Source organism: Geotrypetes seraphini, chromosome 10, assembly GCF_902459505.1.
Source record: "Geotrypetes seraphini chromosome 10, aGeoSer1.1, whole genome shotgun sequence".
NCBI lineage: Eukaryota > Metazoa > Chordata > Amphibia > Gymnophiona > Dermophiidae > Geotrypetes > Geotrypetes seraphini.
In genome coordinates, this window is record NC_047093.1 from 123,674,518 (window position 1) to 123,818,696 (window position 144,179).

The 144,179-nt window shown below is 41.1% G+C and overlaps 1 protein-coding gene and 1 long non-coding RNA gene across 3 annotated transcripts; one reads left to right on the plus strand and one right to left on the minus strand.

Annotated features, from left to right (window-relative positions):
* The first annotated feature begins 23,582 nt into the window (after positions 1-23,582).
* On the plus strand, positions 23,583-118,911 carry LOC117368202. 2 transcript variants are annotated; one of them, XR_004540919.1, is made up of 3 exons: positions 23,583-23,750; positions 63,934-64,127; positions 118,369-118,911. It is a non-coding gene; the product is annotated as an uncharacterized LOC117368202 (long non-coding RNA). The 2 variants fall into 2 exon arrangements; XR_004540920.1 differs by lacking the exon at positions 118,369-118,911 and adding an exon at positions 95,996-96,180.
* On the minus strand, positions 41,632-66,435 carry RGS21 (regulator of G protein signaling 21). Its single transcript, XM_033961611.1, has 4 exons — positions 66,425-66,435; positions 62,777-62,853; positions 60,648-60,814; positions 41,632-41,835 (listed from the first exon to the last, which is right to left on the minus strand). The coding sequence occupies exons 1-4, from the start codon at positions 66,433-66,435 to the stop codon at positions 41,632-41,634; spliced, it is 459 nt and encodes a 152-aa protein (XP_033817502.1).
* Positions 118,912-144,179: the final 25,268 nt, after the last annotated feature.

Consider the following 144,179-nt stretch of genomic DNA (forward strand, 5'->3'; position numbering starts at 1 on the left):
TGAAGAAAATTTAGAGGACTTGGGATGCCAAGATATAAGAGTTTCCTTGATTCCTAAGTTGGAGGGAGACTTACATAAAGCTCAGGATGCAAATTTTGGAACCTCAGAGCCAGTGTTTGAGTTCCCTTCATCATCTGTGCTGTTGCCACTGGTCCCTGTGGTGCCAGCTGTTGTTGCTGAGTGAGCTGCCTCACTGAACTGAGGCCAACTGACATGGCACAGGCCTCCAAAATGGGCCCCAGCTCTGTGGGGCTCCATTTGGTTGGGGAGTGGCTTCTTGCAGCTGCTGCAGTGCTAGAGGATGCAAGTGATGGGATTGTTGGGGGCTGGGTGGCCTTCACAGTTGCTGTCAGGTCCTGCACATCCTTGTGTAGTTCCAGCAGTTGTCATCAGATGTTCTCAGTCTGCCTCTCGTCCCTCATCTGCTCCATCTGCTCTCTCTGTGCCTCTACCCCCTGGCACAGAAGCTGCATCTTCTTCTGCGTGTAATCCTCCACATTCATATTGTTGTCCAGAAGCCTCTGTGCCAGGCAAAGAAGCAGTAGCTTCTGTCAGTGTGGTCCTCCCCAGGCAGGCTGGGCACCCTCATTGCCTTCATCTGCATCATAACCAGGATCCAAGAGGTTTGGGGGTGGGGGTGGGGAGAGAAGTTGCTGTTCCTGGTGGTCTGGCTTCCCCATGCCACATGCATACACTTTCTCTGCTTGATTTCTGCCAAGATCATGGTCTGCCTCTGTCACTCCTCTCACTGCTGGGGGATTTTTGGCCCCCTGATCTCCTGGCTGTGTCAGGGAACAAGGAACACTGAGGTGTGGGTAGAAGATGTGCAGACTGAGGATTGGAGGAGTCAAGGGCCCTCTGGTCACCTAGCCATGGGGTCACTCAGTTACTACACCCTGTTGCACACCTGAGCCATGCACCCTGCTATACCACCACTCGGGATATGCCCTGGCCCATCCTCCGGCCCCCTTTCACCTTTGCCACTTAGGGATCTGACCCTAACATGGGTATCCTGGGAGTGAGGTCCCCCTTTTCCTAGCTGGAGAAGAGGATGCACCCAGAGAGGACACAAACAGCAAAGCTCCCATCCCCCAGACATATCTCTGCTGCATCTGATGTGTCTTGCCTGCCCATGCTATGGATGCCTGCCTGGGGAAGGAGGCTATGGACCATTTCCTCCACTGGAGTGAGGTTCGACATAGCCCCCACATACCTGTCCCAGCCTTTTGACAGACATCATGCTTCAGCTGCCTCCATTTGCACTTGCAGTCCCAGTTGTTATGGTGGATTGTATTCAAGTACTCACACACGTCAGCCCATTTTTTCCCCTTAGTGCAGGCACATGGCCTTTTACCCTTAGGGGTGGCATGCCTGGATCTCCTGCACCAGTATCTTGATCTCTGCTTCAGAAAAATTGACCTTGCGGCTGTAAGCCTGGGGCTACTTTTCTGGGGCCATCAGCAATGGAAGCTAAAAAGATTTGAAAATCCCCAGCAAGGTGTTTATCTAGGCTTTTCTGGATGTCGCTGCAGGTATTTGGATGTTTGGAGATGGACTTTTGGTATTTTGATTATACCAGAATGTCTCCCCATAGTCGCTGTTTTCATAGCTTATCCTCACTAGCATGTTTACCACATCTGTCAGTCCTGGGTCACAGACTATTCCCTTCTCCATTCTGTTTCCAAAGCATCAATCAGCTGATTCCTGTGTGCCATGAGGTTGCTGGACCTCTCTTCTGTCCCTGTCATCAAGTAAGCTACCTTCCCTGATCTCACCCTACCCCTTGCACTTGGGAGCTAAGATGGCCAATAGCTGTGGTAACCACAGGCTCTGCTGGGTTTTGGCCAGGTACTAGTGACCTGGATTGGCCACCGTGAAAATGGGCTACTGGGCTTGATGGACCTTTGGTCTGACCCAATAAGGCTATTCTTATGCTATGTTCTTATGTTCATGTGACATCATTGCATCACATCTGTGCATGCTTGGAGGCCTTCCAGATGCGGCCCTGAGCTGGAGGAAAGAGAACAAGTTTTTTTTTTTGTTTGGTTTTTTTGGGGGGGCAGGGCTGGGTTACATGTTTGGGTTTTATCAGAACAAAATCTGGTAACCCTAGGTAAACCCAACCGGGTTCCCTCTTCCTCCTATTTGTCTGCTCTTCTGCAAACCCTCTTAGACTTTCTCCTCCACACGAACAATTAACGTTCCAGGAGTCTCCCTCAGTACAAGGGCTCTGGTAGTAGATCAGGATTACCAAAAACCTTGAATCTTCTCTTGTTTCCTTTTTTATAGTAGTTCACCTCCCCTTATCTAAAGGCAACCTCCTACTCCTTCCAATGTTCTCTTCTATCCACAAGCACACCACTCAGTGATTCCCTGAAAATCCACTGCCTCCTGCTCTGTAGCAGAGGCAGTTTTTCAAGGGGGGGGGGTGTCACACTTATTAGCTGTACATATGAAGGGCTGTTGAAAAGTTCTATCTCAACCTACAAACTTGGGGCAGCCTCCTTCAAGGACTATGCACTTAATCCAGTGATTTTCTACTTTTTTTCATCCATATTTTTCCAACGGAACAAAACAAAGTGGAAAATCACTGGACTAAGTGCATAGCCCTCGATAGAGACTGCCCCAATGTTTTGGTTGGGCTAAGAAATTTTTAGCGGCCCCTCGTAGAACTGTAACATACTAAGGCATGCATAAATAAACTGAAAACAATCAGATTAATCACAAGAAGACATTAACATAAAGCATTCAAATTAGTCTCAACCATACATGAACCTTGGTAAAGGACTGTCGTGTTATCCTAAAGCAGTGTTTCTGAAGCTGGTTCTGGAGTACTCTTTTGCCAGTCAGGTTTCCAAGAAATCCACAATCCATATGCAGTGGTCATGCCACTTGCAGCCTTCTATCAGTCATGCTGCAGCATTCTGAATTAGTTGGAACTGATGCAAACTCTTTTGGGTTTGATCAGTGTAGAGGACATTACAGTACTCTAGTCTTGATGTTATCATGGCATGGATCACTGTGGTCAGATTCATCTTTTCAATATAGTATTACTAATCATTTCTATAATGCTAATAGGCATTTGCAGTGCTGTACATCAAACCATAGAAGGGACAGTTCCTGCTCAAAACAATGTAGTCAAGATGTGGAGAGAGATTTCGTAGCTGCCATAGAGACAATTTCCAAAGGTTTGAATTTGTGGGATCAGAATGAGGGTTGAGTCTAGCAGTATCCCAAGATTCCTGACCTGTGATTTTAAGGACAGTTCACATTTCCCAAAATATATTTTGAAGTCAAGTATTTGCCCACTTGTGCTAGGAACCCAAAAAATCTCTGCTTTGCTTGGATTCCGGCAGAGTTTATTTCTAAACTTATACCCTGATTAAACCTAAGCGGTTCACAAGATACATACACAGTTTTTGAAAATAATACAACAAAATATATATATATTTTTTTAAACTCTCCAACAGTGAGCAGCTTTCAAGAAAAGGCCTCTATAAATAATGTCATTTCTAACACCTTTTAAATCTCTGAATGTCAGAGAACATCCTAAGCAACCCTGTCAGATTATTCCATAGTAGTACTCCTTCACTAACTACCCATAGTGTCCCCTCTAACCTCAGGGCTCAACCTGGTTGATATACTTCCAGCACCTGAGCCAGATACCAGAGGATATGAAAGTGTATCACTTTAAAAATCAACAAAAGAACTTTATATACAATCCGCTATTTCACTGGTAACCAATGAAGTCGTTTCAGTAAAGGTGAGATATGATCGAATCTGCCCCCTCCACAGATCAACCGAGCTGCTGCATTTTGAACAAATTGCAAAGCTTTACATCTGACAGCTGTAATCCCCCAGATACAACGCATTGCAGTAATCTAATCATTGAATGATAACAGTTTGCACAAAAATCCTAAAATCATAATGTGGCAGCATCACTTTTAATCTACTAAGCACTCACATCTGGATAAAAGCAGACCTGATCACAGCCAATACCTGTGCCTGCATACTTAAGGTAGCATCTAACCAAACCCACGGTATCTTAAGTTGTTGTTTTCTCATTCCTGAGTTGTGGTTAGACAAGTAGTCAGTTTACTCAAGGCTGTGGGTAGAGCTGGTTCACATAGCTATAGAATGTTGTGTCCATGGGCTGAAACATCTCAGCCAGAGGCTTAAGTTCAAGTTCAAGTTTATTCATACTTAATGGATCGCTTATTTAGTTTGCTAAGCGATGTACAACGAAATAACAATATACAGATAACATATAAGTACAAAATGGAATTGACAATGTGAGTTAAAACTGACGAGAGTCGTGTGGGAAAAAGGGAAGAAGTTACAATTTTTGAATAGAAGAGGAAGAAAAACATGAATGGGAAGAACACAAGGGAGGGTAAATTTAGCTTCATAAATAGCAATTATTAAATGAAAAGCAAAGAATCATATGCATCTTTGAAAAGATATGTTTTTAAGGTTTTTTTTAAATGAGGATAAGTCTTTTAATTCTCTAATGTATTGAGGCAGGATGTTCCATGATTGGGGGGCCACAACAGAAAACATGTCGTGCCGTCTGATGCCTATAACTTTCACAGAGGGAATGGAAAGGAGATTATGGGAAGTCGAACGGAGAGATCGTGAAGAATTGTATGGTATTAATAACCTAGTAATGAATTGAGGTTCATTATAACTCAAAGTTTTAAATACTAAGAATAGTATTTTAAAAGTGATGCTAATGGGATTTAATCAACAAGGGGGTAACATGATCATATTTCTTTGCATTGTGGATCAGTTTAACAGCCATATTTTGGATTAATTGAAGCCTTCTTTTTTCTTTTTGTGTGACGTTAAGGAGGAGGTAGATATTACTCATAAATACAATGGGAGACAGTATGGATCCTTGTGGCACGGCACAATTCACTGCCCAAGGTAATGATGTGCTATTGATGAACAGAACTGATTGTTGCCTGTCTGACAAATAGAATTTGAACCTTGTAAATACTGTGCCGCAAATATCTGTTTCTGCCAGTCTACCATTACCCCGTGAAGTGAGTGCTTTGTCCAAATGTCCATTTATGGATAATGGTTTTCATGATGAGGCTTATAATTTATGACACACTTACACAGTATATACTGTTACTGATATTATATTGAAAAAAAAAGAGATAACACCATATTTATTATGAGTGCAAAGAATTAATGAGGGCTGACGCTGTCATGCTAGCAAGAGCCAACTGGCATGCATGACCTGTCATAGGTCTGCTTAAGTACAACATATCTATAGAAATAAACAGTTGAATGCTGCCATTACTAAGTCTATAGCTTTGACATTAGAATATAGAAAAACAAGAACAGAGAACATGATGACAGATAAAGACCCTATAGCTTATCAGCTCTAAAATGTCTTCCTCTCTCAATATTCTTTTGTGCTACTATTAAAAGGCACAATTGAGAAGAAGAAAAAAGTAGTGCACTCTTCTGAAAGAAAGCACATTATTTGGGAAAAAAAAAGGCAGCCTCACTTTGAAACATTGAGCACTCTTATCCTGATACTGCCCCAATGTACATATCCAAAAACTGCGCCTGCGCATGCTGTCAGGAAAGGACGGCATATCGTTTCAGAAAGAGTGTGCCCTCTTTCAAAAGACTGTACACTCACTATTGAGTTAGGCGTGAGTTTTAAACATGGGTGTCCATGAAATTGTGGCTGCACCTACAAAGTGGCATCTACGTCCCTTGGACCCCTAAGTACCAATTATTGCTTGTTAAGACCCTTAATTAGCTCATTAACTACTTAGATTGGACACCTAAAGCACACCTAACTTTAGGCATGCCTTAGGCACCCTTTATAAAATCAGGGCCAAGTGTCCATTCTAGTCTGAGTTTGGATGCTCAGTGCATGTTGTGGGCTTACTGAGGATTAGGCAGTGAGCCAACAATCCTTCCCTCAAGACTTACCCCAGAGTTCTTTCTGTTAGGAGCCCATTAATCTTTCAGCTGAGAGTCCATTAATCAGTCTATCTTTTTGTTTTGAAAATATTAATTTCTCAGATGTGCTTGTCCAAAAGAAAATAAATACACAAAAAAGCCAGCAATTTTAGTAGACTGGCCATACAGACACCCTAGCACTTAGGGGACACTGAAGTGAACTTCACACGAAAAGGCCCAGGTTCACATCTCACCATAACCCCTTGCTAGTGTATGATGAACCCTCTAAAACCCACCTAAAACCTACTGGATGTGGTGTACTTCCATTGAAAGCGATGGAAGTAAAACCCAGATGTCTCAATCTGTCCTCCTTTTTCTGGAGCCATATGGTAACCCTATCCCCCGTGTTTATTTTAAAGAGCTTATCGAAAAGCTCAGGTCCACCCACACCGGTGTTGTTCCAAATCCAATGTCAGGTGGTTTTCTCGAGGAATATGAATATAGCTGACATGATCAGCAAATCGGATGTTTGGTCATGCCGCATGATTGACAGTGGAGTAAGGGGGCACAAAAAATGTCTGTGGAGTCATGGAATAACGTGAAGAGTTTTATTGCGCGAAGATGGGTTTTCGGAGGAAGCTGTGACATAATATGTCCTGTGACTCAGTGGGGGTAATTTACATTGTTAGGATCTACGTGGGACAAACTTCTAGATCTTTTAAAACCCGCCTGATAGAATATCGGTCATGTCTTAAACATAAAAAAATGAGGCCCTGATGGTGCAACACTGTATGGCTGTTGGACATACATTTGAGGACTTGAAATGTCTGGTTTTGGAACAACTGTTTATGGGTAAAAGAGGTGGGGATTTCAAAAGAAAACTGAGACAAAGGGAACAATTTTGGATTTACACACTGCAATCAATGGAACTTTGCAGGTTAAATGGCAAGCATTCTATTAAGAACTAAGGAGCCCTTTAAATCCTCCTCCTGTAGCTTATCACGTGCTGTGGTTGACATGATGTGTGTGCGGGAGTGGATGTTTAAATTTGCCTGCCTCTCTTGAGTTAACACTGTAGTCACACTTCATCAGCCATCAGTAGTGGTCACTTTGCAAATAGTGCATCTTCTTTGAAAGATGGGACATTATGAATGACATTGCCCTCCCCTAAAAAGAAAATTAAAAATCCTCCAAATGACATTACATTACATTAGTGATTTCTATTCCGCCTGTGCCTTGCGGTTCTAAGCGGATTACAGTTAAAAGAGATCAGGGCATTACCGAGAGAATTACATAACAACAATCAAGTAAATTACATGCTGTGGTATAGAAATACAGGTATAAGAAATCTGGATTTATCGATAGAATAACTCGACAGGGATCAAGTAGATTACAAGGTTCAGTGGGGAAAACAGTATAGGCAACTGAAGAAAGATACCTAACTTTGAAGGAATCAATTAAACGGATACCTAAGGGAGATGCTTATTTAGGGGAAGGTTAAATGGATACCTTTAGGAGATGCATATTTAGGAGTCTGGATATTTTTGATAAGTAAGGTTCGAGGGGATGACTAGAGTGTTATTTGCTGGGGGGAGTGCATGTGCGATTGGGGAGGAGAATATTAAGTAAGGACATGTTTTTTGAAAAGGAATGTTTTGATTTCTTTTCGAAATATTTTGATGTCTGTTGTGTTGATCATCAGTTTGGTGATGGTGGGGTCAATTTTCGCTGCCTGTGTTGCTAGAAGGCTGTCGTAAAGTTTCTTACGTCGGGTGCCATTATGAGGGGGGAAGGTGAACGGGTTCTGAGTTCTTCTTGATCTGGGTAGTCGGTAGCGGTGAAGGCGGTTGTTCAGGTAATTGGGGGCCGTACTATGGGTTACTTTGAAAAGTAAGCAGTAGAGTTTAAATTGAGTTCTTGCTTTTATCGGAAGCCAGTGAGAGTCTACATAGGCGGGGGTGACATGGTCGAATTTGCTGAGCGAGTAGATGAGTCTGATAGCTGTGTTCTGAACGGTCTGTAGTTGTTTTATCATAGTATTTGGGCAAGGTAGGTAGAGGCTGTTGCAGTAATCTAAAGAGCTGAGTATGAGGGATTGTACTATGATCTTGAAGTGTTCTTTGGAAAAGAATTTTCTTATTTTTCTTAGGTTTCGCATGGTGAAGAATGCTTTTTTTATGGTTTTGTGTATTTGTGATTGCATAGTACAGCCTCTGTCTAGATGAGTTCCCAGAATTTTGAGTGTATTTGAGCGTATTCTGTATGCCCTGAGCACCCCTAGGATTCAATAAGGAGATATGCTTAATGACTGAACCCCTTTGCAGAATGAAGAGATGACACAGCCATCGAAAGGGACACTAGGCCCAAGGGCGATGAAGGCACTTCATCAGGTTCTGGGTCACTGGCTACTATCACCTTTTCTTTATTCCACTGAACTGCCTCAGGTAACAGCTGATCTAATGATAAGCCTGAGGACGGTCAACTGACTCCAAGTTGACACAGTCCTGGCTTCACCTCATTGCAGGCACTTGTAATAGTTATATCTTTTCTGCTTTCGTGCAGTGGGATCACACCAGAGCCAGATCAGTCAATTCTTAAAAAGCTGGAGCCAGCTGAACAAGGTCAAAATGCAGCTCTTCAGGAAAAGAGCAGAATAAAGATATATTGTAGACTTAAATTAGATGTACTAAATATTTTTCCTTGTAGCCACAAAATGGGGGAATCCTTTCAGTATACCTAGTATAACCCCTGATAATGCTTCACAACCCAGTTACAAATTTCAGCCAGCAACATAAACTCCAGTACTAACCAATATATCACAGATGGTTATACCTAAACTTTTGGAGAACTATGAGCGAGGTGTATATGTTGAATTAATTGGCTTAGAAACATGATGGAAGATAAAGGCCAAATGGCCCATCCAGTCTGCCCATCCTCAGGAACCATTATCTCTTCCTCTCTCTAAGAGCTCCCTCGTGACTATCCCAGACTTTCTCAAAATCAGACTGAATTATTTCTTTAATTCTGCTAGCGTAACCATGTGCGCTTTTTGTGTCAGTGTTTTTTTTTTTGTGTGTGGCACAGTGGTTAGAGCTCCGGCCTCAGTACCCTGAGGTTGTGGGTTAAAATTCCTCGCTGCTCCTTGTGACCCTGGGCAAGTCACTTAATCCCCCCTTTGTCCCAAGTATACTAGAAAGAGTTTGAGCTCACTGGGACAGTTAGGGAAATATGATAAAGTACCTGAATGTAAAACCACCTAGGATATAAGTGGTATATTAAACTTGATCTTAGCATGGAGGCACTGCCATATACCACATTCCCCCAGAAAGACCTTGTTAAAATGCAACACCCCTTCATAGTCCAGTTATGACGAGGTGCATCCAATGTCCACTTTCAACAGTAACAACAACTCTAGGCCTAGAAGATAAGAGCAAGGAGACTGAATGACTTCTCCATGGAGCTACCCTTTCATATTTTTATTGCCTGGCAACACTCTGTGGCAGTGGTGATGCTTTGTGATAGAAATCAAGGAAGCACGTTCTGTTTATCTTTGAATCATGATTCAGCGAATCCCCGAGATGAAAGCGCTTCAGATAGAAGCCAGGAAGCAGGCATTAGGATTTCGCACATGTAGATGGTAATTGATTGGAAACTGGAAGGCCGGGGTTTAGTATAGCTTCCACCGTGTTGCTAGCAACCAGGGAGTGTTGTATGTTCTGTCTTTTTTCATCTGTGTTGCTGTCAGTTTTGGCTCCTAAGATTAATGAGGAAGGCATGCTTTAAGAATGGAAAACCCTGCTGAGGAGATTTTCAAGGAACAGCTGTTAAAACTCCCCATCACCCATTAGCTGTAAATCTGAATAATGTGATGCACATAGCAGCATTGAAGGTAGACAGTGCCCCCTTAAGACTGTCCTGTGGAAACAACACATAGTAGGTGTAGAATGGGTACAAGTGGATCGATTTTTTAATCCATCTGAAATTACAAAGACTAGGGGTCGCTTGATGAAATCAATAGGAGAAATTTTTTTTTCCACTCAGAAAATAGTTAAGCTCTGGAACGCGTTACCATAGGTTGTGGTAAGAGTGATTAATGTAGCTGGGTTAACAAAAGGTTTGGACAAGTTCCTGGAGCAAAAGTCCATAATCTGCTATTGAGAAAGATATGGGGGAAGCCACTTCTTGCCCTGTATCAGTAGCATGGAATATTTCTACACCTTGGATTTTGGCCAGGTACTAGGGACCTGGATTGGCCACCGTGAGAACGGGCTACTGGGCTTGATGGACCATAGTAACATAGTAGATGATGGTAAATAAAGACTCGAATGGTCCATCCAGTCTGCCCAACCTGATTCAATTTAAATTTTTTAAATTTTTTTCTTCTTAGCTATTTCTGGGCAAGAATCCAAAGCTCTACCTGGTACTGTGCTTGGGTTCCAACTGCTGAAATCTCTGTCAAAACCTACTCCATCCCATCTAAACCCTCCCAGCCATTGAGGCCATCTCTTTCCTCCCCCAAACGGCCATATACAGACATAGACTGTGCAAGTCTGCCCAGTAGTGGCCCCTAGTTCTTCAAAATTTACTATTATTTTCTGATTCTCTGTGTTCATCCCACGCTTTTTTGAACTCGGTCACAGTTTTCCTCTCCACCACCTCTCTCGGGAGCGCATTCCAGGCATCCACCACCCTCTCCGTAAAGTAGAATTTCCGAACATTGCCTATGAATCTACCACCCCTCAAACTCAAATTATGTCAAATTGGTCTGACCAGGTAAGGCTATTCTTATGTTCTTATGAAGTTAAGAGGTGATGGGCTCCTGAGTAATCTAAGGAAATCCTTTTTTACAGAAAGGGTGGTAGATGCGTAGAACAGTCTCCCAGAAGAGGTGGTGGAGACAGAGACTGTGTCTGAATTCAAGAAGGCGGGCGATAGGCACGTGGGATCTCTTAGAAAGAGGAAGAAATAATAGTTACTGCGGATGGGCCATTTGGCCTTTATCTACCATCATGTTACAATGCTTCTATAACCATGAAGTTCTATGACCTCACAATGCAGGTGTAAAGAGCCTTAACCAATAGGAAGAGGAGATGCAAATGTTAAGAGCCTTAGCCAATAGGGAGAGGAGGAGATAGTGGATGCTCTGGATGGGCCATTTGGCCTTTATCTGCCATCAGGTTTCTATAACCATAAAGCTCTATGACCTCACAATGCAGGTGTAAGGAGCCTTAGCCAATAGGAAGAGGAGATGCAAATGTTAAGAGCCTTAGCCAATAGGGAGAGGAGGAGATAGTGGATGCTCTGGATGGGCCATTTGGCCTTTATCTGCCATCATGTTTCTATAACCATAAAGCTCTATGACCTCACAATGCAGGTGTAAAGAGCCTTAACCAATAGGAAGAGGAGATGCAAATGTTAAGAGCCTTAGCCAATAGGGAGAGGAGGAGATAGTGGATGCTCTGGATGGGCCATTTGGCCTTTATCTGCCATCATGTTTCTATAACCATAAAGCTCTATGACCTCACAATGCAGGTGTAAAGAGCCTTAACCAATAGGAAGAGGAGATACAAATGTTAAGAGCCTTAGCCAATAGGGAGAGGAGGAGATAGTGGATGCTCCGGATGGGCTCATTTTGAGCAGACTGTCGATTTGCAGCTGGCGTGCGCTAATCCGATGCGTGCGATAAAACCGCTAGCGCCCCTTCGTAAAAGGAGCCCTTAGTCTTTGTTATCATTTCCTTCTCTATTGGTAGAAGTTATAATGTAAACAAAAGGTGGAATCTTCGAAGATTTGGGGAGTCCTTTTAAATATTATTTATCTCAAAAATTTCTATCCTGCCTACAACCTAGGCAGGTCACAAATTGAAAACCACAGATTTATTGTATTGTTAGCTTGGTATTTCTGAAATTGTCTTCATTCCTTACTCTAGGTCCATTGTTCTCAAAACAACATGTTTTGTATTTTTATCAAGCTCTTATTAGATTACATTTAGGGCCTCTTTAACAAAGCTGCAGTAATGATTATCTTGCGACAAATGCCCAAAGGAATTGAATGGGCTTCGGAGCCTTCATCATGGGGAATCATTACCACAGCTTGTAAAACGGGCCGTTAGATATAAGAACATAAGAGCTGCAATACTGGGACAGACCGAAGGTCCATCAAGTCCAGTATCCTGTTTCCAACAGTGGCCAACCCAGGTCCCAAATACGTGGCAGAAACCCAAAGAGTAGCAACATTCCAGAGCTGAGATTATGATGTCATAATGCCTCATTGAACCAATGCCCAAGAGCCAACCTCAGCAGTGATGTCACAATGGCTCGATTGTCCTAGACTTGGCTCACATAAGAACATAAGAGTTGCCATAGTGGGACAGACTACTATTTATCATTTCTATAGCACTGAAAGGCATGCAGTGCTATAGAAATATGTAATAGACATATAATAGACAGTCCCTGCTAAGAAGAGCTTACAATCTAATATGGACAGTTACAGGACATATAGGGGTTGGGGAGCAGCAGTAAAATGGCCAATATTCTATTTTCTGTGTTATAGTCATTTACTAATGACCATTAAAAACAATTATCATGTGGGCCCTTATCGCCACCCATTTTGTAGTTGATAACGTCTCAAGTGGTCATCCTACTCTTATCAGTTAGCAAGTGGTAATGTAGATTTACTGATTAGTCCAGCCATTCCCACTCTCTGTCCCAAGACATGACCCCCTCAGCCAAAATACAAATAAAAATAAGAAATAGTACATGGGTAGTGCATGCACATTTAACTACCTCAGGATGTCTGAGCACATCCCATAATAAGCCCTACCACAGCTTTGCAAATCACAACCATCTATTGCCTCAAGTACAAACTTAGGGGTCTAACCCCCTCCCCTTTTACAAAACCATAGCGTGGTTTTTAGTGCCGGCTGCTGCGGTGACAGCTCCGACACTCCTAGAATTCCTGAGCATCAGAGCAGTTACCGCCGTTGCCAGCGATAAAAACCGTGCTACGGTTTTATAGAAGGGGAGGTAAGTTTGTACCTGAGGCTAAGATCACAAGTAATAGTAATGAGAATTTGAACTCGGCTTCCCTGTTTGTCAGCCTAGTGCACTAACCACTAAGCTACTCCTTCACTTGTTTTTCCACTATGCATCATTTTTGCAGTTTGTATCTGGGAAGTAATCCAACATTGATTCTGAGAACTCTACATCAGAATTTTTATTCTGCCTAATTAACTGGGTGAATCTGTAAAATTCGTGTAGCTCATAAAATTAATCTGCAAACATCTTTTTCTAATGTTTATAGGTCTCTAAATATATTTATGATTTCCTTTATCATCCTCAAGTCTTATACTGACATCTAATGTTCACTACTAGAATTTCAATAATACTTTAATTTTTTTTAAGCATTTATTAACCACTTACCCAATCAAAAAATGTCAAAGTTCTTCTCGTCAGTCTTCACGAGAGAGGACACATCCAATATTCCAGAACCCGAGGAGATCTTACATGGAGACCGGGATGGGAAACTGGTCAAACTAGAGGTAAGCCGGGAGGAAGTCCTCCGTCAGATAGACAGACTAAAGAGCGACAAATCACCAGGTCCGGACGGCATCCACCCAAGGGTACTAAAAGAGTTGAGAAACGAAATAGCAGAAACTTTTCGCAAAATATGTAACCTTTCCTTAAAAACAGGGGAGATCCCAGAGGACTGGAAAATAGCAAATGTCACGCCCATCTTCAAGAAAGGATCAAGGGGTGACCCAGGAAACTACAGGCCGGTGAGTTTGACCTCGGTTCCGGGAAAGATGATGGAAGCACTGATTAAGGACACCATCTGCGGCCACATAGAAAACAATGGGCAGCTGAAGGCAAGCCAGCACGGCTTCTGCAAGGGAAGGTCATGCCTCACGAACTTGCTGTACTTCTTTGAGGGAATAAACAGCCAGATGGATAAAGGGGAATCCATTGACATCATTTACCTTGACTTCCAAAAAGCCTTTGACAAGGTACCCCACGAACGGCTGCTCAAAAAGCTGTGGAACCACAGGGTGCAAGGGGATATCCACCGATGGATCAAACACTGGCTGGCAGGCAGGAAACAAAGGGTTGGAGTAAAGGGCCATTACTCAGAATGGCAATGTGTCACGAGTGGAGTCCCACAGGGGTCGGTGCTGGGACCACTCCTGTTCAATATATTTATTAACGACTTGGAGACAGGGACGAACTATGAGGTCATTAAATTTGCGGATGACACCAAACTCTACAGCAGGGTTAGAACCAAGGAAGACTGTGAAGACCTGCAAAGGGACTTAACGAGATTGGAAGACTTGGCAAGAAAATGGCAAATGAGTTTGTGAACTTTGTAGATGAGGATGTAGCAGGGCACGGAGGAGGTGTAGTGGAAATATACAGCAAACGCCTCAGCGAGACAGGATTGGCCCATCAGAGTTCCCAATATTGATTGATCTTTAATTTTTGAAATCCATTTAATCAAGGAAATACCCTCTCTAAAAATACGTAACAGCATGATGTTCTTCCAAGGAACTGTACTCTTCTCCAAACTGCAGGAGCATCGGGTGCACATTCCCATCCCTTCTGCTTAGGCTCCCACCGCCCCGAAGACCTGGTGCTACTGCTGTCCAGAGCAGAGAAGCTTTTAGCCTCATTAGCTAAGAGACAGTGATGTCCTGTATGACCCAATTCAAATGCAGTGGAAACACAGGAATATTCAAAGTCTCCATCCCTCTCTGGATTAGTTAACGAATGGATCCAGTCCACCTTTTATCCCCACTGAATGCCAGGCTGATTGCCTCAAGACAAAGCAGTGGACAATTAGAACAAGTCTCTGCTCGCAGTGGGATACAATTCAGGACTGAATCAGTTTGGTTGATCTGGGATGGAGCAGCAAATCCATGGTCATTTGAGACTCGCTAGACCAGCCCTCAGGATGTGCAGAAGCTGTGGAGTCTTCCCTAAAGGCTGGTAAGCGAACCCAGGGCTACCAAGTTTCCCAGATCCAGGTTGGAGCCTTTTTGGCCAGTCCTGGTTCTGAACTTCCATCCTAAAGTGGTTTTACCCACTGAACTTTGTGCTGAAAATCAAGGCATCAAGCATAAGACTGTCAGAAACCCAGAACTGACCTATGATCTCACTTCTAGATATGGGCAATTTGGCAGTTGTGGCACATTGCCTCCAAAATGCACGTCTCTAAGATCTTAGAAGTCAGGCATTAATATACTGAATATTTGTCATCCTTCTACTGCCCTTTGTATGTTTTAATAGATAAGCGACAGGTAAAAATAAATTCCAGAATGTTTAAGGTAGAAGACCTCCAGCTAGCTGGCCGGTCTGAGGAGGGACAGAGAAGGTAGGGTGCAGTTACATTTCTGGTGGAATAATTCACAGCGCTGTATAAAAGTGAACATTTTCTGGTACTTTTAGATAGAATTTTCATGGAATATTTTTTGTGATGTTTAAAATTGTTGTAACCTAAAAATGAAGAGAATTTATATCGTCTGTTAAATAGAATAAATTCAGTAGACAAAAAAAAAAAAAGTTGCTGTAAATTTATACCAATGATTAAGCGATTATACCTGTATTCTGAGGAATGGCCACAGGAGGACAGCACTGAGCTATTAAATATAGTTCTTTCTAAGGTAATTGGCGCCCTCGTGTGGCGCTATCCAGAATAGCACTTATAAATCTAAGATTTGAAATTCAGCACAAAATTTCTTTCTATCCATTTTGTTTTTATTTATAGATTTATTTGGTTGCTTAGCCCATCCTCCCAAAAGAGCGCAGAATGGGTTGCAGATCAGCATACATAGTATAATTAAATAACTGCATAGCACGGACAGATACTCTTACAAAGAATGATGTTAATTTTCCTGGTAAAATTCAGGTAACAATTTAAAAGTCAGAGTCTATAATTGCAGTCCAGTTCATGTGAAAATAAAATTGTTTACTGCTTTTCTGAAATTTGATCATTTTTAAAGAGTTACCCTTGGGTATGCAGCGCCAAGACAAGAAATACAGAAATCAAGGAGAGCATGGGGAAGCCCAGTTCAGCGATACACAACCACCAACTCCTATGATGGGAGGTTGTTATGTGTGTGTTTTTTTTAAGAGCAGCTTAGAGAAGCATCTATCTGGGAGATTTTACATATAGGGATCCTGCATAGAGACAAGGGAGTGCAGTAGGTGAATCCCAGAGGTCTCTCCTAGCCACATCTTTCTCCGATACTAGAATAAATCTAGATTTTAGCAAAGCCTTTGACAGTGTTCCACACAGATGTCTAAAAAAAACAAACAGAGTGCCCTTGGGATGGGTCCCAAAGTGACGGGCTGGGTCAGGAACTGGTTGAGTGGAAGGCGACAGAGGGTAGTGATCAATGGAGATCACTTTGAAGAACGGGATGTTATCAGTGCTGTACCTTGAGGTTCTGTTCCTGGGCCTGTTCTTTTTAACAGGGTAAGGGTTGTCGGGTAAGATTTGCATCTGCAAAAACCAGAGGGAACGGTACGTTTAGGGGGTGAAGAACTTATGTGCACTGGCCGTACCTCTCCCTATGAAACCTAGCAGCCTTCTAGCCTTCGCCGTCACCTTTTCAACCTGTTTGGCCACCTTAACCTTATCGCATACAATTTTTGGGTTGATAATGTGTTTTAAAGATAGACGTAATGGTGGTATGGGCGATTAAACTGCTGAACCTAGAGGTAGGATATTCTCAAAAAAAAACCCCTCATTTTGGATATTTTTTTTGAGAATGGACATTTTCCCTGCTGCTACTTTCAGCGTTTAGAGTCCTTAGGCCACATGTGTGCTTATTTCCTTTTTACCTGAGAAAATAATTCTTATCAGCCACAGCACATTAATGAAGCAGTTTATGTTTGGCTCCAATATTAGGCTTCAGTCACATTCCTATATAAACTTTCTTTGGTTTTGGAATGAACATTCTGTGTGAATCCCTTGGGCTTTGCAGTTGATTCTGATTCCCACTGGAAAATCCTGATCCGAGACTGCAAGACAGTTTGTTCCCGCTCTACATTAGTTGACAAATTATTTATTAGAAGTAGGAAGAAATGATGGCAGACAAAGGACAGCATGATCTATCTAGTCTGCCCAGTAACATGGCTAGATCTATGCCTATGTGCAAAAATCACACATTCAAAGGCTAATAGTAATTAATCAATAAATAACATCTTATGAGTGAAGCAATTCAGTAAATCAGTCAAAGGCTGGCTACATGTACTCAAGCCTTACATGAAAGAACATAAGCAATGTCTCTGCTGGATCAGTCCTGAGGTCCATCATGCCCAGCAATCCGCTCACGCAGCGGCCCAACAGGTCCAGGACCTGTGCAGTAATCCTCTATCTATACCCCTCTATCCCCTTTTCCAGCAGGAAATTGTCCAATCCTTTCTTGGACCCCAGTATCGTACTCTGCCCTATTACGTCCTCTGGAAGCGCATTCCAGGTGTCCACCACACGTTGGGTAAAGAAGAACTTCCTAGCATTTATTTTGAATCTGTCCCCTTTCAGTTTTTCCGAATGCCCTCTTGTTCTTTTATTTTTTGAAAGTTTGAAGAATCTGTCCCTCTCTACTCTCTCTAAGCCCCTCATGATCTTATAAGTCTCTATCATATCCCCTCTAAGTCTCCTCTTCTCCAGGGAAAAGAGACCCAGTTTCTCCAATCTCTCAGCGTATGAAAGGTTTTCCATCCCCTTTATCAGACGCGTCGCTCTCCTCTGAACCCTCTCGAGTAACGCCATGTCCTTCTTAAGATACGGCCACCAATATTGGACGCAGTACTCAATATGCGGGCGGACCATCGCCCGATACAACGGCAGGATAACTTCTTTCATTCTGGTTGTAATACCTTTCTTGATAATACCTAGCATTTTATTCGCCTTCTTAGAGGTCGCTGCGCACTGTGCCGATGGCTTCATTGTGTTGTCCACTATTACCCCCAAGTCCTTTTCTTGGGTTTGAGTGTAGCCACTGAGGTCATTTATACATACGAAGTTACTGAAATGATTTTTGACTATGAAAGTATCTAAAGATTAATGGAGCTGCATTGGAATGATATTAGAAGATTGATTATTTATTCATATCTAAACAAAAGGAATAATTATAAGAGTGTAGCCTAAGGATTTGGACTGATTATGTGCTAAAATCAAACATATAGTTTGCAATTAATTGCTGCTATGTCAGAGAGAATCTTATATCTTTAGATCTTGAATATCAAGCCACTGATGTTAACAGTGCAATGAAGTCTTTGAGACTGGTTTTGTTTAAGATCTAAAGATATTAGATTCTCTCTGACATAGCAGCAATTAATAGCCAACTATCCCCCTCCTGTACAAAGCCTTGCTGGCAGTTTTAGTATCGGCCGCGGAAGTGGCAGCTCGGATGCTCATCGGAATTCTACGAGTGTTGCAGCTGTTACTGCGGTGGCCAGCGCTAAAAACGCTAGCGTGGCTTTGTAAAGGAGAGGTTATATATTTGACTTTTGCACAGAGATGTGTATTATTCATTTGCTAAGAAAAAAACAGGGGGTAAAAACAAAACCACAAATACAGGAAAAGCAGAAGTGGAATTGTCCAAATCAGAATGATGTGCACCATAAAAGTGTCCTCCAATTCATCTGATGGTATAAAAATCTTTATTCCTCCAATGATGCAAAGATACATTCAATGACTCAATAACTCAATGACTCGACAGGTTATTGAGTCATTGAATGTATCTTTGCATCATTGGAGGAATAAAGATTTTTATACCATCAGATGAACTGGAGGACACTTTTTTAGTGCACATCATTCTGATTTGGACAATTCCACTTCTGCTTTTCCTTTATTCATTTGCTAGCCATATTCGTTATATTATAGGTCACACTTTCTTTGCCTTTGTGCATTTTTTGTAGGATTGCATGTATTTTTCTGCCCTTTATAGGAAGATTGCCATTAAATTTTGCATTTATTCCATATTCTTTTTGCGCTAGCGTTTTATAGCACACGCAGGCGCTAAACCCACGCTACACTTCTAGAACTAATGCCAGCTCAATGCTGGCCTTAAGGTCTAACGTGCAGGGCAATTCAGCGCTATTCCACGGGTTAAAGCCTTATCGCACCTTTGTAAAAGGAGCTCTGGATGTTGAGACCTCCTGTGTTTATCCCATACTTTTTCAAATTATGTCACTGATATTTTTCCCTACCATATGCAGGGAATCCGGAACTCTTTCCATGAAAAACAGTTTCCTGGTGCTGCTTTTAAACTTATCTCATTGCAGTTTCATTTCATAATCTCTAATTCTATACCTTCCCTATTTTTGAATAAGATTAATACTTTTTAACATTTGTACCATATCACCCTTCTGGCATGGATCCCATGCCATATTTCTTGCCATTTCAAGTCTTTGATGTCCTTAGTAAAATATGGCTTCCAAAACAGAATTCAAATTCCAAGTGGGGTTTCCCTAACAGGTGGCATTATCACCTCCTCTGTTCTGCAGCCTAGCTTCGGTCAGCAACTTGTCACATTATTTGAGTTTCTAAGGCTATCAATGCAGATCCCTTTCCTGATCCATACACAAAAGCCTCTCTGCTAATCGCTTACAGAATCTTGGATTTCTTCTCCCAAAATGCATCACTCTGAATTTCTTTGCATTAAAACCAACTGCCAACTCACGGCAACCATTTTCAAAAGCGAGTATGCATGGGGCAGGAGCATAGGAGCAACACTCCTGCCTCAGTTCACCTCTGGACCACCAGGGCATCAAAGGTAGGCTGTGAATGGGTCCAGGGGGGTGGAGTAGAGTCAGCCGGGATAGGACACAGGAGGGATCACAGTTGTCCTGGCCCACCGCTAGACCACCAGGGTTTAAGGCAAGCCCATGTGAGGCCTGCAATGGCTTTGGCTGTGGTTGCCAGGTTGGATCAGGAGCTTGGTCTGCAGCTGTGACAATGGCTATGGCTGCCAAGCTGGAGATATGGTTGGGGCTGGAGATGCCAAGCTGGGGCTGCTAGGCTGAAGCCTGGGTTGGGGCTGAGGCTAAAGTGACCAGGCTAGGACTGAGACTGGGGTCCTTCCTCAGGGGTCCAGTTTGCTCCACAGCCTTTTAGTTATCTGCATTGATTTTAGTCTACATTTTTACCTGTGATCCCTATATCAACTGGGCCCCCAGCGGACTAGGTCCTTATGTGGATTGCTACATTGATTTTTGGTTTCTTAATACTTTTAATAAAGTCCATCTCAGGAACATCGTCTTTCCACAGTGTTTCTTTGGTTTTTCTTGGATTTTTGCTCTCTGTGGACTTTCCAGGGTCAATTTCTTAGTATCTAACTCAGTCAGATATAAACTGCTTATGCGTGTTTCCAGGGCCTATCGAGCTGCCCTTCATTCAGATTCTTGTTGTCCTAAATGTGTGTGTGTGGGGTAACTGCTATTTTGGGGCATATGTTTTATTCTTGTCCTTTTGTTTTGCGATTTTGGAAGATTCTTCATCATCACATTGCTAAACTTTGGCATTTGCCTCATCCGAAGATGCTTTTTACTACTTCAGTCTTGACTGAGAGGCTTACGTACTTTTTTGAAGCGTGCATTATTGTTGGGAAAGAAGTCTATTTTGGTACATTGGTTTGATGCTCATCCCCCTACTTTGTAGCAATGGCGATCATTGATGATTTATCAATTGAAGATGGAACGTTTGGATGAACTCAGTTAAGGGCCGACAATTACAACTTACTTGGGAACCTTTTGAGGCCTCTTTGACCAGGCATGCTCGTAGCCATGCACTGAATATTTGACTGCACCATTGTTATTTCCTTATAGAGTCTGTGACACTTGCTCTCATGCTGCTCCGTGCCTTTTTTGGGGGGAAGGTGGGGGGAGGGGATGGTTTCTGAAAATTTGGTCTGTGCTGCTTTGTTGTCCTTGTGGTTTTTGATTGCACTTTTGACCAATAAACAGTTTTGAATATAACTCAGTCAGATATCTTGGAAGGCGTTCCATGGATGGAGTCAGCACTTGGCCGCTTAAGAGCTGATATTCAGCTTTTAAATGGCCAGGTTTAGCACATAAATGGGGCCACATAAATGTCTGTCCTATTTTTATGCGTTAGCCCTTGGCTGCGTAAGTGCTAAATATCAACTTTACAGCTATGTGCTAGCCAGCTCAGAAATAACCAGATATTTATAGCCAAAGCCTGAGCAAGGCCCAGCTTTGAATATCTAGGAATATGCAAAATGCTCACTACTAACAGCTGAATATCAGGCCTTGAATATTCAGTAGCAACCACTCCCCGAGTACTTTTGATGGATATCTGGCTTTTTGCCCACTGAACCTGCTAGTCCATGGGCTGAATACGGGAGTGGGTGAGGTAACTTTCTGCCTTCCACTCATGAGACTGCCCACTTTGTGGCTGCTTAAATTTTAGGACTCCTTTTACTAAGGTGTGATAGCGTTTTTAGTGCACGCAGGAAATCACCGCAAGCTACGCTTCTAGAACTAACACCAGCTCAATGCTAGCGTTAAGGTGTAGTGTGTGCTAGCCCTAGCGCACCTGAGTATTTCAGGGTGCCAGTGAAACCCCATTATTCTCAAGTTAGGCAATTACATGCTTAAGAAATTGACCCTTACCTTTTAGATCCAGTATTGCTTGAATCTCATCCCACACAGTACAACTTAAAGCAACAAAGAGAGAAACTAGCAAAACCAAAAAGGTTGGCGTACAAGAAGCAAGATTATGGAGAAAATACCAGAGTGAAATAGAAAATATGAGATTTCTCCCAAAAAATGTCCGCGCCAAAAACCTTCTTTTTCTGAGCTGGGCTGTTCTCCCTGGAGAAGCGGAGACTCAGAGGAGATATGATAGAGACCTTCAAGATCCTGAGGGGCATCGAAAAGGTTGACATGGACAGATTTTTCAATTTGAAAGAAACCACAAAACACTGGGGTCACTCGATGAAATTGAAGGGGGAACAGGTTTAGAACAAACGCAAGGAAATTCTTTATCACACAGAGGGTGGTGGACACATTGGAACACCCTTCCTGAAGCCGTGATAGGAAATAGCACAGTACAGGGTTTCAAGGAAGACCTGGATAGGTTCCTGGAGGACAAAGGGATTGAGGGGTACAGATAAGAGCAGTGGAAGGTTTAGAGATAAGTGTAGAGGTAGGCATAAAATTAGTCAGGGACTTGCTGCTCAGGCAATATGGCCTGATGGGCCGGCCGCGTGAGCGGACCGCTGGACAGGATGGACCTCTGGTCTGCCCCCGGCGGAGGCGACTACTTATGTACTTATGATGGTATTAAGAAGTTAGTAGGATGCCTGGGAAAAATGGATCGCAAAACAGGAGGAATGATGTGGAAAAGTGATGTACAGTAATTTGCTTTGATATATTTAAATAAATACTTCCTTGGGCAGAGGAGGTTAAGGAAAAAAGAAACATGTAAATAATTGATGGATCTAGAATTCAATAAAATATTTTCTTCTGGATTACCAGTACATTGGAATATGACTCTTTTTTTCCGTTAATAATAAACAGGCAGAAAGACAGAGACATCCTGGAGCATTTTTTAATGGAAAATAATTCAGAGTATAAATTAAAAATGGTCTTATTAAGGGTGATTCATATCCTTCCCATTCACAATATAGATCAGCCATTCATTATAATGCATTTTGCTAAAAGTACAAAAGCAGTGAAATGTTAAGATGGAAAAAAAAAGAACATTTTTATAGATTTTTAAACCCTCCTGCTGTACTGTGAGAAATGGAAGCAATTGTAATTAGGTTTCATAATTGAAAGAACATAAATATTCCAACAAGCAATAATCACCAAGTCAATGTTTAATAGCAAGCTTGTGGTGAATCTGGGGGATGATTTCTGAAATACTTGCCAAGTTACAGTAAGTCCATTTCTGCCATAAATTACAATTCAAGTTCTGTTGTTTTGTCTGTGTTCAACTCAGTCATTGACTGAGGACCAAGCACAGAATACAACTCTCTTGAGAATGCGGTACCTTGGCAGCCATGTTCCTGAGGATAACCAGCAGATGTACCTGTTTAGCAAGCTCAAAGACTCTCTTAACCAAGAGACTTTAATCACCCACTCTAAGGTTGGGGTTCTCAACTTATTTTCAGGTCACACCTAGCCAATCAGGTTTTCACCCAAAGTGAATATTGTCACAGGGTCACCCCTGTTCCTAGTGAGGAAGCCTTGCTAGAGAAGGGAAATAGGGTTAAAACCCTTGCAAGTATTCCTAAACCGGCTAGGGAGAGTCCCAAAACAGCCCCTAGGAACACTTATAAGCCAACCTAAACCTCCTAAAGCCCTGCCTAAAGCGGGCAGATCTGGTTTAGCTTTACCTAATTTTGAATTGATATATGAAGAACTGTGTGTGATATCTTGAGTTCACCAGTCAATTTTTGGACTTTTCCACTACTCTGAGTCTGAGTGTTGTTTTATCTTTACAAGAAACAAGTGGAAAGACCACATTTCCCTGCAGGCCTAGAGCCAGGGGCAGGAAAGAGCTGGGCTGGAATACAAGCCATTTCCAATCAGTCCCAAATTGGTTTAGGCCAGGTGAGGAGCTCTGTGAGAGCAGGCTACACCAACACACCTGCAGGAAGGATTAATCAGCTTCCTGCAGTGAGAGAAAAAGGAGTAACTTTCTCAAAGCAGGGGAGCCAGCTCCAGAAGCAGTGGGAGCACCAGCCTCAGAGTACACACCGGCTCCCAAGCCAGAGCCAGTCAGCTGGTTGCAAGTTACAGATTGCCAGCCCAGGGAATCCGGAAGCCACAGTCTACCAGACCAGTGCAGAGGTGGGTGATACAGAAGTCCCAGAGAGTGGTGAAACTGTGTTTGGACAGGACATTGAGTTAGCTGATGAAGACTTAGCACATGATATGGAGATAGAAGAAACAGAGCAGCCCATTATTGGAAGTATGTAAACAAGCTGATCTTTTCCTCTTATGGCAGCTGGGGAGAAAATGTAGAATGTGTACTACCTTAAGGCAAGGCTGGCAAGTTTTTGGGGTTGAAGCAAGCTTTACATTAAGAACCAGGTGTTTTTTTTTTTTCTCTTTTGGAGACAGTAAGCTGGGAACTGACTATTGTTTGTGTTCTAAATGCTGCCAGGAGACCAGGTGATGCAAACCTGAAGGAGCCTATTGAAGGTTTTGTTTTGAATTTTTTGTTCGGTAAAGTATGTTTGAGAACTTGCACCTCTGACTCTGAAATGGTCGCTTTTCCTTTATTCAGTACCAAGCTACCATTAGAACCTCACTTAACCGCTCGGCTGAGGTTTATGTGCACAGGGTAAGGCCACTTGCTGAGCCCAGTCACACTATACAGTGTATGAGATAGGTTTGCATAGAATGGAGGTAGTGCATGAAAATTTATCTCATGAATATTCATTGTGGATATCCAAAAAACCTGGTTAAATGTGTCCCAAAGGAACGCAGCCGAGACCTTCCACTGCTTATTCTTTGGAAAAAAAACAGCCTATAATCTGTTTTAATACTTGGGACCGTGGTTGGCCACCGTTGGGCTTGATGGACCTTTGATCTGTCCCAGTATGGCATCTCTTATGCTCTCATGTTCCACCTGCTACTGCATCTGAATATTAATTTTTGCTTTTTTTTTTTGTAGCATTTGTTATTATATTTTTTGTTTTTATAATTGTGTATGTTTGATATGTACGCTGCTTAGGCTTAAGTGGTTTATAAATTTTAAAAATAAATAAATAATCTAATCTAATTCTTAGGGCTCCTTTTACTAAGCCGCGTCAGGGCATTAATGCACAGAATAGCGTGTGCTAAATTGCCATGTGAACTAGACGCTAACGCCAGCATTGAGCTGGTGTTAGTTCTAGCCGCATAGCGCGGGTTTAGCACGCACTAATATGCTGCGTGTGCTAAAAACGCTAACGCAGCTTAGTAATAGGAGCCCTTAGTCTGTGGCCCTCTTCTATTAAACTGCGCAGAGAGCCGCGCTGCTCCCGACACTCGTAGGAACTCTATGAGCATCGGGAGCAGTGCGGGCCATTCAGCGCGGCTCCCTGGGCTAGAAAACTGCCAGCGGAGTTTAATAGAAGAGGCCCCAGCTGTTATTAGGCTTACAGACTATGGGTTTTCCTTGTTTTATACATTTTCACACTCCATTTATTGTAGCTCAGTCAGGGTAGGGTTCATAGTCTGTAATGTATTCCAAGAACCATTATGGAGGCTTAAGTGCATTATTGCTGTAAAAATGGCAGTTCTCCGAGGATAAACAGGCATAATATGTATTCTCACCTGTGGGTGATGTTATTCATGGAACCTAGTATGGACACTAGTAAGTACACTGTCACTTTAAATCTATAGGCAGTGCCCATACCGCACATATTCCAGTGCTTTCCCACCCGACATCAGCTTGTAGACCATCAATTCTTTGTTTACTATGGAGTTGAGAAGCTGGGCCTTTTCGGTCATTGAGCCACTCCGAGCTCTTTTTACCTTCCTCGAGCGCCTGTTGTTTTTGACATCCTAGTTACTCGAGCTTCCCGGGTCATTGAGCCCTTTGACTTAGGGTTGGCCATTTTCCCCTCCACGTCAAAGAGAGTACTGAGTAGTTTTACATAAGAACACTCTTGGGAAACAAACAGGAGAATCTGCCTTCACACCAGTGAACAACAACAAAGGTGGCCAATTGGAGTTCAGTCTCTCTTTTTATTGTAAATTACTCAACACGATCGGGCCTGCCTCAGGAGTCCTGTAATTGAAATCGTGATAGAAAAATCACATTGTTCCTTTACTCATCTTTGGAAGTACCATTCCATGTGAAACCTGCATATGCAGCTGAACTGCTAGCTTAGAGAACCAGCGTGTGCTACTGTCCTGGAGGACCACCAGCCAGTTGGGGTTTTGGGATAACCCTAATGAATCTGCATGAGAGAGATTAGCATATACTGGAGGTGACAGGCATGCAAATATTCCTTAGGGCTATCCTGAAAAATCTGAATGACTGTGGTCCTCCAGGACAGGGTTGGGAACCACTGATCTAAAAGATATCAATGTAGAAAAAGCAACCCTGCACAAGTATAGAGAGAATCGTTTAAAAAAAAAAAAAACAAACTTATAGAGAGAGCAGAAGAGCTAATATGACATCAAAAATGGCCGCTGCTCTCTGGTTGCTCACTAATTCAGTAGCTGTTCATACACCAGGAGCTTCAGCACCAATTTTGGATTTCTCAAGAAAACATTGCCTCTGAAACATTTCATTCACAGGATCGAAGAAGTGAGTAAGATGAAGTGAAGTGACGGTAAAGGCTAAATAGGTGTTGAAGTCTGTAACTTTCCAATTCATCCTTCAGTTGGCATTACAGCCTTAGGTTGAGCAGGTTGAAGTCTTGTTTTAAAAGAAGATCTCAAGTCCTAGATTCGATCTAGAGCAGCCAGTTTATTCAAACCTTTTTCTTTTATCTACAGGCTAAAGGAAGCCTTCAGGTACAGTAATCTCGCATGTTGATTATCCAAATTATTTATGGGTGTTTTGTCCCATCTGTACACTAAACAGTTACAATATATTAGAACTCCCTGTGGCAGTGAGAATGTAAAATATTAATAAGTCCATGGCAGTTGCAAATTGACTTACTACAAACTGGAATGCAAAGCGCATTCTTTCAGGGCTTAGACTATTAAATATTCAATATTGATACGCTTTGCTGAGAAAAAGAAAACAGAAAAGTACAAAATCTGCATTCAAGACTGTATACATTTAAAAAAAATACATTTTTATACACAAATTCAAAAGTTTTGTTTCACTTTCACTGTCTATAATCTAGAAATCTTGGAGTCATGTAGTAATTAAGAGGGAAATTAGATTAGTTTTCCTCATGCAACTCTGTGTTTACAAAGAATCAAGACACAAAATTTGCTATCATTAGAGCTTCTGATTTTCAGTTTGAATCAGAGCCACAACCCCTCCTCATGGGAAAATTAGGGCTTCCTGTTACAACCAAGAAACTATGGGCTCCTTTTACAAAACCACAGTAGAAGTTTCTGCCATGGACTGGCGAGGTAATTGCTCCAGGGCTCATAGGAGCATTTACCTCGCTTGCCCACAGTAAAAACCTCAACCGCAGCTTTGTAAAAGCGTATGAAAATAGATTTTTTTTTTCTTTTTTCTTTATGCAATTGCAAAATAATATAATCAAGTAATACATTTGTACAGGTGAGCTATATAAAACAAAAAAAGAGACAAAAGTTAACTCCTAATTCTGGGAATACTTTAAATGTAGCAATAATTAAAGTCCACAAACATAAGGGGATCCAATATTAAACAGAGAGTAAAGAAGAAACGACATAGGCAAATTAACCCTGTGGCTCAGTAATACAGAGAAAGCATTATTATTTGATGCATATGCTTCTCCCTAAGGCACTCTTACAGGAATTTGTTTAGAAGCCAAAAGAGTAGTTAAATGTGAGGAATCGAAGAAAACATACATGCAGTATGTGACTGGTAATTCTGAATGCATTTGTAAGGAATCTGAATTTCAATACTCCCAGATGAAACAAGAGAAATTGCTTAAATTTCTTCTGGGTGTTACAAGTTATATCTGGAAACATTAGCACCTTTATTCTTGTGACTGGCTTCTCCCAGAGGATCCCAGACAGATAAACTCATTAAACTTGTAGTCTATAACATTATCAGACTGGAATCTGTGTTCCTTAAGTAAACGTCCTTAGTAGAAACTTAAAAAAATAAACTCGCAGTTCAGTTGAGCTCAAGAAATTTGTTCTTCTACCAAATCCACATTCTACCAGCACATTCCAGAGATGGGGAAGCCGGGAGCGTATGTCACAAACTCTGTGGGCTATGGTGTGTATGTTTTAGGATGAGTATTCTGTTGGGGAGAAGTCTACTTGGACAATGGAACTGGCTTTGTATTATGGTGGGGCAGTTTACGGGGGGCCCTTTGGGCAGGATATGTGGGGTCAGGTGAGGTTGGGGGTCCTCTGCCCTTACTGGTATAGTCTGAAAGTATATTGGTGGTGACTAGCCCTTGATAGCTATAGCAGCTGAATATCGGGCCTATAAGAACAGCTGTGTGACATGACCTCACCCTGCTCCTGCTATACTCTGTGGTTAGTGTAAGTCTATAGTGACATGCCAGCATGGACCCACAACCTGGAGTTCCTCAGTAATGACCCATCCTTTTCCAGAGAGGCTCTAATCCAGGTTGTGAACCATGTTGGCGCAGCATCACAGGTTAATGGCTAACACTAGCCTCAGAAATGTCAGTTAATTTTACTCCTGGAATTCATTTGAACAGATTATATACAGTATACCTTCAACTAAGTCTTCCATATCTTAATTCATCTCCCTGCATTAGGAAGTAATATCTAACCCTTTCATTTAAAATGTGCTGCAGGGTAATAAGTGATAAACCCTATTAATGAGTAAAAAGCTGTGCCAAACCTTGCACACCGTATTACACTGGCATGACCAAAAAAAAATCCCTACCATGCTGCATCCCTTTCAAACTGGTTATCTGGGTAAGGAATGTTATGTAGCCTTACATCAATCAGTTCGGGTATCTGCATCTTGCCAATATTGATTGTGCTCTTCAGACCTGGAACAATGAGAGTACAGATTTGATGTCTCACTGTATAATGAAGGGAAACCAGATGATAGACCCAGGGGATATATCTGGCAGCACTATAAAAATAGTGTTGTACAGGGCCATGGTGAGACCTCATCTGGAGTACTGTGTGCAATTCTGGAGACCACATTACAGTAAAGATGTGTGCAGAATTGAATCGGACGGCCACCAGGATGATCTCGGGGCTCAAGGGTCTCTCGTATGAAGAGAGAGTGAACAAATTGCAGCTCTACACTCTCGAGGAACGTAGGGAGAGGGGAGACATGATCAAAACATTTAAGTATCTCACGGGACATGTCGAAGTGGAAGATGATATCTTCTTCTCAGGGGACCCTCTGCCACTAGAGGGCACCCGCTCAAACTCAGGGGCGGAAAATTTCATGGCGACACCAGAAAGTATTTCTTCACAGAGAGAGTGGTTGACCGTTGGAATGAGCTTCCAGCGCAGGTGATCGAGGCAGACAGCGTGCCAGACTTTAAGAAGAAATGGGATCCCCATGTGGGATCAAGATAAGGAAATTGGGTCATTAGGGCATAGACAGGGGGTGGGTAGGCAGAGTGGGCAGACTTGATGGGCTGTAGCCCTTTTCTGCCGTCATCTTCTATGTTTCTATGATGGGTCATTTGGCCTTTATCTGCCATCATGTTTCTATAATCAGAAAGTTCTATGACATCACAATGCAGGTGTAAAGAGCCTTAGCCTATAGGAAGAGGAGATGCAAATGTTAAGAGCCTTAGCCAATAGGGAGAGGAGGAGAGAGTGGCTGCTGCAGACACCAGAAAGTATTTCTTCACAGAGAGAGTGGTTGATCATTGGAACAAGCTTCCAGTGCAGGTGATCGAGGCAGACAGCGTGCCAGACTTTAAGAAGAAATGGGATACGAGGGTCAAGATAAGGAAATTGGGTCATTAGGGCATAGACAGGGGGTGGGTAAGCAGAGTGGGCAGACTTGATGGGCTGTAGCCCTTTTTTGCCGTCATCTTCTATGTTTTTATGAAAGGAAATTTTTAAGAGCACTTGCTTCACAGTGTAGTTGAACATTCACAGACGGGGAGTTTGTATGTTTAGTGGCTTTCAATACATCCCATTGAATACCCAGCTCCCAGTAAACAGGCCTTAGTAAAGGCAGCTAAAGTTTAGCAAATAATCAGAAGATAGACCCTAACCTCAGAATGATTTAGGACATGTGTCTTTCTTTTTTTCTTGTCCTAAAAGAATGAATAATGTTAAAGGACACATAAAGGTCCTTTTTACCGTTCAGCTTCCTGGTAAGCATAAGCCCTGCAGAGGGCTACATTGTATAAGCAAAGAGAGCAAATGAAGGCAGATAAATCAGTCCAGTGATACATCCCCTGGGTCTATCATCTGGTTTCCCTTCATTATACAGTGAGACATCAAATCTGTACTCTCATTGTTCCAGGTCTGAAGAGCACAATCAATATTGGCAAGATGCAGATACCCGAACTGATTGATGTAAGGCTACATAACATTCCTTACCCAGATAACCAGTTTGAAAGGGATGCAGCATGGTAGGGATTTTTTTTTTTGGTCATGCCAGTGTAATACGGTGTGCAAGGTTTGGCACAGCTTTTTACTCATTAATAGGGTTTATCACTTATTACCCTGCAGCACATTTTAAATGAAAGGGTTAGATATTACTTCCTAATGCAGGGAGATGAATTAAGATACGGAAGGCTTAGTTGAAGGTATACTGTATATAATCTCTTCAAATGAATTCCAGGAGTAAAGTTAACTGACATTTCTGAGGCTAGTGTTAGCCATTAACCTGTGATGCTGCGCCAACATGGTTCAGAACCTGGATTAGAGCCTCTCTGGAAAAGGATGGGTCATTACTGAGGAACTCCAGGTTGTGGGTCCATGCTGGCATGTCACTATAGACTTACACTAACCACAGAAATGTACGTTAACTTTAATTCACCTCTGACTCAAGAGTTAAGTCAAAGCCTACAGCAGCTGGGCCAAGCATTGAAGACCTTGTATCTGGTCCCCTGATTCAGAAAGACTTGCCCTGGAACTCTCCTACCCACTCCTTAAACTATGGCCTTCTCATCCAACTGTACTATACATACCTTTCTACCTCCCATCTATCTACTGCTACTCACTCACCTAACTGCTCCCACAAAAACACAGATTACACTCTACTTATCGAACTCTCACCCACTCATTGCTTTCAGTTCAACTACCCCCACACATCTACTAACTTTCCCCTCCTCACTGTCTGCTTCTACTTTCCCTTACCATTGACTGTGCCCACCTTCCTCTACCCATTATTTGCTCCCAAATTCCTAATTATTCCCCTTACCCAGTTAGCAATTGGATTGGTAAATAGCTGGGGTACTTAGTTGCATGAGATTGCTTAATGAATAAGTGTGAGCTACTTAAATGAAGATGTTAAGTAACTGGAAAGTAGGTAAATAGAGGATCTTGAGACAGAATCCCAGTGGATCTGGGATCCCAGGCTGGACAAGAGAAACTCCAATTGCTTTGACTAATAGTTAAGTCAATGACTTAACTTCCATCTATAAAGTCGGGGGGGGGGGGAGGGAGGGTGTTCAGCTCAAATAAGGTACCTACTGATTAGAGCTACAGTCTCAGCACCCTGAGGCTTTGGGTTCAAGCCCCATACTGCTCTTTGTGAACCTAGGAAAGTCACTTAATCCTCCATTGTCCACCAGGACAGATGGGGAAACCACTTAGATAACCTCCATTGATAGGCGGTATATAAATAAAATATGAATAAATAAAAAGTGGTCTTAGTACAATCCCTCCTGCCACCAATCCCCACTAACATCCCTGGCAGGAGGGATGCCCCGCTTCACCGCTAGACCACCAGGTAAGGTGCGGAGAGGTCCAAGGGGCAAGAGGGAGGCAGGGATGGGTCAGAGTTGGCCCTAAAAGTTATTCAGGGTTTTTCAATATTCACGTGCTGGCACTGCCCCTAACTCCTGCGAAATTGGAGGTAAAGTGTATTCTACATATTAATGAAGGTGGAAGGAAGAGCAAATAGACAACGTGGTTAAAAGGTAAAGTGAAAGAGGCTGTTAGACCCCCCCAAATATCCTTCAAAGAATGGAAAATGATCTAAAATAAGAAGCGTCATATGCACTGACAAATTAGTTGGAAAGCATTGATAAAGAAATCTAAAAGAGAATATGAAGAAAAACTTGTCATAGATACAGAAACTCATAGTAAAAACATTTTTTCAGGTACTTCAGAAGTAGAAAGCCTGTGAGAATCTGTGAGATAATTACATCACAGAGGAGAAAAAGGGACACTCAAGGACCATAGTGGAGAGACTAAAAGAATTATTTGCTTCAGTCAAAATGGAAGAAAGCTAACACTTGGGGGTGATTATTAGCGAAGACATGAAGGCTGCCAATCAAGTGGAGAAAGCTTCGTCCAGGGCTAGACAAATCATGGGCTGTATCCGTAGAAGTTTCGTCAGCCATAAACCCGAGGTCATAATGCCATTGTACAGATCCATGGTGAGACCCCATCTGGAATACTGTGTACAATTCTGGAGGCCGCATTATCAAAAAGATGTGCAGAGAGTTGAGTTGGTTCAGCGAATGGCCACCAGGATGATCTCAGGATTCGAGGATCTCCCGTATGAGGAACGATTGGGTAAGTTGCAGCTATACTCATTCGAGGAATGCAGAGAGAAGGGAAACATGATTGAAACGTTCAAATATGTCACGGGCCATATCGAGGTGGAAGAGGATCTCTTTTTCCTTAAAGGACTCACGGCAACAAGAGGGCATCCACTGAAAATCAGGGTGGGACATTTCATGGCGACACCAGAAAATATTTCTTCACCGAAAGGGTGGTTGACCGCTGGAATAATCTTCCACAACAGGTAATTGAGGCCAGCAGCGTGCCAGATTTTAAGAAAAGATGGGATTGGCATGTGGGATCTCTTCATGGAGGTAGTTAGGGGGTGGGTCATTAGTGGCCAGACTAGATAGACCGTGGCCTTTTTCTGCCATCATTTTCTATGTTTCTATGTTTCAAGGGACTATTTTAAAATTCCTATAGTATCAGTATAAAGCACAAATAATAGACACAGGCACCCTCAGTTTAGACTTTTTTTTTAAGTTAGCCATTTCAAAAGACAGCTCTATCAATACAAACTGAAAGCAATCTCTTTGAACATCTAATTTAAAGTATTTACTAGCGTGAATAACCTTTACAGAGAACACTTGTAGGAATTTTCTTTTAAGCATCAGGATAAACATCAGTTATTTGCAAATCAAACCGCAGTAACTGATTAAAGGCAAAAGTGTAAATCATCATGGAACAAGCAGCACATAGGACAGGACTGATTCCCCCCCACCCCCCTGGAAGAGGTGTTGTGAGAAGACTTCCAGAGACGGGGAGATCTTTACTGGTAAGGCTTTGCTTACAAACTTGAGGAAAGGGAGAACTAACGCTAAATAGGTGAGTTCGGGGACTTAATTTTATTGAACGTAATCTGCTCAATTAGCAAGGGAGTTCAAGGGATATTTTTTTAGCATAGCATTTCAAGAGGTTATTTTAAAATTCCTATAGTATCAGTATGAAATACAGCTGGTGGGAGAACAATGCTAGACTCAGGTTGTCATGCAGCCTTGCGGTCTACAAATATGGCAGTTGTTCTCTCTCAAATAGAAGGGTAGGCTTAAGCTCTATAGCTTTCTGGGGATTTAAGTCCACAGAGCATACTTTGCTTAGACATCTTAGCATAAACAATTATACAAGAAACTGAGCAAATGCCCACATAAAATGGGGCAGGACATTATGTGTGGTTGCTTGTGAACCATCTAGGTAAAGGCAGTGTATAAATATTTAAAAAAAATAGACTACTGGGTAAATGCCAGTATTTACATCAGTTCAAATGTGCTTAATTCTCAACAACCTCTTTCAACTAGAGGCATTCAAGCTTTGGGTAGGCTTTCGCATTCTATGGCATTTGCCTCGGTAAACATCTGGAATGACCTCCCTCAGACATTAGACTCCTTTCCTCGATAAATTTTTAGTTGATAAATAAGAGACTGTAGTATATTTTTTTTTGTCCAATTATTGTTTTCCTTTGTACTTTGAGCTAACTTTGTTAACCGATTCGAGTCCGACCCGCTATATAAGACTAAGGATTGGATTGGATTGCAGGCCTGTCTCGTGCCCAAAATTAGGCACAGGAATTAGTGCTAATTGCTATTTTATAAATGTAGGGAGCACCAATTATGTTTAGTGCCTGTTCTTGGGCATTATTTAAATAATTCCCCCCCTCCCTATAGTTTACATGTATATTTACACCAGCACCCAAATAGGTATAAATGTACAAGTGTATAATTCATGATTTCTCAGGTTTTATGAGATTATTTTATGAATCTAATCTAGTCTTCAATTTATACACCAAATCATTTCCCGAAGGAGCTCAATTCGGTTTACAATTAATTAAAAAATAAGATAACATCTAGTAGATCGAATGGAAAGAGTTCTATTAAGATTGGATAGATATTTAAATAGTTGGAGGAACTGTTCTGAATAACTTTTGCGTATACAACCAAGTTTTTAGATCTTTCCGAAATTGCGGTAACTGACCTAAGAATCTTAAAGAGTCTGGCAGTTTATTCCAAATTTCCACCAGTTTAAATGACAAAGTTTTGCTAAGTTTCTCGGAATATTTAAGTCCTGTACAAGATGGAAATGATTTATAAATTGTTGTAATCCTTGAATGACGGGATCTGATAGCATTCCGGCATAGAGGGATTGAAGGATCAAATATTCCCTAAAGGAATTTAGAAACGACACATGCACACTTACAAACTGGAAGCCAATGAAGCTTTCTCAACAACAGGGACACATGACACAGGCACCTCTGTTGTCTTTATGTAATAACCCCCAGCGTCTATCTCAGTGACCTGCTTTAATTAATTACCCTCTGTATGCACACTGATGGAATGCTCTAATGGAAACGTATCTGAGTCAGCAACACAAACTCTTATACGTCCTATCTGCATGGAGCTACAGCTATGGCTGAAAAAAAACCCCAATACAATATATTTTACTTTCCTTCAAATTAGTCAGAAGTGCATTCCATTTGAGTTTCCAAGAAACTTGACTACGTGATCTTGCAAAGCAAATGAATTTTAAACTCACTTGAGGAAAACTGAAATGAGAACGGTCCTGTAATTGGGCAGTTAAGTCAGCATTTCAGTCTAATTAACAACTCAAAAAAGTAAGAGGCCTGAGGCACAAATCTGATGACTCAATACACATTAGGCTAATAGGCATTTAAAGATGAGAGTCTTGAACTCCTGGTTTTGAATGATAGTGCATTGACCAGTAAGACATGAAAAGAATATTAAAGTTCCAATGGTGCATATAAAAAATAAGAATCAAAAAGCTTGCAAAGATATTACCAACGATGCCTCAACTCTTAACTGCTACTTTTAGATAGAGATCCTTTTACTAAGCTGCAGTAGCAATTCCCACACGCCAAATGCGACAAAACCTATTCACTTCCTATGGGCTTCGTAACATTTGCCCCACCAGGAATCACTACCACAGCTCTATAAAAGGATCCCTTTTATAATAACTTAAAAGTTATACGCCAAAAAGATCTTTGCGTTCTGAGAGTTTAGCCTTACTGAAGAGGTTCGTGACTCCAAGACTCGTTCAGACTAGTAAAAGGACTTTCTTTTGCGCAGGAGTTAAGCTATGGAGCTCCCTGTTGGGTCAGATACAAAATTGCTGTGAAAAGGGTAGGTTCACAAAATTATTAAAGACGCAGCTATTCGTAGATGCCTTTTTTAAGGTATTTCTGCTAAAACTGACGAATTATCGATGGTCTTTACTATCCTCACCCTTGTATTTTCCTGAAGATTGGATGTATATTCATTTTATTACATGTGTGTTTTATTATTTGTTTTTATTTTGTCGTTATTTCAATATTATGTATGTAAATTATATAAACCATTTAGTTTTAAACGGTATATAAATTTTTTAAAATAAATAACAAAAATACTGTACCAAGAACCAGCCCTAATAATGCATCAAAGCTCTCAAACAAATTTCTACCTGCTCTGAGAGTGTAAATATGTGTATTTAATGTTTTATTAAAACTGGTTATATTCACACATTTGACAAGTTTGTTTAGTTATAGGATACTTTCCATTTTTGCTATTACTACTTGTAATACTATTTATAATTGGTCAATGACTGTTGCATATTCAAAATACTAATAAAGATGATTGAACTTAAAAAAACAACAACTTGTTACACCACTTGTTCTTGCACCAAGTCCAATTAGAAAGTCATGGGATAGGAGTTGCCATTTTATGGACTGAGAACTGGTTGAAAGATAAAAAAACAGAGAGTGGGTTTAAATGGTTAATATTTTCAATGGAGAAGGGTAAATTAGTGATGTTCTACTCCACAATCACAAAGGGACCAAAATAATCAAAACTCCACTACCCTTAATGCAAATCCTGTTCTCGAGAAAACAGATTTTGCTTTTAACTCTTTCACAATGACAAGATCTTAACCTCTTTTTGGCTCAACAGCGCACTGTGGACATATAAATTGAAAAACCCCACTATTTTGTGTCTAATAGGAATCTTGTACAGGGGGAGAAAAAGCCTCGGACTCGTGCTTTAAGCATTCAGGCTCTCCTCATTGACCCAAAACCCCACTCCTCCAAGCCCAAGTACACTAGCGGGAAGCAATTTTATGGTCATTCTCAACACAGCTTTAGGAGTTTAAGAGTTTGGCTCCCAGCGCATGTGGATGGTGAATTAAGTATTCTCTAAGTTCAAATTATAAGTGAGATTTGAAATGCATAACCATATTTTATAGAAATATTTTAAAACATTAGTTATTGAGAACATAAGAAGTTGCCTCCGCTGAGGCAGACCAGAAGTCCATCTTGCCCAGCGGTCTGCTCCCGCGGTGGCCCATCAGGCCTAATTGCCTGAACAGTGTCCCTGTCTAATTTTGTAACTGTCTCTAAATCTCTAATCCTATCCCTATAACCTACCTCTACTCCTACCTCTAATCCTATCCCTATAAGCTATTCTACTCCTACCTCTAATCCATCCCTATAACCTACGTCTAATCCTATCCCTATAACCTACCTCTACTCCTACCTCTAATCCTATCCCTATAACCTACCTCTCTACCTACCTTAATCCTACCAACCTACCTCTACCTCCTACTCTAATCCTATCCCTATAACCTACCTCTACTCCTACCTCTAATCCTATCCCTATAACCTACCTCTACTCCTACCTCTAATCCTATCCCTATAACCTACCTCTACTCCTTCCTCTAATCCTATCCCTATAACCTACCTCTACTCCTTCCTCTAATCCTATCCCTATAACCTACCTCTACTCCTTCCTCTAATCCTATCCCTATAACCTACCTCTACTCCTTCCTCTAATCCTATCCCTATAACCTACCTCTACTCCTACCTCTAATCCTATCCCTATAACCTACCTCTACTCCTACCTCTAATCCTATCCCTATAACCTACCTCTACTCCTACCTCTAATCCTATCCCTATAACCTACCTCTACTCCTACCTCTAATCCTATCCCTATAACCTACCTCTACTCCTACCTCTAATCCTATCCCTATAACCTACCTCTACTCCTACCTCTAATCCTATCCCTATAACCTACCTCTACTCCTACCTCTAATCCTATCCCTATAACCTACCTCTACTCCTTCCTCTAATCCTATCCCTATAACCTACCTCTACTCCTTCCTCTAATCCTATCCCTATAACCTACCTCTACTCCTTCCTCTAATCCTATCCCTATAACCTACCTCTACTCCTTCCTCTAATCCTATCCCTATAACCTACCTCTACTCCTTCCTCTAATCCTATCCCTATAACCTACCTCTACTCCTTCCTCTAATCCTATCCCTATAACCTACCTCTACTCCTTCCTCTAATCCTATCCCTATAACCTACCTCTACTCCTTCCTCTAATCCTATCCCTATAACCTACCTCTACTCCTTCCTCTAATCCTATCCCTATAACCTACCTCTACTCCTTCCTCTAATCCTATCCCTATAACCTACCTCTACTCCTTCCTCTAATCCTATCCCTATAACTTACCTCTACTCCTTCCTCTAATCCTATCCCTATAACTTACCTCTACTCCTTCCTCTAATCCTATCCCTATAACCTACCTCTACTCCTTCCTCTAATCCTATCCCTATAACCTACCTCTACTCCTTCCTCTAATCCTATCCCTATAACCTACCTCTACTCCTTCCTCTAATCCTATCCCTATAACCTACCTCTACTCCTTCCTCTAATCCTATCCCTATAACCTACCTCTACTCCTTCCTCTAATCCTATCCCTATAACTTACCTCTACTCCTTCCTCTAATCCTATCCCTATAACCTACCTCTACTCCTTCCTCTAATCCTATCCCTATAACTTACCTCTACTCCTTCCTCTAATCCTATCCCTATAACTTACCTCTACTCCTTCCTCTAATCCTATCCCTATAACTACCTCTACTCTCTACTCCTACCTCTAATCCTATCCCTATAACTTACCTCTCCTACCTCTAATCCTATCCCTATAACCTACCTCTACTCCTATCTGTACCCCTCAATCCCTTTGTCCTCCAGGCACCTATCCAAACCTTCTTTGAAGCCTTGTAGCGTGCTCCTGCTTGGAGGAGGGTTTTTTTAGTGCTGATCAAAAGTAGGCTTTGTATACCACAGTGTAGAAAGCAAATAGTTGGCCAATGAGGGTTTTTTTGTGGAATGGTTGACAGCTCTGCTCTCAATGCATTTATCATTTTCACTTACAATGACCCTACCTTTGAAGGATCAAAAAACACAAGCAACAAAAATTCTTGAAGGAACTGGTGATTGCTTTGATTATTCTGCATCGTCGACACTGCTTAGGAGTGCATCAAACCCCATCGGATGTGAAGCATGTCATTCACAGCTGTGGAATATTACCAGTGGGCCCAAGGAACACCCAACGTCATTCAGCATAGCACAAGAGATGCTTCATTTGTGCCAGAGCGAAAGACAAGAAAACAAAATCCATATGTACTATATACAATAACTTTTCCCCCCTTTTACTAAACTCTATGAGCATCAGGAGCTGTGTGGAGCATTCAGCGTGGCTCCCTGCATTAATAACCACTATCACGGTTTAGTAAAAGGTGGGGTTTGTCTTTAAAGATTACAGCAAGTAGATTTGCAATCTGTGGCCTAAGAAGAAGAAATATAATCAGAAAGTCCAACCTGTAGTATTAGAAAGTTGTTTTCAGGAAAAAAAAATATTGAAAACATTTCTGAGGTAGTTATGTTTCAGTTCATTTTCTACCTCTTTTAATGGAGTCGTATCACAGTGAACAGAGATCCTCAGATTCAGGCATATAAACATGTGTCTTTATGTGGGGCTGAGAGTGGGATCCTCACTGTTCCTTCCTCCACGTGCAGGCAAAATACAGGAGCTGGAATCGATGGAGGAGGAATGGCAGTACAGCGGGCTCCAGGGCTTGCTACTGACGGTAGAGGACGCCTACTCCATAAAGCATTTGAGGCAGAACACACAGGATAGAGGATGGATGTTGTCATGTCCCTGGAGGTAGCATTTGCTAACTTCAGTGTTTTAAATAGACAGGTTTTTTTCCATAGCGAACGTTATCCTTCAGAATTGGGCCTCCAACTGGCATGCACTCTATACACCACTTCAACCCTTTTTTTCAGGATGGGCTTTACATTACCCACAGACCACCTTGTGAGGTACCTATTAAGTGGGAATTTCTGTTTCTTCGGGCTCTTCCCCTCAGGAAGAATGGCTCATTTCTTTTTCAATGTTATAATGAGAAACATATCCACAACTGTGTTCTAAAAAGTTATTAGTGCAATAAAATGTTTAATAAAAATCAGTTTTTATTTTGTAGAATAGTGCCTTTTACATGGCGGGGTCAAACTAACCCCATGGCATTGATGACGTAATTATTTTCATGGTTCCAAACAAGGGTTAAATTTATTTTCAGATCATTTATGGACCATTTCCCCAATTTTCTTACTTTTTTCAGATCATTTCATACACTTATTTTAATAATATTAAAAAAATAACACACAAAAATATTTTAATTCATAGGTTAATATATGCTTGAATAATTTAGCAAACAGTACATTTTTAAAGGCGCACTAACAAATTGAATGGTAATGAATGCCCCTCCTTAATATATATATAAATATAAATATATAAAACATGCATAATAGCATTACTTTCCAAAAGACTTTGGGCTCCTTTTACTAGGCTGTGATAGCCGTTTTAGCGCACGCAGTGCTAGATGCTAATGCCAGCATTGTAAAAGGAGACTTTATACCAAGTTTAATTAAGCAACTATTGCAGCATTATAAATGTGAGAGACAGTAAGTGCATGTCCTGACTCAGAGTTTTTAATTCCTTCCAATGTAAATTGTACCAAAATCCCTTAATTACCACCCAATTAGAAGACCTTTTCCCCCTCCCCCTCCTCTTGCGTCTATCTCCTCTCCCTAGAATAGTACATCGTCCTGAGCCTGCTTAGGCATAAGCGACTCATAAATTATTAGATTAGATTAGTGTAGGCATATGCAACCGTGCTAAAATAAGGGCCTTGGTGGACCTTGCAGTAAAAATGCCACATTAGCTACCTAACCTGGGAGTATGGATATGGCAGGATCAGGACTTTCTGACAGTTAGTGTATGGGTCTTTACTGTATGCTTGTTGTCCTGACTTGCCACAATCTCAAGAGGAGGCAATAAGTACAGCTGTGCTACCAGAGGTCCAGTAGTGCACTGATCCTCTCTTGGCATCTCCGAACCCTCCACCAACACCACCAGTCTGACTCCCTATCAGCATTACCCCCTGCCAGACCACTGCCACCCCACCCTCCAAGCTTCATTTAGGACTTACCCAGGGGTCAGTATCGGTGTCAGTGGTGTCCTGTGAGGCAGCAATCCACCTTGCTGCCATATAAATTGGCACCATCATCCAAAATGGCAATGATGGCCCCTAGTGGCAGTCTTACAGTATTATCACTATGAAACATCTTTCCATATATGGAAGGATGATCTCTGACAGGGGATGGAATTGAACAGTGTAAGGGATAGGCTTGGGGAAGAGAGTGGACTGGTTGTGCTGGAACCCCATTTGATCTGGAATAGGTATTCTTCTAGGGGGATTAGGATGGTGTTGGAGAGGAAAGGATCTTGCCAGGGTGCTGGGAAGATTGGGTGATATCAAGTGTTGGGTTAGTGTTGAGGGAGGTTTCTGGTGATATTGGGAGGAATTACAATATGGTTGCACTGCCTTAGCCACCTGTCATTCTGAGTGTCTGAGGCTATATTACATGCCTGGGCTCATAACACTGAGAGACTACGCTTTTGGTTCATGCATGTAATGTGGTGCCCATATGCTGTGTGCCTTGTATGGTAAATGCAAGACATGACACCTGCATTAACTATACAAGGTTTACCTCTACTGCAAGTTAATTTTTCCAATAAATGTATGGTAAGTGCAAAACTTACCACACTTTAGCAAAAGAGACCCTTAATTATTTAAGAAAGCAATATAGTAAGTCATTCTCTTATTCCTATTGGATATCGTAATCTGTTATACAGACCTTACTCTATAGTAACTGTGTATTGAGAAAAAAATAAAGGGGTTGTATGTGGAAAATAAAAAAAGGCTCAACTTCACTGAAGTAGACTGGTTTTATGCCTTTGAGAGAATATACTAATGTATATATTTATATCTATCTATCACTAGATAGTATACTAACACTAATGTCTATTGTCTTCAATAAAGCCTATTTACTAAATATGTTCTTATCTCAAATTAACACATATTAATGGACACTGATGCTCATTGAATTTGAATAATAATTTTGATATTTTCTCTGAAATTTGACATAAAGTGAACTGGAGCAGATCCAGGCTGAACAGCCCACATAAATAGGAGAACAATCTACTTGCAGTTATGAATATTTCCTGTCTTCTTTCTCTTCTTTAGCTTTCACAAAAATGAGAGCCATCTCTTCTGGTTACTATTTTGCTGCTTCTCTCTCAGTTCCTTGTAGGCATCAGACCTTAAGAAACGAGGGAAAGAGTCTTTGGCCATTAGACGTAGAATGATTTTTTGAGCTTCATCGAAACAGGCTGGAGTTGGCTGTGAGATATTCTTTGATATGGCATCCCTGGTTTTGAAGTCAATGTTAATCTGCAGGAAATCAGTGGGAATAGAGGAGTTAGGATTTAGTATCCAAAGAGATGTCACTATCTCATTTACATAGCAAACATACATAATTTGGAATAAAAAAAATCTCAAAATAAGACATAAATCTGATCTTAAATATCCAGTCCATTAAGATGGCCATTTCAATGAGTAAATAATAATAATTTTATTTTCTTGTATACCGCCCCACCAGCAGTTCTAGGCGATTCACAACAGAAGAACTGAAACATTTCAGTTAAAAAATACAATTTAAAAAAACAGAACTATTATAACTACATCCATTAAATACAGCATCAGATAAAAAGTACATTTAAAATACAGAGCCTAATACCTTCTTAAATATCAACATTCTTGCTTATCAAATAGGTGTTTTCAATAATTTCCTAAATGTAAGTTAAGAATAGGCTTGAACAATCAGCGGACTCATCCAGTGGACTGATATTCCAGTGTCCTGTTCAAAAATGTCTTATAGCGGACAGGCCCTTGTGTAGGGAAGAGGAACATACCTGAATTTCTGGTACATTTTAATGAATTAAACAGTTTCAGGTAAGATACCAAATCGGAAGGTAATAAACCAAAAAGCTGTTCATCCCCCCCTACCCCCACTAGAGATCTGAAAAAATGTACAGACACTGTTCAATGTGTGGCCACTTACCTATTTCCAAAATGAGGCATGGAAAGGGTAAGATTAGAACTGGAAAGGAAAATACACACTGGATTTTATTTTGAAGGGCCCGTGAATATGTGGATAAATTTGTGTCTGCTTCAAAATAATTACAAAAATGTATGGATGCTCTGTGCCTTATAGCTGCTGGCAGGATTTTTATAGGGAAGCACTGTGGGGATTTTAAAATTAGATTTGCTTTCCTAAGGGGTTCTGTGTAGCTAGGACCTGAGAGGCTATGTGCTGGTGAACTTGTATATTGCATACCACTAAACATTTTTAAAATTTATTTCTACTGTCATGTCCTCTGGTGTGTATTGTGATGGCATCTTCAGGAGGTCTGGGAACAGGATATCAGTAAAACTTTTTCACATGAGCAATAGAATGCTTTTTTGGAACAGAACCTCCAAGATTTTGATGTCTGCTTCTCTTACCCAAACTATGCTCTTTGTTTGTTTCCCTAATGAGCTCAGAATGGTTACAGGTCTGCCGTCAGGCCACATGGACTCCAAGCAGACTTTTCTGGATTGGCCAACTTGCCTCTGATCTGTGCTAGCATTGTAATATGAAATGTGGTATTCTCATTCACATGTCGTATTGATGTGATGTTCTTCAAGGATATTGGAGCTCGATCTGGAAAAACCATTACAAATATTCTTCAAATTTCTGAAGACCTGTCCTTGTCAATTTGGAGAAGCATAGCACTGTCTACTCCCTTATCTATGGATCATTCCAAATTGTTGGATGTATTTCTCGCTTTAGCTCTCGAGGTGATCCTTAAAAGTTGGGGTCAGTGCTTTGAAAAACGTTCAACACCAACATTTGATGATTGATTGGAAAGGGGTCAATAGTGAAACAGAATTATAAGGGCAATGCTAAAGACTAGATGCCCGCATTAATTATCCCCTTGTATGCATAAGTGTATAGAATACTCACACTTATATGCATACATGTACTTTCTTCCAACAAACATCGTGCCTGTTCTGCCTCCACTTTCATGAATTCAAATTACTTGTAAGTAGTGAGAGTGTTTCTTTTAGACAAACTCCCAGAGAGCGCTGCTGTATACCCTATGGGATGGATCCCCCTTTCTCCTGGCTGTGCTATTTTGTGAGGACATAAATGAGTCCATTGTAGAAATGCATATGGCTATAGAAAGCTGGGGCATTGTATTACCACTTTACAAAGTGTGTAAAAGTACATTCCAAGCTTGCCCTAATTTCATAGGATGTAGTGGTTGAGTGTGAATTCTGTACGAGAAGAAATTCCTTAAGATTTACTAAACTGTAAGTTGATTTATTTCTTGTTTTCAGTATGTTTTAAAGAAAGTTGTTTAAGGAATCACAGAGTCCAGCCTGGTTATAGTATAGGCTATAGATCCAATGAATTTAAGCTGCTTGACAATCCTCAAAGTTGAGCGTGAAAGGTCAGGAGAGTAAAAATCAGATAGCAGAGCAGTGCCTATCAGACAGCTGTGATCAGAGATCATTGGACCTTGAACTGAAAGATCTATGGAAACAAAGTGTACATGAGACTGCCCAAGAGCCAAGGTGGTTTGCCTTAAAAAGCTAGCCAGTAGAGTTGAGTGCATGCTTGGATTTGATCAAAATGTATCACGGGAACCTTTCAAAGCATGGAGCTGCACTGACTAAAATAAGGGAATCAATTATTCTGTGTAAAAAATTAATAAAGTATGATTATTTTGTGTGAACTGACTGACAAAGATCTGTTTTTCTCAGCTGCGTAACTGTTTGAAGCTGCATGAATAATTCATAAGGCACATCTAGGGATGCAGCGCGGTAACGGCCCCGAAGCCCATAGAGATTTAAAGGGCTTCGGGGCTGTTGCCATGCGGCTTTGTAAAACAGGCCCCTAGTCTTATGAGTGGAACCCATCCTCTCAGCAAACACTGTTGCATAAAATATCAATTTCTGAATAACACACTAGAAGCACCTGTAAACAGCTTAAAGAAAAGGGGGAAAACTGGCTAATTTTTTTAATTCAGTGCATCATGGCAGAGAAGGTTACTGACCCAGGCTTTTCACAGACCCACCTTGAAAGTGAAATGAACACTGAAAAAGTGACAAGAGAACTATGAAATAAAGGTTCAAAAATATACCATGATACTCAAACAGTGGACAAAACATTGTTGGCAATGAATGAGAAAGGCCAAGCCAGTCAGTTACAAGCTACTTTTGAGGAATATCAAAGGACATTAACAGAGTTCTGTTCTTACCTGGACAGAAAGCACATACAAGACAGTCTGGCATAGCGTGAGAATGAAAAGGGCACAGATCAAACTCATTAGGCCATGGTATTAGAAGCCCTTAAGGAACTAGGGTAATACACAGAATAGAGAATCCCAATATTCTGACAGCTCTAAATGCTCTGTTATGAGTTCTAGACCTAGCAGAACCTTTAAATCACACAGAACCAACCAATCAAGATAATCAATTGACATCTCGGTGGCCATTTGAGATAGAGCCAAGGTTCTCTTTAGCCAACAAGAAATTGTTAGAGAGACCCAGAAATTAAGAAAAAAAACACAGAGGCTGTGGATGTTACACACAGGAAAGCAGAGGAAGTAACCACAGTGTACAAAAAAGCAGAGCTAGATATTGCCTTGAAGGTGCTCCAGCATGAGAAAAAAGCAGCTGCTACTGAGACAGAAGCCATGACCCTTGAAGTAGCCACAAGGCCTGAAGGAGGGGAGAGTCAGCTTAGCCACCATATCATAGCAAAGGATTCTGCCCAGACCAATCAGAGTCTGACTCCTAGGAGTCACTGGGTTTAGGGAAAACATGTTTCTCTGCAGCAGAGTCCAGCTCGCCTGAGAGAAGAAAGTCAAAGGTGAAGCATGCCATGGAGACAAAATGCTACTACAGTGATCCATAAACACAGATACACTGCAACTGGCTCTTGCTCCAGAAAGGCACACTGAGGGAAACTTTTCGTTTAAAGCACAGACTCTGGTACCATAGAGTAACTTGGCTCAAGTAAAGACTGAGCAGCCATGCCCAACTAAACACACTGCACAAGAGACACCTGACTCCAGGCAAACAGTAGCAAGTAATCAGCCTCAGATAACAACTGGTTCTGAAATAAATAGGCTTTCAAAATTTTTCTAAAGACATAGAGGGGCATTTTCAACAGGATGTTTTGGGAAAGTCATCCAGAAATCCAGTAGAGAAAATGTCCATTTTCAAAACAGCAAAACGTCTATATTTTTGTCTGAAAATGACCTATGTAATCATTTTGGTTACAACAGTGTATCACAAACTGTGTACCTCCTGAGATTTCAGGTGTGCCTCGACACACTGGGAAGGAGGAGAGGTGCCAGCACCGGCTGACTGCCTACACGACATGCATCTCACAGCAAGAGGCGTGTCCTGTAGGCAATCAGCTGGTGCCAGTGCCTCTCCTTCTCTCCGGCCCTCTTCCCTGCTGGCACCCCCCACTGGCAAATCAGGGCCCGTCTGAAGGGTCTTCTCTTATGTGATGATGTCACGCATGCGTGTGATGTCATCACGGTGATGCCCGTGTACTTCTGGATGCCTTGAGCCATGGCCACTATGTTTAGTGTGCCGTGGCTTGCAAAGTTTGTGGGACACTGGGTTACAGCATTGATTTCCTATTCTGTCTGAGTAGTTAATGTCTTCTTGCATTGTTGAGTTCCAAGCATTATTGTTTAATCTGGTTTTTTCCTACTTTGTTTTGTCAGCCTGTTGGCTTAATCGTCTTCAAACTCTTTCTAATCTCCTACATTTCTGTTTAAGAGAATGAAGCTGAGCTGAGTGCCAAGCAACCTTTTCTGATCCAATAATTTTCTCAGTGAGATTAGTTAATGTTATCTAGAAGACTAGTGGCTTAATGATCCCACACTTTTAATAAGTTTGCAGAGTCACTAGCTGAAGTAATGGATGGGAGTGTTGAAAGTAAAGAATGCCAAAATTACTGTGTATCAGTCTTGCCTCTAGATTTAACCAAAGTAAACTCAAAAACTTCTATAAGCTTTTGAGATTTAAAAAAAAAAAAGGCAGGGTAAATTCACCTAGATAATGATTGGTCCATGGTACAGAATGCCACCTGCAATCTGATAATCTAGTAATGTGGAAGGGCATAAAAAAATAGTCTAATTCACCTAGATAATGATTGGTCCATGGTACAGAATGCCACCTGCAATCTGATAATCTAGTAATGTGGAAGGGCATAAAAAAAATAGTCTAAGTCAAACTTGGATATTTCCAGTTGGATGTCCAAAGTTGGAGGAATAGAAATAGCCATTTTTGAATGGCAAACTGCTGGACATCCAAATATAATTATTTTTTTGAAAATAGTCTATTTAGACATCTTGATACAACAGGTCATCTAACGTTATAACCCCATTTTCGATCAGAAAAACATCCATGGTTTAAAATGTCCAAATGCAGACTATTTAGAAACATAGAAACATAGAAAGATGACGGCAGAAAAGGGCCAAGGCCCATCAAGTCTGCCCACTCTATAGACCCTCCCCTTAATACTATACAATGTTTTACCCTGACCCACTTAGGGATCCCACATGGGCGTCCCATTTATTCTTAAAATCTGGCACGCTGCTGGCCTCGATCACCTGTACTGGAAGCTTGTTCCATTGATCAATCACTCGCTCCGTGAAGAAATACTTTCTGGTGTCGCCGTGAAATTTTCCGCCCTTGAGTTTGAGCGGGTGCCCCCTTGTGGTTGAGGGGCCTCTGAGAAGGAAAATGTTATCTTCCACTTCTATACGTCCGGTGACTATTTAAACGTCTCAATCATGTCTCCCCTCTCCCTGCGTTCCTCGAGAGTGTAGAGCTGCAAATTGTTTAGTCTTGCCTCGTACGAGAGACCTTTAAGCCCTGAGACCATTCTGGTGGCCATCCTTTGGACCGACTCGACCCTCTGCATGTCTTTGCGATAATGTGGCCTCCAGAATTGCACGCAGTATTCCAGATGAGGTCTCACCATGGTCCTGTACAATGGCATTATGACTGCAGGCTTTCTGCTGACGAAACTTCTACGGATGCAACCCAGCATCTGCCTTGCCCTTGAGGAAGCCTTCTCCACCTGATTGGCAGATTTCATGTCCGCACTAATGATTACTCCTAAATCTCGTTCTGCTGTAGTGCTGGTCAAGGTCTCCCCGTTCAAGGTATAAGTTCTGCATGGGTTTCTGCTACCCAGGTGCATGACCTTACACTTTCCAGCATTGAAGCCCAGCTGCCAGGTTGAGGACCAGCATTCCAATGTACGCAGGTCCTGCGCCATAATATCTTGTAGATTGTCCTCGCTTACCATATTACATAGTTTGGCGTCGTCGGCGAATAATGTTACTTTACCTTGAAGCCCTTGAGTCAGATCTCCTATGAATATGTTGAAGAGGAGTGGACCCAAGACCGAGCCCTGCGGCACCCCGCTGGTCACCTCCGATGTCTCAGAGAAAGTACCGTTAACCATCACTCTCTGAAGTCTGCCACTCAGCCAATCATTGACCCATGCCGTCAGAGTCTCTCCTAACCCCATCGATTTCATCTTGTTTAACATCTGCGGTGTGGGACGCTGTCAAAAGCTTTACTGAAGTCCAGGTACACTATGTCTAGTGAATCTCCTTCGTCCAGTCTTTTTGTTACCCAGTCAAAGAAGTTGATGAGGTTTGATTGGCAGGACCTACCCCTGGTGAATCCATGTTGATTGGGGTCCCGTAGATTCCCTTCGTCCAAGACCGTGTCCAATTGGCGTTTGATCAGTGTTTCCATGAGTTTGCATACTATCGATGTCAGACTCACCGGTCTGTAATTTGCAGCCTCTGTCCTGCAACCCTTTTTGTGTAGAGGAACGACGTTAGCTGTTTTCCAGTCCAAGGGGACTGTCCCTGTACTCAGTGAGAGATTGAAGCACGGCTAACGGTTCTGCCAGGACATCACCTAACTCCCTGAGCACTCTGGGGTGCAGATTGTCCGGTCCCATGGCTTTGTCCACCTTGAGTTTTGTTAGCTCAAGGTAAACCCCGCTGGGTGTGAATTTAAAATTCTGAAACGGATCTTTTGTGTTTGAATGTGGCTTCAATTGAGGGCCGGACCCTGGCGCCTCGCAGGTGAAGACCGAGCAGAAGTATTCGTTTAGTAGTTCGGCCTTTTCGGGATCCGATTCTGCGTAATTCCCGTCCGTTTTTTCAGGCGTACTATCCCGTTTGTGTTTTTTTTCCTGTCACTGATATACCGGAAAAAGGATTTGTCCCCTTTCTTAATGTTGTTTGCTAGAGTTTCTTCCACTCGAAGTTTGGCCTCCCTGACTGCCGTTTTGACCTCTGTGGACTTGATCCTGTGTAGCAGTTGATCTTCGCTTTTCCCCGTGCTTTTGAAGGAAGCAAATGTGTGTTTTTTCTCCTTAACGAGACGTGAGATCTCTGCGGTGAACCACTGGGGTTTGTCTTTTCTTCGCCGTTTGTGTGATGATTTTGTAACGGCCGGTTGCCTCGTGTATGACAGATTTCAGGGATGACCACATATCCTCCACATTCCCTGTCTCAGTTTGGACCTGGAGCGCCTGATGGACGAAGACTCCCATGCGTGCAAAGTCCGTTCCTCGGAAGTTGAGTACCTTTGTTTTAGTGTTTGATCTATGGAAACCTTTCCTCAGGTGGAACCATACCATGTTATGATCACTGGAGGCTAGCTTATCTCCCACGAAGACTTCTGAGACGCTTTCCCCATTGGTGAGTACTAGGGACATGGGAAGGGCCAGCATAGTAATGGACTGGTCACATAGACATCCCAACAGAGCAATGAAGTACCTTATAGGGCACTGCTGTGAACATCAGCTTATTTAGTTTTACTAAACGAGATACAACATTAATAAAAATATAAGCCTCGCTAGATGTCCAGAAAGGCAGTTTCAATTATTGGCACTTTGATGTTCTGGTGATTAGTACGTCCTATTAACAATTTAGGATGCTTTTTGGACATCTATGCTTTTTTGATTATGAGCCCAATAGTTTAATCAAAATATACAATAACATTAAGAGAGTATCTTTTCTCATGTGTTGGCACTGAAGATAAGAGTAAGCTATAAAGTATGTAATAATGATATCAAAGATGTTACATTGTATCCAAAGTATCTTTTTTTTTTTTTTGTGCAAATTGAAATATCCAAGTACCAAGACTCTTGCTTAATGTGTAGCCATGAACATAATAGATTAAAGAGCTGAATGACTAGTAGTAATCCTGAGGGATCCAGATTTGCTTCATCAACTAATTTTAGCATCATTAATGCCAAACCCTCCAGTTGAACTGATTTTAAATGAATTAATGGGGATGGGAGAGAGAGGGACCAGACTAGACAATGCGATTAGCTCTTATACAACGTTTTAGTGTTTAAACCCACTTCTTATGTGGATATGAGCCAAAGAAAGTCTGAATATATCTCAAAATATTACAAGTTCCTGGAATATCCTGTCTAGGCAGTTGTAGAATGGTTAAGAAATTATTTTTAGAATCAAAGTGTTGTATTATATTTTGTTATATTAATTTTGTAGTTTGGAATTGTTTAGGGTTGGAAATGACTGCATTTCTAGAACATGTAGTTGTACTTGTAAAGATTTGATAAATGAATAAAAATAAAATTTTAAAAAAGTGTTGTGTTCTATAATACAAAGATTTCTACATTGGAAGGACCAGAGAGGATAATGGACAAGGTGGGGCTGAAAATAAATCATTTAAGTGTGGACAGTTCCCCTAATTAACAATCTGCTCATCACAAAATTAAGTATGTTCACGTCTGGATGTACTTGTCACTTTTAACTAGGCAGGCAGTAACATTTTTTTTACTATAATAATTGCATGCCATGTCTCCCAAGTATGGAAAGGGTGGGAAAGGGAAGCATCATTATTTATTGAAGCTATTTGACTCCAAGTGCTAGAGAGATGGAAACGCAACCTGTACAGCTACTAACAAACAAGTTTGCCTTAAAGTGCTCAATATAGTTGGAGTATCACAGTTGTTTATCTGGGGTTTCTGTGACCATATAATTCTTATAGACTGCAGCTTTGAGCACGTTTGTACTCTTCCAGAATCATTAAGGTTCTGAGTCATTAGCATGTCCAGCTGTACATAAAAGCAATTAACCACACAGTTTACACTTCAGCTGGGATTGATTCGGCATATGTTCAGCCTTTAAGGAATAATTGTATTGAGAGAAGTTTGCATCTGAAATTGTCTGGCAGTGAAATACCAACATAGCTTTTGATCTGTTCCGACATAAATAAAATGCCCAAACCAATCATCAGGAAATGTTCCCCCCAAAAACCCATCTACTCTAACTAAAACCGGAAATACCATTTCTCGTTCTAAACATTTGTTAAAGTCATTCAAAGGGCACTTTTATAATGGGGCACTCGAAAGGTGACTATTCTATAAAAGAAATGCCAAAGTGCTAGAGGTACATCCAGTCCTTAGTCTTATATACCGTGTCATTCCCAAAAGGGGAATGCATGCATATCTTATAGCAGTGGTGTTCAGTGCTGTGGCCTCAGGGCTGCAAGTGGTCCTCCATTGCAGACCTCAAACAGTTGGTTGAAATGATGTTCAGATCTTGCTACACAATGTACAATAGAGAAGGTTATCATGCCGCTGAAGGGAAGGGTTAGAAGATAAGGTTTGCCTTTTTGCGGATGATTCCAATATTTGGAACAGAGTGGACACCCCAGAGGGAATGGAAAACAAGAAAAAGGATCTGCAAAAGAAGAATGGCTTAATGTTTGGTATCTAAAATTCAATATAAAGAAATGCAGAGTGATACTTTTGTTAAGTAGAAGTCTGAAGAAGCTATATATGCTAGGAGGTGAGAAGCTGATATGTATGCACAAGTAGAGGGACCTTGGAGTGATAGTGTCTGAAGATCTGAAGGTGACAAAACAGTAGCCAGATGGGCTGTATAGAGAAAGGCATAACCAGAAAAAGAAAGGAAGTGTTGATGCCCCTGTACAGGTCATTGGTGAAGCCCCACTTGAAGTACTATGTTCAGTTTTGGAGGCCATATCTGGCTAAGGATATAAAAAGACTTGAAACAGTCCAGAGGAAAGTGATGAAAATGGTATGGGGCTTGTGCTAAAAGACATACAAGAGATTGGAAGACCTGAAAATGTATACTCTAGAGGAGAGGAAAGAAAAGGGAAATAGGATACAGATGTTTAAATACTTGAAAGATATTAATATAGAAACAAATCTATTCCAGAGAAGGGGAAATAGTAAAACTAGAGGGCATGAATTGAAGTTGTGGAGAGGCAGACTTAAGAGTAATGTTAGGAAATTGTTTTTTATGGGAAGGATGGTGGATGCCTGGAATACCTTCCTGAGGGAAGTGGTGGAGATGACCCTTGCTGTGTGTCTTGAATGTTTTAACTTGCAGCTCTATAGAAATGATAAGTGGTCATAATAGTAGTAGGAAAACAGTGACAGAATTTTAAAAGAGCATGGGTTGAACACAGAGGATCTCTAATTTGAAAATGAATGGTATAAAACAAACTAGGGAAGTCTTGCATGGTTTGTATCTCATATACTGTATGTATGGTGATTCTGTTTAGCATAGGCTGCAATGAGCTTTGATGGCAACTCCAGTAGTAGGAAACTGAAGACTGTACCAGGTAGACTTTTACCATGATCTCATCCTTGACCTTTCCATTGCTTTTAACACTGTTTGCATACCACCTACTCTTTGATAACTCTGTGCTCCAATGGATTTTGATAATCTGTTCTGTCTTGGTTCTCATCTTACTTATTAGAGTATCCTCTGGAGATTCCTCTAGTATTGCCATCCCACTAGAATTCTGTGTGTCTCAGGAATTTGCCTTGGGCCTTTCTTCTTCTTTCCTCATAAACCTTCCATCAGAACTCTGATCTTCTTCCATGACTTTTAGTACTAAGAATCTAGTTCCAAGTTTCATCCTGCTTGCCTGACATTACCATCTAGATATCAAACCTCTACCTATAAATTTAACATGGTCAAAACAGAACTTCATATTTATTCACCCCAAATGAACTTCTCCTCTTCTTCTTTAGATTATTTCTATGGATAACATTGTCATCTTCTCGCCCCTCAACCTTAGCGTCATCTTTGAGCCTTCTCTCCTTTTCTATTTACTTTCAAAATGCTGACAAAAAATGTTATTCCCTTCTGAACATACAACCAAAACCCTTACCTGCTTTGACCTCTACAATTTCATTCTCATGGGTAACTCGCAATGATCTATTAAAAATCCAATTTTCTGACTTTCCTTTCACCATTGTTACTGCACCTGTATGACTCATTTTCTTATCTGCTTCCTCAGAATTAAGGGTCCTCTTACCTTCAAGTATATTTATTCTATAATTCCTCATACCATTTTTCATTAACCTTCCTCATAAGGCATGTTGCTCTTATCCATGACCCTCTACTCTATTTACAACTCCTGACTGAGTGAGGTATCCTTAAAATAGTTTTGCTGAGTTGATTTGACATTCTCCTGTTGCTCTTATAGAAACTGAGTCTAACAACCTAACTTTTTCAGATTGCTTTTATATCTTAAACCTGTTTCTCCAAATCACAGTCTTGCTGGTTATAACTATTTCTGAATTTCTTTTATTCTGTATGCTTGTCTTTATTAGTTTATAAGTTCTCCAGAACAGAAAGAATCTCATATATGTTTGTCCAGCACTTTATCTTCATACCTCTAGTAGAGATACAGACTTGATAATCTGTAGTAGTAATATGAAAGTATTATTTTAAAGTATGCCATATTTTCCTGAGACAGAAAAAAAATGAATGATTTCAGAGACGACAAAGTTCTAAGATACAGCTCAATGACGATAAATGTGTATGCCTTCAGCAAATAATAAGATGAGAATCTATTTGCTTTGAATGTGAAAGTGCTCACAAATATGTGACAAAATTTAGTGACTTCCCTTGGATACCTACTGTAATTATCATATGAGAATAACCAATCTTTAGGGTTTTAAGAAAAGCATTAACCAGTTTAGATGCTGTGTAGAGACACTTGAATGTGTGGGAATAAAGATCAACAAAAAATAAATGGCAACCACCCTGATGGGAATAACTTAAAACATTTCTAAACTAGCTTTTAGGAGTGAGACCACATTCACCTAATTTCATTTATTTATTTATTCCATACTATTTGGTAATGGACTAGATGATCACAATCTGCTTTCATTTTTTAAACTTTCTATTTATAACAAACTTTTCATTTTTTTGCAATAATTCATTTGTGCATAAAAGGAAAAAGTGAAAGTAAATCATCATCACTCCAATCCTGAAAGACCCCAAAGGAGCAATAGACCAACCATCCAACTACAGACCCACAGCCTCAATACCACTTTATGTTAAGCTAATGGAAGGCCTTGTAGCCAAAGTCTTAAACTCTTACCTAGAACACCACAACTTACTACACCCAACACAGTCTAGCTTCAGAACCAACTACAGCACTGAGACCCTACTAGGCTCACTCATGGACACTGCCAGACAACACCTCAGCACAGGCAAAAAAATGCTAATTATCCAACTAGATCTCTCCACAGCCTTTGACCTGGTAGACCATGACATCCTTCTACAAATACTAGACTCAATAGGAATCAGTGGTACCATCATGGTTTAATTGATTCTTACAATCCAGAACATACAGAGTTCAAAACAAACAAAGAAAAATCTGAGCCCTCCAGAGTTCCCCAAGGATCACCTCTCTCTCCCACACTCTTCAATTAATACATTGCCTCCCTCGGCTCCTACCTAGACAAACAAGGCCTAACCTCCTACAGCTATGCAGACGACATCACCATTCTCTTTCCTTTCGATCAACCAGCACTATCCATGGCAGACACAATACATCGAACACTTGAATCAATAGCAACATGGATGAAAGATCACAAACTAAAACTATATCCTGACAAAACAAACTTCATCCTACTTGAAAATAACAAATCCCCAACCGTAACAAACCTTGTCATAAACTCTACAACATACCCCATTCAACCCACTTTAAAACTTCTGAGAGTGCTGATAGACAGAGGCTGTACAATGCAACCACAAATCAACAAAACAATAAAAAAAATCATTCGCAGTCATGAGAAACCTAAGGCAAATTAGAAAATTCTTCGACAGAAAACATTTCCAACTTTTGGCATGAGCCCTAATCCTAGGTCTAATAGACTTCTGTAACATACTATATCTCCCTTGCCCAGCAACCATGATAAAACAACTACAAACAATACAAAACACAGCCCTAAGACTGGTCTACTTGCTGAAGAAATTCGACCACATCACAGAGGCATAACACAACTCACACTAGCTACCAATACAAGCGAGAGTACACTTAAAATTCTACTGCCTACTATTTAAAGCAATAAACGGAGACAGCCCAGCCTATTGGAACAATTGACTAATTCAGTCCACCTCAACCAGACACAAAAGAACCAATTCACCATTCATACACCCTCCAACCAAAAACATCAAAAGAAAAAAACTGTACGACAACCTCCTAGCCACTCGAGCTGCAACACTCGACCTCCAACTCTACAATCTATTGACCTCGGCCACAGACTACAAAACCTTCAAAACAGAAATAAAAACCCTTCTATTCAAAAAACACATAAAACCGAACTAACAGTCAGAACGGTCCCAAGCATCACCAGCAACTACTCCTTATGTACCTCTAATGATATGACAATTCAGATGTAATCCTTAGCAACTTAAGAAAATGTACAAACATCTCCTTATACACTTCTAATGCCCTGACAATTCATTTGTAATCCGCCTTGAACCGCAAGGTAATGGCGGAATAGAAATCACTAATATAATGTAATATAAGGAAAATTTGTAAATAAACATTACAGATGTCATTCAAATCTATAATATTGAGAATAGAGAAACAGAAAAATACCAGAAAGAAATATTTCGTAGCATTAACAAACAAAGAAAAAGGCAAATCTATCAAGCCAAGAACAAGAAGGTCCTATACAACTTCTTAAGACACAACATCTTCCTGACCTATAGCAGTAGAGCAGTGGGCTCAAACTCAAACCCTTTGTAGGGCCACATTTTGGATTTGTAGGTACTTGGAGGGCCTCAGAAAAAATATTATTAAAGAAATGATAATTTTGCTTGAGGTAAAACTCTTTATAGTTTATAAATCTTTCCTTTTGGCTAAGTCTTAATAATAATATTGTCATTTATAGCTAAAGAGACATATGATCAAGAAACTCTTTTATTTTACTTTTGTGATTATGATAAACATACTAAGGGCCTCAAAATAGTACCTGGCGGGCCACAAGTTTGAGACCACTGCAGTAGAGGGTGGAAGAGCAAACCAAGATCAAAAAGAGGACAAAAATACTTGTCAAGTGTGTTGGATCAATGAAAATGTTGAGGGACATTTTCTAGAAGACATCCAAGTCAGAACTGGGATATCCTATCCATAATGTGCAAGAAATAAAAATCCATCTCGGGATCATTTTCAAACAGGAAATACAATAGGTTGCTTGAAAGGTTCTCAGCCCATCAAACCAACTTCCTAAATTCTGAGAGTTATTTTGCCACTGCCAATTTGCAGAAACAAAATTCTAAATTTTGGCATTGTTTCAGATCCTTGATTGAACCATATCCACAGCATTCTTTTCATGGCTGGCTGAGAACTTTTCAGCACCTACTTGTATGTTGAGGTTTATTATTTGAAAGCACCTGAGAACATCCAAAATAAACAGCTATTCTACAAACTGAAACTTTTAAATTATGAATGCCAAAAATTCAGGGCAACCTGCAATCATATGGCCAGGCACATTGAAAGCAACCATGGGGATAAAGCCAGTGGACCTTACCGGACTAGCATAAAACCAATTTCTTTTTAGATCTGTAATCAATCAAGTCACTAGGACTCGAACATGAGCAACTCCTCCAGCCCCTTAACCATTTTAGTCGCTCTTCTCTGGACCCTCTCGAGTAGTACCATGTCCTTGATGTATGGCGACCAGTGCTGAACGCAGTATTCCAGGTGGGGGCATACCATGCCCCGGTACAGCGGCATGATAACCTTCTCCAATCTGTTCGCGATCCCCTTCTTAATCATTCCAAGCACATCTATCTGGCAGCATTTTTGCAGAAATGGCCACTTAGATATTCTTGCAGAGGGACAGCCTAGTGGCCATTGCATTTGACTATAAACCATTTCAACAAGGTTCATATCCCCATACAACTCTTTTCTTTTCAATGCGGAGCCATCAAGGAACAATTAAATATCTGATTGAAATACCTGATTGTACACCATATCAATATCTTTAGGCTTGCAGGTATCATAAATATTTACTGTAGATACATTAGATATATGGCTGTTTCAGGAGTGCATACATTTTGACATTCTAAAATCGCAATTTGGAAGTTTTGGGCAGATGGACTTTATTTTTTTATTTTTGCCATTTTGAGATTCTCATGCAATTTGAAAAAGAGTCCCATAGTGAACAGATTGGTATTTAACCACACATTTGCAAGGGAACCTTAAAAAGATTAATGCTCCCAACTGTAATACTCTAGGTCTTAAAAGAAGGATTTCTTTCCTCCTTTTCTGCATTTCTCTTAAAACTTCAGGAAAGACATTCACTTTCAAAGTGAAAAAAGAGCAACTTTAGAAACCACTCATTATTTGACAATAATGAACAAGCAACCAACATAAGTGCCGAGGAAATCAATTCAGATTCAGTCTGTACCAAAATATCCCAGGCATTTATAGTATTAGTTTCTATAGAAACTTCAGAATATACTGTAGTTGTTGATTTTGTTTGGGGTTTTTTTTCTCAGCTAATAAACAAGTCAAAAAATATGTCTGTCTGATTTGGATGTAGGGCTCTAGTCGCCCAAAGTCGGAAGCGGCAAAATGTCCATTCTTGAAAAGTACATTTGATCATCCAGACTGCCACTACGTCTATCTTTCTGAACCAAACATTCATCCAAGTCCCAAACGCCCAGAACAAGACCTTTTGGATGTGGGAGGGGCCAGCATTCTGGCACCAGAGCAGTGGGGCACCTTACAGGGCACTGCTGTGAACATCACCAAAAGGGTGCCACATAAACATCTCACCAGAACTCCATTATAAGTTATGTTGAGCCCCCTCATCATCTCCTCCCCAAAACCCACCATATCTACCTATCTACAACCTTAATAGCTCTTATGGCTGCAGGTGCCACCTATATGGCAGTACAATAGGGTTTTGGGGGGGTTCACATTTTCCACTATGAATGTAGTGGTTAGAGTGACTTATGGGCCTTAGTCTTCCTCTCTATGGTTCACTAGCCCCACCCCCCAACTACTTAAGCCACCTCTATGCAGCTCTAGTAGCCTTTCCTATACCAGGTGCTGATTTTCTGGAGACAGGTATGTACGTTTCTATTCTGAACTTTGAGGGGGGTGCAACGGGGTCAGTGAACACAGGTGGGGGAGTGTGTGTGTGTCTTTACTTTGTCACTGCAGTGGTTATCTGGTCACTTTAGATACCTTTTACATAATCTAAACCACAACATATAAGTTTCACCTTGGAAGTCTCCCTGCAGGATGACTAAGTCTAGTTTGGCTCACATCCTGCCCACATCCCACCCTAACCACTCCTCCAGAAACTCTCCTTTCAGCTTTGGATGCACAGCGGAATTCAGAGGCCTAAAACATCTCTGGATACGTCCAAAAAGCTGTTTTGATTATCGGCACTTGGACGACCCGTCTTTTAGTTTCAGTTATAAGCCCCATAGAATCTATAGCTGACATTAAATCAGGTGTAACTTGTAACACTTCCAATGCAAATCTCTTGAACTTTCTTCATAGTGAGGCCTGAGGTAATTTAGGAAAACTAAAAAATTTGAGATTTGTAGCATGAATTTTTTTTCTACATTTTCTACTTTCAGTGTGACACGGGAACTCACAAAGTTGCTACAAGAACTTGCAGTACCCATTTTAGATAGGGTAGGAAGATCATTCATGCCCCAATTCACCACTGGACCACCAGGGCTTTCAAAGTAGATTTTCTAGAGGTCTGGGAGGCGGGAGGGTGGTGTGATATTTCAGAATTGGCTAGGACAGAAAGTGTGAGGGATCCCTCTTGTTCTGGATCACCAGGGCTCATGGCAGGCCCAAAGGAGGCCTGCAACAGATCCGGGAGGGGAGCAGGTGGGCGCTGACTCAAATATAAACCAAGAGCCCTGGTTTATATTCAAAAATATACTGTAATGTAGGCAGTACAAGCAAATGTATCTTATGCATCTGGATTGTGGATATTCAGACAACCAGATGATACTCCAAGACTACCGTATTTTCACTCATATACCGCGCACCCGTGTAAAACGTGCACACAGGTATAGCGCGCGGGGAACACAAATTTATGTAAAAAAAATTTAATATAGCGCGCACACCCGTATACCGCGCATGCCGCCCCGACTCTCCCGTCGCTGCCCGACTCTCCTTTCGCCCGCTCCGACTCTCCTCTGGCCAGTCCGACTCTCCTTTAGCCCGCCCCGACTCTCCTCTGGCCAGCCCGACTCTCCTTTAGCCCGCCCCGACTCTCCTCTCCCCCTTGAAGTCCTGTCCCCCCTTGAAATCCTGTCCCCACCCTGAAAGACTGACATCAGAGAAAGGGCGGGACCGCCGGAAGAGGAAGCAGCGTAGATGCAGGGCTAAGAGAAGGGGCAGGACCGCCAGCAGAGGAAGCAGCAGGACGATGATAGGCAGCTTCTACATGATGGGGGGGGTGGGGAGGCTATGGGGGTGCGAGCGGTCCTTCGGGGTGGGGGTGCGTGTTCCAGCGTGAGCGGTCCTTCGGGGTGGGAGTGCGAGCGGTGTTGCGGGGTGAATCGGACTTCGGGGGGGGGAACTATGTAAAAAAAAAAAGGGGATAATGCGCTCACACGTATAACGCGCACGGTTTGTAAAATCGTGTATAACGCGCGCGTTATATGTGTGAAAATACGGTAGTTTGAGAAACAATGTACTATAACATCCAACAAGGCTATACTCTGAATAATTGTTACATAGAGATGTTAAACTAAATTTTATATATCTCAAAAAGGACACTCAAAATTTGCAAGGTATTTTAGAAAAGGCTTACTGAACTTGGAGCCTTTATACAAATATATCCATATTCAAAAGAAGAGCAGATTACTCAGAGGTTTTTACATTTAAGTGACAACACTTATACACGGAAAGAGTAACCCAATGGTTAGTGCATTGGGCTGAGAAGCAGGGGTATTAGGTTTTATTCTCACTGCAGGTCCTTGTGACTCTGAGCAAGTAACTTAATCCTCCATTCGCGCCAGGTACACAAAACTGAAATTGTGAGTCCACTAGGGACAGAGAAATTTCCTCTATGTACTGTAATATGTAAACTGCTTTGATTGTATTATAGAAAGGATGAGGATAAAATGCATTAGCCATACAATTGTAAATACCCCAGATTTTGCAAAACATACATCCAGTCAGTGCCAATTAAGTTAGAGATATTTTCACATATCAGATAAGGAAGCACAATTCTCATTGCCAGCTTCCAGGTCCAAAGGAGCAGTTAGCTGACAAGGAGCTCTGGAACGAGGATGAAGGTGAAAGGGAATAAACTCAGGAGTAACCTGAGGAAATTCTAGTTCACAGAAAGGGTGGTGAATGCATGGAATGGCCTCCCAGAGGAGGTTGTGGAGATAAAGGCTATATCTGAATACAAGACAGTTTGGGACAAGTACAGAAGATCTAGAAAGAGAGGAAGGGATAGAGATTAGTAGCTGATAAAGAGAGACAGACTGGATAGGCTACTCTCATTTTCCATATTTCTATGTTCCTAGTTGTGCATATCTCATAACAGGAGTAAATATCAACAGGGAAATTTTCTGAAGAATATGTCTATTGTCTCTGCAAAAGAGGACATACATATAAACTATGTGCAGAGCATGTTCCCTTCCAATCTTTGCATAAAGCTTGCATCCATGTAAATAAGTATCTCTTCTAAAATTAATGCATGCTGATTTACACATATAAACCTAAAAATGCCCCATTATTGTCTGGAGTGCTGCATATTAAAAGAAAACAAATATGCCAAGGCAAAGACTTACTTCTTTTGGCGCTTCATTTTCGATGAATTCAGAATAAATTTTCCTGGCTTTTGAGATCATTTTAGTGGAGGACCTGGTTTTCTTATAGTCCTCACAGGCCAACCAGAATTCAAGGTTCTCCTCACTGAATTCAGATTTCAGGAATGTTCGGAAGGCATCCAGTCCCACTATGAACACAATACATTATTAAGAAGAGACTTGAGACCTTATTTCTTAAGATTAGGTATGGCTAATTTTGAAGAACACCCTTTAAATGGATGGTGGGGATGCCAAAACCCTGCCAGCCAGCTCCCGATCTGCTTCCTTAAAGCATCAGTTAGTGGTGTGCCTCCAGCCTTTGCCAGGTCTTCTCGTGCATGCTCAGTTCAGAAGTCCAGGCAGTGGTTGGAGGCATGCTGCTGACCGCTGCATTAAAGAAGCAGCACCAGGAGGAGGGGAGTGGCTCAGGAACTGGCTAGTGGAGCTTTGGTATCCCCACCAGCAAAGGAATCTTTAGAACAGGGGTGCCCACACTTTTTGGACTTGCGAGCTACTTTTAAAATGACCAAGTCAAAATGATCTACCAACAATAAAATTTTAAAAAACACAAAGCACACTGTACACAGAGAAAATGTTAATTTATCATTTATATTCCATGAGTTTTCAAAGAGGTCAAGGCAGATGATTTTATGCAATGTCACCTCAGTAACAACTATACAAAAATAGACAAATATACTAAACCGCGATAGCGATTTTTAGTTCAGGGAGCTGTGCTGAATGCTCTGCGCTGCTCTTGATGCTCATAGGCTCCCTGCGCTAAAAACCGCTATTGTGGTTTAGTAAAAGGGGACCATAGTGCAAAATATAGACAGCAGATATAAATTCTCAAAACGGACACATTTTGATCACTAAATTGAAAATAAAATCATTTTTCCTACCTTTGTTGTCTGGTGATTTCATGAGTCTCTGGTTGCACTTTATTCTTCTGACTGTGCATCCAATATTTCTTCCTTTCTTTCAGCCTGCTGTATGCTTCCAGACCTCATTCCCTCCGCCAACTTTTTCTTCCTCTCTCCCTGCCCCCTCCCCTTTCTTTCTTTCTGTCTCCCTGCCCCCATTTCTTTCTGTCTGTCTTCCTTTGTCTCCCTGCCCCTCTTTCTTTCTTTCTTTTTCCCTTCTTTCTTTCTGTCTCCCTGCTTGCTCCCAAGCCACTGCCACCACCATCGGGGAACAGGCCTCCAAACCACAGCCGCCCCAAGCTCTCCCTGCTTCCCTACACAGAAGCATCTGGCCGACCAGATTTCCTCTCCCCGATGTCATTTCTGAAGTTGGAGAGGAAGTTCCGGGCCAACCAGGCAGCAATTGGCTGGCCCGGAACTTCCTCTCCGACAGCAGAATTGACGTCGGGTGGGGAAAGTTGGGTCGGCTACAGCGCTTCTGAGTGGGGAAGCAAGTAGAACACGAAGGCAACGTGATCGACCTTTTGGGCACCCCTGCTTTAGAATTTGTGTGTGCTGGAAGGGGGGTGGGGAGGGGTGTTGATCCTCATAGTCTGCCCCTTGGCCAAGTTTGCATAGTTCTCATTCAGGGTTCTGCTGATGATATCACTGTTTTGGTACCAGTTTTATCCTCTCTCTATTCTTCTAGAGGCATTTTACCCGATATTTAGAATGCAAGTAATAGCTGACTGTTTCCTGCAGTCCACAGCAAACCTAGAAATTCAATGGTAGTGCCATATCCAAGACATAGCCTGCTAAGCCAGTATTAATCAGACGACCAGCTAAGTCAAAGAAGCTAAACTTAGCTGACTAGCCAATGAACATATTGCACCACACAGCCAGTTATCAAAGTATCGACCCCACCCCAAGTACCTCTCACCCTTGCTATGCCACTGCTTAGACACACTCATTTAGGTCAATAAAACCCTGGCCTAAATGGCAGTACTCCTAAGGATTCAGGTGCTTCTAGGTGTGATTTTATAAACATCACCTAGCAATTGATTGACCACCATGTTGAACAGTGCCTAGGAGCTAAGATGCCTTTTATAGAATCAGGTCCTAGTTGCTTCATGGCTTTCTTTGGTCTCAGATATAATATATTTTTCAATGGTTGTTGAAACGTGTATCTCAAATGTAAAGAGCCTCTCTTACCTTTGTTGGCCAACAGTGTATCCACAGATTCTGACCATGCCATTCCTTCACTGGAAGTAGACCTATGGAAACAACACCTGCCCTTGAAAATAGCATTGTGATCTTTTCCCTACAACATCTATAATAGTCTCACAGTTGCACAAAGCCACTGTTTTAATGAACTGAAATGAATAACTTTTGTCATTGCGCCATGAATCAAACAGCAAAAGGTTAACAAAAGATATGACATTTTTTCCAGTGTACGGCTAACCGTCAGTGCCACAAAATAGAATGTAATGTGACATCTGCAACTTGATTGTTAATCTACTAGGCAGAAATAATAATGTTTTCAATCAGTTGAACTATAATAAAGACACAAGAGGGTGATTCCTTATTGCTCTGTGACAGAAGTAGTGAATTTCCTATCAGCACTGAATGTATCAGCCATTAATTTCCATGACACATTTTTGTGATAGATGACTGGCGATATACACAGGTTATCATGCTAGCTATGGGGTGATAAATGGACTTCTAATTTTCGAAGCGACATAGAGTCAACTTGGAATTCACACTCAACAAGGTACTGATAAAAATGTTTTTAAAAGTGATAAACTTTCTGGGTATTTATCAGTTTCCCACTTATTCTGCTGACATCACCTCTTGTCATAAAAGACCATTGGAAGTTTTTTTTTTTTTTTTTAAGTTGTACATACCCCTCGGAAAATAAGGCAATTTTCTTACATGCCAACCAGGTATAAATGAAGAGAGATCTTATGTATTGGGATTTAAGTCTGTTTAATATTTGTTAACAATTTTAGACCACTATATAAAAATGCCCAATGCAGCATTAGAAGGAGTAATATAAATTCTAATACAAATCGATTTATTTGTATTAGAATATTATCAATGGAGTAAAGTAAAATCAAGACAGAATTCATGTTTTTAGGAAAATGGTATCTGACATACAGTTGAGATACTAAGGGCCTATTTTACAAAGTCACGTTAGCAGCTGCCGCGTGGCAACAGCCCCGAAGCCCTTTAAATCTCTATGGGCTTCGAGGCCGTTACTGCGCTGCAGGCGTTAGGCGGCTTTATAAATCCGGTCCTAAATATTTGGACTAATGTAAACTCTAACTAGGACTGAAATGTTCTTCAAATTTATAACATTACTGCTGCAGATCTATGGCCATGTCCACATGGAGCTCTCATAGAAATATAAGAACATGGCAGAAGATAACTGACCTCAGCCAATCACTGAGCGGTGCGGGACCAGGCAGAAAGTGCAAAGGTCGTGCTCCTGCGTTGCACTGCTCTGCTACCAAAGCCAGCCGTCCAGAAGGACAGCGCGCTGGACCACCGCAACTCTAAAAAGGTACCGGGCAGGGGGGGGCCTGCTTTGAGCTTCCCAGCACCAGACACACCAGACCACCAAACTCACCCCCCTGTAGAGGAGGAAATTTCCTTGGTTTTTCCTCCTCTACAGGGGGATGCGTCTTATAGAACAAAAAATACAGTAAGTGCCAATTTTCGCTATTCTGTAACACTATGTGCATATTTTACAATTTCCTTTGTCCTATCCATGCCCCTCCCATCAGTGGCATAGTAAGGGGGAGACATGGGGGTGAGGGAACCATCCACCCTGGGTGCCATGTTGGTGAGGGCACCAGCTCCCCTCCTCATCTCTGCCCCCTCTGCCTCTTCTCACTTCTCCCCTTGCCACTTCACCCCTTGCCCACACCTCTAGATGCTCACCGCTGTGAGCAATAACTTCAACATGTTCCTCACGACCGTGTCAGCTGTCTTGGCACGCATAGGAAGTGTTGTCAGAGGGCTAGCTGCCAAGCTCGCAAAGAGCACGTTGAAGTTGTTACTTGTGGCGGTGAAGCTAGAGGTACGAGGAAAGGGAAGGCGGGCACATGCGTGGCAGGGGGAATCGTAGAAGGAGCGGGGTGTGGAGAGGAGGGCACCTCTCACCCTCGATATGCCACTGCCTCCCATTTTGAGTTCTCACAATCCAATTTAGACACCCACTGTTACAGAACAGTACATAGCCAATTATTTTTTACAAAGCCATAGTGTGTATTTTAGCACCGGACACGGTGGTAACAGCTCTAACGCTCATAGGTCAGAGATATTACCGCCACGGCCGGCGCTAAAATCCACGCTACAGTTTTGTAAAAAAAAAAAAAAAGGGGGGTATTTATTTATTTTAAAAATGATTACTCACAGACTTCGAACAATCTAAAACATGCATAATTAAAACGAGCTAACACACTAAAACAATCTCAACACATGCTAAAAAAGACTTCACAAATGATATCACTCAAATCCTGTCGAAACTAAGATACCAGAGAACAAGCTTTAAAGCCTTTCACTCAAGAAAAACATCTCTTAAATAGCATAGCTTTAACCGTCTTCCTTGTTAGCTTCAATAAATTATTGAAGTCCATTAACGAATTATTTTGGGTGTCGAGCTGGATCCACACCCAATTTGGGGCACCCAAATTTGAGGGAGTTTATAGACTCCTGGGTTTAATGCATAATGACGGTAACGTGATTGCTGTCTAAGGCTTTTTGACTCTTTCTCCGCCCATGACAGTTATTCTGAAAGAACTCCCCAATGCGATTGTGTGGCGCCTTGTTTTGATGTGTTAACTCTATTCATGGCACCTAAACTGGGGACGCCTAGCCGAATTCTGTAATGAACTTAACTGGCGTGATAATTGATCGCAAGACAAAAAGAGTGGGGAAGGGACAATCAATTTATGGAAAACCTATAGTCCTTTTTGTACTGGACTAAAGACGCTCTGTAAAGCTTACCTTATGGTTTAGCTATTTACATGTAGGGTTACTGGACATCCAGAGTTCCCTTGGCATGACCTCCTTTTGAGGACATATCCGGGGGGCTCTGGATGGCTTTTCAAAACCCAGCACTTTGTCCAGGTTTTGAAAAGCTTTCCTCTACATTGCGTCGGGCAAAAAGAAAATCTGGGACCCCTATTTATATGTTTTCAATAAATTGATTGTCCTTGAGGCTGATGTGTGGTGTCCCTTCTCCACTCTTTTTCTCTTGCATTGCTACACCAGGGGTCGTGCTTCCTTTTTTGGGTGTGGAATTCGGTGAAAATTGACCGCAACATGAAAAACTCAATAAAAGAAAAATGATTAATTAAGAGTTCCACATGGGACTCGTGCAACACCTAAGTCGAGGCATCTACCCAGAAAGTAGGTATGGTTGGGGTGGAGAATAGGTATTGTATAGCTTAGGCATTCCTAGGTGTCTGTGTTAGGCACCAGTAAATATACCAGCACTGCACATTAGGATGCCTAGCGATGGCTAAGTTGAGTTAGGAGCTACTAGGCACCATTGATAGAATCAACAGAAGACTAGCCTTACTGGGTCAGACCAATGGTCCATCAAGCCCAGTAGCCCAATCCAGGTCCCTAGTACCCCAAGGAGTAGCAATATTCCATGCTACCAATCCAGGGCAAGCAGTGGATTCCCCCACGTCTTTCTCAATAACAGACTATGGACTTTTCCTCCAGGAACTTGTCCAAACCTTTCTTAAAAACCAGTCCTAAATGCTTAACACCCTTGGTGAGAAAATACAACCTGCTTGCTCATCAGCATATTAAAACCACTTTAAGAAAGGATGGTGAAAAACTCACTTTACTGGCATGCTCTGTCACTGGAGGTGTCGCTCTCTGTGGCTGACAGATCTCCCTACTGAAAGGAATGTGATGACAGGAGTGTTACAATTTATATGCAAATACCCAGTATGTCTAAAATGTATACTTATTAAAGACTGCATTTGTCATTTTCTCACTTTGAAAATGAGTTCATAATGTACATGCATAGAATATGAATAGAAGGAATAATTTTCTACTGAATTTCTGCTCTGTTTATCCTGTTTATTAGAAGTAGAATATGCAGTCCTTTGTAAAAATATTCACATCCGCGTCCATTCTGTTGTCTTAAAAATGCAGTAGGAATGTGATTATCTGAACTACACAAACATATCCAAGTAATTAAGAAAAAGAGACCAAATATTTGCTTGCATAAAATCTTCACAAGTTACTGTGGCATTAACAGCTAAGAGTCATTGAGGTAAGTGTTTACCAGCTTTGCGTCGGGAGCAGCGCGGCTCTCTACGCTAAAAACTGCTAGCGCTGTTTGATAGAAGAGGCCCTAAGTGTGTAGCCCTTGGTGAAGACTGCCCCAACTTTGTTGACTGGGCTGAGAACTTTTCAGTGGCCCCTTGTACTGTACAAATCAATGAGGGATACATATTTGTCAGTGCACCTTAAAAAAATTAGGGAGGAAATGATCAACTTGGACTACCATTAAGACAAGTTATTTTTTCATTAACTGATGCTGTCTTAGCAGAGGTTCCATTTTATGCAACGAGACCTGGTTTCTAATAACCTAGGTTAACAGTACTATCTACCAAAGATTACAAAGTGATGAACAATAAAATAAACATGCACAATTATAAACAAAGATCTACCGTACACTTTGCAATACATCACTAGACCAACGCATAATAGAAATGGGAGACTAACCATCCATCCAACCTTATTTCCCTTTCTTCTTCGAGAACATTTTGTACCGTCCCATGTTCATAAAGATTGTTTGAATCAATTAAAGGCCAAGACAAAGAACATAAGAATTGCCTTACTGGGGTGTTTTGTAAGTACCCAAACAAATCTCAGAAAGGACATACAAAACTCCTTGAACTAACAAATTATGTCCTATTGGAAACTATCGGAGGGACCTACCTAGACACTACAAGGTCTACCCACTGCACTCATACACAGACCCACTCACAGAAAAAAAAGAGAAAAAGTGGAGGAAAAGCCTCAGTTCGTCTTCATATGGCAAAAAACTCCACTTATAAATCATAAACAGGTAAGGTCCAATATATATCAGTCCAATCAACAGTGAGAAACACAACAGAAGCCCTCGTCGGAACCACCCCGAAAAAAACCCCTTCAGCATGCCAAATTACACAACTTCCAAAAGTGTGAGTAAAGCAATAGGACATAATTTATTAGTTCAAGGTGTTTTGTAAGTCCAAAGCAGTAATGTAAAAATAGCATGGGACCTAGGAAAAAAATCCTTAATTCTACTTTACGGAGAGGGTGGTGGATGCCTGGAATGCGCTCCCGAGAGAGGTGGTGGTGAGGAAAACGGTGACTGAGTTCAAAGAAGCGTGGGATGAACACAGAGGATTTAGAATCAGAAAATATTGAACTAAGGCCAATACTGGGCAGACTTGCACAGTCTGTGTCTGTATATGGCCATTTGGTGGAGGATGGGCTGGGGAGGGCTTCAATGGCTGGGAGGGTGTAGAAGGGCTGGAGTAGGTTTTGACGGAGATTTCAGAAGTTGGAACCCAAGCACAGTACTGGGTAAAGCTAAGAAGAAAAAATTAAAAAATTTAAATTGAATCAGGTTGGGCAGACTGGATGGACCATTCGGGTCATTATCTGCCGTCATCTACTATGTTACTATGTTACTATGCAACTCCATAACATTTGGGTTTAGTGTTCAGAAAAGTTTCATGTTGAAAAGTGCTAAGCTCGTATTTCAGTGCTTAATAAAAGGGAAAAGTTGACCTTAGCTCTCCCTTATGCTGATTCTGAATATTGAGCCGTATGTTTTATTAGCCTAGGGGTTCTTTTACTAAAGTTTAGGGCTCCTTTTAGAAAAGTGCATTAGGGCCTTAACGCGCGGAATATCGAACGCTAGCTGCTACTGCCTCCTCTTGAGCAGGCGGTAGTTTTTCGGGTAGTGCGCTAAAAACACTAGCGCACCTTTGTAAAAGGAGCCCTCTAGTGTGCACTAATGATATTATTGCATGCTAAATGTTGCACATAATATTATACCTATGAGACACATGGCCCTTAGCGTGTGCTAATGTCCTTTTAGAAAAGGGCTCCCTAGCCAACAATCCATGAAAGTTTACTAAAATAGATTTAAGATTAATATATGCATTATGATTAATAATGCCCAATATTTTTCATGCTAATCAATTCACAAATCCTACATTTACATTTTATAGTATAATTAATGAAAACAATTCTGAATCAGGCTTAATATCCCCCAAATTCCGTGTGCTTTTTTTGTATCCATGGAGAAACTGCATGTTATTTCAGTCTCTCTGGATATCTCATTTCCCTTAGCCACAGGTTTTATAAAGCAACTTCCAACCAGTAAATCTTCGACTTCCAACAGAATTTTAATCAGTTCAGTGCTTTAAATAGATGGAGCTGTAGTGATTATGAAAAACTGGGCAAACCAAGTGAAGCTCCTGCAGGCTATATGTGTGAGAGTGTTTGCCAGTATTCAAAAGAAGAGTTTAAATTGTCTCAAAGGCAGCTACAGACTTGACACAATATTTTGCATAAAATGCAAATGAAATTTTGTTGCATGAAAAGTTTGGAAAGCAAATGCAGAATGCTGATAGAAGGGGCAAGCAATACAAATTGGAAAAGAAAAAAAGAAATTCATTTTCACACTGCATTTTTATTTTTGTTACATAAAAGAGCAGCAAGGCAATTGCCACTTTAATTTAAAGGTAGAAAAAGTGAAAAAAAAAGAAAAGAAATACACACCAGCCACTATTCAGGCGGTGCCAGACATAAATATTAAACTCTGACAACCAAGGGCAGAATTAGCTCCAGATATTTGATGCTGAGCCATAGTTAGGCACTACCTCCAAATATATAGGGCCATGCCAGCATGAGAAGAATATCGGTCTGGGACACACATAAGCAGGGTCCCTCACCCCTCCAATGTTCCATCCCTCCTCTGTGATCTGGATCCCCCATTTATCCTACTCCTGATGACAGAATTCTCCAGACTGAGTCTTCACTTCCCTGTAGGCTCACCAGGGGTCTATTTGTATATCCCTGGTGGCCTAGCAGATCCTACAGGAGGAGAAATGCTTACTTATTCCTGCCTCTCATGGCTGCTACAACCTCTAGAGGCAGTCTTCACAATACTAGCAAATACTGAGAAGTGGCCACATCAGCCATTTTAAGAAAGGAGCTGCAACAAGTAAGATTGAGTGGACATTGCTCCAGACTGGCCCTAGGACCACTTAGATCACTAGCAATATAAAAGGTAGATCTAGGCCAGGGGGCCATAGGTGGGGGGGATACCTGTTCAGACTATATAAGAATTATCATACTGGGACAGACCAAAGGTCCATCAAGCCCAGTATCCTGCATCCAACAGTGGCCAACACAGGTCACAAGTAGTAAAACAGATTTCATGCTGCTTATCCTAGGAATAAGCAGTGGCTTTCCCCAAATCATCTCAATAATAGCCTATGGACTTCTCTTTTAGGAAATTATACAAACCTTTTTTTAAACCCTAAGCTGATTTCACCATATTGTCTGGCAAAAAATTCCAGAGTTTAATTATACATTATGTTAAGAGATATTTTCTTTGGTTTGTTTTAAATCTGCTACTGACATCCAAACGACTGAAATGCAGGAGGCCTGGGGAGAAGAGAAAGCAATATGGATAGCTTTGAAAAGAGAAGATGGAACTTCTATCTATGTAGGTACTGTCTATAGACCTCCAACTCAAGCACAGCAAATTTAATAAAGATCTTGTTGCAGATAATCTAAGGAAGAAAGAGTTACTGTTGCTGGTTGATTTCAACCAACCGGATGTGGATTGGAAAGTTCCATCTGCGGAATCAGAAAGAAGTAGAGAGATAGTGGATACCCTTCAAGTGTATCTGTTCAGACAAATGGTGACAGAACTGACAAGGGAAAAAGTTATACTGGATTTGGTGCTCATCAATGGGGGAAAGTGTCTCTAATGTCCAAGTGGGTGCCCACCTAGGCGGTAGTGATCATCAGACAGTTTGGTTTGACATAACTACCAAAGCGGAGGGCAGCCACAAAAAACTCAAGTTCTGGATTTCAAACATGTGAACTTCAGTAAAATGGAGGAGTATCTGAAGAAAGAGTTTATAGGATGGGAGGACATAAGGGAAGTGGAACAAGAGTGGTCCAAGCTGAAAGGAGTAATAAAAATGTCTACCAACCTTTATGTGAGGAAAAAGGAAACCGATATGGTTTTCCAAACAAGTGACAGAGAAAATAAAGGCAAAAGAGTTGTCATTTGTGAAATATAAAAATACTCAAGAAGAGGAGCAGAAAACAAAATGCAGGATGAAAATGAAAGCAGCCAAGAGAGAGCTACGCCTGGCAAAAGCGCAGCTTCAAGAGCAAATGGCTAGAAATATAAAAAAGGAGACAAAACTTTTTTTCAGGTATATTAATGCTAGAAGGAAGGTGAAAAATGGAACTGTGAGACTGAAGGAAGCTTGGAACCACTATGTGGAGAGTGATGAGGAAAAAGCAAACTTGCTAAACAAATACTTCTGTTCTGTATTCAAGGAAGAAAATTCTGGAGAATGGCCATGGTTGGCAGGCAAAATTACAAGTGAGAATGGAGTGGATACTGCACCATTCATGGAAGAAAATGTTATGAACACCTTGAAAAATTGAAGGTGGACAAAGCCATGGCCCATCACAGCACGATGAGGGAGCTCCGAGAGGTTCTGGTAGCTCCAAAGATTTGTTCAATAAATCCTTGGAGACAGGAGTGGTTCCAGGGGATTGGAAAAGAGCGGATGTGGTTCCTCATCACAAAAGAGGTAGCAGAGATGAAGCAGGTATGCTTCACTTCGGTTATTGGGAAAATAATGTAAGTGTTGCTGAAGGAGAGGATAGTGATAGGTTACAAGATCCAAGACAACATGGCTTTACTGAAGGTAAATTATGCCAAATGAATCCGATTGAATTCTTTGATTGGGTGACCAGAGAATTAGATCAAGGAAGTAATCTAGATATAATTTACTTAGATTTCAGCAAAGCCTTTGACAAGTTTCCTCATAGAAGACTTTTGAACAAACTTGACTGGCTGAAGTTAGGACCCAAGATGATGAACTGGATTAGAAACTGGTTGTCAGACAGATGTCGGAGAGTGGTGGTTAATGGAATTTGCTCAGTGGAAGGAAAGTTGAGTGTCTCAAGGTTAGTGAGACAGGTTAGTTTTACCCTACTGATGATGTGTTATTGCAATATTAATGGAACCGCAGGTTGAGACATTAAGGCCTGGATTCTGTATAGGACACCCGATGTCAGAAGCTGATGGGCGTCCTATATAGAATCAGGCCTAAAGCTGCCTAAAGTGAACCCGATTCTCTAACTGACGCCCATGTTACAGACGCTAGTTAGAGAATCGAGTTGTAAGTAGACATGGCCGCTAAGCTATCATGGCAAGGGATCTCCCTGCCACGATAAGTTTAGCGGTCGCAGCTTCAGTCGCCAGTCCTCCACACAGCAGGAAGGATGCCCAGTCCCTCTTGCCTGGAACCCCCCCCCCCGAACGAATGCGGCAGGAGGGATACCCAGTCCCTCCTGCCCAGAATAGCCCCCCCACCCTCCCGAACGAAAGTGGCAGGAATGCCCAATCCCTCCTGCCAGAATATTAGGCATATAAATGCAGACTTATGTTAGTATTCTAAAAAGGCAGCTGTGCGTGCAACTACCGTTATAGAATCCGCACTTAACACTCATCACCATGGCGCCTAACTTTAGGTGATTTATGACTTGCATATTAAAACTGTAAACTATGTACAAATAGAGTCCACATTATTCTCTGAATTCTACATATGGCACTTTGAGTCGCACATGCTCACCAATTTGTGCATGCAAGCAATTATTAGCATTAATTGGTTTCAATATCATTTTATGCATGTAAATGTAGGCAATGGGTCTATGTCTAAAATTTTCACGCAGTGCCAAAATGGCATGAGGATTTACACCACGATTTTCTCCTGAACTGGAATTCTACTGAAGGGATGTAGTAGATGGGAGGAAGAAAGAAGCCTTAAATTCAAAGGACACATCAGAACCTGAACTACTACCAATAGTATGATCATTTTTGAAAGTTTTTTTAAAGGTCTAGCCCAAATCATGATAAATGATTGTATTGCAAGCTTTAGATTAATTCAATTACTCTTCAGTTTTGCTTTCTGTCATGTCTGAACAAAGGTATCATCATTTAAATAGATTTATAGTATGTTCCAACATAATAAGATAAGAATCTAATTTGAGTTTTAGTAATTGCTTTTTTTTATTCAGAAGGGAGGCACTGTAGGATGATCATCCTTTATGAAATGCTATCTATAAACCTTGGTTTGAGAAGTAACGCTATGGGTTGTTTCACTTTGGAGTATCATTTCATAGTCTGGTAACTTTTGGCATCACCATATTTTTGTACCAAAAGGTAACCTTACATAACATAACATAACTTTATTCTTCTATAATGCCACAATCAGACGATTTCTAGGCGGTTTACACAAAAAAGAAATGGATAATCAGCAAAATACAAAATATTAGTAATAAAAGTACGTTACCTAGAGAAAGACAATATAATATTTTTGTTATGAATAAAACTTCAGTTAAGAGATAAATTTATCAAATGGTACAGTCTTAATTTCTTTTTGAAATTCGCCATAAGACAGCATGGCTCCACTAATATAATTACCCAACCAGGACTGTTGTTTACTTGCTTGAAATGCAAGTATCCTATCCAAAAAAGACCTGTATTTACAACCAATGATCTTTGGGTAGGCGAATAAATTACAATTCCTGGTTTTCCTCGCAGGGCTGTATAGGACGAAGTGAGGTAAAAGGTAGGTAGGGGCCAATCCCCAAACCAGCTTAAAACAAATACAAGAAAACTTAAATATTACTCGTGCTTCTTACTGGTAGCCAGTGTAGTATTCGGTAGTAAGGACTGACATGATCACTTTTCTTCAGCCCAAATATCAGACGGACAGCTGTATTCTGCACTATTCTCAAAATTTTCTTTGGTACTCCCAAATAAACAATGTTAGCAAATTATTGGTTTAAAGACATCTCTAGACTACTGCTCTTCAGATGCACATACTCATGCACTCACTTTCTCTCTTCAAACACACACGCACCGACACACACACACACACACATATATACCCATACACTCTCACTCTTCAGATACACAAATGCATGCATATAAATGCACACTCTTCAGACACACACTTTAGCATACTTACAGTCACAATGTGCCACACACTTACAGATCTGCTGCGGTGCTGCTGTCTGTTCCTCATATATTTATTGAACATAAGAACATAAGCAATGCCTCTGCTGGGTCAGACCTGAGGTCCATCATGCCCAGCAGTCTGCTCTCGCGGCGGCCCAACAGGTCCAGGACCTGTGCAGTAATCCTCTATTGAGTGTTCCTTTCCCCAGTTCCAGCCAGCTCTTTTTCCTTCACACAGAAGGGAGAAGAGAAGAGGGATTCAGCCCACAAAGGAACCCACAAAAAGCACAAAGGGCCTTCAAGTTCCCGATGCAGGACATGTTTTGGCGTCTCTGCCCTGCATCAGGGTCAGAAAATCTTGTAGCTCAGCATAAAAGATCAAAAAACTGGTGGAAAAGAAACACTCTCTGTCTAGAAGTTAAGCTAAGTTTCCAAGTTTCCAAGTTTATTAGTTTTTAATATCCCGATCATAAAACAAATATCTGACCGGTTAACAATAAAATTTAAAAGAGAGAAAAAATTAGAAAGAAATAATAGAAAGTGCGCAAAAGTAATTGAAGTGAACATAAATGACGTAGACTGACAAACTGGAAAGTGAGGATAAGTGGGGGGGAAGGGAAAAGTTACATAATTTAGAAGAAATGAGGTAGAAGGGGAAGGATAAGACGAGAAGGGTAAGGGTGCATGGTTGATAAGGATACGGCTGAGAAAAATATATAAAAAGATAAAAAGAAAGGAATAAGATAATAATAAAAAAAAAAGAAAAAAAGAAAAAACAAAGGTTAGATTATGATTTATCAAAGGCGTCTTGAAATAGGAAAGTTTTAAGCTTAGTCTTGAATTTGGGTAATTGAAGTTCGTCGCGGAGAAATTGAGGAAGAGAATTCCATAATGTGGGTGCAGTTATTGCAAAGTTGGTTTTACGAGTATAATAAGATTCTTTTAAGGATGGAATGAAAAGAAGTTTTTGGTCGGTTGATCTTAGAGAACGGGGGGAACTTTGAGGTATTAGTAATTTGTCGAGAAATAAAGGCAAATGAGAAGATTTGATTTTGAAGGAGAGCAGGATAATTTTATAGATAATGCGGTGGGTGATAGGGAGCCAATGAGCCTCTTTGAGAAGAGGGGTGACGTGTTCAAATTTACCTTTTTTGTAAACGAGTTTTATTGCCGTATTTTGTATAAGTTGTAGACGTCAAATTTCTTTTGGGGGTAGTCCATTAAAAAGAGAGTTGCAGTAGTCTAAGTGGGAAATAACTAGGGAGTGAATAAGGATATTAATTGAATCGGTATCTAAAATAGAACTGAGTGAACGAATGATACGTAACTTAAAGAAGCAAGTTTTTACAACTGAACTTATATGATCATGAAATGTAAGCTCTCTATCAAAGATAACACCTAGTAATTTTACTTTGGTAACCATGCATACGTTCTGTTGTGCAATTCAAAAAACAGAATGTATGCATGTAGCTTGACTGTTAGACCGAGCGTGGTGTGATTCTACAAATGGCACCATGTGGCTGAGTGACAACCACGTGGAGCGGTGCCATTTAGCGAATCAGGCTCAACATGAATAAGACAATCAAGAGACCAAATACGGGGAGATCAATCACATAGTAAGTGTGTTGTCACTTTATAATCAAGCAGATAAGCAGTAAATGACAGCCAAATTTGGGGTCTGTAAAAGTGTGCATCAAAGGCCAGGCCCTATAAATGGCATTTAACACATGTCACTCAAAGTTAGGCCCTGTATGTAAAATCGTACCTAGCGAAACCCAAATTAACTTAGGTGCCAGTAGGGGTCATAATCTTAGGCGCTGGTATATTAAGACAGGGTTTTCTTGACCTAATATGCTGGTGCCTAACTCAATCCATTTTCAAGCTCTGCCCCTAATCACGTCTACTTACCAGTGTAATCGCCTATCGCGAGGTGGTAGGCATCTATTGAGTTAGGGACCAATGAAGTGACGTGAGAAGAAGGGTAAGGTCAGCATAGTGACATTGACAGAATATGAGAATGGGCTACTGGGCTTCATGGACCGTTGGTCTGACCCAGTAAGGCTATTCTTATGTGCATTTAACATGTAATAGACGGTCTAAGCACCAATATCTGTGTTATCATTCCCTCTGTAATTCCCCCACCTGAGCATTGTGTATTGATGCACTTTCTTGTCCAGTTTGTCTGTTTTGATTAGATTGTAAGTTCTTTTGACCAGGGATTGTCTCGTCTGTGTTTTGACGAACAGCATTGTGTAAGTCTAGAGCCCTATAGAAATGATTGTCATGGTGAATGGCACATCCTTAAGGCAGTCAGCTGGCGCCAGTGCCTCTCCTCCTCCCCGGTACCTCTCAATGCCTCTTCCCTTCCAGCAACACTTCCCCTCCCCACTGATGGCTCAGGGCCCCATCTGGAGGGCCTTTGCACATGCGTGGATGTCAATGTGATGATGTCATATATGCATGTGATATCATTGTGTTGACGTCTGCATACTTCCGGATGCCCTTGAGTCGTGGCCACCAGTTTATTGTGCCGTGGCTTCATAAAGTTTGAGAGACACTGCAATAAACTGTGCTTGCAAATTAGCTGGGTGCAACGATTGGTGCACCCAGCTTATGGTTCTATATACAGAATTTGGGGGTCCGTGCATTTACATCCTCATACAGGATTACCACACGAACCCTTACCACCTACAAAATAGGTGGCAGTAAGTGGTCACACTGTAATTGTATTTACTGGCCACATACTAATGGCAACATTAGTGTGTGGCCATTAATACAAAAATATAAAATGAGCCATTATAGTGATGCAGTAAAAAATGTTCTTACTGCATGGGAAAGCTGTGTAAGGGAGTGTTACGGCCACTTTTTACCACAGCTTAGTAAAATGACCCCCTAGTAGGTTCAGTGGCATAGTAAAGGGGACAGACCACCCCAAAGCGCTGTCTTTGGATGGACCATTAGCGCCTCTCCCCCACTGCACACCCCTGTGTACCTCTTTAAATGTTCACAGCATCTTTTATGTGCTGCTTACATCGGCTTTGGCTCATTTCTGATGTCACTTCCTGGTCGCGGGATCAGGAAGTGACATCAGAACACAGCTGAGGCCGGCACGAGCAGCAGGTGGAAGATACTGCTTGTGCTAGCAAACATTTCAAGAGGTACACGGTGATGGGGCATTCAATTGGGGGGAAGAGGGGGGTATGGCACAGTGATGCTGAGTGCCACCACCTGGGCATCAACCTCCCTTGCGCATTATGCCACTGAGTAGATTTATAAGAAATATTTCTGGTGCTTTGCCATTATGGGTCCTGAAACTTCACAATGACATTTTATGACCTGTAAATTTATCACAGCATCCTTAAATCCCAATTCTTTTTGAAAGGATAAATCACTGCCACTGTTTCTTCTAAGCTGAGTGGGAGTGTTCCACTAGTGCATTGCTAGTGGTGTTTCAATATTGTGTTTTCAGTTGGAAGGGACAGGCAGGTTTCCTGGAGTCCTACAACGCGTCCTGTCCCTCACTATTGAAAATGTGATAGCGAAGCAGCGCCTTCCATTGGCAGGGTATAGGTGGAGAACTCCTCTGCTTAGAGGGAACAGTGATCACTGCTTCCTATTAACTTGCTTCACATCACTTCCTCTCTGTGTTCTTTGTTCTCATGGAAGACTTAATCCTCTCTCCAGTTCTCATTGTCTCTGGAAGCCCCAGTTAAATACAAATGAAAAATCTGTTCACCACTTTACTCGTTAGTATGGCTTTATGTTTCATTCAGTAGAAGATGGGACTGTATAACAATATAACAGGATTTATTTTTCATGTAGAACATTTATGTCCTGAAATTCCAAGTATGGTGAAGTCATAATTTCCAGTAGAGTAACCTTTTCTAGTCAGGCTGAATGTTTATGAACGTGCTTTGAGAATTGTTTGACTATATATGCTCTTCCTCATTCACTAATAAGAGGCACACGAGGGAGCCTTTATGAATTGAACAGGTCTTGATGATGGCATCAATTATAAATCCATTTAGAATCTGGCAAATGTTAAAAGTGCTTAAAGTGGGGGCTGCTTACTTGGTGTGTAGATAAAATGCTGTCACGGATTCAAATTGGTGTATGGAGCCCAAATGGACTATTTGTAGATAGAGCCACAATTTCAATTATAAGTTTTACCAACTTTATGTAAAAAAAACAACCCCAAATTCATGGCACAATAAAGATAATTCTAGAGATTTTTACAGAAGTTCAAAACAAATGTAGTGTATGGAACGATGCAATGCATTGTTCTAAAATGATTTAGACAATGGTTGATCCTGTAACAGAAATTATTTCCCCCTTCCCTTTTACTAAGTTGCGGTCGTAGTTTCTACCGCGGCCCGAAGCATTAAATGCTCCGACATCTTCCTCAGCTCTGATGCAACTAGTGAAATATCCAGTATTTTCCAGTTTTCCTTCTTGCTGTAACTATTTTTTTGCACATCTTTATGAAGAAATTTTGAGATTGCCCCCTGTAGGACAAAACCTGGGGGTACTTTCAACCCTTGGCCTTTGCACCAGTTTTGAAAGAGAAAACACTTAAAAATTTGCCAGAGACACAAAGGGCTCCTTTTACGAAGCCGTGTTAGCGGCTTTATCGCATGCAACTTTTTAGCGTGCGCTAACCCCCGCGCTAGCTGATAAACTACTGCCTACTAAAGAGGAAGTGGTGGCGGCTAGTGCGGCCAGCAAATTAGCGCACATTATTACGCGCGTAATAGGAGCCCAAAATTGAAGGAATGTAATTTTCAACCGGCTGATGGACAGGACTAAATTTTTACCGGCATAAATATTTGTGAATATTGCCATCTATATAGCACTAACATTTAACTACCAGAAAGCTACAACATAATTGACTTTCAACTAGTGCCATTCATAAACATCTACATTGACCCGAAAAATGAAACGCCATTCTAAGAAGTAAGTTGACCGTATTTTTTATATATAATTGGAGTGGAGGAGTGACCATGAGGTTGAAGGTTCAAGCTCCTTCTGACCCTGGGCAAGCCACTTAGCACTCCATTAGTTAGATTGTGGACCCATCAGGACAGATCGGGAGAAATACTTGAGAAGCCTATTATAAACATAAGATTTGCTGCTGCTGGGTCAGACCAGTGGTCCATCGTGCCCAGCAGTCCACTCACACGGCGGCCCTTAGGTCTTTGACCAGTGCTCTATTTGAGTCTAGCCTTACTTGCGTATGTTCTGTTCCAGTAGGAACTTATCCAACCTTGTCTTGAACCCCTGAAGGGTGCTTTCCCCTACGGCAGCCTCCGGGAGAGCGTTCCAGACCTCCACCACTTTCTTACGTTTGTACGGAATCTTTTCCCTGCTAACTTTAGCGGGTGCCCTCTCGTTCTCTTCACCTTCGAGAGGGTGAACCACTTGCCCCCTCTTTTACTAAAGTGTGCTATGCTTTTTAGTGCGCGGTAAATAGCACGCGCTAAACACTAATGTGTGCATGTTATCCTATGGACACGTTATTGGTTAGCGCATGAGTTGATTTAGCGCATGCTAAACATGCGCTAAAAGAGTTGAGGCTAACAATTTCTAGGGATAGTATATTCTATTGTATAGGGCCTAGGGAATGGAACAATCTCTCTGAGTACATTCGTCGGCAACAGAATATTCAGAATTTTAAAAGATTGCTTAAACAGCATCTTTTTTGCCAGATGAAATATAGAGTATGAGACTGTGTTGTTTATAAGGAAGAGATGATGACAGTAAGGTGCCGGTCGCCTATGTATTTTATTGTTTGCATTTTTTGCTTTGTTTTGTTAAGTGTCTTGTATTACGGGTGTGCTTATTGCCGATTTTGTAAGTGATTTTGTAACCCGCTCTGGGTAAGGGCGGGATATAAATAAACCAAACCAAACCAAAATACTGCCTAGTCAAATGCACGCCTAAATTCAAATTGTTGTCAATTAGCACTAATGATTAATAGTGGCCAATTATTGGTGCTAATTGGCTCATTACTTGATTAAATTGTGTGCACAAATTGAACCACAATTCAATATCCATCAATGAACCACAATTCATAGACCGGCTGCTTATACCTCACACTTCAAATCGCTCCCTCCGATCTGATTCACAAGGGTTGCTTATGGTCCCTTCATTGAAAGGAATAGGAACTAGACGTCATGACATTTTTTCAGTCATGGCACCTCTTACCTGGAATTCTCTTCCTTTATATATTAGAGAAATTAAGGATCTCAACCTATTTAAAACTAACTTAAAAACTTTTCTTTTCAAAACTACATTTAATCTATAAAATTAACCATTTCCCTACGATCTAATCGGGGACTTCTTTATTAGCAATATCCCAATCCATATGTTCTACCCTCCCTACTACAACCTCTCTTTCTCCCCTACGGGAAACAACAATTTGTAACTTTACCTCCTTTTGTTTTTTCCTATTGTATCTTAGTTTGTCTGTATTGTCTGTCTATCGTCGCCCCTTTTTATTTTAAGTAATATTATATATTTTAATGTTATATGCTAAATCTTTTTTTTTTTTTTTTTATTTTATTTTATTGTAATTCGCTTAGATTATAATAAGCGAAACATCAAATTCAAATAAACTTGAAACTTGAACACATGCCCAAATTTATGCCATTTATAGAAGTTAGGGGTTAACATGCATGTAAATATTTCTAATGAGAATTTATAACTTTTTATTAATATGAATGTGTGAATCAAACTGAAAAAATGTCCAAACTCGAGGGAACATTCTAAAATGACCCTATTTTGAATCATTTCTAAGTATTTAGAACTTGAGTAAAAGCCAATCATTTTTAACGTTCAGTCTAAACTTTAATCAATGTATATTTATGAGAAAAAAAAAGGGTCTTCGTACTCACAGAAATTGGTTTCTTAGATAACCCAATCAAAGGTTTACTTCCTTCTCCAATCACAGTGACATATATTTCTCTCTTCAATAGGAATGGAAGAAAGATAGCTGCTATATGTTGAGGTTCTCCACACTTACGTTTAACCTTTAAACACTGCTGAATCCATTGAATATGTAGATTTTTTTCTAAAATGTCAGCAATCTATTGGGAAAGAGAAGCCTTTCTGCTTCCTATGGTTGGTCAACTGAATGCAATACTTCAACAAACTTTGTAATACCAATGAAAAGTACAGTGCCTGTAAATAGTCTAGACCTGGTGGACTTCCTAGCAAATGAAGCTACCTGCTCTGTGGTATGAAAATCTCTTGTAAATGCAAATCTTTCTTTCAGACCTATTAAGGATGGCAGAGACACAAAACAAAAAATAGTTTGTGATTCCTACGTCACAGGGGTTACTTTGTATAGGCAAATTCTTATTTTCCATTTAAGCAGATTCTGTTCTTTATACGAAGTATGTTAACATCCTAAATCAATGGGGGCTAAGATATAGGGTGGCGTTAGTTCTAGCCGCATAGTGCGCGGTAATATTCTGCATGCGCTAAAAATGCTAGCACATCTTAGTAAGCAGTAAAAATAAGACAGTTCTGACTGATCTTATGTCTGAAAAGAGTTTGCTTTTTATTGTTAATTGTGCTGGATTTGAGAGGTGGTTAACCGTTACTTATTCACAATAAATAACGTCTATAAAATTCAGAGCGGTGTAGAATGGGAAAATGTGAACTATTGTTTATTCTTTTGAAAAGTAGTAAGAATTGGGGACACTCAATGAAGTTTACAGGCTAATACTTTAAAAAAATAGGAGGAAATATATTTTTTTTCACTCAAATTCTGGAACTCATTGCTTGAGGATGTGGACCAGATACATAGTCTGCTATTGATATAGAAACGGGGAAAACTTCTGCTGTCCCAGGGTTGGTAGTATGGAATCTTGCTACAATGTAGGATATTATTAGGTACTTGGGACTTGGATTGGCTGCTGTTGGAAACAGGATACTGGACCCAGTATGTCTGTTCTTATGTATACTAATAAAAAGTAATTGATCTGGCCTCCAGCAATGTCTCCAAAACATTGTTTTAAACCTAACTAAGGAGCCTTTTTACTAAAGGGCTTTAAACATTAAAGCATGCTTAAAGCACAAGGGGGCTTTGCATGAGTAGGGCATGGGCACGGTAGCATTATTCAGCTGGCAAACACAGAGTTAATCTGGATGAACTTAGCACATCTTAAATAGTAGGCAGTGAGGGTCAGATTCTATAAACAGTGCCTAAGCACACCTATATTGTAGATACTGCTCTGTGCGGTTCTCAATTAACTGCTAGGCGTCCTTATAGAATCCTGCCTAGCGGTATCTAGGCAAGCTTAGGTGTCGCTAGGTGTCCTAGAGGTAAGCGCCAATACATTAAGTCAGGTTTTACTTGGCCTAATATACTGATAACTAACTTAGATGCCTAGCAATGCCTAAGTCAACCACGCCTAGTCTCCACCCCTACTTTTCAGGTAGAGTAGAGTCGGTGCAACGGATGGCCACCAGGATGGTCTCGGGGCTCAAGGATCTATCGTACGAGGAAAGGCTGAAAATTTGCGGCTGTACTCACTTGAGGAACGTAGGGAGAAAGGAGACATGATCGAGACGTTTAAGTATATTACCGGCCGTATCGAGATGGAAGAAGAGATTCTCTTTCTCAAAGGACCCTCAGCCACAAGAGGGCATCCGCTCAAACTCAAGGGCGAGAAATTTCATGGCGACACCAGGAAATATTTCTTCACTGAGAGAGTGGAACGAGCTCCCGGTGCAGGTGATCGAGGAAAACAGCGTGCAAGAATTTAAGAGCAAATGGGATGCCCATGTGGGATCCCTTAGAGGGTTAAGCCAAGGGAACCTGTCACCAGGAGTGGGATCCCTAGGATAGTAGACTTGGGGGTGGGTCAGTAGAGTGGGCAGACCTGATGGGCTATGGTCCTTTTCTGCCGTCATCTTCTATGTTTCTATGTTGTTAGGCCTTGACTCAGGCATCACTAGGCACTGATCTGAGTTTATCAATTAAACTCAATGATGCAGTCAATTATCACAAATATGCTCCAAAAAACAAGACAATAACCCCACGGTAAATGTAACCGGTAATTCTGTAAACCGTTTAGTTTTAAACCAGGGGTGTCAAAGTCGATCCTCGAGGGCCGCAATCCAGTCGGGTTTTCAAGATTTCCCCAATGAATATGCAGGAAATCTATGTGCATGCACTGCTTTCAATGCATATTCATTGGGGAAATTCTGAAAACCCGACTGGATTGCGGCCCTCGAGGACCGACTTCGACACCTGTGTTTTAAACGGTATAGAAATTTTTAAAATCAATAAATGCAATAAATAGTCCTCAGACCACAAATTCTTTTTATCACCTAATGGAAAAATGGCATCGACATACTTCAATTAAGTACATGATTTCTTTTTTCATTTTTTTAACAGTGTGGCCCAATGTTGCCCTTTGAACTGAGATGGCCCTGGACTGAAATACCATTTAGTATACCAAGTTAAAACTGAGAAGCCTTAGCAAAACTGTGTGAGGAAGGATTACTCAGCAATACTTGTTTGCTTATTACCTAGCTGGAGCTAGAATAATTATTCTGTCACTTTTATGAAGACAAATGTCTATAGCCTTCTTCCTTTATAAATCTGAAATGACTTTCCAGATTCTCTCAAATCCCAGCTCTTGTGCACTAGCCATCATTTGGTGATTGAGTTCCAGATGAGTTAGAGGGGAAAAAATGTTAAGGGGGTTTGAGTAGGTAAGCAATGCAGCACAGCTTAGAAGATTTTTGGCCATCGGAATAGAGGCTTCTGATTATATAGAATTTACTGTAAATGACAGAGGATCGAGGAAGCTGCAAGTGCTATGGCACTCCTGACACTCTAGTGGCGCATGCCAGGGCAGGAGAAGGCTGGGGAGGAGAAATAAATAAATTAATATTGCAGGCTATTTCCATGGCACTTCTCTGACACCCCCCGCATCTAATCTCTAGGCAGCCTCTTCTTACATGAGTAATCTCCCAATCCAAATACTGTATCACTATGTACTCCAGACTCCGTCCTCCATCCAGTCATCAAAACTTCTCTGCCTGACTTCCATATACCACCCCTTGAGAGACAAACATTACATTAGGGATTTCTATTCCGCCATTACCTTGCAGTTCAAGGCAGATTACAAAAGAATTATCCAAGATGTATTACAACAAGAATTAAAAAAAAAAAATAAAATAAAAATTGGTCATTTCCAAAAAGAGTAAGAAATGGGTAAGGTTATTTGTTTGGGGTAGTTGGCTTTAGTGAGAGGTGGAGTTTGAGACTTGTGGTATTATTTCTTTTTTCAAACCCCAGCCTGAATCCCTATACCCTGATCGCTCTTCAATCTAATCTAATCTAATCTTTAGTCTTATATACTGGGTCATTCCCAGAGGGGCTCGAACCGGTTAACTAAACATTATCTTAAGACCATAGATAAACAGTCAAAAAAAGGAAGAATCTGTAAATATCAACAGAGTTATCAGCTAGGGAATTCTATCAATTATCTATTTTATAAATAGATATGTTGTCAAGGTTTTTCTAAAACACGTCAGAAAAGAGAGAGTTCTAATAACCGACGGAAGCTCATTTCAAATTTTGACCATAGTGAATAGCAAAGAATGTGAAAATCTACCTAAACTTTGAATCCCTTTAATGTCAGGAAACATTAATTTAAATTTAGGTATATTCCTTGTAGACTGAAAATGATAGGAATTAAAAGAAAGAGGAAATAATGGGGAAAAGATCCCATATAAACTCTTAAAGATCACATTTACACATTTATCCAATATATCAGAAGCCAGTGCAATGCCTTCAACAATGGAGTAACATGATCGTATTCATTTCTTCCATGAATTATTTTGGCAGCCGTATTCTGAATGAGTTATAATCTCTTTAAGTTGCATTTACTTAAACCTACGCATAGGGAATTAGCATAGTCCAGATATGATAGTCTGGACCAGTATAGTAAAATGATGTTGATGGAAAAAAACAGTGAACTCTCCTCTGCATCCGTAAGCTAAAATAACATTTTTGGGATATGTTATTAATTTCATTTGTCATAGAGAGTGTAGAATCCAAAACAAAACCCAGGATTCTAGATGAATGTTCAATCTTTAAAGAGTCAACCAGGATTCATCGGGGGGGGGGGGGGGGGGGGGGTTGTTGTTCAAATGAGGCTCAGGGTTCCAGGAAGAGGCACTTCCCCTCTGTTGCTGTCTGGATCAGGGCTAACCTTTAAAATGGCACTTCTGCCTCCTAGAAGTAGTCTGGAGGTCACAGCTGCTATTTTTGAGCCCTTAATTGGCATGGGAAGGAGCAACTGGGGATTGTTCCTGCATGCTCTTCACTAGACCATCAGAGAACTCTTCAGGTAGGTCTCGGAGTAGAGTGGGGGGAGGTGAGGGGGGAATAACAGAGGGTTAGGAGGGTCTTTGGGAGGAAGAATACTTTTCAAGGGGGATTTTTAGGAGCTGCAGGAAGAGCTTTGATGGGCAGAGGGAATCAGAGGTCCATTAAGGCTGCTTCAGACCATAGATTAACAGATAAAAGTCAATGGTTTTACTGTACCACTGACACCTACAGCAAGTACCTTTAAAATTGTTCCCCATGATAGCATTAAATAGGGGTACCACGACAGGGCAGACTTTTAATTTTCAAAAATTTAGAACTAAAAGGTGGTGAAGAAGAGGGATGATTGGTTCTCATGGTAGTTGCAGTAGATGTCAGTGGTGTAGTAAAAACCATTGTGGGTACTGAATGGGCAATACCCGGCAAATTTTTTTTGATCAGATCCAGGAATATTACAAATTGTAATAGTAAAGATGTTGTTTATGCAATACTTTGCCCCTGTGATCTAGTCTATATTGGACGCACAAATAGACCAATCAAATTGAAACTCGGTGAACACAAATCACACATAACTAATGAGAGTCTGCAGGCCCCTATGGGTTCAACATTGTGTGGAAAAACATCATTTGATTGAAGATCTAAAATGGCATATCATTGACCAATTATAGCAAGGGAGGGTGGGTGATAATATAGAGAAATATCTCAATATTAAAGAACAATGTTGAATATATCATTTAGATACAGTGGAACAGAGAGGGTAAAATGCTGAGGTGGAATGGGGTTCATTACTGTTCTAGCTCTGTTTCCTTTGATGAGTGGGGTATCAGCTGTTATGAGAATTAATGTATTTAAACGTCACAAAAAAAACGCCTCCGCCATATTGCTTTGAAAACATAAGGAGGCGGATGGTGCTGACAGCTCTGGTAAAGTATTAACTAGTTTGCCAATATTTCAGTTCTTCTTCAATATATATCTTGATGAATGATAAGTTTAAATAGGGATCAGAACACTGACATATTTGTTTGTTTCAAGCTCCGTGTCAAACATGTCGGGTCCAGCCCTCCCGGGTTGAGCTTAACTACAACCTATGAGATAAGTTAATTTTCTTTTTGAAAGAGATATATATTTATACTGCATGAAGAAATATTTAACAATTTTTTTAGAAATTGAAAATAATACAAAATATAATATTGAGCCAGAGACGATTAGACACATAAATCTTCACCACTATGAAAGTTTGTTGAGCGGATGGAGTGGTAGCGCTGAGGCTCAGAAGAACTGATTCATTCAAACTGGAGAAAGTATTGTGACTTGGAGAATATAAGTTGACTGAGGAAAATATAAGTGTGCACAAGTAAGAATACTTGAGCAATGTCCAACAGCTATAGTTTCTCCATGTGGATGCCACACACTCAATTTGTGTGGAAATGATGCTGCAGAATGTATTCCTGAAACCATAACATACTTTGGAGCTCTAGTCCACATCGATAGAAAATTTTGCAAAATCGTATTGGCTGTTCTCTTCATGGCATATCTAGCACACGGTGGTCAGACCGTGTTGAAAGTGTAAAGCCCTTTGAAGCCCATCTGCCTGGCATCAAATTAGCATTAGAAGTCCTCTTGAAGCTGAACCTAACTGCCAAAACAAGAACAGAGATTAATGGAGCTTTGTCTTATGTGACATCATTCGTTGGTGTGATAATGTCTGTAGTATGGTACAAAATATTAGTTCCAGTTGATATCTGTAACAAAGTTATCCAATCCAGAAATGCAACACTGGTTGTTGAATTGTCCAACATAAAAACCTTGATTTCAGAACTGACAGATCTCCACAACAGTTGGAAAAGTATGTGGAGTGAAGCTAAGCATGTTGCTTCCAATTTACACATAGAAATTAAACTATCTGGAAGTCGTGGTGATGCAAAACGCATAAGGAGGTTCCATGGTGAATATTCCAAATTGTCACAACAACATGAAAAGGATGACTTCCCTGAAGAAGCATATTTCAGAAAGTCTGTTTTTTATGTAATGTTGGATAATGTTATTGGTGGACATTGAGAGGGGACATGATCGAAACATTCAAGGTATTGAAGGGGATAGACTTAGTAGATAAGGACAGGTTGTTCACCCTCTCCAAGATAGGGAGAATGAGAGGGCACTCTCTAAAGTTAAAAGGAGATAGATTCCGTACAAACGTAAGGAAGTTCTTCTTCTCCCAGAGAGTGGTAGACAACTGGAATGTTCTTCCGGAGTCTGTCATAGGGGAAAACACCCTCCAGGGATTCAAGACAAAGTTAGGCAAGTTCCTGTTGAACAAGGATGTACGTTGATAGGGCTAATCGCAGTTAGGGCACTGGTCTTTGATCAGAGGGCCACCGCGTGAGTGAACTGCTGGGCATGATGGACCACTGGTCTGACCCAGCAGTGGCAATTCTTATGTTCTTATGTTCACAGTTCATTTCAATGCTGCAGTGAAAATTTCTGAGAAGTTCAGCTTCCTTTGGAAGTACCTAACAATTTCTGTAAGCTAAAAGCTGAAAGAAAAATCAAAATCACTGGCAAATCAATATCCTACTGATATCAATGAAGATCTTGTAATGGAGATGAGTCATCTGCCAGCGGTTCATAGATCAAATTTTGGAGAGAACCAGCTGAGCCTATTGGAGCTGCTTAATTGCTTGAAAAAGTACAAATTGGAAGGACTCTTTCCAAATATATGCGTCGGTCTACGTATTCTATTGCCAATTACTGCCACTGTCGCCTCTGCAGAATGCTCATTCAGCAAACTAAAGCTGGTAAAATTTTTTCTAAGATCTACTATATGACAAGCGTGACTAGTAGATTTGGCCCACATACCTTCTTTGTACCAGGGCCCGGATTTTCTTTCAGCGGCCCTGCTGATATATCTAAAAAAATGTCTTGTCTCTCCGTTTTATCGTGTCAGTTATTTTTCTTCCATTTGTTTCTTTGCTTTCCTGACTACACACCCAGACTCTCTTAACTTTTCCAGATTTTTTTGCCTGTCTTCCTCTTTCTGCAATATTTTATAGTTTATGAAAGCTAACCTATTATTCCTTACTTTCTCAGCTACTACTTTTTAGAACCAAAGCGGCCTTCTTTTCCTCTTGCTTTTACTTACTTGCCTCACAAAAAGGTTTGTTGTCCTTACATTAATTCCTTTCAATTTTACCCACTGCAGTTCTACTCCTTTCAGACGTTCCCATTCAGATAAAAATTCCTGGATGTACTCCCCCATCTGAACAAAGTTAGTTGTTGGTTTTTTTTACAGTCTAGAACCTTTACTTTTGAATGAGACCTCTCTATACCCATCATATTATTAAACCATACCATGCAGTGACCACTAGATACCAGATGATCACCCACTGTAACATCAGAAACACTTTCCCCGTTTGTAAGCACTAAGTCCAGTATGACCCCATCCCGCATAGGTTCCATTACCAATTGTTGGAACAGTTCTCCTTGTAGAGAATCCAGGATCTCCCTACTTCTAGAAGACTCTGTAATAGGGATACCCGAATCAACATCCAGCATGTTAAAATCACCTATTAGTAAGACTTCCCCTTTTTTAGATACTCTATATTCTGAATGTCTATTATTAAATCTCTGTCCACTTCTTCTGTCTGTGAAGGAGGCCTGTATATCACACCAATGTAAATATATTTACCATTTCCTCTTTCCAAATTGATCTACAGTGCCTCTTCCTTGTCCTGCATATCCTGCAAGTATATGGCTTTTCCACACTATATATTATTTATATGTGAAAGAGGTTGTGAGGACATTATAACAAATGTTTGATTAAACGATTAAAAAAAAAATTGTTCTGGAACTTATAAAGTGTATTACTAATGAGCCTGGGACTATATGATACAACACTCCTATCCTATTTATGCCTATTTATGTCTTCTTGGCCTACATGAGTGTACCTAAATCCAAAACAAGTGACTACGATCCACCCCTAACACATCTACATTCCAGTAGGTGCCTCAAAATGGTAGATGCCTATCACCCAATTAAGTACAATTAATGTGAATTGCAAGTTATTAATTGCCCATTATTGGCACTAATTCAGCTTTTTAAACAAATTAGGTGCCTAAATTTAGGTGTAATTTGTAGAATCAGGGTCAAAATGTTTTTCAAGCACACACAGGCCAGCAAAAGTTAGAGAATGCATTGAACTCACTGCATAGTTTTCACTGCTCAAGATCTAGAACTCTGGAATATGCTACCCCATCATCTCCGACTCCAACCCTCTCTTTCATACTTCATGTTAGAGCTTAAAACTTTCTTTAATACTTTCTATGGTTTTTTATCTGGAGATAATTACACAGCGTTCCCACCCTTTATTTTTCTTCCGACTTTCCTATCAAAATTGTGTAGTTCTTCTCTCTTTCCCCCTTCACTCTGCCCTAAGTACCGCTCATTTTATTTTCCCAATTTTAATTTTGGAGGTCATCCAGATGGCTACACTGATGGGATGAATAGAAGGTTTTAAATACATTTGGAAACTATTTAAAGAGTCAAGAACATCTCCTGGCCATTTGAATTGCTTTGAATATTGGGCAGGTTGTGTTTTTGCATGCTTTGCATCTGTACTGATGCTCCCAGAGGATCCCAGACAGCATAAACTCTTTGGATTTGTAATCTCATAACATTATCAGACTGGACTCTGAGGCCCGGATTCACAAACATGTCATCTCATGTCAAGTGCTGGCCTACTGCTGCCTAACGTAAATGGTTTCATTGGGTTTAAGTGCCACAATAATTAGTTGTCTACACACAAACTACCCCCTTCTACTAAAAAAACCCCACACTCCAGAGAGTAGAAGGGAGTAGTTTGTGTATTATATGATCCTTCCACACTTGTGTTTGGTGATACAATAATTAGCTGTGCCATTAAAACCGAATTAAACCCTTGAAAAAACAAAATAGATGCCAGGATGGTCTCGGGACTCAAGGATCTCCCGTACGAGGAACGGCTGGATAAATTAAAGCTATACTCACTCGAGGAACGCAGAGAGAGGGGTGACATGATCGAGACATTCAAGTATCTCACGGGCCGCATCGAGGTGGAAGAAGATATCTTCTTTTTCAAGGGTCCAGCGACAACAAGGGGGCATCTGTGGAAAATCAGGGGCGGGAAACTGCACGGGGACACCAGGAAATTCTTTTTTACTGAAAGGGTGGTTGATCACTGGAATAGACTTCCTGTGCAGGTGGTCAAGGCCGGCAGCGTGCCAGATTTTAAGAATAAATGGGATGCGCATATGGGATCTCTAAGAGGGTAAAAGTAGGGGAGACTTGACGAGATATAGGATATCTGGGAGGTGGATTTTTAGTGTGGACAGACTTGATGGGCTATGGCCCTTTTCTGCCGTCATTTTTCTGTTTCTATTTATAGAATTTGGGGGTTAGTGCTTACCTCAGTTTTGTAAAAGGGCCCCAAAGACAATTAAGATGACTAGGTTTATTCTGAAATCTGACAATGAGCATAAGTAACTAGAGAAAAAAAAAAGATTTCGTAACAAATCGTTATCAGGGTCCAATACAAAAGACACAAGGTTATTGCATTGACATTGGGTATTTATGGAATACTTTAATCCCTTATAAAAAGTCATTGTTATTTTCAGAAAAAGTCCGTAATCTTGAGACTAGGGAAGTATTCATTCTGCTACACCAGGCAACTTAAGCTGGTGATTTAGTGCTCTGTGTTCCTGACTATTTCAAGTTAAATAATAATGATACACTGTACACTTTATTACAGAACTTGGGACTTGGAGTTTTGGTGTGCCGTGACCTTATAGTTGATTTACACTCCAGATTAAAGGATCAAGGAATGCAATTACAGTTTGCCCTAACTCCCAGGGAACTTGCTTTTCTTCAATGTCATGAATAAAAGTATTGATAGACTTAGATGTATGCTGTAGCACAGCAGTTCTTAACAATTAAAGTGAAATGAAAAAATAGTTTTTGTGAAGGTAAGCTTGAAACCCATTACATGCTATAGGCCTCCTGTGAACAGGGTATTTCTTCCTCTTTAGTCCTTTGGACAAAATGTTCCATCGTTTTGACCTATATACCAGGGGCTGTTGAAAAGTTCTCAGCCCAGCCAAGAAGAGAACGACGTGGATATGGTTCAGTCAATGGTCTGAAACAATGTCAAAACTCAGAATTTTGTTTCTGCAAATTAACGAAATAAGATAACGCTCTTTCCAGCTACAATGGCAAAATAACGCTGGTTGCTTGGGCTCAGAACTTTTCAGCACCCCCTCGTATGTAATAAAAGTGAGCCAAGTATAGGACAATCAAACCATTGTGGTATCGCTGATGAGGTTGACTCTTATTGGTGGAATGAGGCATTATGACATCACAATCTCAGCTCTGAAAGTCTTCACACTATGAAGGGACGCTGAAAAGTTCTCAGCCCAACCAAGTGGAGAATGACGTGGATATGGTTCAATCAATGGTCTGAAACAATGTCAAAACTCAGAATTTTATTTCTGCAAATTGGCACTTAATGAAATAAGATAACTCTCTTTTCAGCTACACTAGCAAAATATCGCTTAGAATTTAGGAAGTTGTTCATTGGGCTGAGAACTTTTCTACCAATTAGTGGTACACTGAATATGAAGAAGCTCATTCTATTCCCACTAATTAGTAGTGCAGCTTTGTAAAAGGAGACCTTAAATTATAAAACAAATGACCTTGTCATATACATTAAATGGGGAGCGAGGTGGGGGTAGGTGCTGCTATAGTTTTGCACTATGACGTAGAAGCAAAATTTCAATAAGGTAATTTTTGGCCTCTATGATTTATTTTTGTTTTTAATAATGGAAGAGGCCAAACTCAAAACAATTACTATAGATATTATTAGTCCTTTTACTAAGCTGTGATTAAAAGTGGCCACAGTACTTGCTGTTTTGGGGGGAGGGAAGGGGGTTTCTGTCATTCCTCGAATTTCTCTGTTACTACACAGGAAATATTTTGATGACTTGTAGTATATGCTTACTTTGCTGGATTATTTTTATATTTTGATATCTTGTATTGTTTGACTCGGTTGTTGTCATCAATAAAAAATTGTTTCAACATAAAAAAGTGGCCATAGCATGTGCTTGCCTGAATGATACTATTGAAACAGGACATTTAGGAAATCCTAATAGAGAGGTTTTAACAATGGTGAAAGGAAACCAGGAGTCTTTAAGGGGACAAAAAGAGTAAAGGATGTAAATTATCCCTATCAACCTCTAAGCAGCCTGGAGATACAATGAAAAACACAATTTGAAGTGTCTGTATACAAATGCTAGAAGCCTAAAAAGTAAGACAGGAGAGTTAAATACAGTGATGTGTATTGTGCAAAAGTCTGGAACCACTTGTGAATTTTACATTCTTTAAACTTTCTGACCTTTTATTTTAATACTAGTATTTTAGCCAGTTACATTAATGGGTGCTAGAATATATGTCTGTCTGTCTTTCTTTATTTCTGTCTCTCTATCCCTCCCACTTTGTTTCTGCCTGTCTCTCTCCCTGGCCCCCTTTGTCTGTCTGTCTTTCTGTGTCTCTCCCTGCCCCTATGTCTTTCTTCTTTTCTTTCTGTCTGCCTTCCTCCTGCTGTCTGTCTTTCTTTCCCCCCTCACTTCCCTGTGCAGCAGCCACAGCAGCATTCCTTTCCCCTCAATGTCCCTGTGCAGCAGCATTTTCCCCCACCCTACTTCCCTGTACAGCAGCATTTTGATCCCCCCCACTTCCCTGTACAGAAGCCACAGCAGCAGCATTCCCTTCCCGCGGTCCCGACAAACCTGCCGATTCCAGCAGCGTGTGCAGCACTCTACACATGCTGCTTCGGGGCCTTCTACTGCCCTGATTTACTCTGGCACGTCCCTGATGACATCATCAGAGACGCGGCAGAGCAAATCAGGGCAGTAGAAGGCCTCGAAGCAGCGTGTGTAGAGTGCTGGTCACGCTGCTGGAATCGGCAGTTTGGAGTCGGGACCGCGAAGAACATAGCGGCTGGAGTGTTTTGTCGGCGCTTCCCTTTCTGCGAGATGTTGCCACGGCTCCTCTCGATCCCCGCCAGCGTCGGAAGTCTTCTCCGACGCTGGAGCGGATGATGAGAGGAGCCGAATATTGTGGAGAGCAGGGAGTCCAGCGCTGGTGGCCAGTCCTGTCGGTGAGTGTAGGTAGGTGCTGGGAAGAAGTAAGGCTGGGGACTTGCACATGCGCACTCCTGTGGCCACAGACCTACAGATCATGGAAGCACGCAGTTAAGAGTGCACATGTGCGGCTAGGGTTTTATTATATAGGATATTTGTTGACCCAATAGATTTGTAAGGGATACATTTAACTATTAAACTTTTTAAAATCATTTGTTTCTAATTTTACAATTTTGTTGATACTGGATCATAGCTACCATATCTTTTACAGATCATGCTTCAAAACTAGATCAAGACTGTCCAGTCAGCACACATTATTTCTGACCAATTAGGGTGCTGCTTTTGTCAGCCAATCACAGTCCAGATATCTAGGTAACAGGGCAGCTATAAAAAGCACAGGCTTTAGGGTTTCAGACACTTTCTGCATCAACCATGAACAAGACTTGGAACCTGTCATTGGAGGAGCATGTTCGTATGTCAGTGATGAGCGAGGAAGGAATTTTGTGCCACCAGATAGTCAACAAAATCGACTGCAGTCACAGTGTGGTAGTAAAGATTGCACAAAAGAAAAATGCAATGTGTTCAGAGGCAGACCAGCCTCGGTTAGGTCATCCATGTGCATCAACATCAAGCAAAGACTAAGCACTTTGACACATTCCATTGACCAATCACAGGTAGACCTCATCTCAGCTACTTGCGTGAATGGTCAAATGAGTGTCAGTGTCATACCCATCAATAATTTGTTGTTGGTGCCTGCAGTTTGGTGTAAGGGGCTACAAAGCATGTAACAAGCCATTGATGACTGATGTCCAAAGGCACAACCAGATCAAGTGGGTGCAGAAGCACTCAAGCTGGACATGTAAAATGTAAGAAAAAGTGTTTTTCAGTGACAAAAGTACCTTCTGCCTGTTTGGTAACTATGTGAGGAGGTTTTCTGGAGAGGAGTTAAATCCTAAGGGTCTCAACCTCATTGTGAAACATACTTTGAATGTCATGGTATGGGGCTGCATGTTTGTTAGTGGTTTCGGACTTCTGCACATCATCGATGGAATGGTCAACAGGACCAAGTACATCTCAATACTGCAAAAGTGCATGATTCCATCAGCTCAGCAGCTGTTTCCAGACCCGTTCCTGTTTGAAGATGACAACATACCGTGCTATCGCTCCAAACAGGTGATCAACTGGAACCATCAGAACATCAAGGTTAGTCGATTGGTCTGCCCAATCTCTGGATCTGAATATGATCAAGACCTTGTGGCACAAAGTGGCTTGGGAGATGTCCAAGAGATATCTGACATCAGAACCTGATTTGTTTGAGCCACTCATTACAGTCTGGAATTACATCATCATCCAAGATCATCTCATGCAGACAGGTGATCAAGAACAGAGGGTGGTCCACAAAATACTGAGTCATCATTGACATACAAAACGGCCTTCTTCAAGACTACCTACATCAATATGGAGAATAGATGACGCTCGTATGTACTTTCTTGGCCAGCAAAACTCATTACTCGATTTATGCAGAAAAAACAATTAACATGGCAACTTAAACTCATAAATTTAAGGCCAAGCTAGAATAAAAAATTGATTTTAATAGCCATATATATCCCTTACTAGTGTTTTAGTCTGTTACATTAACGGGTGCTAGAAGAATAAACAAATTAACACTACTGGCTCGTACATTGCTCTACCTGCCAGAATATACACTACCAGAGGGCTAATCTACCTCGACCCCCCCCCCTCCGCCACTACCTCTGTCGTGTAGCCGACCCCACTGGCCCTCCCACCGTGAGACGACCAAAAACCTCCCGACTCCAGCAGCATCCGCAGTACTGTAAACACGCTGCTTCGCAGCCTTCTACTGTCCATGATTTCCTCTGCCGAGTCTCTGTTTCAATGTCATCAGGGACCTGGCAGAGGAAATCAGGGCAGTAGAAGGCTGCAAAGCAGTGTGTTTAGAGTGCTGCGTACACTGCTGGATCCGGGAGGTTTTTGGTTGTCTCGCGGTGGGAGGGTCAGATGGGAGGGTCAACGGGAGTTCGGGTGCGCCGAGGAGGGGTGTGCTGGGAGTGGGGGAGTGCGCCGACGACGAACTAACTTACAGTGAGTGAGGGGGGAGCCACGCCGGGCATGAAGTGGACCGTTGTATGCGTGCATGCGCACTCCTGCCGGCCACAGACCTACTGATCACAGATCAGGGATCATGGATCATGCAGGTAAGAGTGCGCATGCGCGCTTAGGGTTTTATTATAGTAGATAATGTGGTACACAGATAAATCTATTGGGTCAGCAAAATATTTTTTAAAAAAAGGTCAGAATGTTGAAAGAATGCAAAATTCATAAGTGGTTCCAGACTTTTGCAACTCAGAGACCTTGTGGATGGAAGACAATCAATGGAACACTGTGTTATCAGGATGCAAATTATATCATAATAAGAGAGCGGATCAAATTGGATGGGAGATTGTGTTATATGTTAAAGAGGGTAATGAGTAAAACAAAATAAATATTCTACACGAAACGTAGTGGCATGGAATTTTTATAGATAGAAATGCCATGTGTGAAGGGAGGGAGTATACTGACAACACTGTTTTACTATCCACCAGGACAGAATGAACCGACCAGATGAAGAAATGTTTACAGAAATGAGGAAAACGGATAAATTGGACAACAGTATAATAATGGGTGGTTTCAACTACCTCACACAAAAAAAAAGAAATCAGGATATTAAATTCACCAGTCGCAAACATATATCTTATTCTTGTTAAAGTGGAACGTAGTGAAAATAATATGGTGGAGAAAAAAACCTACGCAAAACAGGGGCTCTGTAAACACCCCCCTCTTCTACGAAACTGCGCTGAGAAGTGTGCCGAATGGTCCCCGCTGCTCCCGACGCTCATAGGAACTCAATGAGCGTTGGGAGCAGTGCGGGCCATTCAGCGCGGTTCTCTGCACTCAAAACCGCTAGCGCGGTTTCGTAGTTGGACTCACTTGAAAAAATACTCTTTCTTCACTGCATAAGCAGTCTAAATAATTGATAACTTAAAGATAGTGAAAAAAACTTATCTTTACTGAAGGTTCCGACGTGGCCCATTTCGTTCCTGCGTCAGGGAACCGATATGCAAGATTCAAACGTTTAAAAGGTGGCATCTTTCTCTGCAAACACAAATGAAACCAATCAACTTTTTAATATACTGCAACAGCTTAATAAAACTTCATAATTGTAAAGTTCAAATGGCTAAACCGAGGGTACCCACCACAAAAAATCTGAAACGCTTCTTAAAAAAATGCAGGCTGCTTTCACTGCATTCTAAACGGCAAAAAATGCCGCGACTACGATTTAAATACCAGCTGACCGTCTGACATCACGACATCAAAAACGTGATGCCGACGCAGCTGTCAATGAAACTACCAACCGGGACACAGAAAGAACGGAAAAAGAAGCTTAAAACATTAGACCGAGGGCTGAAAATAAAAGATGTGATTACTGCAAAAAAGCTCACCACTCAATCTCGCTGTTTAATCCTCCTGGCTGTAATGTGCCCAAATTACAAATCCAACTCTATTCCCTCACATGCAAACGCGCTACTAAATTGCCCCCACGAGAAAGAGCAGCGACTTCTAAAATAGAGAATTTTAGTGATGCTGTTGTATGATGCTGATCCACCAAATGTTGAACCAGGGGAGCTTCAAGTACTTGAACATAAGAACATAAGAACATAAGAACTGCCATCTCCGGATCAGACCTTCGGTCCATCAAGTCCGGCGATCCGCACACGCGGAGGCCCTGCCAGGTGTACACCTGGCGTAATTTATAGTCCACCATATCCTTATATGCCTCTCTTAAGGAGATATGCATCTAGTTTGCTCTTGAAGCCTAGGACGGTCGATTCCGCAATAATCTCCTCTGGGAGGGCATTCCAGGCGTCAACCACTCTCTGAGTGAAGCAGAACCTCCTGACATTAGTCCTGAACCTGTCCCCCCTTAGCTTCATTACATGTCCTCTAGTCCGTGTCAAATTGGACAATGTAAATAATCTTCTCTGCTCTATTTTGTCGATTCCTTTCAGTATTTTGAAGGTCTCGATCATATCCCCACGCAGTCTCCTTTTCTCAAGGGAGAACAATCCTAGTGTTATAAGTCTGTCCTCGTATTCCAGTTTCTCCATACCCTTCACCAGTTTTGTTGCTCGTCTCTGCACCCTCTCCAGCAGTTTTATATCCTTCTTTAGGTAGGGAGACCAATGTTGGACGCAGTATTCCAATATTAATATTGAGTATTAATTCTGCTAATGTGCTCAGTGATTCGTGCTCAAATGCTTCTCATAGTTTGACCCACGTAGAGTACATTGCACGGACACTGGATAACATAAACCACACCACAATCAGTAGCCATCCCACAACTCTTCTTACGGACCCACTCGGGTACTTGCATCTGTTGAAATGATGCACTATGAGGATATACTTTGCACTTGCCACAAGGTACATGGCCCGTGTTCCCAATCATCAGTAAAGATAGGTTTTTTCACTATCTTTAAATTATCAATTATTTAGACTGCTTATGCAGCGAAGAAAGAGTATTTTTTTCGGGTTATTAGAAGTAATCGCTATATTTTGCGCATCGCAAAGGGATGGTGGGCTGATTTTAATATTAATGACATACGTTCAGTGAATCTGGGGGGAACTGAATCTCTGTTCTCCAAGACTCTATCTTTGCATATCTCGATCATTCAAAAATTCCAGTCATTATATTTACCGTGAGCCAACCACAAAGCTACAATTGGAACATATGTGATGATAGTATAATTATTTCAGTGACAGCCTTTGGCTATGTTAGAGAGTATTTGTGAGTAAACTCTCATGGCGCTGACTCGTAGTCCAAAGGAGACCAGAGCAAAACACTGAGAGGAAAAGGAAAGAACTGCTGAGAAGAAAAAAAAAAAAAAAAAATCAACATACAGAAAATGCAATATTTCAAGCATATCATCATTCATTGGAGGTAGCCATGGAAAAGAATCAAGCTTCAAATCAGGAAACCGGAGAGATAGGCACGGGATTTCTTGAGGATAGAAACAATATATATTTTAAGTCAGACTATCGTTTAGATAAGATTGAGCAACATCCTGGGGAGATTAGTCACAAATTGTGTCTGTGTATTCAGCGAGATGAAGGAACGCCAGAAGAGAAAGTGACTACATTTATACCAATAAAAGATGTGACACGTTTGAAGTAGAGTCCTTAGAGCTCCTGCACAGACATTTATAAGCTAATCTACCATGTAGAGCTGGTGGCAGTTCATTGGGTAATGACTCTAAAGCTTGAGCGCATGATTCTTTCGGAAACCTACAGAATCAATCCATTGCTGCCCTGATAGAAGTATTTTCTCTTAATGTTACAGTCTGTTCCTTTCACTCTTCATGCAGGCTAAAAAATCATTTGATGCAAATCCCATTCTACCTGTGATTATTTTTATACTGCAAATAGCTAGTCATGTGTAAAAAAACACAGGTTGTTAAACTCAACTCACAGTGGCTAATGGATAGCTGTGGCAATGGGCCTGAATTTTGATCAGATGGAAGCCATTTCCTGCATGGAAACTCGGAAAAGCTCGTACTTGTAACTCTTTCCATGTGCTTTTTAGGAAATGGTAGAGTAAATTAAAGCACATTCTGCAAACCTATGGGAGCTAAGGACCAGATTCTATAAGACGCCTAAAGTTAGGGGGCGTGGTGTGCCTATCTGTTCTTACCCTCCACCCCCCCCCCTCTTTTAATAAGCCACAGTAGAGGTTTCTACAGTGGCCTGGGGTGCTAAATGCTCAAGGCATAAAAACCGCATTAAAAAACCATTTGTATATGTAAGGAATGGGTACATTTTTAGATGCATTTCCTTATGTACTCGTTTCATGCATTATTCGGTCACAAATTAATTTATTTCTATTTGAGTCAATGGAGGAAACAATGCATCTTTCTGGAATTCCAAAACTAGGGTTTTCTAACTATATTTTGAATTTGAAGTGGCTACAGGGATTCCTCAATGTTCCTGCCTATCCCACCTACTGTTCAACATTTTTATTTTATGAACATAAGTATTGCCGCTGCTGGGTCAGACCAGAGGTCCATCGTGCTCAGCAGTCCGCTCCCGCAGCTGCCCTTAGGTCAAAGACCAGTGCCCTGAGACCAGCCCTACCTGTCTACGTTCTGGTTCAGCAGGAACTTGTCTAACTTTGTCTTGAATCCCTGAAGTGTGTTTTCTCCTATAACAGCCTCCGGAAGAGCGTTCCAGTTTTCTACCACTCTCTGGGTGAAGAAGAACTTCCTTACGTTTGTACGGAATCTATCCTCTTTCAATTTTAGAGAGTGCCCTCTCGTTCTCTCTACCTTGGAGAGGGTGAACAACCTTTGTGTACATTATTAAATTGCCTGGGCAGAGAGTAGGAGAAAATAAAAGCCAGAATGATGACCAGGGCTGGCCCAGAGGTCTCCAAGGGCCACCATTTGCCCCCGGTCCTAGCCTTGAAGAAGGCTACATAAATGCGATTGTGCCATTCAGAGCTCTGAACATTGTGTTCCACAGTTAAAGCAAACCTAGCCTCACTTGTACCCTCTCCATTGATATAATCATACATCTTGGTAAACTCAATTAATTCAGCATACAATGAAACCTGAAAACGAATGAACCTTCATTAAAATTAATTTGCTTTTGCACACAGGAAAAAATGTTAATGCTCCTATTTTCTCTAGGTTCTTTAATTATCAAAACAACAAAGTATGTGGTTTCCTGATATTGTTTATGCAAAGAAGCCAATTTATCTGTTGCTGGTTATGTTAGCGATGCCGTGCTCTAAGCTTTCAATAAAACGTTGCAATTCCATTATCCACCTTATAAATTATAATGAGCCTTCCAGGTTCACAAAGATTTCTTTTAGTTCCTCCAACTTGTTATCATTAAAATCATGTCTAGCATAGGAATCGGTCATACTTCTTCCTTGATAAAACATTCATTTTGTCCTCCCTGAGCTTCCTTTTGCCTCTTGATCACCTAATTGTCCAGTCATCAGTCCAACAGGCTTCTTGCTCTGAATGCACCTGAAAACATTTTGATTATAAATTTTTGCCTCTAGACCAGTGGTCTCAAACACGCGGCCCGGGGGCCACATGCGGCCCGCCAGGTACTATTTTGAGGCCCTCAGTATGTTTATCATAATCACAAAAGTAAAATAAAAGTTTCTTGGTCATATGTCTCTTTAGGTATAAATTATAATATTATTATTAAGACTTAGCCAAAAGGAAAGATTTATAAACTATAAAAAGTTTCTTTTACCTCATGCAAAATTGTCATTTCTTTAATGTGGCCCTGCAAAGGGTTTGAGTTTGAGACCACTGCTCTATAACAAGCTATTTTATCAATACCTTGCATCTATTGTGCAAGGATTTACTATATGTCATTTTCTATTTCTTTCATTTCATATTATTTTTCAGCTTTAAAAACATGTTCCTCGGTTATAATAGCTTCTTTTAACCATAACCCCCTCTTTTACGAAACTAGAATAGCAGTTTCTAGCACAGGGAGCTGCGCTGAATGAGCTGCGCTGCTCCCAACGCTCATAGGAACTCAATGAGCATCGGGAGCAGCGTGGGCCATTCAGCGCGGCTCCCTGTGCTAAAAACTGCTATTGCAGTTTTGTAAACGGAGGCCTTAATCTCTTCTGCAGCTTTTTTTTTGTTTTCTTCCCCTTATTAAATGCTAATATGATGCATTTCATAAGTATCCATTAGATATGGGAGCAATTTTTTAATTTTTTAGAAAGAAATTGTTTCTGGATTCTTGTGTGTTAAGAATAATTATGTTTTAATTATTGTGACTTGAAATTTGTATCTGTGAGTTTGTCCCATATGCCTTAATCAAGTTTCAAGTTTATTTAATATGTTTGATTTAATCGCAAAATCCAAATCCAATGCGATTTACATTTGGTTAAAAAATAGTTTAAGATAAAAATCAAAAAACAAGACAATTAGTACTGATTGCAATAAAATAATACATTTAAAAAGGGAGGAGAAAAAAATGGCTTAAATACACCTCAAAAACAAATAAAAAGGGACAGGTAATGAAACAAGATGTTATGTGTGTCAAACTGGACAGGCATTCGCAGAATGGTGTCAGGTCAAAAGCGTGCCGGGACAAAGGCACGCCCAGACAATTGAGCACAGCGCGGAGGCGAGCGCCACTTAAAATTACTGTTTTTAGGGCTCTGACGGGGGGGGGGGGGGAGATCGCGCCGCGTTGTGGGGGCGTTGTGGGGGGGGTTGTAACCCCCCACATTTTACTGAAAACTTCACTTTTTCCCTGTTTTTAGGGAAAAAGTTAAGTTTACAGTAAAATGTGGAGGGTTACAACCCCCCAAACCCCCCATAACGCCGTCGCGACGTCTATTAAGTAAAGTGGGGGGTTCCCCAACAAAGCCCCCCGTCGGAGCCCCTAAAAACAGTAATTTTGAGCGGCGCGCGCCTCCGCGCTGCGCTCAATTGTCTGGGCACGCCTTTGTCTTTTGCGCCGTTATCTATGAACCCGCAGAATATAAGCCTTTGTGAGGGAGTCTATAAGATGTTATCATTCCCCCTGCTAGATACTCCCTCACAATGTCAGAACCACCTTATAATAAGGAGCTCCTCATGAAAGGGAAGTGGCATGGGAAGGAGGAGTCAGGGAAACAGCTGTCAGGAAGTATAAGAGACAAGGCCAGGGGAGAAGAAGCAAGAGGTGTTTCCTGTATGCACCTTGACTACAACTATTAGACACTCTGCTTGGCTGAACACCTAAGAGTCTTGTTCTGAGATCTAGCTGTGACCAGACTTTGTTACCTGTCTCAAGAAGGACATTTGAGGATTCTGTTTGGAGCATGGCCGTCACAAGCCAATCTTAGACCTTTTGCTTCTTAAATAGAGATTGTTCTTTGTATACCTGTCCCTCTAAAGTAGGGATCTCAAAGTCCCTCCTCGAGGGCCGCAGTCCAGTCGGGTTTTCAGGATTTCCCCAATGAATATGCATTGAAAGCAGTGCATGCGCATAGATCTCATACATATTCATTGGGGAAATCCTGAAAACCCGACTGGATTACGGCCCTCAAGGAGGGACTTTGAGACCCCTGCTCTAAAGTAACAGGATGTAGCTATATAAATATATATTTTCTTTTTAAGTCAGTAGGTTTTGATTTATGGTGCTTGTGTTTGTGTCTGGTTGTGTGGACACAGGCACAAACCCAAACCCTGCTTGTTGCAATATAGCCTTGTAATGTCATTTAATGTAATGTAATCCTTCCTTCAGTTCTTAAGTCAGATTTCAGTGCATTTGGAACACAACTGCTTTTAGCTTTACTAATGATGAAACCTGTGATATGTTTTGTGCATGATCTGCGAGTCTTTCTGATTGTCTTTGGCATTGTTTTATCAGATGACATCCTGATTTATTGCATTATGCTACAGTCAACTGGGACAGAAGCTCTGGACTTGCCCACTTTTCCTACACTGTGAACTACACTTCCCCCTCCGTATTTGCAAATTCCGTATCTACGGATTCGCATATTCATGGTTTTAAATCATAAAATACATTTTCATTTTTCAGGCTATTTTAAACCCTGTAAGCCCCCCCCCCCCCCAAAAAAAAAAAAAAAACCTTACCTGGTGGTCTAGCGGGTTTTCGGGGCAGGAGCGATCTTCCCATGCTCCTGCCCCTGTAGATCGCTCAAAGGAAATGGCTCGAGAGACTACAGGAGCTCAAGGCAGCCATTTCCTGTGAGCGATCTGCATTGGGGCAGGAGCATGGGAAGATCGCTCCTGCCCCGAAAACCCACTAGACCACCAGGTAAGGCTTAAGGGGGGCTTTCAGGGCTTAAAATAGCCCGGGGAAGCGAGGGTTAGGGGCAGAACCGGCCTGAAAATTATTCACGGTTTTTTAATATTTGCGGGCCGGCTCTGCCCCTATCCCCCGCGAATACGGAGGGAGAAGTGTATTTCAGAACCATTAGGTTTAGATCTGATTCTCTACCACTGCATGCAGGAATTTGCAGTTCCTTCCTTCTCGTGTTGCCTAAGGAAGTGAGGCGTACAACGGAATGAATAAAGAGTAAGACAGACTAGATCTGTATCTTACACATATCTACAGTCATTTTTTTCTGGCAGACATTTCCCAATAAAAGGCATCAATCTGTACCTTTAAAATGGAAAAGCTGTACAGTTTTATGCAACCCCTCTTACGCATGTCCACGCTCATGCTTGGAAGCTGGGAAAATGGAGGGCAACTGGGAGGGGAGGCTAAACTATTTAGAACAACGCTGGATCTATCGACTTAACACAGTTACCCCTTATGGGTTGAACAATGAATTAGAATGGGCCACTCTTGTTTAAGGGGGCTTATACTTTTTTGATGTCATCTAATAAACCACTATATTATTAAATAAAGTTTGTTGACACACATTCTGATGTCAGATGTTGACGTTTGAGTCTAGCGTTGGCTAATGGAGCCAGGGTGTGTTTAAATTTACGGAGAAAGAGCAATGGTGCCATTCTTTTACCATCATAGTAACATAGTAGATGACGGCAGATAAAGACCCGAATGGTCCATCCAGTCTGCCCAACCTGATTCAATTTAAATTTTTTAAATTTTTTCTTCTTAGCTATTTCTAGGCAAGAATCCAAAGCTCTACCTGGTACTGTGTTTGTTTCCAACTGCCGAAATCTCCGTTAAAACCTACTCCAGCCCATTTACACCCTCCCAGCCACTGAAGCCCTACCAAGCCCATCCTCCCCCAAACGGCCATACACAGACACAGACCGTGCAAGTCTGCCCAGTAACTGGCCTAGTTCAATATTTAATATTATTTTCTGATTCTAAATCCTCTGTGTTCATCCCACGCTTCTTTGAACTCAGTCACAGTTTTACTCTCCACCACCTCTCTCGGGAGCGTATTCCAGGCATCCACCACCTTCTCCGTAAAGTAGAATTTCCTAACATTGCCCCTGAATCTACCACCCCTCAACCTCAAATTATGTCCTCTGGTTTTACCATTTTCCTTTCTCTGGAAAAGATTTTGTTCTACGTTAATACCCTTTAAGTATTTGAACATCTGAATCATATCTCCCCTGTCCCTCCTTTCCTCTAGGGTATACATATTCAGGGCTTCCAGTCTCTCCTCATACGTCTTCTGGCGCAAGCCTCCTAACATTTTCGTCGCCCTCCTCTGGACCGCTTCAAGTCTTCTTATGTCCTTCGCCAGATACGGTCTCCAAAACTGAACACAATACTCCAAGTGGGGCCTTACCAATGACCTGTACAGGGGCATCAACACCTTCTTCCTTCTACTGGCTACGCCTCTCTTTATACAGCCCATCATCCTTCTGGCAGCAGCCACTGCCTTATCACACTGTTTTTTCGCCTTTAGATCTTCGGACACTATCACCCCAAGGTCCCTCTCCCCGTCCGTGCAGATCAGCTTCTCTCCTCCCAGCATATACGGTTCCTTCCGATTATTAATCCCCAAATGCATTCCTCTGCATTTCTTTGCATTGAATTTTAGTTGCCAGGCATTAGACCATTCCTCTAACTTTTGCAGATCCTTTTTTATATTTTCCACTCCCTCTTCGGTGTCTACTCTGTTACAAATCTTGGTATCATCTGCAAAAAGGCACACTTTTCCTTCTAACCCTTCAGAAATGTCACTCACAAACATATTGAACAGGATCGGCCCCAGCACCGAACCCTGAAGGACTCCACTACTCACCTTTCCTTCCTCCGAGCGACTTCCATTAACCACCACCCTCTGGCGTCTGTCCGACAGCCAGTTTCTAACCCAGTTCACCACATTAGGTCCTAACTTTAGCCCTTCAAGTTTGTTCAACAGCCTCCTATGAGGAACTGTATCAAAGGCTTTGCTGAAATCCAAGTAAATTACATCTAGCATATGTCCTCGATCCAGCTCTCTGGTCACCCAATCAAAAAATTCAATCAGGTTCGTTTGGCACGATTTACCTTTTGTAAAGCCATGTTGCCTCGGATCCTGTAACCCATTAGATTCAAGGAAATACACTATCCTTTCTTTCAGCAACACTTCCATTATTTTTCCAACAACTGAAGTGAGGCTCACCGGCCTGTAGTTTCCTGCTTCATCCCTGTGACCACTTTTATGAATAGGGACCACATCCGCTCTCCTCCAATCCCCAGGAATCACTCCCGTCTCCAGAGATTTGTTGAACAAGTCTTTAATAGGACTCGCCAGAACCTCTCTGAGCTCCCTTAGTATCCTGGGATGGATCCCGAATGGTCCCATCGCTTTGTCCACCTTCAGTTTTTCAAGTTGTTCATAAACACTCTCCTCCGTGAATGGCACAGAATCTACTCCATTTTCTCGTGTAACTTTGCCAGACAATCTCGGTCCTTCTCCAGGATTTTCTTCTGTGAACACAGAACAGAAGTATTTGTTTAGCACATTTGCTTTTTCCTCATCACTTTCCACATATCGTTTCCCAGCATCTTTTAGTTTAGCAATTCCATTTTTCATCTTCCTCCTTTCACTAATATATCAGAAAAAATTTTTGTCTCCCTTTTTTACATTTTTAGCCATTTGTTCTTCCGCCTGTGCTTTTGCCAGACGTATCTCTCTCTTAGCTTCTTTCAGTTTCACCCTATAGTCCTTTTTGCACTCCTCTTCTTGGGTTTTTTTTATATTTCATGAACACCAACTCCTTTGCCTTTATTTTCTCCGCCACTAGTTTGGAGAACCATATCGGCTTCCTTTTTCTCTTGTTTTTATTGATTTTCTTCACATAAAGGTCCGTAGCCATTTTTATCGCTCCTTTCAGCTTAGAGCACTCTCGTATGAGGAAAGACTGAAACAGGGCTCTTCAGCTTGGAGAAGAGACGTCTCTGTTGAGTACATCTGCATTGACTTGGGAACCTAAACATTCCAGACTGGTTGAGAAGGTTTTTTTAATGGTTCTCCCAGCTGTCAGCCAGTTCCTGGGAACAATCTCCTGTGGGTTACCAGAGGGCTGACAGCCAAACTGACAATCCCCAGTGAGTCATATAGGTTTGCATTCATACAAACTAGTTTTTGGGTTCGGATTCAACCAGATGACAAGTTTCGACTGCAGTTTCAGTTATGGTTAAAAGTCGTTTAGCGGTTTCGGTTTGAGCAGAAACTGAAAAAAAATAAACAAACCAGCTTTGGGAAGCCTCTATTTTGCAACAGTGTAATAGTTTATTTTCAATAATGCTTTTTAAATTATGCAATTGAAAAACACATATAGACATGTACATTGGAAGAAACTGCACAAAATATCTGAACTCCATGGTTGAAGGATTCATTTTATATTCTCTTTTCAATAAGTATTTAATTATGTACAATTTTCATTTTAAAACTCTGATCCGAGAACTGAGGCTTTGTAAACACACAAACTAAGAAAGTTGGGCCAAGAGCGTAAATGGACTTTTTAAGCATTCCTTGTACTGGGAGTGCTTTGTATAACCTGGTGCTACAGGTGAGGGATATGGTCCATCCATAGTAATTTACCCGGAGGGAAAGGTTGGAACACAGCAGCTGGCATAAATTATTGGTCTGAAAGAAAGCAGCTGCAAAACCCTTTTGAGGTTAAACTTACACTATAGCCCAGGATGCAATAACCATTAATCTACCTGCAGGCCCCAGTGCCCACAATGCTATGCTGAGAGACAATATTGGTTCAGAAGGGCTAATAATTAATTAATAAAAGATTTGTGAAAGTATGAGGGAATGAAAAAAAAAAAATCATAATTAATGACCACAGAAACTGTGCCTTTCGTTGCTACAGTAAACTCCTACCTACTTTGATTAAAACTGTTCTTTCATGTGTTTGTTGGAGGAAAAGTAAATCTTTATTTAGTAATTTAACACAGCTGCCCAAGGGAAAGAAATAGCTATCCAGCTTACAGAAGGGATGCAGGAAGTCTCACCTCTCTTATTTCACACAGATGGTGCTAAGATTGCCAGTATGAAGTCTACATAAATAATAATACACTTGTTAAGTGTAATAATTTTATGCTATGGAAATGCTTGCAAGAAAACCCAAACATCCTAGGAATTACAGCATGTTAATTTGTACTTTGTCAACGGGGAAGATGTGCAGGGGTGATCTAGCCGTCTTGTATCCCATGAATCCTGGGGAGGCATCGCACTCCTTCACACCTAATAAATCTTTCCTGCAACACCGCCTCAGCGGCTGAGCACAGTTCATTCCCTTCTATTGCATTTCATCAAACTGCTTTGTTCCTGACTACCTGTTCATTTTTTTTTTCCAAGTGTTGCCTAGTAGATTGTAACAAGAACAGAAAAGGGTGAACAGAATGCTAGGAATGATTAAGAAGGGGATCACAAACAGATTGGAGGTTATCATGGCGCTGTACCCCACCTGGAATACTGCGTCCAGCACTGGTCGCCATACATGAAGAAGGACACAGTACTACTTGAAAGGGTCCAGAGAAGAGCGACTAAAATGGTTAAAAGGGCTGGAGGAGTTGCCGTAGAGTGAGTGATTAGAGAAACTGGGTCTCTTCTCCCTTGAGAAGAGGAGACTAAGAGGACAATGATCGAAACATTCAAGATACTGAAGGGAATAGACTTGGTAGATAAAGACAGGTTGTTCACCCTCTCCAAGGTAGAGAGAACAAGAGGGCACAAGTTCTTCACCCAGAGAGTGGTAGAAAACTGGAACGCTCTTCCGGAGTCTGTCATAGGGGAAAACAACCTCCAGGGATTCAAGACAAAGTTGGACATGTTCCTGCTGAACCAGAACATACGCAGGTAGGGCTAGACTCAAATAGGGCACTGGTCTTTGACCTAAGGGCCGCCATGGGAGCGGACTGCTGGGCATGGTGGACTAGGGTGTCACAGGCCTATATTTCCAGCACCTAGCATCCTTTGTGAATTACAGCCAATGTTGCCTAGTGATGCCAAAGGCCACCACCACCCCTAACCATGTCCATCACCAGCCTTCAGCATCACTAGGAGCTAATAGATGCTACAGACCAAGGTGCCAGTCAGGTAGGCCACGTAGCAGGGATGTTTTCTTTAAAACATATTTTTAATTAGGTTTTAATGGTGCTACCAATTATCGTGTCAGTTAAACCCAATGAAACCAATTAAGTAGGGAAGCTATCGCCGCCTAATTTACCCCCTCCTTTATAAAGCCGTGCTAGAGTTTTTAGCGCCGGCCACCGTGGTAAGAGCTTTGACGCTCATAGAATTCCTATGAGCCTCCGAGCTGCTACCGCCATGGCCGGCGCTAAAAAGGCTAGCATGGCTTTATAAAGGAGGGAGTTAAAACGCTGCAATGAGAATCTGGCCTGATGTGTACACGTGTTAGTTCATGTTAAATTAAAAAAAAAAAAATAATAATAATAATAAAAAAATGTTAAATTGATTTGGCATCACTAACATTTACATTCCTAGTCAATGTGATGGCCAAAATTCCACCCTTGGAAATGTGTTGCTCTAAATACGGACTTGCTTTGCTGGTACCTGGAACCCTCTCTGCATTTTGCTAGCCTGAGCCCAATGGCGTAAAGGGGGGGGGATGGACCGTCCTGGGCGCGGTCTTCTTCGGGGCGCTGGCACCCCTCTTGTTCTCCGCCCCTTCCCACTCCTCCCCCTGCTGCCCCTCCCCTTCCTCCCATACCTTTTTAATTTTGGAACAAGCAGCCATGAGGTCGCTCTCTGATGTCACTTCCAGGACCCACGCCTAGAAACAGAGAGAGTGCCGAAGCAGACACAAGCAGCAACGTCATGGCTGCTCGCGCTGGATAAAAAGGTATGGGGAAAGGGCGCGCAAGCATGGTGGGGGGGGTGCAGGGAAGAGGGCGGGAGAGGGGTGCCACCACCCAGGGCGCCGCTCACCCCCGTTGTCACTGCCTGAATCTCATGTTCTTAATACTTGTTTCTTTCCTAGCTTCACCAGTTTGGTTCTAGCTTTCCAAAATAAGCTTTCAATCAGTCTGTGAGTCAGAGCCAGCAATGATCCTCATAGACCCAAGCTTGTTTTGGTCTTGCCCTTCAATTGTGGAATCCGGTGCCAGAATTCATTAGATGGGAGATGGATGATCTGTTGTTTTCTCACAATCGCAAAGTGTTGCCAATATCCCTAGAGAGCTGGCACTTCTGTTCTCTAATCATTTATTGTTTTCCTTACATGTTTTGTTACAGGCTCAAATAAAACCTGGCTAAAATTATTTCCTCCACCCACACTATTATTCTTGGATTTTTGTTGCTAATTGTACTGTGTAATTCTGCACTGATCACAATTAGGTTTTATGTTATTTTCTTTTATGCTTTTTCACTTCATTTTTCATTTATTTGATAGCTTTATAACCTGCCAAGCCACAAAACATACCTAATTTGGATTCTAAAAAGACAAAACATGGCGTAAAAAAAAAAAGAAGCAAAAATCAATTGGAGAAAAGAGTACCGTGACCCTGTCTCTTGATGTTGAATGTCCCCGTGGTCAGATATTTTGTCTTTAATGGTGGTTTGTAAGTAATAAATCAAATCACTTCTCTGCAAATATAGAAACAAAATACATTTTCCTTACCTGAAAGCTTTTCTGAGCATGTCAGGAGAATTCCAGAAGGTAATGGAGCTTTGAATTCAAACCTTTGTGGTTCTGTTTACTATGCATCAGAAATGGCATCTGTTCGAGGAAGTTGTCAGCGTATCTCTTAGCCAGGAACGACATGGATTCGGAATAGCCATCTAATGTACATTTACCCCAGACTTTCTGAAGTCAGTAGAAACATGAATCCCTGGTTAAAGATGCTGGATGGGTTCACGCAGGGATTCATTGGAAGTTTACTTTGATGTACAAATATTTTAGTGCACTGCGAACCCTCACTACCTGCTGTTACTCATAAAGCTGCAGTCCCAGAATATCACTATGCCAGTTATTTTTCCAGTGCATTTTAACATGCCAGATAATTCCAGCATACAGACACAAAATTATATTTTGTATGCCAACACTGGCTGCATTTTTTTTTTGCCCAAATGTTTTTTTTTTAAAAAGAACAAATCATAAGATAGAATTTTCGGATTTTTTCCAGATAAGCCCCGCCACTGATGGAAAAAGTGGACGCGCCGAAAGTTAAGCCCCGCCACCTTTTGCCAGCGCACGCAACCTTAACCAGTGAAGTTCTCAGCACAACGGCACCACAACGTGGCGCGATGTGTATAAAGTAAAGTGGGGGGGTTCCCCCCCAAACCCCCCCCGTCGGAGCACCCAAAAAAGATTATAAAAAAGAGGATATGAAACTTAACATTATAAAAAAATAGGATAAACTGTCGACCATTTTTTTAAGGGCTCCGACGGGGGTGTGTGTGTGGGGGGGAACCCCCCCACTTTACTTTCTACAGATCGTGCCTCTTTTTTATAATTTTTTTGGGTGGCGGGGGTTAACTTTTTGGCGGGGCTTATCTGGAAAAGATCCAAATTTTTTTTAATGAAAAGATTCAGACTATTCATCAAAACAACAATAATAATAATAATACCATCAGAGCCACTTTTTTACTGTAAAAAATTACCAAATGATAAGCAGTCGAAAAGAATATCAAGTGAGCCCATTGTAAATAGTGGGCTGATAACCTTGTCCGAGCTTAATCAAGTCAGTAGAAGGGTTTTGGGAAGGAGAAGTGGGAGGGAAGTGAAAGTCTTGTAAGAGTCCATGTTAAAGGATGAATGGGATTTGATTTGCGGAGAATATTTGTTGTATTTAGGCAGAAGGAATTGGGTAGAAACGTGGTAGAGTGTGGGGATTGGATAAAGCAAGAGAAGATGAGCTTGAGAATACAATGATGATTTGAGTGAGCTGGGGGAATTTGTTTTGTAGTGGAAGGTTTGGACAAAGGGGGTGAGGTGAAGGTGTTAGGAAAGGAGAAGAAAGAATTTTAGCTTGGCACCTTTCCTCCCTGCCCTACGGATTTGGGAGACTGTTTTGGTGGTGAGGTGAATGAAAAAAGGGTGGTTCCAGAGCAATGAGTCATAGTGTGGGGGAATAGGTGGGCTGAAAACAGGCAACCAAGTCTCTTAATGATACCAAGGGGGTCAATTGGAACCTTTCCAAAAACTTGCCGCTATGTTTATGTCATATTTGAAAACAACAAACAGACTGCAGACAATGTACAAGATGCAGGCGTTGTTTATTAGTAAATGCAGTAACATATACAACCTTATAGCCAACCAAGGGACCCGACACGGTCCGTGTTTCGGATGACACGCCTTCCTCAGGGGTCCATGGTGGTTAAGGTATAAAGCAAACTGCGTAAAAGATAACAAACACACGCCAATCACGATCAAATGTGTAAGACTTGCTTGACCCCATTTGATCGTGATTGGCGTGTGTTTGTTATCTTTTACGCAGTTTGCTTTATACCTTAACCACCATGGACCCCTGAGGAAGGCGTGTCATCCGAAACACGGACCGTGTCGGGTCCCTTGGTTGGCTATAAGGTTGTATATGTTACTGCATTTACTAATAAACAACGCCTGCATCTTGTACATTGTCTGCAGTCTGTTTGTTGTTTTCTGGTTGCTGTTGTTTACTGCAGACTACGTTGGATTTTCTTTCTCCCTTTTGTGCATATGTCATATTTGAACAATGGAGCCATTTTGGTCTTAAAAGCTCATGTATAATAGAATTATGGGCATATTTTGGGGCTAGTATTTTATTGGCCTTTTCATTAAGACCAGAAAACAGATTTGAATGCAAAGGCCAATAAAATACACTTTGTTTAAATGTCATGTTTCACAATACAGAACATCTGTAAAATGATGAGAAAAGTGAATTAAGCATCTAAAGTACATTTTCTGCAGTATCTGTGCTTTTGCTGAAGTTTCACATTCAGCCTCAAGGTCACAGTATGTCTTGTACTTAAGGAAAACAATTTTGCATGCTGACAGAGACCTGCCTCTAAACTGAATGAGAGCAGGTGATGAGATGGAGTTAACACTGAGATGCAATCTGTTTGAACAAATCATCCCTTCTGGTTCTGAAATATAGAATTGGATGCAGGGTATTTCTGAGGTAACTCTATGAATCCTATTCATATGCTGACAAATCTGATTAATTCATTCTAAATTTGCCTTCTGAGCAGTATTTGAATTGGATAAATATAATTTGCATGTCACCATCTGGGAAATGAGATTATTGGACAATAAAGCTGCAGGGGAGAAACAGTAAGGCTGAGAGCAAGAAAGAAGTGCTCCGATCTACATGATTTGATCAAGGGCCTTGTAATAATTTAAGGTGGTAACACCATTGCCAAAGATGGAAAGTAGAAATGCGCAGATACTGAAATATGATTTGAGCTGTTTAGATAATAAAATGATTAACAGGCCATATATAATCAGACACGGGCAAACTACGGCCCATGGGCCATATCCGGCCCGCTTGGTTATTTAATCCGGCCCGCCTACCATCCGAACCCCGCCAACTACAAGCTCTACATACCTCTCTCCAGAGCAGTATCGGGCCAACAGCCTTCTCTCGTTGGGGAATTCCATCTGCCACATCACTGATGATGTCATCAGTAACACAGCACATGGAAGGCCCCAACGTGAGAAAGCCGCAAAGCAGCCTGTTTAGAATGCTGCTGGCCCGACGCTGCTCTGGAGGGAGGCATGGAGGGTTTGCAGTCGGTGGGGTTTGGATGGGAGGGAAGGATGGAGGGTCAGCGGGGGTTCGGCTGCGCGAAACATTCAGAAAAGAAGTACAGACGCTACTTTTCAAAAAATTCCTGCAAACGACTTAATACCGCTAGCTCCTTCCCACTTCCCAATACCTTCCCGATTCCCCAAAGAAACCTCATCTACTCTTTATCTCCTCTAGAAATTACCAGATATCTTCTTCTTGTAATACGTTTTTTGTGATTCTTTTGTAATCCGCCTTGAACTGCAAGGCACTGGCGGAATAGAAATCTCTAATGTAATGTAATGTAATATTGGAGAATTCTCAGGAGGAGATCGAATACCGAAGAACTTTGGTTGTATCATTAGTCTTTGAACAGGACTTATACTCAATTATGAAGGCTTTTTTTCGTTCTCCTCAAAGTTTATTCATGGGTCAAAAAATTTGGATTTTTCCTGATGTTGCAAAGGTAACTCAAGACCGCAGAAAATTATTCTTAGCTATGCGGGAAGAAGCAGTAAAAATGGGAGCAAATTTTTTATTAAATGACTCCTGTAAGTGTCAAAAAAAATATGCCGGGACTAAATATGTGTTTTTTGTACCAGAGCAGCTTTGAAATTTTTGGGACACAAAAAAAGTAATGAATGTATGAAATTAGGGCTTCAAAGAAAATAGGCTGGTATGATTCAAGTTAAGCCTTTTCCTAACATTTATTTTCATTGTTAACAAGAGATCTCCTTATCTTATTTTCTTGTTTGTCCCCAAGGCCATATTGAGGTCTAAGGAAGAGTTTTGAAATAATTGTAAATTCTATATGATTTAGTTTTTAATTTTCATATTAGTGTTTGTGCCACTTAATATTTAAATGTTTCTTTTTATAAATCATATATATGCCTTGATGAATGATACTCTGATTTGCTGTAACAAGTGGATCCTTGTAAATTAGTTTGAAATTTAAAGAAATAATTTTTTTAAAAAAAGAAGGAACTATGTAGGTGAAGAACGAACACTGGCTCATATTTCTTTTGTCCCTGACATCACTTTGGAGCCTTTTTGCAAAAGCTTAGCACGGACTAACAGACTTAGCATGTCCTATTTTATATCCATGGGCCATATGGCACTTAGTGGAAGCTAACGTCTGTTAAACGGCATTAAGCTTTAATGAAAGGGCCCTTATGTGTTTCAAGGAAATTCAAACTTATACTTAGGTTTAGATAATAGTATAATGCCACGTTATCTGCGGTTGCTAAGCCCCTTAGTGGACTTAGATTTCTTCCATCTGCCTTATTGCGTTCTGACGTTTTCCTTGTACTTTGTTTATGATACATTTGACTTTGCTTGACTTCAAAATCTGAGTGAGAAATGAAAGACACCAACCACCCAGAAATGGCAAGAATTTGGTGCCCCATGGAACTTTATCAGAGCATGTTGAAGAGCCCTGTCTTTGAAGCAGGTTGGGAGTCGTACAAAATGTGCTTATATATTTCCATCTGTTGTTTTATATTTTTTATTGGTTTGAGCAAAAAGTTACATAGCCAAACAGCAAGAAGAGCCTTGACTGCACCTACCTTGAGTCCTATGGATTGTTATGGGCTTCACAAGTTTGACTGAGATGCCCAGAAGATGACTTCTGGGAGTGCCTGAGGAGCTGCTAGGGGCAGCTCCCTTGTCCTTGAAACAACTTTGAGTTCATGTAATAAGACAATCCCTCTCCCCCAAATCCTTGCATCAGAAAGATCTGAAGAGGCTAGCATTGTTGATGCTGGAGCCATTGAAATTTGCCCTGGAGACCAGGCAGTTCCAGGTCACAGCAACGCTGTCTCTCCTGCTGCACGCCTCATTGCTCATGTCTTTGAAATTTGATCATATTACACTAATTCTTTGTGATATTCACTGGCTGTCGGTTAGCGCGTGGATCAAATTTAAGGTCTTGTCCATAATTTTCTAATTGTTGATTTTACGTTCTGTTTTGCAGTGGTATTGTCCTGTACGTGTGTTATGCGTGGAGGTGCCTCCGTTGAACGTTGTCAAGCTCTCAGTGAGTCGTAAGACAATGCTTTCAGTGCAGTCTGGTGTGTCGGAAAGCCTTACCATTGGAACTGAGGCAGGCTTCTACATTTTTGTAGTTTAGAACAGGGCTGAAAACGGTTCTGTTTGAGCGCTGTTTTGCTAAGTGATTAGTGAGAGCATGGGGGTGATTTATTTTTCTTTCTTTATTCTTACTCATTCAGGTTGGTGTGCATGATTTCATAGAATTTTATGTTGTTGATTTTTTAAAATTTGTTTTTGTTTTGTATATTTGAGAATAGGTTTTGCTTATTGTTATTAGGTAGGTTATGTTGTCACCCGCTTAGCATTGTTGGATAAGCGGGCTATAAATATTTTAAAGAAATAAATAACCTAGGTTGGCGATTGGAGCAGAGATTATGGAGGGAACAACACCATTTTTAAAAAATTTGCCCTTCAGCATCCTGCTGTAATATCCCTTGATTCTATATGTACTACAGTGGAAGGATTCAGTAAGCTACTGTCTTACAATTCACCTTAATGAATAAACAGAATCAATAATTCGAGTCAAAATTATCTATAAATGATCATGAGTTTAAAAGAGATCTTTGAACGTTTTTGACTTTTTGAGATGATATATGACTCAAGATATTTCAGATGCTTTTAAAGAAATCTTTTTGAAAATTTGAATGCATTATTGTTGCTACAAGAATCGTTTGAGGATTTATGGGCTATGAAAAATTGGGCTTTTCCTTTCATGATATAAATAATACTCGATGGGCTAGCAGTGACAATCAACCTTGTACCATTTGACTAAACACTCTCCAGCTGTAGGCCAGTGAAGTTCATACACAACAATATTATATAATATTCATGACACCAAAAGTACATCAGATTAAGCAGATATTTAAATGGAAGGAAAATGCCTCAGCTAAGCACAACTCTCAAGTGCTTGATCTACATTAACTATGGAGAGGATGCGGTATATAAACTTAAGATTTAGTTTAGTTAGTTTAGTTTAATAAAATCTTAGGCTGTAAACATTCCTTATATATTCAAATCTTATGATTTCACAGACTGCTCATAATTAAGAAGTCCCCAGCAGCTCATAAACCTTGAACAAGAGTTCCCCTTTCCTCTACCACAACCACTGCTTTATCTCTCCAATGCATCAGTGCACTATACTGGAGGATAATACTCTCTTTTAACTGTGAGCGCACAGGGATATCATGTAACCATCCTCCACAAGTCAACATCTCTGCAGAAATCTTTCTAACTTCATCTCTAGGATATTCACTATTAGCATCTTGATCTCAGTTCTTCCATGGAATCCTTGAAGGGCTTCTGTACTTTAATGATCTGAATTACATAAGTCTAATCCTGATATCCCAGGAGGTTTTCAATACTTCTCTTGATATCCAAGGACCTTTTTTTTTTTTTTTTTAATCAATGACCCTTATTGCATTGATACAAAACACAAGAATAGTATAACATAAGCATTTGACCACATTACAGAGGCATACCACGACTCACACTGGCTCCCAATACAAGCAAGAGTACTCTTCAAATTCTAGTGCCTACTATTCAAAGCCATAAATGGAGACAGCCCAGTCTACTGGAACAACAAACTAAAACAATTCACCTCAACCAGGAGAACCCACGCACTATTCACGCACCCTCCAACCAAAAACGTGAAATGAAAAAAGCTGTACGACAACCTCCTAGCCACCCGAGCAGCAAAGCTGGACCACCAAACTCTCCAATCTACTGACTTCATAGAAACATAGAAAAATGACAGCAGAAAAGGGCCATAGCCCATCAAGTCTGCCCACACTAATGACCCACCCCCCTAACTTTGCCCTCTTAGATATCCCATAGCCCATCAAGTCTGTCAACTCTGATGACCCTCCCCCAAATTTACCCTCTTAGAGATCCCACATGTGCATCCCATTTATTCTTAAAATCTGGCACGCTGCTGGCCTCGATCACCTGCACTGGGAGTTCATTCCAATGATCAACCACTCTTTCGGTGAAGAAATACTTCCTGATGTCGCCATGAAATTTCCCGCCCCTGATTTTTAGTGGGTGTCCACAGAGTACAAAACCTTCAAAAAAGAAACAAAATCCTACTATTCAAAAAATACATAAAACCAAACTAACACACCTAGATCTACCTCCAACATCACCTGCAATACGCTCCATTCCTTAGCAAACTAGAAAATATCCAGACCACTCCTTATGTACTTCTAAATGTCCTGACAATTCATATGCAATCCGCTTTGAACCGCATGGTAACGGCGGAATAGAAATCACTAATGTAATTTGCTGTATATACTGGAATTAACAGGATTGACAACAAAAGTACCAACAGGTTCCCTCTTTACAGAGAAATCTGTCCCTTTTCACAATTCACGGACACATGTCTAAGCATGCCTAACATCACAATTCTCTAACCGACATCAATGCCACAGGTGACAGAGAATCGGGTTGCCGCTGAGTTGATCGTAGCAAGGGAATCTTCCTGCTGCGATCAGTTTAGCAGCCTTGGCAGGAAACTTTAACCCCCCCCTCCCCCCCCACACACACAAAGACTACTGGCAGGAAAGAAGCCCAGTCCATCCTGAGGGAACCCCAAATCCACCCACTTGAGACATCCACCGGCAGGATGGATGCCCAGTCCTTCCTGCTAGAATCCCAACCCCCCCAAACCCTCCTGGACCCCCCAGTACAATTTTTAGTTGGAAGGCCAGATGGATGCTTACTCCTGTGGGCTAACAGACCCGCTTCCACTGAATGGAGGGCCTTCCCCTTCCTGGTGCATCGTGGGATGCACCAGGGAGAGGCCTAAGGCCCTGATTGGCCTAATGGCTTAAGGCTTTTCCATAGGAGGGACCTTAGACACCTTGAGCCAACCGGAATCTTAGGCCTCTTTCCCACTGCATTCTGGGATGCACTAGGAGTGACCTAGGACTCCGATTGGCCAGATCCCTTAGTCCACTCCCATGGGGAACCAGATATTCAATGCCAGTGCCCTTATATAGCCCCCACCTTTGAATATCCATAATTGCTGCAAACCACAGGAGACAGATGGCTATATCTCATGGTCTGAATATCAGAGAGGACTGTTTATAGGAGTATGAGTCGACTAAATGTGTAACTGCAAATTAGTGCCACTTAGCGTTTGTTTTCATCAGTTATTTATCACTAATTATTTGCCAATTTAGTGACAATTAATTATGTTACATGCACTCATTTTCTCAGTGGTTAATTACAGATGCAAAAGTTGGACACTACAGAAAGAAGATCGACTCTTTTGAGCTTTGGTGCTGGAGAAGGATTTTAGGCATGCTACGGACCACCAGAAGAACAAATCGATTCTGGAAGAGATCAAACCGGCTATGTCACTCGAAGCCCAAATGATGAAGTTATGAATGTCTTATTTTGGTCACACCGTCAGAAGAGAGAAAGAGATGGAGGAGGACATCATGTTTGGGAAAATCGAAGGAGCTGGGTGAAGAGGGTGATCTGCAGCCAGATGGCTGGACATAGGGATGATGCTGGAGGACCTTACTAAACTAGCGCAAAACCAATTTCTTTTTAGATCTGTAAATCTGTAGATGGCTAGGACTCGAACACGAGTTGATGTCATCTAACACAATTATGTTACATGTATAATTGGCCCAACTGAGCACCATTTATTGCATTTAGTGATAACTTCACTTGGCTCCTTCTTTAATCTTTTGTGTCAGTATTGTTCTGTTTTAGCTTGGGTCACACATTTCTACAGAAATACCTGTACTTAGTGACAATATTTCAGAATGCCACATGATAAACTATTCATTAAATTTCCTGCAAAGTACATGGAGTTTAGAATTTCTATCTTTTACTTGTTTGTATTCAGGTTGGAGGTTTTGGGCTATAAGGAAGGTCAGTGCTAGATTCTAAGGGCCTGCTTTAGAAGATCCTGGTTGATGGGGAGGGGGAGGAAGACAGAAAAAGGGACATAAAATCAACACATACAATTTTGAAAACACAATGGAAGCAAACAGAATAACAGCAATACAATCTTAACACATAACCTTAGAAATGTGACTAAGGTAATGATGATGCTAAACATGCATAATGGGGGGAAAAGGGCTGTCAAAGATTCAGCTTACAGGGTAATTTCTCAGCAAGCTGTTCACCGACAATATAATCAACCACAGCAGAGCTAGTTAAATTAGCAAGCAGAGTATCAATCATTATTTTACCAACTAGAATGCAGCTGGAAACTTGTCTATACATAGGTTTATATTGCCAAATGTCTGGGGCCATGAATAATACACACTGATCAATTGTGATTGATAAGCCTGAGAAACAGCAACAAAATGCATACAAACACAGTCTATTTGCACAGCAATTTCTTCAGTCAATAGAACATTTATTTGCGCTCTTCGCAAACACATTCCCTTTACTCCTCAAATATCCTGGAAGAAGGAAAAAAGCTGGCGCTTGGCAAGATATTTTAATTTGAGTATTGTATGCCTAGTGAGTACTTGAAATAGTCCTTTGAATGGCTTCTAAATAATAGCTATACAACGCTGGCTGAGGTAAGCAATAAATTACCTTTGCTCTATTAATCAGTTAATTTCTAATATACACAGACAAGGCATTTACTTAAGAAGCTTCTCATTTGAAATGATCACTGAGAAATTCATTGTCCCATGAGAAAGGAAAATGGAAGGCATCCTGCATGAGAGCTAAAATCTGAAGTTCCCTTTATTGGCCACCATTTCTCAAATTAAATTGAATGGCTGATATCCAATGCTATTTAACTGGGCAAGAAAAGTCCCAGCCTTTTAAATAACATTGAGCTGAGCTGAACAAATATTACCTGGAACTTAACTAAGGAGGGCTGATAAATATCAGTTCTGACTGCTACAACACTGGTTTGTGCCAAGATTGTTCTAGGGTTGAGATGGGGTAGATCTGAATGTTACCCAGACACAGCCAGTATTCAGTGCCAGTGCCTGGGTAAGTAACTGAGCACACAGGATCAGATAAAAACAATCCTAACTGTGCCTGGCTAGTTGTCGGATGGCAGCTTTATATTCAATGGGGGCACCTGTACGAGGCCTGGCATTGAATTCAGCCTATAGTGGTCAATGCTTCAGAAAATGTTCAAAACTGCCAACTAAACTAAATAAAAACTTAGTTTTATAGACCAGGTCTTCAACCAAAAGGAGCTCGACTCGGTTAACAGTGAAATAAGCATAATACATAAACATTTAAAAAAGGAGTTAACTACAAGGACTTAATTTCCAAAATGTTTAGTAAACAGGAAAGTTTTCAGGGCTTTCTGGAACTTCTCAACACCAGCGGTAGATCATTCCAGAGCTCTGTTAATTTGAAAGCGAAAGAATGACTAATTCTCATAAAGGTTATATTTTTACCCCTAAGGGAAGAAAATGTAAGTTTTAATTTTTGAGAACTTCTGGCGAGATGAGATCTATGCACATTCCAATCTAAAGGAACCAGAGTGATAAAGATGCCAAATAGAATATTAAATGCAATACAAATGCACTTGAATTTAATTCTAAGATACACTGGAAGTCAATGTAGTTCCCTAAGCAGCGGGGTTACGTGATCAAATTTACTCTTACCGAATATGAGCTTAGCAGCAGTGTTCTGTATTAGCTGAAGTCTGACCCTTATACAGACTTGTGAGACTCCTGAGGCAGGCCACGGGCCGAAACATATACACGTCGAGTCGATATATGTTGCAATTGAAGAAATAAAGGAATATCTTGAATTCACCAGTCTTTGTTGGACTTTTCCACTCCTTTGTGCCTGTCAGCTGAAATCTCTGTAGACTGACCTTTGAAAGACCCAGATACATTGAGTTACAATAATCCAACCATGACAAGATAATTGACTGAACAAATACAGAGAAATGTTGCTGATGAAAGAGCGCTCTCACTCTTCTCAGAATACGGAGGCTGAAGACACACTTTTTAACAAGAGAATTTAGTTGATCCTTGAATGTAAGTGAAGAATCAATGACAATACCCAATATTAGCGAGGAAAACTCAATTTTCTAAGATTCTCCTGAATACTGACCTAATAGATTCTCCATTGGAACCATGACTAGGTGTAGATTTTTGAGCCCAATGTATTGAAAATCGGTTCTTTATTCAGGATAAATTCAAATGGTGAAACATATTGCTTAACTGCATCTAAAGATATTAAAGAAAGCATTAAGGACCAGGCAGACAGCAGAACTCTAAATATGAGGGCAAGGTAACTACAGTTACACAAAGGTCCATATTTAGCAAGTGATTAAGCAGCAAAGCTATCTGGCCAAAGTTAACCAGATAACATTATCTGGCTATTCAGTAGAACTTATCTGGATGAGTTTACTGCTGAATATACCCAGATATACTTGAAGCTTGCTATTTGTGCAGCCTGGCTGAACTGGGTAACTTTGTCTAAACAGCATTAAATATTAGCACTGCCCAGAAAAAGTAGAACCACATACCAGAAATGCCCCTCAGAGCTACTATCCTTTCTTTTCTTTTCTTTTTTTTATACCAGGCTAAATTTTGTCCCTGCAGTACATAACTGGGGAATGAGAGGAGACTGTTAAATCTCAGATTTTGTCCATCTGATGGCAACAATTAGCTTGAAAATCCCTTTGAATGTTGACTTCACATTAGATGACAGTTCAGCTAGACTACCCAATTATTTCTGTCTAGACTGTTCAGGATATATCCCAACTGCCATCTGTAAGATATCCTTCCTTAGTCACACTAGTATTTGTTATCTTCCTTGATTGAAGTCTACCTTGAAGCATGGAATGTTGCTACTATGTGGGTTTCTACCAGGTAATTTTGACCTGGATTGATCATTGTTGGAAACAGAATACAGGGCTAGATGAACCCATTATGGCTATTCTTATGCTCTTCAACATAATGATTCCTTCATATATCTTGTTTAGGTAACATACTGCAATCTTTCCTTTCCTTGAATAATTCTATTAAGACTGGTTTGGGTTTTCCCTTAATATTGGATATCCTAAACTCTTGAGTCATTCCAGATGGTGTCAAGTCACCATCTGCTCAGTCTTTGTTGACAAAAGGAGTATATAGCCTGCCAAAGTGACCCCAATGCAAGTGTCTGTTCAGGCCCAACATCTCTGTTCTCCTTCCCCTCACTGAATCTCTCCCTCTCTCTCATCTTGTGGTCTTGGAAGCTACCCTTCTGTGTCTATCTGTAAATGTGTATTTCTCCTTTCCAGAGATCACGTTTCACACAAATATATCAGCACCAGGCCTGAGCCTTCCTCTGCTGCATTCAGCCCTTGGGGAAACAGGAAGTTATGTCCCAGGGGACTTGCATGTATGTAGGATTTTACTATGTGGACCACTAGATTTTCATAGTGAAATTGCTTGTACTATGACAGTATGTCATTATGACAATCATCTCAGTTAAGCAGTACACACATTTATATTAAACAATTTATGTGGCTAGCTTTTCAGGAAAAAGTAAACCCAATACCTTTGAAAGTTCATAAGGACAAATTCCTCCTCAATCCCACTCCCAGAAATGTCTCTTCTAACCATAATAATAACACATTCTTATATCCCACATATACCCATAAATGAGTTCAAGTTAGCCTGAAAATAGAGAAAGTGGTTTTCTCGTACAAGCTCATTTATGTAGACAAAAAGCTCTATTACAAGTTTGCTCAGGAAAAAGACTTTTTACTTGAATAATGCCAATTCATAAATGTGTTTTTGACTTGGTACACGGGATTTGGTAAAATACTTTGAGACTGAGCGTTCAAGTTTTGGTGTTAAGCCAAAATGGTTCTGTGAGGTCTGGGAGTGGAATTGGAGAAAAGATGGAAGTTATGTGGGCACTGGCCTCATTCAGGACCAGGGCCTACACAGTTTTCACTTCCTTTAGATCTATCCTTGAATATCATCGGCAACTGCATGGATTTTGGGTTGATATTCAATATTGGTGCTCAGACATTATCTAAGGATAAATCTGCTCGTGGCTTTCAGTGGCTTAAAAACTGCTGACTGTTGCAGGATGAATATCAAAACTATGGAGTCCTTTTACTAAGGCATGCACTACACTCTAACGTGCCCATAGAATATAATGGACATGTGAATGTTTAGTGCACGCTAATATGGCTAGCATGTCTTAGTAAAAGGGATCCCTATGTGGTATATTTCTAGTGCATAGAAAATGTCAGATTCATTTTTATATTTTATGTAATTTTGCTAACAATTTTTAACATTCAGAAATTTGTCACAAAGTATCAAAGTGATTCACAATACCAGAAAAATAATAAATGAGCAATAACATATAAAAAACACATTGAGGTAAGGGATGGTTGCATGAAGCATATACATTTCATGGCTCCACATCATTCTCTTCTTGATTGGGCTGAGAAGCAGCTCCTCGGAACTGATCTCTACAGAGGCACTTCTCCGACATGCAATTTATTTAAATAGTTGGGTTTATTTTTTTTTTTACAATTATATACAAGCTTATAACACTTAGGGGGGAAGGGAGTAAGCAAGTTATACAGGGTCACAAATAGCTGCAGTGGGATTTGAACCCCAACATTGCCCTTCTGCTCCACTCCAAGTATAACAGAGGATTTGAAATTCATAGTCCAAATATTTCAAAGTAACTACCTTATAGCTATTCAAGAACAAATGACAAGATGATGACAGAGGCTGAAATATCACCTAATATGGAGTCTAAAATATTACTAGATGGAGGATTCATTTGAGAAATGTAGAGCTCTAGATAAGACCTGCATAAAGGTATCATATTTTATGAAACAATTGTTCCTTTTAATTTTTCTTGTGGGACATATAACGTTGCTGCTACGTATTTCCCAAAGGCATGAATTGCAGAGGAGAAGGAGAAAATGGAAATTATATTATACTCTTAACAGTTATCCATTAGTGTACGATGTGACCTGAATTTGTGTCCTGCATGAGATATGCACTTGTGACTATTCAAAATGATCTCTATCCTTAATACAGCAGTGATATATAAATGAGATCAATATTAATTAATGAAGATATATTTACTTAATTTGATACTGTTAGTGTTAATACTGTAGCCACCTGGAGTAAAGAGTGAGAGAGAGTATACAACTGACTTGGCCCAGAACTAGGGATTATAAATCAAAGGAAATTCTTTGGCACAGGTAGGATAGAAAAAATGTTCTCATTTACCAGCCCTCTTGGTTTATAACTTTTTATTCATCTTAACTGCATTGTGAAATGAAATTTCTGACCAATTTACCATAAATCATCTATGGCAGAGATATTGAGCTAGTAACCAAAGATCAGATGAGTTCTTCCTGCCCTGGGGTAGATTAAGGATAGGCTTAGTATGGGGCAGGAAGGAGAGGATAGGAAGGCAATGCCCCCATGATGCGTATTACCAACGTGGCTCCTCAACCGTTAAGCTGCTGCCCTGTCCCTCATCACAGGAGCTGTTTCCAGTTCTTTCTGATCCCCAACTATGCCCTGGTACTCTACTGGAGGTTGGAGTTCCAAGGCTGTTGCTGTTCAAGACAGGGATCTCACATATGAAGAAAGGCTAAATAAATTGCAGCTGTACTCACTAGAGGAACGAAGAGAGAGGGGGGACATGATAGAGACGTTCAAATATGTTACGGGCCGTATCGAGGTGGAAGATGATATCTTCCGTCCTATAGGTCCTTCGACCACCAGAGGGCATCCGCTAAAAATAAGGGGAGGGAAATTTAGTGGTGATTCCAGGAAATACTTCTTCACAGAAAGGGTGGTCGATCATTGGAACAGTCTACCTCTGCAGGTGATTGAGGCCAGCAGCGTGTCAGATTTTAAGAGAAAATGGGACATTCACGTGGGATCTCTAAGGGAGTAAAGTCAGGGGGGTGGGTCATTAGAGTGGGCAGACTTGATGGGCTATAGCCCTTTTCTGCCATCATATTCTATGTTTCTATGTTTCCCCCAGAACATCATCCAGTTGCGAATGGAGTGGAATCCTTCTTCCTCACACCAGCGCCGCATCCACGCGTTGACTGCTTGTAGCTCCATCTGCCTCTTCTCATCTGCCCTGGGTACCGGCAGGATCTCAGACAATGCTATCCTCTGCGTTCTGGTCTTCAGCTTCCTTCCTAGCATCCGGAATTTGTCCTTCAGTACTTCCCTGTTGTAGTTCCTGTTGCTCATATTGTTCATCCCCACATGGATCATCACCGCCGTATCTTCTTCTTCCACACTGTTGAGGATCCTGTCGATGCGGCTCACTATGTCTTCTACCTTGGCTCCCGGTAGGCAGGTCACCAGCTGATCAAGTCATCCTCCCGCTATGTGGCTGTCAACTTGTCTGATGATGGAGTCCCCCACGATGATTGCCGTCTTCTCTATCTTCTCCTGATCCTCCAGCTGCAGGGGTGGGGGATGATTTAAAATCTCTACATAGGCCACCCCATACACAGGTTTGTATACCCATGTATAGGCCATGGCCTATATATGAAGAAATATGGTATATATATGCTGTAATTATCTAACCCTTATTTATTTTATTTATTTAAAGGATAATAAATAAACACTTCTAAGCATATGCACAAATATATAGAATTAAATAAATATCGATCACTAAGGGCTCCTTTTTCTAAGCTGCGATAGCTAAACCCCGCGCTATGTGGCTAGAACTAACGCCAGCTCAATACTGGTGTTAGAGTCTAGCAAGCTAAAACCGCTCTCGCAGCTTAGTTAAAGGAGCCCTAAAAGCTATAAAACTAAGTCTATGAAACACATGTTTAGGATAATGGGCCTTAGAAGCTATTGAGATTTGTTTTTGACCCTTTTCTGCCTTATCATTCATTCTGAACAAAGAATTTGAAAGGGTTTTTCCCAAAAAGGAGTCAGCCGTGTGTTGTCTGCCATCACTGTAATCCCTGCCAGGCAGCAAACACTGCAGTTCTAATTAGAAGCCGACATATAACAGTCTTATTCCAAGTCTAAAGTTCTAAGAAAAATTAATGGCTGTGCTGTAGGCTGTGAAATGCTGATGAAATAACAGCTTGATTAATTGCTGTCCCCGAATATATCTGAATCCTAATTAAGGTGTTTTCATCCAGGTTTGAAACTTTCTGCAATCTGCAAGATCCTGCTATCTAAGCACACTTGCTTTTACAGAAATGATTTTTATTTATTTTTTTACATCTCATTTCTGCACCTTGACTGAAATATGATGGCAGAAATACTGTTTTTTTTTACCTAACCTGGCAGATAGCCTTACATTAGTTTCTTGAAGCTTTATTGGACCATCTGGTCCATTTAAAACTACATTTTTACAAAGAAATCTGGATAGTATTGTGGCAAATCGAGTGCCGTTCCTGACTTGCCACAGGGGAAGTATAAGGGCAGGCCAGTATTAAAGGGGTTTAAAGCCCATCAGAGAAGTTTTCCCGATGCGCAGGCAAGTGGGGCTGTTTATCCCAGATCAAGTCCTCACAGTCAGGATCCTTGGCAAGAAAGCCCTGTGCAGCACAAAGGGAAAGTTTGTAAAAGCAAGCAGAAAAGCTCCTTATTTCCCCACACAGAAAAAATTCAGTTTTTCTCAGACTGCAATCTGCAGTCTCACCAAAGAGGGAGACAGAGAGAGTACCTGCCAGGGCCAGTTCCATGCAAGTGTAGGCAGGACTCTCTCCTATATAAACCAGACCTTGAGGCCAGCAGCAGGGAGGAAGCAGAGCCATTGAAACCACCCAGAAGGAGCAGAATAGAGCCAAAGATATTGCCTTCTAGCAGCCACCAGCTGATGTTGAGATGTTGGATGTGAGTGAAGCTGAGGAACTAGCTACCCCAGAACTATCTGCTCAATAGGAACCTATGGAGGCTGGTGAAATGCTTCCTTATGAAGGAGAGTTTGTGGAATCCATGGAGCTGGATTAAACTTCTGGGCTTTGTGGTGAATATATTTTTATGATGTGAGATGCTGCTTAAAGCTTCCACTTGAATTGTAAACCAGAACCCCCGATCGGGCCCCCCAGCCAACCCATGTGCCTAAGGCCCCGCCCACAGGAGGGGCCTAAGGCTCCTGGGCCTATTCTGATTGGCCCAGGCGCCTTAGGCCCCACCAGTAGGCGGGGCTTTGGTATCGCTGGGCCAATCCGGCCCCATTCTTCGGTGGCATGCCAACGACGAAAAGGTATGGAGAAGGGGGGTGGGGGGTCGTGGAGTCATCCGGGGGGGTCGCGGGTCGGCTGGGGGGCGCGGACGTTGGGAGGGGAGGGGGGTTCATCGAGGGCAGGAGGGCCTGGGATCCCTCCTGCCCGTAATGTAGTGGGGGGTGGGGGTAAGGGGGTCGCCTGACCCAGTAGGGCTTGGGCTCCTTCCTGGCCCAAACGTGTCGGGGTGTAGGGGGGTCGCCTGGGCCAGGAGGGGTTGGGCTCCCTCCTGGCCCAATCGAGTCGGGGGGGGTCGCGGCTTCAATGGGGCAAGAGGGCTTGGGCTCCCTCTTGCCCCGATGTTGGTTGTGTGGGGGGGGGAATGATCCATCGCGGCAGGAGAGATGCCTCATCTCCCTTACCGCGATGCCATCACTCCTCTACCGGAACTGCCGTGGGTCGCAGCAGTTCGGGTAGAGGAGTGATGGCATCGCGGAAGGGGAGATGAGGCATCTCTCCTGCCGCGATGGTTAGGTTGCCGGGCCGCTGAACTGATGGCGCCAGCGGCCATCAGTTCAGCGGCCCCTTTTTCGGCACTTAGACCTGGTTTTATTTCGTCTAAGTGAAAAAGGTCTAAGTGCCGACTAAACTGTATTGGTTATACCTGTTGTACGGCTAGGTGTAGGTCGGCCAACCTCCCACCCACTGCCCGCCCTTTTCCCTCCTCTAAACACACCTCTTTTCTCTCTCTTTTTTTTTTTTTTATTATTACCCCCTTAGGTTTTAAGCAGCTTTCTAAACTGGAGATAAGATGAAGAATTTAATTTAAAAAAAAAAGTATGAATTTCTGATTCCCAACTTGCTGCTTGGTAAGAAAGCAATCTACACTGAAATTTCTTAAACATTCATTCTTTGGGCAGGGGAAAGACAAAGAATGCCAGATTTTGCGAAGAGCGAAGAGAATTGTTAAATACAAAGTGATCCAGTAAATAACCAGGAAACAAACCGTGAAGTGCCTTATACTACTTCTACTATTTATCACTTCTATAGCACTGTACATTTGACATTTAATACATGGTCCCTTCTCTGAAGAGCTTACAATCTAACAGATAGACAGACACGACATATAGGGTTGGGGATGTAGAACCCAAAGTGAGTGGACTTAGGAGTTAGAAGCCGTCTCAATTAGGTGGGCTTTTAACTTGGACTTGAAGACTTCAAGAGACGGAGCTTGCCATAGAGATTTGGGCAGTTTGTTCCATGCATAGCAAGATAGAAGTTTCCAAGTTTATTAAAAATTAGTTATTAAAAAAAAAATAATAATAATAATCCATAAATGGAGAATTCTCAGCCTACTTGAACAACTGCCTAATCCAAACTACCCCAACCAGACACAGGAGAACCCACACACCATTCACGTACCTTCCAATCAGAGACATCAAATGGAAAAAACTGTACGATAACTTACTAGCCACACAGGTGGAAAAACTAGACCGCCAACTCTCCAATTTACTGATCACAACCCCAGATTACAAAACTTTTAGAATAGGAATAAAAACTGTGCTATTCAAGAAATACTTGAAAACAAACTAAACACCACAGGAATCATCTCAATACCCAGATGCAACCTACTCTATTTTATACGTCCTCTGGAAATTTCCAGATAACTTCCTATGTAATCCGCCTTGAACCGCAAGGTAATGGCGGAATAGAAATCACTAATGTAATGTAATTAAAACAACAGGACAAATAAGACCAAAGGACATACTGAAATGAGTGGAAAAGGGAGAATTACAATATAAATAAAGAAAAGAGAGGAACACAGGAAAATACAAAAGGGTAGGGTAACACGTAGCAGTCCAACTAAAATGGGCTGAAATTAAGTTTATAAAATCCTTAAAAGGACAGTGAAACTTGGAATGCATCCTTAAAAAGGAATGTTTTAAGGAAGGATTTGAATTTCTCCATAGATTAAAGGAGTCAAGATCTTCAGTCAATCTTTGGTCTTTAAATTCTCTCACCTCTGGAATTATCTCCCCTTTTTTTTTTTAAGGAGTTCCAATTTGTTTCAATTTTGTCATAAATCTTTAAAAACTACTCTATTTGCCAAACATTTTGAAAATTAATGCTTTTGAAATTTTGCTATTATCTTCTATTTATCATTTGTAAATCATTCCCTGTTTATTTAATTGCTGTAAACCGAGTTGAGCCTTCTCAGAATGAGGACTCGGTACACAAAGTTAAGCTTTAGTTTAGTTTAGTCTCTCTTAAGAAGTTAGGCACTGAATTCCAAAGGGAGGGAGCAACAACCGAAAAAAATGGAATTTCTCCTTGTATTGATGTGTTTAAGTGATGGGACTGCTAATAGGTTTTGATCTGAGGATCGGAGGGTGTGTGGTGATGAGCATGGGATCAGAAGTCAGTTGATAAATTCCGGCTGACCTGTTTTTCTTGTTTTAAATGACAGCAGTTGGGACGGAGACTGGAGTTGGCTGGGAAGACATGGAGAAAAGGGTAAATAAAACAGATACATTTGAAAGAATACTAAAAATAAAAAAATACATTACTCATGAGTACAGAACAATGCCTCAGAGTGCAAGTACAGTCCCATCACTGAAAAAAATTACGCATTACAGAACTTGATAGAATGGAAAATGTTTCAATTTAGTTGAGATGATAATGAGAGGATAATGTACCTCACATGTATTTCCTGTTGCACTAGCGATGTACACAGAAGTCTTATATTTGAGCTCTAAATACGGTTCATCTGGACAATATCCAAGCTCAGGTCTGAAGTTTACTGAATAAGAATTCAGCAGCAATCAGTGCTATGAATAATGCAGTGTTTAGTGGAGCACTCAAAGCTGTCCTTCACTTACCCCTGGTTTCCTACAAAAACCTTAAAGGAGGGGACGGGACTCTTTCAAAGTAGCTTTGTCATTTGTTCTAATCTGTCTCTATGAAATCTGGATATTAAACCAGGTTAAAAAAACAAACAGTGAGCTTATAATTCACTAATAACTGGCTGTCCTCCATGCATAACCCACTTTAGTCTGAAAAAATGTTTGCTCAGGTTGGCATGAGTGTTCTGTTCCTTATTCAGAACAGGAAATTGGATCACAAATCAAGTGTTCAGAGACATGTACCTGGTGTTGGAAGGGGTTCAGCAGATGTGTATGTAATTTTAATGTGAATAAGCATGAAAATAGGTTTTAAGGAAGAATAAAGTCAACATTTTGGCTTTGGCTTGTTTTGCTTCTTTGAACAATGATGAAACACAAGATAAGGTTTGGAGAATTTTGTATAATAAATTAATGGGATAAATAGAAATTATCCCCCCGATATTCAGCACTATTTAACCAGTCGGCAATGGCCATCTGACTACTTAAATAGCATGTAACCGCCTGTCTGTGAATATTCAATTGGAGATAACTCCGCTGAATATTTACGGTTTTCACATAACAATTAACCAGCTATATCATGTGATACAGCCAGTTAGGCCTAGATTCTCCAGTTAGGTGGTGGTAGGCACTCTTCTGCCACCTAACTTGTTTTAATTGATGTTAAATGACATGGTAATTAATTGTATCATTTAAAACCAATTAAAAGTTAAATATCCCAAAAAAGGTGCTGCTATGCGGCCTTCGGTCCCTGGCGACCAGCAGAAAATACAGGAAATGCTACCTTCACAGACCGTGAAAGCAGAAAGAAACAACAAAGGTGATTGAATGGTATTTGATCTCATTGAAGACTCGACACAATTGTGTTTCGGCCCTGACGGGCCTGCCTCAGGAGTCTGAACTTATGTCAAGATGAATTTCGTAAGAATGTTCAGTCTTCATGACTTGTTTCTGTATTGCATAGATGTATGCCGATGACTAAAGAAAGACCGGCATCCAGAAAGTGTCCTCCTAACGCTGCCTGCAAAAAATGTCATTCTCGATGGGTAAACGAGGAAGCGATCAAAACGGGGCCACGTTGGGACCCCTCAAGTTATCTTTGAGATATGTGGCTTGTTTATTTCTACTGAGCATGGCTGATAAACAGTTGCACAAGTTAAAGAGTAATAGCAAAGAAAAAAAAAGTTAAAGAGATAGTCATATGCAGATGATACCCAGGAAATCCTAACCAAATTTAAGAAATAAATGAGAAAATGGAAAAAAAAATCATCCTATGGATCAGGGAAAATATGCTGGCATGAAACATTGCAAAATCCCAAACTATGGGCTCCTTTTACAAAGCCGTGCGCTAAACCGCCGGCCAAGCTAGCTGCTACCGCCTCCTCTTGAGCAGGCGGTAGTTTTTCAGCCAGCGCGGGGGTTAGCGCATGATTAAAAGTCACGCGCGCGCTAAGGTGATTGACATGTGGCAGACACTACAGGTGCCGCTTACAGAATCAGTCCCCTAGTGCCAATTTTCAGTGCTGGGTTTAGCGGTTAAATAGGACCACATTTTATGCATTTATTTAAAAAATGTATATACCGTCTACAACTAGGCGGTTTACAGAGTAAACCTAAAAACGAAAATACTCTTAAAATAAACCACTGTGCCACAGTCCTATCTTTAACCTCTAAGAATATCAGAAATAAGTGGCAAATTCCAGTAGCTAAAAATGAAATTGGAAATTCAGCGCCAATCACCGCTTTCGGTACAACATTGAATTTGTGGGTTCAGCACTAGAAGCAGACTTTAACCACATTGCCACTTGCTGGCTGAATATTGACCCCTCATATAAGCGCAATTCTATAAAAGTAATGCATAACTTGTAGAATCATGTATAATGCCGCTTATGCATGATAATATAGGCATTTTTCACTGGTGCGTTGAACTCCCCACCCTCCATCAACTCTCTTTTTGTAGCCATTCAAACAGTCCCTTTTTGTGGTGTAGCAAGTATTACTCGGGGAAATGTGCTGGTTAGGGACGGAGCTCCTAGCGTAAGCTACTATTTGCTCTGATGACGAAGCTTCCTACCTCTAGGCTCCTTCTTGATGCTTTCATTCCCGAGACCAGAATTGCCTTGCGGTTTCTACCTTGGCCACTGCCAGGTTAGATTCTACCAGACAAGCAGCTTTCTTCGAATGATCTTTCCTGATATCCGAGGGTTAAATCCACTTTTAAAGGACTCAAGAAAAGACTAAACACATAGAGGGACAAATGGCGCTAGATGCCCAAAGTCGGCAGTGGGAAAATGCCCATTTTTGAAAAATACATCTAGAATATATATATATATATATATATATTTATTTATTTATTTTTTTTAAATCGGCTATCTGGACGTCCAGGCTTTTGTTCATTCAGACCACCAGGGCGTCTATCTTTATATCACATTTTAGACCATAATTTGTCCAAGTCCCAAATGCCTACCACAAGACCATTTGGATATAGGAGGGGCCAATCTTGTAATGGACTGGCACTGCTGTGAACTTTACAAAAAGGGTGCCAGATAAACATCTCACCAGAACACCCTTATAGGTTATGGTGAGGCCCCCAGAACACCCCTAAAACCCACTATACCTACCTGTCTACAACCCCAATAGCCCTTACGGCTGCAGGTGGCATCTATATGGCAATAGAGTGGGGGTTTTCTTTTGGGGGGGTGGTAGGCGCACATTTTCCACCATAAATGTAGTGGTTAGAGTGGCTTATGGGCCTGTGTCCTCCTCTCTATGGTTCCCTCAGGCTATTTAAGACACCTGTGTGCAGCTCTACTAGGATTTCCTATACCAGGTGCTGACGTTCTTATCATTGTAGGGGTATGAGGGGGTCAGTGAATCCTGGGGGAGTGTGTGTGGGTCTATACTTTGTCTCTGCAGTGATTATCTGGTCACTTGGGATACCTTTTTAGCAATTGTACCTGTTTTTACATTGTCTAACTCATAACATTTAAGTTTCATCCAGGATATCTACTAAAACATTTGATTATTCCTATAGAATGACTAAGTCTAGGTCGACCCACATTCTGCCCTAACCACTCCTACAGATATGCCCCTTACAGCTCTGGGTGCGCAGTGGCATTCAGAGACATAACAAGTCCTGCGACACATCCAGAAAGTTGGTTTGATTATTGGCACTTGGACGACCTGTCTTTTAGGTCATCCAAGTGCCGACTTGGGTGGGTTTTTAGACGTGTTTAAGGACCTGTTTTCCAAAGCCGCACGGTAACGGCCCCGAAGCCCATAGAGATTTAAAGGGCTTGATTATGAGCCCCATTATTTTTCACTAGTGTTTCCTAATGACTGACATAGTCCAGTTCAGTCCTGCTTTTTAAAAAGTTTTTCTTGTTTTCTAAACTATACATTTTTAAATCCTATCCTTTGTAAACCACTTAGATTTTTTTTTCACACAGGAGTATTATAGCAAATGACTAAACAAACATAAACAATTGTGTTGTATGAGACCATTCATTTCCTTACAAATCATTGTAATGATTGAAAAGGATTCAGGTCCCAATTCCTGCCCCATACTTTCTCTGTCTCTGTCATTTGTAAGTCAGGTACCTGGGGACACATCTTAAAGACCAGAAACCATCTTTCAAATATGTCCGTCTTTTATTATGAGTTTCACATATTTATACGAATCAGGTTTGCCAGCATGTGATGGCATGTGACGTAAGGTCACATGAAACTTTAAACACATCAGCATTTTTCCTAGCTAGAGATTGAAGTCCACAGAGGGTCAGAAAAAGCCTTGACCAGCAGAGCTTCTTAACTAAAGCTGTCTGTAAATACGGCTTAACAAAACAATTGAATTCACTTCACATTATCTCTGTTTAAACATTACCTGTCTTCAAAGAAGGGAAAGATAAACAGGGCCTACCTTTGCATCTTTAAACAACATATGCCTAAGGACACTTACTAAAGTTCTGATACGTGTCCCACATTCTGCCCTAACCACTCCTACAGATATGCCCCTTACAGCTCTGGGTGCGCAGTGGCATTCAGAGACATAACAAGTCCTGCGACACATCCAGAAAGTTGGTTTGATTATTGGCACTTGGACGACCTGTCTTTTAGGTCATCCAAGTGCCGACTTGGGTGGGTTTTTAGACGTGTTTAAGGACCTGTTTTCCAAAGCCGCACGGTAACGGCCCCGAAGCCCATAGAGATTTAAAGGGCTTGATTATGAGCCCCATTATTTTTCACTAGTGTTTCCTAATGACTGACATAGTCCAGTTCAGTCCTGCTTTTTAAAAAGTTTTTCTTGTTTTCTAAACTATACATTTTTAAATCCTATCCTTTGTAAACCACTTAGATTTTTTTTTCACACAGGAGTATTATAGCAAATGACTAAACAAACATAAACAATTGTGTTGTATGAGACCATTCATTTCCTTACAAATCATTGTAATGATTGAAAAGGATTCAGGTCCCAATTCCTGCCCCATACTTTCTCTGTCTCTGTCATTTGTAAGTCAGGTACCTGGGGACACATCTTAAAGACCAGAAACCATCTTTCAAATATGTCCGTCTTTTATTATGAGTTTCACATATTTATACGAATCAGGTTTGCCAGCATGTGATGGCATGTGACGTAAGGTCACATGAAACTTTAAACACATCAGCATTTTTCCTAGCTAGAGATTGAAGTCCACAGAGGGTCAGAAAAAGCCTTGACCAGCAGAGCTTCTTAACTAAAGCTGTCTGTAAATACGGCTTAACAAAACAATTGAATTCACTTCACATTATCTCTGTTTAAACATTACCTGTCTTCAAAGAAGGGAAAGATAAACAGGGCCTACCTTTGCATCTTTAAACAACATATGCCTAAGGACACTTACTAAAGTTCTGATACGTGTCCCACATTCTGCCCTAACCACTCCTACAGATATGCCCCTTACAGCTCTGGGTGCGCAGTGGCATTCAGAGACATAACAAGTCCTGCGACACATCCAGAAAGTTGGTTTGATTATTGGCACTTGGACGACCTGTCTTTTAGGTCATCCAAGTGCCGACTTGGGTGGGTTTTTAGACGTGTTTAAGGACCTGTTTTCCAAAGCCGCACGGTAACGGCCCCGAAGCCCATAGAGATTTAAAGGGCTTGATTATGAGCCCCATTATTTTTCACTAGTGTTTCCTAATGACTGACATAGTCCAGTTCAGTCCTGCTTTTTAAAAAGTTTTTCTTGTTTTCTAAACTATACATTTTTAAATCCTATCCTTTGTAAACCACTTAGATTTTTTTTTCACACAGGAGTATTATAGCAAATGACTAAACAAACATAAACAATTGTGTTGTATGAGACCATTCATTTCCTTACAAATCATTGTAATGATTGAAAAGGATTCAGGTCCCAATTCCTGCCCCATACTTTCTCTGTCTCTGTCATTTGTAAGTCAGGTACCTGGGGACACATCTTAAAGACCAGAAACCATCTTTCAAATATGTCCGTCTTTTATTATGAGTTTCACATATTTATACGAATCAGGTTTGCCAGCATGTGATGGCATGTGACGTAAGGTCACATGAAACTTTAAACACATCAGCATTTTTCCTAGCTAGAGATTGAAGTCCACAGAGGGTCAGAAAAAGCCTTGACCAGCAGAGCTTCTTAACTAAAGCTGTCTGTAAATACGGCTTAACAAAACAATTGAATTCACTTCACATTATCTCTGTTTAAACATTACCTGTCTTCAAAGAAGGGAAAGATAAACAGGGCCTACCTTTGCATCTTTAAACAACATATGCCTAAGGACACTTACTAAAGTTCTGATACGTGTCCCTTCAAATCCCCTCTCACGTCATGTAAATGACGTCACAAATACACAGCATGAGCTGGAAGGGAGTGATACCCTAGGTATGTCTCTCAAGGAGGGGTCTTTTAGGAGCTGTAATACGAATAACACAGTACATGAGCAGTCAAGATAAGAGTGCAAATAATAAGAGATTATGCATTCAACTAAAGTGCTGATCCCAAGAATTAGATAAATCAGAGTTACATTTGAACTCAGCAAAGAGGTCTGCTAATTTCTGAATGTCCATAGGAGGACCTATATTGTCAGAAAGAAAAGTACAACAGCATAAAATACTGAGGAGAATTTTTCAGAATTCTCAGCTAGAATCATATCTAGGGCCATATGATTTTGAGAACCATCTGAGAAATGGAGCCTAATTGATCAGTAATACTTTGCAAGGCGTCCCTAGAATAGTTCAAAAAGCGTTGCTGATTATAATAATTTTAACTAATCCGATCAACATTCTTATTAATAGTAATAAAGGGAATAAGGAACTCAAACCCAGCCTTAACCTGAGCTCGGGCCTTAAATTCATCTGGGACCCCTCTTGGGACCCCTATAGCATCTATGTATACATCTGATCAGATTTATATCAAGACAAATAAAAGGAAAAACCATGTGAATAGGAAGGATGCCTTTCAGAAAAATATGCAGGAGCATGGTAACCTTAACTAAAGTGCACTGGCCTATCCACTGGCTGGGTAGCTTAACAGGGAGCCAAAAGTCTCCATAAAGCCAGTAAATATCAAATCTAATGTAGTACCAATGGGGCATACCTATGAGCCAAGACAGAACAATAACCTGGGGGTAAATTACCTACAAAACTACTCTGTGTCAAATTAGAAACATGACATGTGTAATTGCCCTTATAGATGATAACGGCAATATCAAGCTTTTGTTGTCCTGGCAACAAAGGGTATTTAGAACACTACAGTGCACAAAGGGGATAGGTAAATAACCCAAAAAGGCATGGTTGGATACCAGGAGGGAGGTCCAGATGTACGGTTCCTAGATGGGGTCTAGCTTGAGCACATATGTAACAATTACTCTTATTATGTTGATCAGCAGTGAATTTCATCCATTCTAACCAAAGGTTACGTTCTGAAAACCCTACCTCAACAGCCACAATATCTTCAAAAGTGGGATTGGCAATAGCCATCATGTCAGTAAGTTTATTGAATGTAGGGGCCAGTGAGTTAGTATTTTTTGGGGCCCCCACAAAATGGCGGGAGAAGATGAGTGGAGGTAGATAGATCCCATAAGAAAACTGATGATAGCTAGACCCACCCTTAAACCTCATGTCCATAATGTACATACCTTCATCAGTAGGTCTAGGGTTGTCAATAGTAAGAGAAAGCTTAATAATTTGTGCAGGAACACTTTTCCTATAACAGTGTCCAACCTTATGAAGGGTCATACAAGTAAGCAGTGATTTACCATTTTGGTCCACTGTTTTTCAGAGTATTTTCTAGTTTATAAACCCAGTCAGTATTAATATTCCACCCTACCACTCCCCAGAATGCACACTTATCCCCCCAACGTAAGTCAGTAACATATACATATATGTCCTTAGTTTTAGGAATCTCTGAGGACCAATGGCACAGCCTTGGGATATCAATTGATAAACAGTCCACAATGTCACAATACTCAAAGGAGAAGGTGGCAACTTGTACACTGCTGGAATTACACCAAAGGGTAGCATCGGTCTTTTCTGGATTCCAATTGAAGGACAGCCTTTGCGAGGGAGTAGTCCAGCTTGACATCGTGTTCGCAAAGAGGTGTCGGGGGTGCTGTTTACAGCAGGAGTGTCATTTACAGATGGGTATGGGCAGAAAGTGTCGTGGACCCAGAACACATCATCCCTGTAGACCCAGTGAAAAGGATTCATACAGGGAGAAAAACTAGCAGCAGCAGTGCCAGTAAGAGAATGATAAAGTTGGTAGAATGCTGCAATGAGATCATCATGTTGTTCCACTGGAGGAGGTGAAATCTGCGCAGGGAAGACTTGCTTCTGGGGTTTTAGGTTAACCCTCTTCAAGCGACTTGCGTGGATCCAAACAGGAAACTCCTCAGTGAGTGCAGCGGGCCTGGTCACAGCGATCACAGTAGTGGGAAGGCCAAAGGGGAAATCTGTCTGCTTCCGATCCTTGGAAAGCTGCTGGATAATCACCAGGCTGGAAAAAATGGGTAGGAATCTGTGGAGAGAAAGGAGAAGTGCAAGACACGTTTCTTTGAACAAGCCCTAATATTTCAATTAGCTTTTGGACGTATTCCTCCTGTATCAAGGGAAAATCTACCCATGGGGCGGGGAAAGGTCATCCCGTGAGAACCTCAAAGGGAGAGCAGCCAGATGTCTGTGCATACAGAAAGAGATACTTGAAAAGAAATGCTTGAAAAGCATTCCAAATATCATTCAGCAGCTGTACTCCAATGTGATCCAAATAAGAGATAGAAAACAAGAGAAACCATGTTGCCTGTACTGAACGTGGCAACATGCAACAATACCAATTCATTCACTTAGCATAGCCATGGCAAAAGAGAGACAATACTCACTTACTTAAGGTTCTTAATTGAACAATCCAAAAGGATATGTTTTTATCGTGCTGCATATAACTATTATGCACCTCAGAGAGACCATACTGATGTACTGAATGTATTCAGAAATGTATGGATCGTATGTAGGGAACACCACGAAATAAATGCTGTATAAAGTAAAACTTTTTCTTAAACATATAACCCTTAACTAAACTATATTCAGAATATAAAAGCTATAAGTAAAAGAACATTGCGCAGTTAGGCTAGTAAGAAGTGGAAAAAGAGCTCTAGAAATGGCCAATATTATGTATCCTGGGGTACCCACTAAACTAAGACAAGTAGACATGACACAGACAAAACATAAAGTTTTTAAACGTGGAGCTATTTCTCCATCTGTCAAGTGTGCAGGGCTGAATTTAACTCTGCAAATAAACACATTGATATAAAAAAAACCAAAACAACAAATAATGTATATCATAACCATCTCATATTTGAAAAAAGGCATAAAGCTAATGTCTCTTTGGAGCGTCTCTATCTCTGCAGTGATAAAGAGGACCCGTGGAAAACATTAGAAATATCTGTGCCAAAACTGATCTGGGATGGCTATGTATACATCCGGACAAAAACATTTTAAATTAGCAACATCCTAACTTCAGCTAAAACAATAGAAAGGAATTGTATTTTCCAATTTATTTTCAATTCACAACCGTGCCAGCTGTAATTATTGAGCTATATATCTCTGTATCAAGGAGCAAAAGGTCAAGAATGAAAATATCACTAGCAAGAAGTTAAAATGTCGAGCGAGCACTACGATAACCAATACCATGATATTGGGCAATGAATAAGGGAGAGCTAGCAGCTGGTATCCAGGGTTTCCCCTCTTTGCACCAAAGTCTGTCCAGAAGGGCGGCTTTGGGCACCTGCCAAATGCCAGGCATCAAATTCAGAGGAAGCTGTGAAAAAAGAGAGGAAGAGAATCCTGTTCACCCTTGAGACCCAGAAGCCTATTTAAAAGAAGGGCTTGGACATCGTGAAAAGTATGAAGGGTAATGGGGTGACCTAGGATCAGAAAAGTAACCATCTCTACCACCATAGCACAAGCAGCCAGGGAACTTGAACAGGAGTGACTATAAAAAAAGGCAACAGAGCGTAATTTACCGCCATGTTCTCCCTTCATGGTGTTACAATAGTCCCAAACAAAGAGATAAAACATGTGGGCATAAGCAGGAAAACCCAAACTTGAGCTAGAAACCAAAGCACATCTTAAATGTCCAACATTTCATAAGTCCATCTGATAAGAGCAGTCATTTCAGAAACCAGGGTCTGTCTCAAAATCTGGTCATAGAAGGAACAAGCAGAGATCCATTGGCGGCAGTGACCAATCATAGCAAGAAAAGTAAGCATGTCTTTCTTGGTAGCTGGGCGGGGCAGACACAGAATAGCAGCAGTGCAGAAAGTGCAGATTTTCCTCTGACCATGAGACAGGACAAAACCCAGGTATTTCACTTCAGATGTACACCAGTGCAGTTTATTTCATGACACCTTGTGACCACACACAGACAATCATTATAAAAGGTACAAACTATCAGCCTGACAGGTCTCTAGAATTATGGAACACAAAAGTTGTACAAAATAAGAATAGGACCATGAGGGGCAGTGCATGACTTGTAGAATAGCCCGAAGGACATTCCACACTAGGTATACTGTTGCTTAAAGGTGAAGGCAGCCTCACCAAAGGGATTAAAAATAAAACATTCTTTAGGACAATGACAGAAAAAAAAAATCATTGGCTGCCGGTGGAAAGGTGGAAGAAACATAAGGGCAATGAGAATTACCAAAACATTAACAGCCCGAAATCTAGGACGAAACAGGGAATGCCATCAACTTTGACAACAAGAGCGATGGGCGTATTATAAAAAGAGATGGTGGTTTTGATAATGCCGGAGAAAAGTCAAGAGACGAGCAGTGGAATCTCACCTTACTGCTTTATAAAACCAAGAATGAGTAACTTCAAAGAAGCACTATAGGGGGTCAGTGGAAGCCCAAACAGAGAAGTCTGGGGGAAGGGATAAAAACATTCATGCACAGACCCTGATAATGAAAGCAAAGAACAGATTAGCTTTGCTCTGCACAAGAAAGAAAACCTTTAAAACGGAATTTTTTCTTTTTCTTGTTTCTTTTTTTTTTTTTTTATGATCCAGCACAGAACACAAAGAAAGCAGCCGGTAGAAGAAACGCACAAAATTAGGGCTTGTGTACAAACTACAAGGGAAAGATCTTAGACTGATTCAAACAGCGCATTCAATTCATTCCACATAACAGCCTGTCCTACCTCAGTATTAAACATTGGTGACACAGAAAGATGGGAACTGAAGGAAAAATGTCATACACACACACAGCCGTACAAGTCTCATTTGTCTAGGAGTAAGTGCCTTTATGACTCATTACAAAACCCAATATAACAATGCAAAAATATTCGCTTATCTTACCTTATAAGCGAGGTACAGTAATAAGAGACAATAAAATCTTATACTCTATAAAAAACCTTACAAATGACAGAGTGGGCAGGGGGGTTCTATAAATAATTTCATTCTTTCCGAAAGAATGGCAGCTGCGTATATATATGAGGGGTGCTTACCAAAAGTACCCCGAGATTTTTCCCCAAAAAAACTTCATAATAGAACCCAAAGCTTGAACTTAAAATAAAGGGTTGGGTACAGGTCACCACTACCCAGTGAGTATTAAAGAACAGAAAAAATTCAGAAATACTCACAAAATACCGGTGATATCATCTGCCCATCGCGGACAAGCCCCCAACTGAAAAGGATTCAGGTCCCAATTCCTGCCCCATACTTTCTCTGTCTCTGTCATTTGTAAGTCAGGTACCTGGGGACACATCTTAAAGACCAGAAACCATCTTTCAAATATGTCCGTCTTTTATTATGAGTTTCACATATTTATACGAATCAGGTTTGCCAGCATGTGATGGCATGTGACGTAAGGTCACATGAAACTTTAAACACATCAGCATTTTTCCTAGCTAGAGATTGAAGTCCACAGAGGGTCAGAAAAAGCCTTGACCAGCAGAGCTTCTTAACTAAAGCTGTCTGTAAATACGGCTTAACAAAACAATTGAATTCACTTCACATTATCTCTGTTTAAACATTACCTGTCTTCAAAGAAGGGAAAGATAAACAGGGCCTACCTTTGCATCTTTAAACAACATATGCCTAAGGACACTTACTAAAGTTCTGATACGTGTCCCACATTCTGCCCTAACCACTCCTACAGATATGCCCCTTACAGCTCTGGATGCGCAGTGGCATTCAGAGACATAACAAGTCCTGCGACACATCCAGAAAGTTGGTTTGATTATTGGCACTTGGACGACCTGTCTTTTAGGTCATCCAAGTGCCGACTTGGGTGGGTTTTTAGACGTGTTTAAGGACCTGTTTTCCAAAGCCGCACGGTAACGGCCCCGAAGCCCATAGAGATTTAAAGGGCTTGATTATGAGCCCCATTATTTTTCACTAGTGTTTCCTAATGACTGACATAGTCCAGTTCAGTCCTGCTTTTTAAAAAGTTTTTCTTGTTTTCTAAACTATACATTTTTAAATCCTATCCTTTGTAAACCACTTAGATTTTTTTTTCACACAGGAGTATTATAGCAAATGACTAAACAAACATAAACAATTGTGTTGTATGAGACCATTCATTTCCTTACAAATCATTGTAATGATCATTCAATTTTTTAAGGATTATCATCTAGTTGATTGATTGCATTCACTCTTAATTATTTTATGTAAATCTCATAGTGGGAACAATCATTTGAACAAATGCCCCTTGAAGAAATTAAATTGTTAATGAAATGGCTCTCTTGTTCTCACTAGCTCCAGGTGAACTAAATTGTGCTGGCTCTGCACAGATAGATACTGCGGCTTTATTTACAGATGAGCAAACATTAAACTGAACTATCAGTACTTGGGCTAATTATTTATTAATTCAGAGCAGTAGAATGAGATTGGATGAGGCTTAGAATTTTTTAACCTTCCTTTCTTCTTCAGGAGGCTTTGATTTTCTCCCCAGTTCCTCTGTCTTTTCACATTGCCAGTAAGGTTGCTCTTCCTTTCTTATTTGCAGAATATTCCACTCCAAGACACCCATCTTCTGTAAAGATTCTTCCTACTGAATGGTATTGACAGGTTTCTCAAATAAATCTTTCCCTGTCGAAGCTGCCCCTTGTACAGTCTTAAACTAAATTTCAACCCATTGGGCTAGATTCACAAAGCAAAATGATCGTGTACCGATTGGTTTGCAACCCCTTGGCGACCAGATTTCCCTCGGGCCCCTTTCACAAACCTCTCCTACAATCCGTTTGGAATCTGTGCATGCAAATGAGGTGAAATGCATGCAAAGTAGGCAGGGATGCGATTCACAACACAAAATTTCACATCCGACTGGGCTGGCTGATCAATTGAAGAAGCAACTGCTGAGGACAAGTCGAAAATGTGTTTCCGACTCTGGAAGCCTTGCTCGCCACCCTCTCCTGCCTACTCGCCCTAAATTGCCGCAGCGCCGCCCCGGTTTTCTCCTGCCTTGACTTCACCGAATCTCTCCTGCCGTTCCCCAAAACTCTCCTGCCTTTTCCCCGTCCCGGTTTTCTATTGCCCTGACTTCCCCGAATCTCTCCTGCCCTACCAGTCCGCGGGTTAAAACCAAGGACTCGCAGGGCTACAAACTAATAATAAAAGGTAAAAAAAAAAAAAAAGAAAGAAAAGATTGTGGCTCCGACAGGCATGCGTAGATCATCTACAGATGGTCTGTGCATGTATGGGGATCGCAGAAAAGTGATCCATGCCAGCAGATGGGGGTGTTCCTCCGATCGCCCCCATCTGCATATTTTCGTTTCCTGAATTTGTTGGACCTACTCGGATCGGGCCCGATCGAGCAGGTTGGTGAATTTGGTCCATTGTTCCATGTCAAACTGGCTGATATGGTCACTCAGTCTTCAGATTAGAATTTATATAATTCAAATAGTTTAACACTGGTGCATTTGTTTTAAAGGGTTGATTTAACAGCAATCATGCATAAAAGCCAAAGAAACAGCGGGGTTTGGTTATAGAGCATTGTCTCTCAAACTTTTTTTTTAAACTCCGGCACACTAAATGGAGCAAATGTTTTTCGCGGCACATTATAATTAAAATTGTAAAATTGCAAAACCAACAAAAATTTAAATTTGAGAGTTATTTATTTAAAGTTCTTTAAGCTTTGAATGGGTAATTATAACAATGGTGAAACTGAAGTAGATAAAATAGAATTGCTAATCAATACGATGGATGTACTTGGTTTTGAGTTCAAAACACGGCTGAATAGTCGAGACGCAAACACACATTTCATTATCTACCATCTGTAATCGTTCGCTTTTTTTCGATTTATTTACTGTCAGAGCTGAAAATCCAAGTTCACAAAGGTAAGAAGATCCAAACGGTAACAAAGCCTTGATTGCTTTGTTGCTCAAGTTAGGATAACTACTGCATAAAAAATAAAAATTATGTACCATTAGTTTTGAAGGACCAATCGTGTCAAAGAATGATGCTTGTCTGGGCGGTTGTATTTTTAGGCACACAGTCACTCATAACA

What these genes read in the sequence shown, in the direction of transcription:
- RGS21 (XM_033961611.1), bottom strand. An exon ending in TACACTGTTGGCCAACAAAG is followed by an intron (nt 60,815 to 62,776) that starts GTAAGAGAGGCT and finishes TTGTGTTCATAG; the next exon opens with TGGGACTGGATGCCTTCCGA. An exon ending in AAAATGAAGCGCCAAAAGAA is followed by an intron (nt 41,836 to 60,647) that starts GTAAGTCTTTGC and finishes GATTTCCTGCAG; the next exon opens with ATTAACATTGACTTCAAAAC.